This window comes from Chelon labrosus (genome assembly GCF_963514085.1).
Source record: "Chelon labrosus genome assembly, chromosome: 3".
NCBI classification, from domain to species: Eukaryota; Metazoa; Chordata; class Actinopteri; order Mugiliformes; family Mugilidae; genus Chelon; species Chelon labrosus.
This window is the reverse complement of record NC_140339.1, coordinates 95,254-205,090: the sequence shown is the minus strand read 5'-3', so window position 1 is coordinate 205,090 and position 109,837 is coordinate 95,254. Positions and strand designations below refer to the sequence as shown.

At 44.8% G+C, this 109,837-nt stretch overlaps 7 protein-coding genes across 12 annotated transcripts in view; 6 read left to right on the top strand and 1 right to left on the bottom strand.

Annotated features, from left to right (window-relative positions):
- Positions 1-3,563: 3,563 nt before the first annotated feature.
- Positions 3,564-6,866, top strand: LOC311510129 (chymotrypsin B). The gene is made up of 7 exons (XM_084575075.1): positions 3,564-4,079; positions 4,280-4,383; positions 4,470-4,549; positions 4,816-4,897; positions 4,984-5,164; positions 5,323-5,456; positions 5,547-6,866. The coding sequence occupies exons 1-7, from the start codon at positions 4,028-4,030 to the stop codon at positions 5,706-5,708; spliced, it is 795 nt and encodes a 264-aa protein (XP_084431201.1). The 5' UTR covers positions 3,564-4,027; the 3' UTR covers positions 5,709-6,866.
- A 174-nt stretch (positions 6,867-7,040) lies between these two features.
- LOC311485696 (chymotrypsin B-like) lies at positions 7,041-10,450 on the top strand. The gene is made up of 7 exons (XM_084541275.1): positions 7,041-8,799; positions 9,000-9,103; positions 9,181-9,260; positions 9,504-9,585; positions 9,678-9,858; positions 10,017-10,150; positions 10,241-10,450. The coding sequence occupies exons 1-7, from the start codon at positions 8,748-8,750 to the stop codon at positions 10,400-10,402; spliced, it is 795 nt and encodes a 264-aa protein (XP_084397401.1). The 5' UTR covers positions 7,041-8,747; the 3' UTR covers positions 10,403-10,450.
- Positions 10,451-12,657: 2,207 nt separating this feature from the next.
- Positions 12,658-18,065, top strand: LOC311485697 (chymotrypsin B-like). The gene is made up of 7 exons (XM_084541276.1): positions 12,658-12,866; positions 13,067-13,170; positions 13,257-13,336; positions 13,534-13,615; positions 13,700-13,880; positions 17,205-17,338; positions 17,429-18,065. Exons 1-7 carry the CDS (start codon positions 12,815-12,817, stop codon positions 17,588-17,590), a joined length of 795 nt encoding a protein of 264 aa, XP_084397402.1. The 5' UTR covers positions 12,658-12,814; the 3' UTR covers positions 17,591-18,065.
- Positions 18,066-20,106: 2,041 nt separating this feature from the next.
- Positions 20,107-23,311, top strand: LOC311485695 (chymotrypsin A-like). The gene is made up of 7 exons (XM_084541274.1): positions 20,107-21,388; positions 21,826-21,929; positions 22,004-22,083; positions 22,308-22,386; positions 22,470-22,650; positions 22,735-22,868; positions 23,098-23,311. Exons 1-7 carry the CDS (start codon positions 21,337-21,339, stop codon positions 23,257-23,259), a joined length of 792 nt encoding a protein of 263 aa, XP_084397400.1. The 5' UTR covers positions 20,107-21,336; the 3' UTR covers positions 23,260-23,311.
- A 1,801-nt stretch (positions 23,312-25,112) lies between these two features.
- On the bottom strand, positions 25,113-27,617 carry agrp (agouti related neuropeptide). Of its 2 annotated transcripts, XM_084574870.1 has the most exons (4): positions 27,403-27,617; positions 26,983-27,193; positions 25,901-25,998; positions 25,113-25,821 (listed from the first exon to the last, which is right to left on the bottom strand). In XM_084574870.1, exons 2-4 carry the CDS (start codon positions 27,119-27,121, stop codon positions 25,630-25,632), a joined length of 429 nt encoding a protein of 142 aa, XP_084430996.1. In that variant the 5' UTR covers positions 27,122-27,193; positions 27,403-27,617; the 3' UTR covers positions 25,113-25,629. The 2 variants fall into 2 exon arrangements, with proteins under 2 accessions (XP_084430996.1, XP_084430997.1); XM_084574871.1 differs by lacking the exon at positions 27,403-27,617 and having other exon boundaries at positions 26,983-27,198.
- A 2,263-nt stretch (positions 27,618-29,880) lies between these two features.
- On the top strand, positions 29,881-89,329 carry vps13c (vacuolar protein sorting 13 homolog C). Of its 5 annotated transcripts, none has more exons than XM_084541945.1 (84): positions 29,886-30,713; positions 31,781-31,824; positions 32,036-32,078; positions 35,301-35,396; positions 36,197-36,298; positions 37,935-38,044; positions 38,131-38,190; positions 38,274-38,333; positions 38,444-38,524; positions 38,649-38,706; positions 38,952-39,079; positions 39,158-39,264; positions 39,424-39,598; positions 40,103-40,165; positions 40,248-40,386; positions 40,461-40,561; positions 40,750-40,892; positions 47,505-47,697; positions 47,851-47,965; positions 48,268-48,404; positions 50,249-50,381; positions 50,509-50,626; positions 50,749-50,881; positions 51,046-51,118; positions 51,198-51,292; positions 51,426-51,579; positions 53,455-53,531; positions 53,852-53,911; positions 54,135-54,285; positions 54,355-54,471; positions 54,770-54,873; positions 55,013-55,180; positions 56,427-56,731; positions 57,584-57,725; positions 57,844-57,952; positions 58,047-58,168; positions 58,269-58,425; positions 58,501-58,580; positions 58,687-58,746; positions 59,031-59,184; positions 59,263-59,382; positions 59,460-59,563; positions 60,104-60,271; positions 60,484-60,788; positions 60,997-61,144; positions 61,475-61,613; positions 61,713-61,834; positions 62,188-62,354; positions 62,460-62,713; positions 62,899-63,125; positions 63,353-63,445; positions 64,472-64,705; positions 64,795-64,926; positions 65,137-65,226; positions 65,327-65,482; positions 66,170-66,434; positions 66,513-66,673; positions 66,758-66,879; positions 67,146-67,440; positions 67,515-67,904; positions 68,289-68,393; positions 68,480-68,635; positions 69,195-69,320; positions 69,389-69,522; positions 69,793-69,919; positions 70,484-70,719; positions 70,805-70,949; positions 71,065-71,205; positions 71,346-71,427; positions 71,508-71,577; positions 77,513-77,624; positions 77,707-77,820; positions 77,931-78,061; positions 78,146-78,227; positions 78,646-78,759; positions 78,832-78,907; positions 79,207-79,370; positions 79,729-79,774; positions 81,321-81,444; positions 83,542-83,656; positions 86,251-86,342; positions 86,425-86,548; positions 87,756-87,836; positions 88,521-89,329. In XM_084541945.1, exons 1-84 carry the CDS (start codon positions 30,614-30,616, stop codon positions 88,617-88,619), a joined length of 11,055 nt encoding a protein of 3,684 aa, XP_084398071.1. In that variant the 5' UTR covers positions 29,886-30,613; the 3' UTR covers positions 88,620-89,329. The 5 variants fall into 5 exon arrangements, 3 of the variants coding, with proteins under 3 accessions (XP_084398073.1, XP_084398071.1, XP_084398072.1); XM_084541946.1 differs by lacking the exon at positions 29,886-30,713 and adding an exon at positions 31,393-31,465; XM_084541947.1 differs by lacking the exons at positions 86,251-86,342; positions 86,425-86,548; positions 87,756-87,836; positions 88,521-89,329 and adding an exon at positions 83,749-84,616 and having other exon boundaries at positions 29,883-30,713.
- A 14,144-nt stretch (positions 89,330-103,473) lies between these two features.
- The window catches only part of LOC311485700 (EMILIN-1-A-like), a 24,486-nt gene continuing 18,122 nt past the window's right edge, over positions 103,474-109,837 (top strand). The window contains exons 1-4 of the mRNA XM_084541280.1: positions 103,474-103,932; positions 107,175-107,300; positions 107,420-107,643; positions 108,467-108,714. Of these exons, the coding sequence (XP_084397406.1) occupies positions 103,796-103,932; positions 107,175-107,300; positions 107,420-107,643; positions 108,467-108,714 (735 nt within the window). The 5' untranslated portion in view covers positions 103,474-103,795. The remainder of the gene's footprint in view (positions 103,933-107,174; positions 107,301-107,419; positions 107,644-108,466; positions 108,715-109,837) is intronic.

The following is a 109,837-nucleotide window of genomic DNA, read 5'->3' as shown; positions in this document are numbered from 1 at the left end:
ACAGATGGATTGACCCTCCAGAAAGACCTCAACTGCTACCACCAGTCAGGCTCTCAGACATTTCTTTTTCTAGCTGCTACAAGTGCGTGAGAGTAGGGGGTACAAGGCTGGAGGTCAAATGTCTGAAGGGGTACGGGCTGTGAAAAGGTTGGGAACCACTGATCTACACCACCTTTGTTCCTGTTGTAGTCCAAACATGGTCCAGTGTGTTTTTGCCCCGTGTAGTCAGTGTGTTGGTGTATTTTGGGAAACACAGTCTTTGGGTCAGTGTGGTTGAAGTCCCCATCCAGGATGAGAAAAGCATCCAGGTGGGCTGTCTGCTGCTGGGTTAGGGTTAACCCTCCCCCTAACCCCTAACCCCTAACCACTGATGTAAAAAACTACAAGCAATATGGCCGTAAATTCCCTCACTAGATAGAAAGACCAGCACTTGATAACCATAAACTCCACCAGTGGTGAGCACTGCCCCCGTAGGTCCTACTTCCCTCGACGAGAGCTCTGTTTGCTTGGTAGCATATTAGCTGGTTGAAGTGAGTCACATGGTCTGGGACGTCATTGTTGAGCCATGTTTCCACAAATAGGAAGATACTGTGCTCTCTCACAGTCCACAGAGTTGAGCGTAGTAGTAAGATGGTGGGGATTAGCTGCTAGTCTAGCCTGGATACCTCCGCGTTTATTTACCCCTCTTCTGCTTCCTCTTATGCTGCTTGTGTCGCCTCCACTGGGGTCGAGATACAGGTGTGGGGGTCAGTGATGGTGTTGACCATCTGGAGCAGACCCCAATCCCACTCTGGCACGCGCAGGGTTTAACTCTATAGATGTGGTTCTGCCAACGTCGAGCAGAAACTCACGGCTGTATCACAGCGGTTAAAGACAGGTTGTAGCAACGGAGACGTACAACAGTGACGAGACTCACAAGACAAAAAACATGAAAACACCGTTTTTCCTCCAGAGAGGAGCCGCAGCATGTGTACACGCTGCCATTTTGGTTAAGATGGCAATTCTTCAAGTTCAGAGGATTTCTCCTCATCTTCGCTCTCTGACCACATCACACAGTCACATGTTTGAAGCAGTGAATGTGACCTTCTTGCCACCTGCCAGAGAAAAACTGATCTGATCTGGGAGCTGTTAGCTCAGAGATGCTAACTGACTGCACCTGCATTAAGTATGTTTTTGTTTCCCCTGCAGCTGCATCTTTGACGTCTGCAAGATGTGCTTTGATTTTTTGTTTTGTTTTGTGAGAGTATATATTTGGGTGTGTAACGGCTACTGTGTAGTTGTATGAAAAGAACAAAGCTACAGATGCATTCATCATGTGCATCAGCACCAAGTTTGCCTGAAAAGCTCAGAAATTCATTCTTTCACTCTGTCTTGTAAATACATATTTAAGCTGCAATTTCACACACAGGCACAATTTTTCCTTCGTGCACCAACACAAATAATTATCTGACATTGTTGTTAAGATCACACCTGAGTCAAAATTGTGTCACTCATTTACTCCACTGTGTGCAGTGAGTCGTCATACGCCCCCTACTGGAAACTAAGAACATTACACGAAATGTCTCCCCTGGCCAAAAATGGACAAATTACATAATCTGGAGGAAAACATTAAAAACTACAATTTTCAAGTGTTGAGTTTAGAATAAAATGCATTTTACCTACATTTTATTATTTTATAGTGTAAATAACAAGGTATTAAAAAGTGTAGTTTTCATGGGTGTCAGTTGGTCGAACCTGGCCACGATACAGTCAAGTTGAACAGTCGGATGTATAAAGTATATTATTGATCTATTTAAAAGCTGAAGTGAAAATTTAAACATCTGAAAAAAATCTAGAGCCTTGGAAAATTTCATTCCATATAAATTAACAGAAGTGAAAAAAGAAGTGAGGTGGACACAAATGTCCACCATAGAGGACAGAGGGACATATCAATGAGGATTTCAAGATATGTGGTAATATAAATATATAAATATCCTGTACAGTATATAGTGAGATATATAACGCTGTATAAAAAATATATGGTAGCAGAGCAACCAGAGTCCAGGTTTGTCCTCAGAGGGAGCCATTGTAGAGGTGTCCATCCTGAAGGACAAATGTCTCAGTCTGGTAAAGGTGTTGGTTAGTGGGAGGTGGACATTGTTCATGATGGATCAGAGAGAAGTGTATCATATAATCTCTTGGTAGTTAAATTATTAGTATTTGTACTGCTGAGGTTGTTTTTAAATGTGCCATAGATTAAATTATGACTTAAAAAGTTTAATCTATAGCAATAAAGTTATTGTTATTTCCTGCTGCTGCAGTTTCATTTTATTAATAATAATAATAATAATACATTTTATTTAGAGGCGCCTTTCAAAACACGTAAAGACACCGTACAAAGTAAGACAGGTTTTAAAATAAATAACAGATATCAAAAGCATTAAAAAAGTATAAGACACTGACACTGAAAAGATGAAAAGATAAAAGATTTGGTTAAAAAAAAGGATAAAATAATCTGGAGAGACTGACAGTCAGCGTGGACAGGCTTCAACCATGTGTCAGTGTTCCAGGGGCGGGGGGTGTAACGGCTGAAGGCTCTGGACCCCATGGTGGTCATGGTGAGGCTGATGGATGGTGATGATCTGAGAGTCCGGCGGGGTGTGTTGATGTGGAGAAGTTCAGTCAGGTAAGGAGGAGTGAGGTTGTGGAGGGCTTTGAATGTTAGGAGGAGGGTTTTATAGATGATGCGATGTGTGATGGGAAGCCAGTGAAGCTGCTGGAGAACAGGGTGATGTGATGAGAAGAAGGAGTCCAGGTGATACCAGGTGGACCGGGATATTGCACAGATGGAAATATGCAGACCAGGTAATGTTATTAACATGAGTATGGAAATCAGAATCAGAATCAGCTTTATTGGCCAACTATGTGTTCACATACAAGGAATTTGACTCACAGAACTTAAAGGGGAACTACTGTTTTTTACAACCTGGACCTTATTTCTAGCACAAAATACCATCGTTTACTCACCAATATCACTTTTGTTTCATTTGCAATCGTTCAGGAGATAATTAGATCAGCGTATATCCATACAGCCATGAATGAACAATTCTCCAACCTGCCTGTGATTCCTCTTACATTTTCAAACTGTCATGTAACATCATCAGTTTGTATCATCAGATTCCACATGTACGCTTTAGTCAGATATGTGTATCTACGACAGATGGATGTTTATCTTGCTGTTCTCTTCTCTCTTTCTTCTGTCTGTACCCGGCTGGCCTTAGGCAGATGGTCCCTCCATATGAGCTGGTTCTGGTTCTGGTTCTGCTCGAGGTTTCTTCCTGTTAAAAGGCTTCAGGCTGCTCTGGGGGTTTCAGGCCGGGTTTTTGTAAAACGTCTTGAGACGATTTGTATTGTTATTGACGCTATATAAATAAAATTGAATTGAATTGAATTGAATAAAGATGGATTTAAAGGTGTCAGTAACAGAACAGATGTTATTCATATGAATAATTGTTTCATATATAGTTACATGTGATACATAGTTTAAACATTAAATTTAATTAACGTTAAAATCTGATTGTCATGATGATGACTTGTTTCTCTGACAGACAAAATTTGTTAATAATGTTTTTATTAACTGAATTAATGAAATGCAGGTAGAACTGGTTTGAATCCTAGAAACTTCAGAGTTTGTTCATTTGTCTGCGGCTTCTCATTAAATTATTAATCATCTGTAGGAGATGTTCACAGCGTCAGTAGATATAAATCCAGATGTTCTACATCAACATCTGGACAGAAGAAGAACTTTTCTCTGAGTTTAAATAAAGTTTTTGTGCTGACTGACACCTGTGTTCGGCCTTCAACATGTTTTCAGATTTCAGCCAATCAGAGAGCAGCATGTCGGGGTGTGACTCGTGGGAACGCCACCATCTCCTCAGCTCTGATAACCAGCTGATAAATGTCGGATGCTCTGATTGGCTGAGGTCCAGTTGGCTCCTAGGATAAAAGAGCAGCTCAGCTCCTCATCCTCATCATCCTCATCGTCACCATGGCCTTCCTCTGGTTCGTCTCCTGCCTCGCCTTCGTCAGCGCCGCCTACGGTGAGTCCAGCTCCATCTTCAGTCCGTTGGTTTGAGTTTGACTTTGATCAGAGTTTGAAGGATGTGGATTCACAGAGAGTTCATGTAGCATCAGAGACACAATCAGAGCCCTGAGTATGTCTGGCCATGGGACGAGTTCCTGGTCCAGTTCCTGGTTCAGTTTCTGGTCTGTTAAAGTCTTCTTCATGTCATCCACTCAGGCTGTGGCGTTCCCGCCGTCCCCCCCCAGGTGACTGGCTACGCCCGCATCGTCAATGGCGAGGAGGCGGTTCCTCACTCTTGGCCCTGGCAGGTGTCTCTGCAGGTGAGTCAGCTGACCTCATCGAACATCTTCTTCTTCTTCTTCTTCTTCTTCTTCTTCTTCAGTCACTAAGTTTGTTTTCTTCTCAGCAATCCAACGGCTTCCACTTCTGTGGAGGATCTCTCATCAACGAGAACTGGGTGGTGACAGCTGCTCACTGCAACGTCAGGTCAGTACCGACCCAAATACACCTGTACCTGTCAACCTAACACACCTGTACCTGTCAACCTAACACACCTGTACCTGACAACCTAACACACCTGTACCTGTCAACCTAACACACCTGTACCTGTCAACCTAACACACCTGTACCTGACAACCGTGTGGATGTGGAGTCACAGAGAGTTCATGTAGCATCAGAGACCCTAACCCTAACCTGTCAACCTACCAAATATTTACCTGTCAATCATACACACCTGTACCTGTCTCTGCCAGGACCTACCACCGTGTGATTGCTGGAGAGCATGACAAGGGTTACGGTTCTAACGAGGATGTCCAGCTTCTGAAACCTGCCAAGGTCAGAATCTTCAGCCTCTAAACTCTCAGATCACATCGTCCTACCTCCTCTAACCTGTGTCCCCCCCCCCCCCGCACCATCCCCAGGTGTTTACCCACCCCAAGTGGAACCCCAGAACCATCAACAACGACATCACCCTCATCAAGCTGGCCACCCCCGCCCGTCTCACCACCAACGTGTCACCCGTCTGCCTCGCTGAGTCCACTGATGTCTTCGCTGCTGGCATGACCTGCGTCACATCTGGCTGGGGTCTGACCCGTTACAATGGTGAGCCACTGATGGAGGTGTTGTTGATGCTGTAGGGTTAGGGTTCATGATCATTATTAATTAATTAGTCTCATGTATATTATCAGGTAAACTGATGGAGGTGTTGTTGATGCTGTGGCTTTAATCAACACTTTAATGAAGTTTTCTGTCTCCCACAGCTCCCAGTACTCCCAACAAGCTGCAGCAGGCCTCCCTGCCTCTGCTGTCCAACGATCAGTGTAAGAAACACTGGGGCAGCAACATCTCCGACGTCATGATCTGTGCCGGTGGAGCTGGAGCCACTTCCTGTATGGTGAGGCCCCGCCTACCTACCTGTATCACCTTTGTCCCAGGTGCAGAGTCACCGTCTTCACTCACCGCTGTTTGTCTACTTGTGTTTCAGGGTGACTCTGGCGGTCCCCTGGTCTGTCAGAAGGACGACGCCTGGACTCTGGTTGGGATCGTGTCCTGGGGAAGCAGCCGTTGCTCCACCTCCACCCCTGCCGTCTACGCCCGCGTCACCGAGCTCCGTGGATGGGTCGACCAGATCCTGGCCGCCAACTAAACGCCCAGAGGCTGAAGCACCACCACTGCCATGGAAACCCAAACCCTTGAACACTGACCCACATCTGAACATGTGGAAGATGAATGACAATAAAAACTTTTAAAATCAGTGATTGTGTTTGAGTTGTGTCTCTTCAGAAAACCTCATCTTTACAGCATCATTCTTAGAAGCTTCCAGTTCAATGGCTCAGTTTGAAAACAGACTCCACAGTCACAACATGTTTTATTGGCTGAGTATGTAAACATAGCATCGTGGTAACATCAAGGCCTGGATGAATCTTCACAGACAAACACACAATGTTTCCAGGAATTCAATCTAGAAGACGAAAGATTAAAAGAAATAAAACCATCAAAGGAAATGCAAGTTTAAAATGAAATATGACATGATGTGCCACCAATAATTCAGAATGATTCCTCAACTATTAAAAGGACAACTCCTCCTGAGGAAAAGCTGTTTCTCTGTCATGGAGGTTGTTCTTTATCTCAGAGGAAGGAAACCTCAGGTGATTGTCAGGAAACACACAAACTCCCAACAAAAAAAAGAGAAACGTCTTTATTGTCACTTAGACAGGACACAGTGACATTACAAGTATGATTCAAAGCAGTGCTTTAAAATGGAACAGAGACTTTAAATGTTCTACAACACACACAATCACAAACAGTCCGTAGTAAATATTGAATATGTTGCACAGAAATATAAATATTAAGGTAGTTTTATGGTCACCGAGTCTAGTGAAGGATGGAGGCTTTGGGAAATAAGCTTTTCAATGGCATGCAGTTTTTATGGAGCTGTGTTGCCTCCTACAGGACAGGAGGTCAGACAGGATGTGACTGGGTTTAGAAGAGAAAAACTAAATCCATAATGAGACAAGGATTCAGTTTCTGCTGTCGTCACCAGTCGCTGTTTGCCTGGTTTGTCTGGTTGTTTCATTACTTGTAGTTCTTGTTGCTCTCTCACTGCTAATGTGAACATAGGATGTCCACAGAAGAAGAAAGTGGAGAATGATTTAACTTCCAGATCAGATTAAAGAACGTCTTTAGATCCAGATTGTCCTCGTGGAGACAGGCTGTTTCTTTTCTCTGCAGGGACATACTCCGGTGTCAACAACACCAGGTTGTGATCAGACCGTCCCATTGGGGGCAGGGTCATGGCACTGTATGCATCCTTTGAATTAGCATACAGTAGATCCAGAGTTCTATTTTTCCGGGTCGTACAATGAACAAACTGGTGGAAAGTGGGCAAAGCAGTGTCCAAGGTGATATGATTAAAATCCCCAGGGATGACAACGAGGGCCTCTGGGTTTTTGGACTGTTACATGGCAACAGTGGCGTGGCTGGTGTCACATGCTGCTGCCTTTTCCGCTGAAGGAGGGATGTGAACGCCAACAAAGATGACAGAGTTGAATTCCCTTGATAAATAATATGGACAGATGACACGGCTAAAATGTCTGGTGTACAGACACGCTCCTTCACAGTTAGTGCTGCATTTGACATTATTGATCATAATATTTTACTACAGAGACTTGAAAGTGAGATCAAGATTAAAGGAACTGCATTAGACTGGTTTGAATCCTATCTATCTGACAGATTCCAGTTGGTTCATGTCAACAATGATTCTTCTACTTATACAAAAGTAAGTTATGGAGTTCCTCAGGGTTCTGTGCTAGGACCAATACTCTTCACGTTATACATGTTGCCATTAGGCAAGATTATTAGAAAACATGGCATAAACTTCCATTGCTATGCAGACGACACCCAGCTATATTTATCCATGAAACCAGATGAAACTAATCAGCTGGTTAAACTCCAAGCATGCCTTAAAGACATAAAGGCTTGGATGACCTGTAATTTCCTACTCTTGAACCCAGACAAAACAGTCATTGTATTTGGCAGATTCATCATCTAATCACTTAATTTCTTTGGATGGCATTACCTTGGCCTCCAGTACTACTGTGAAAAACCTTGGTGTTATATTTGACGAGGATATGTCCTTTAAACTGCACATAAAGCAAGTAACCAAGACTGCCTTCTTTCACCTGCATAATATCATCAGAATTAGAAACTACAGTTTCAACTAGAGTCCTACACTTTCAAAAAGTAGAATGGGAGGTAGAGCTTTCAGCTATCAGGCTCCTCTCCTGTGGAACCAGCTCCCAGTTTGAGGTCAGGAGGCAGACACTCTCTCTATTTTTAAGGTCAGGCTTAAGACTTCCCTTTTTGATCAAGTTTATAGTTAGAGCTGGACTAAACCATCCCTTAGTTATGCTGCTATAGGCCTAGGCTGCTGGGGGACGATACACTGAGGACATGTCCTCCTTCTTTCTTCTCTCTCCTCTCTCGCATCGTCCACTTTCTTTTCTCTGACACAGAGCTCTTGTCCTCTAACTTCTTATCTACTACTTGTCATGCAATTATGTGCTATTACTGTATAGCATGTTAACTGCTCTGTGTCACTGACTTTCAGCAGGATTCACCATCTCTCACTTACACGAACAGCAATCCCGCTGCCTTTTTTCTTACTGCTCAATACGCAGTTTAAATATCAAATTTAATTAACGTTAAAATCTGATTGTCATGATGATGACTTGTTTCTCTGACAGACAAAATTTGTTAATAATGTTTTTATTAACTGAATTAATGAAATGCAGGTAGAACTGGTTTGAATCCTAGAAACTTCAGAGTTTGTTCATTTGTCTGCGGCTTCTCATTAAATTATTAATTATCTGTAGGAGATGTTCACAGCGTCAGTAGATATAAATCCAGATGTTCTACATCAACATCTGGACAGAAGAAGAACTTTTCTCTGAGTTTAAATAAAGTTTTTGTGCTGACTGACACCTGTGTTCGGCCTTCAACATGTTTTCAGATTTCAGCCAATCAGAGAGCAGCATGTCGGGGTGTGACTCGTGGGAACGCCACCATCTCCTCAGCTCTGATAACCAGCTGATAAATGTCGGATGCTCTGATTGGCTGAGGTCCAGTTGGCTCCTAGGATAAAAGAGCAGCTCAGCTCCTCATCCTCATCATCCTCATCGTCACCATGGCCTTCCTCTGGTTCGTCTCCTGCCTCGCCTTCGTCAGCGCCGCCTACGGTGAGTCCAGCTCCATCTTCAGTCCGTTGGTTTGAGTTTGACTTTGTTCAGAGTTTGAAGGATGTGGAGTCACAGAGAGTTCATGTAGCATCAGAGACACAATCAGAGCCCTGAGTATGTCTGGCCATGGGACGAGTTCCTGGTCCAGTTCCTGGTTCAGTTTCTGGTCTGTTAAAGTCTTCTTCATGTCATCCACTCAGGCTGTGGCGTTCCCGCCGTCCCCCCCCAGGTGACTGGCTACGCCCGCATCGTCAATGGCGAGGAGGCGGTTCCTCACTCTTGGCCCTGGCAGGTGTCTCTGCAGGTGAGTCAGCTGACCTCATCGAACATCTTCTTCTTCTTCTTCTTCTTCTTCAGTCACTAAGTTTGTTTTCTTCTCAGCAATCCAACGGCTTCCACTTCTGTGGAGGATCTCTCATCAACGAGAACTGGGTGGTGACAGCTGCTCACTGCAACGTCAGGTCAGTACCGACCCAAATACACCTGTACCTGTCAACCTAACACACCTGTACCTGTCAACCTAACACACCTGTACCTGACAACCTAACACACCTGTACCTGTCAACCTAACACACCTGTACCTGACAACCGTGTGGATGTGGAGTCACAGAGAGTTCATGTAGCATCAGAGACCCTAACCCTAACCTGTCAACCTACCAAATATTTACCTGTCAATCATACACACCTGTACCTGTCTCTGCCAGGACCTACCACCGTGTGATTGCTGGAGAGCATGACAAGGGTTACGGTTCTAACGAGGATGTCCAGCTTCTGAAACCTGCCAAGGTCAGAATCTTCAGCCTCTAAACTCTCAGATCACATCGTCCTACCTCCTCTAACCTGTCCCCCCCCCCCCCCCCCCCCCGCACCATCCCCAGGTGTTTACCCACCCCAAGTGGAACCCCAGAACCATCAACAACGACATCACCCTCATCAAGCTGGCCACCCCCGCCCGTCTCACCACCAACGTGTCACCCGTCTGCCTCGCTGAGTCCACTGATGTCTTCGCTGCTGGCATGACCTGCGTCACATCTGGCTGGGGTCTGACCCGTTACAATGGTGAGCCACTGATGGAGGTGTTGTTGATGCTGTAGGGTTAGGGTTCATGATCATTATTAATTAATTAGTCTCATGTATATTATCAGGTAAACTGATGGAGGTGTTGTTGATGCTGTGGCTTTAACCAACATTTTAATGAAGTTTTCTGTCTCCCACAGCTCCCAGTACTCCCAACAAGCTGCAGCAGGCCTCCCTGCCTCTGCTGTCCAACGATCAGTGTAAGAAACACTGGGGCAGCAACATCTCCGACGTCATGATCTGTGCCGGTGCAGCTGGAGCCAGTTCCTGCATGGTGAGGCCCCGCCCACCTACCTGTATCACCTTTGTCCCAGGTGCAGAGTCACCGTCTTCACTCACCGCTGTTTGTCTACTTGTGTTTCAGGGTGACTCTGGCGGTCCCCTGGTCTGTCAGAAGGACGACGCCTGGACTCTGGTTGGGATCGTGTCCTGGGGAAGCAGCCGTTGCTCCACCTCCACCCCCGGCGTCTACGCCCGCGTCACCGAGCTCCGTGGATGGGTCGACCAGATCCTGGCCGCCAACTAAACGCCCAGAGGCTAAAGCACCACCACTGCCATGGAAACCCAAACCCTTGAACACTGACCCACATCTGAACATGTGGAAGATGAATGACAATAAAAACTTTTAAAATCGGTGATTGTGTTTGAGTTGTGTCTCTTCAGAAAAACTCATCTTTACAGCTGGTCTGGTTTGTCCAGTTGTTTCATAACTTGTAGGTTGTTGCTCCCTCACTGCTAATGTGAACATAGGATGTCCACAAAAGAAGAAAGTGGAGAATGATTTAAGTTCCAGATCAGACTAATGAACGTATAATAATCCAGATCAGACTAATGAATGTATAATGATCCAGGTCATGCTGAGGAAAAATAATGATTTGAATGAACACCATATCTATAATGCTGAACACCATATCTGTAATGTTTAATCGGACTGTGGTTAGACAAAGGGAAGAAAGAGGACACAGCCGTCTGTCCAATAGATGATCCACATAAAGATGCCCCACAAAAACACAGGCAGCAATATAGGACAGGACTGGCTCTTATCAGACCATGTATGAAGAAATGAATAATGCTAGCTCAGCACAAAAGGATTTATCAGATCATATATGTGTAATGCTAACTCAGCAGACCAGGGAAAGAAAAGCCTCCACTCAGCTCATGCATAATATGGCTAGGTTCTTCTTTTTTAAAAAAAACACCAGGAAGATGAAGTAAAAACAACCGTGGCATATGAGGTGTATAGGTGTAACTTGCAGCGGACTTCGGCTGTAAACAACAGACATGATTATTGTAAGAAAGAAGACCTCATATAGCATGAAAAGACACGGGTATTTCCAGAGGGAAATAAACCATGCTTATAATAAAGGGCTGTGCCCAGCCCATCTATGTTAATGCAACACCAAAACACATAAACACACGAGCACAACACCATGAAATCAGTCTGAACTCATGTGACTCCCAGAATCAGACTCTGTTTTATTTCTTTTTGAGAATAAACTCTGCTTGCATTAAACTTTGATTTCCTCCCAAGATTCTTTTTGACTTCTTTGAGACTCCAGACTCCAGTAGATTCTAAGAACTAAGATTACAAGTTGAATTAAAAAGTTATGGGCAACTATCTGGCCCTTCTCTGCGCTCTGTGCCTCAATTTTTTTCTTCAACAATCAGACTAAAGAATGTCTAATGATCCAGATCAAGCCAAAGAATGTTGAGGGGCAACAATGAGACCACCCGCAGAACAGGAATGGTTTAACAGGTGGAGGCCGCTGATGTCGTATTGCGTTTTTGTTCTGAGCAGTATATAACTAATCTATATACTTACTGACATAATCTATGGCTGAACCATATATATATATATATATGTCAGAAACAGAACAGATGTTATTTATATGAATAATTGTTCTATATATAGTTACATGTGATACACGGTTTAAACAACGTTAAAACACGTTAGAATCTGATAGTCATGATGATGACTCGTTTCTCTGACAGACAATATTTGTTGATAAAGTTTCTTCATCTTCTGTAACCTCTTGTCCTGTGAAGGGTCATGGGGGGCTGGCGCCTATCCCAGCTGTCATTGGTCTAGAGGGGGGGGTCCACCCTGGACAGGTCTCCAGTCTATCCCAGCTGTCATTGGTCTAGGGGGGGGGGGGTCCACCCTGGACAGGTCTCCAGTCTATCCCAGCTGTCATTGGTCTAGGGGGGGGTCCACCCTGGACAGGTCTCCAGTCTATCCCAGCTGTCATTGGTCTAGAGGGGGGGGTCCACCCTGGACAGGTCTCCAGTCTATCACAGGGCTAACACAGAGAGACACTCACACCTACGGCCAATTTAGAATCACCGATGAACCTAACCAGCATGTCTTTGGACGGTGGGAGGAAGCTGGAGAACCTGGAGAGAACCCCCGCAGACACAGGGAGAACATGCGGACTACACACAGAAAGGAACCAGTTGGTCTGGATTAGAACCTAGAACCTTCTGGCTGTGAGGCATCAGTGCTGACCACCTCATCAGTTTTAATTAACTGAATTAATGAAGTGCAGGTAGAACTGGTTTGAATCCTAGAAACTTCAGAGTTTGTTCATTTGTCTGCGGCTTCTCATTAAATTATTAATTATCTGTAGGAGATGTTCACAGCATCAGTAGATATAAATCCAGATGTTCTACATCAACATCTGGACAGAAGAAGAACTTTTCTCTGAGTTTAAATAAAGTTTTTGTGCTGACTGACACCTGTGTTCGGCCGTCAACATGTTTTCAGATTTCAGCCAATCAGAGAGCAGCATGTCGGGGTGTGACTCGTGGGAACGCCACCATCTCCTCAGCTCTGATAACCAGCTGATAAATGTCGGATGCTCTGATTGGCTGAGGTCCAGTTGGCTCCTAGGATAAAAGAGCAGCTCAGCTCCTCATCCTCATCATCCTCATCGTCACCATGGCCTTCCTCTGGTTCGTCTCCTGCCTCGCCTTCGTCAGCGCCGCCTACGGTGAGTCCAGCTCCATCTTCAGTCCGTTGGTTTGAGTTTGACTTTGATCAGAGTTTGAAGGATGTGGATTCACAGAGAGTTCATGTAGCATCAGAGACACAATCAGAGCCCTGAGTATGTCTGGCCATGGGACGAGTTCCTGGTCCAGTTCCTGGTTCAGTTTCTGGTCTGTTAAAGTCTTCTTCATGTCATCCACTCAGGCTGTGGCGTTCCCACCGTCCCCCCCCAGGTGACTGGCTACGCCCGCATCGTCAATGGCGAGGAGGCGGTTCCTCACTCTTGGCCCTGGCAGGTGTCTCTGCAGGTGAGTCAGCTGACCTCATCGAACATCTTCTTCTTCTTCTTCTTCTTCTTCTTCTTCTTCAGTCACTAAGTTTGTTTTCTTCTCAGCAATCCAACGGCTTCCACTTCTGTGGAGGATCTCTCATCAACGAGAACTGGGTGGTGACAGCTGCTCACTGCAACGTCAGGTCAGTACCGACCCAAATACACCTGTACCTGTCAACCTAACACACCTGTACCTGTCAACCTAACACACCTGTACCTGACAACCGTGTGGATGTGGAGTCACAGAGAGTTCATGTAGCATCAGAGACCCTAACCCTAACCTGTCAACCTACCAAACCTTTACCTGTCAATCATACACACCTGTACCTGTCTCTGCCAGGACCTACCACCGTGTGATTGCTGGAGAGCATGACAAGGGTTACGGTTCTAACGAGGATGTCCAGCTTCTGAAACCTGCCAAGGTCAGAATCTTCAGCCTCTAAACTCTCAGATCACATCGTCCTACCTCCTCTAACCTGTCCCCCTCCCCCCCGCACCATCCCCAGGTGTTTACCCACCCCAAGTGGAACCCCAGAACCATCAACAACGACATCACCCTCATCAAGCTGGCCACCCCCGCCCGTCTCACCACCAACGTGTCACCCGTCTGCCTCGCTGAGTCCACTGATGTCTTCGCCGCTGGCATGACCTGCGTCACATCTGGCTGGGGTCTGACCCGTTACAATGGTGAGCCCCCCCTTACACACACACACAAAAAAATATATATTTATACACACACACACATACACTATATTACCAAAAGTATTCGCTCACCCATTCAAATGATCAGAATCAGGTGTTCTAATCACTTGGCCTGGCCCCAGGTGTATAAATTCAAGCACTCAGGCATGCAGACTGTGAAACAAGACATTTGTGAAAGAATGGGCCGCTCTCAGGAGCTCAGTGAATTCCAGCGTGGAACTGTCATAGGATGCCACTTGTGCAACAAATCCAGTCGTGAAATTTCCTCGCTCCTAAATATTCCACAGTCAACTGTCAGCTCTATTATAACAAAATGGAAGCGTTTGGGAAAAACAGCAACTCAGCCACGAAGTGGTAGGCCACGTAAAGTGACGGAGAGGGGTCAGCGGATGCTGAAGCGCATAGTGCAAAGAGGTCGCCGACTTTCTGCACAGTCAATTGCTACAGAGCTACAAACTTCATGTGACCTTCAGATTAGCCCAAGTACAGTACGCAGAGAGCTTCATGGAATGGGTTTCCATGGCCGAGCAGCTGCAGCCAAGCCACACATCACCAAGTGCAATGCAAGGCGTCGGATGCAATGGTGTAAAGCACGCCGCCACTGGCCTCTAGAGCAGTGGAGACGCGTTCTCTGGAGTGATGAATCACGCTTTTCCATCTGGCAATCTGATGGACGAGTCTGGGTTTGGAGGTTGCCAGGAGAACGGTACATTTCAGATTGCATTGTGCCAACTGTGAAATTTGGTGGAGGAGGAATTATGGTATGGGGTTGTTTTTCAGGAGCTGGGCTTGGCCCCTTAGTTCCAGTGAAAGGAACATTGAATGCTTCAGGATGCCAAAACATTTTGGACAATTCCATGCTCCCAACCTTGTGGGAACAGTTTGGAGCGGGCCCCTTCCTCTTCCAACATGACTGTGCACCAGTGCACAAAGCAAGGTCCATAAAGACGTGGATGACAGAGTCTGGTGTGGATGAACTTGACTGGCCTGCACAGAGTCCTGACCTGAACCCGATAGAACACCTTTGGGATGAATTAGAGCGGAGACTGAGAGCCAGGCCTTCTCGACCAACATCAGTGTGTGACCTCACCAATGCGCTTTTGGAAGAATGGTCAAAAATTCCTATAAACACTCTCCTCAACCTTGTGGACAGTCTTCCCAGAAGAGTTGAAGCTGTAATAGCTGCAAAAGGTGGACCGACATCATATTGAATTCTATGAGTTAGGAATGGGATGGCACTTCAGTTCATAGAATGAGTAAAGGCAGGTGAGCGAATACTTTTGGTAATATAGTGTATATATGTGTATATATATGTGTGTGTGTGTGTGTGTGTGTGTGTGTGTATATATATATTTTTATACACACACACGTATATATGTGTATGTATATGGTGTGTCTGTGTGTGTGTGTGTGTGTGTGTGTGTGTATACATATATATGTATTAGGGCTTTGACTTTTGCCCAAAAATCATATTCGAAGTTCGTTTGTTTATTAATATTAAAATTCAAATATATTCGAATATTTATTAATTATATTTTGACCATTAAATGTCTTCAGTAAGACTGATATTGGTATCAAACTTAAGTTCTATATGTTCTGTCCACCAGAGGGCAGTGTATCAGTCAATGTTAATAGACTACGTGCACGAAAGGCTGAGTATTTATGCGTGTTAAAATTTTTATTATTAAGCAAAGAAGATATGCAGTGTCGGAATGAAGATGCAACGAGCAGAATATAACAGAAGATGCTGTTACAACACAGTTAACGCTCCATCGGAAATACACAAGCTTACAGGAACCTAGCATGCTAACGTTACCTACAGGAGCCCAGATGACCAACAATAGCCTTGCTAATGAGCTCGCGATTTTACTTCACCAGGCGTGAAAAAAAAAAAATCGGAATCTGAATTGAAAACAACGTTTACAAGCAAACACATTTACAAAAAATAATTCCCATACAGGTTCGAATATTAAGAGATCCCTAAAATTGGTTCAATTTTTAAAATAATCGAATTATATTCGAATAACGAAGTTCGGAGTCAAAGCCCTACTATGTATACACACACACACACACAGAAAGGAAAACAGGTTAAACACCTGGTTAAGGACCGGTGGTTATTATCAGGTAAACTCATGGAGGTGTTTAACCTGGATGCTGGAGGGTTAGGGTGAATGAAAATTATTCATTAATTAGTCTCATGTATATTATCAGGTTAACTCAATGGGGGGCCATTGGGTCCAGAAAAGCCTTCTCTGCTGGCCTAAACTTTATTATAATCACTGACTTTAATATTTTAATCTTATTAAATTATTCCAATAGTTTATTCTTTTCATGTTCTGTCTTGTCTGTCTTAGCTGTGGTGCTTCTGTCAGTGTAGCTTAGCATTTGAGCTTTTATCCAATCATATTTCATCATCATGTGTTGCTGGAGTCAAAGAAGTCTGCCTGGGCCTTCACAATTAAAACTGAAACACATTGTAATGATGCTGTTCCTTTAACCAATCACATTTCTAGTTGGTATTCTTAGTCCTTCTCTGTGGCCTACGGTAGCGTCAGCGTTTTACCGTCCTCTGATTTTCAAATCCCCGTTTGAACCGCTAGCGTCCCTGTTAACGTTTTGATAGCTATTTGTTGAACCCACGATGGAGGAAGGAGGAGAGGCTATCCATTTGGTTGCAGATCTTCTTAGAAAGACATTTTCACGACGGACTTTGAAGGAAAAGCTGGATATTGTGAGGAAAGGCCGCCCAACCCTCTAGCTAGCTAGTCTGACTGAGCTACGTAAACTTTCAGGTCAGCAACTATGAGCTCTGTGAGGAAAACTACATTGTTTCTCAAGTTCTGGTGAGTAAAATTAATTATATTTACGTCTTTTATGTATATTTTTGTCATTTTATTGGGTCGACATTGATGCTTCTGCTGGATTCTGCAGCAGTGAGTGAGAGGAGACTTTATGAAATGTTCTAAGTGAGTTTCTTTCTTTAGTAATGACATTCATCTCTCTATATGAGATACCTGTGTATGATGCTACGTTTTATTGCGTATGATGCTGATGGTTTCTATAGCAGTGGAGTAATAATGATCGTACTAGGACGTGTTTAGAATAAGGTTGGAGGTCATTGGAGGCCTGGTGGAAAATGCATGGTCTCCACTGGGTGAACTGATGGAGGTGTTGTTGATGCTGTAGGGTTAGGGTTCATGATCATTATTAATTAATTAGTCTCATGTATATTATCAGGTAAACTGATGGAGGTGTTGTTGATGCTGTGGCTTTAATCAACACTTTAATGAAGTTTTCTGTCTCCCACAGCTCCCAGTACTCCCAACAAGCTGCAGCAGGCCTCCCTGCCTCTGCTGTCCAACGATCAGTGTAAGAAACACTGGGGCAGCAACATCTCCGATGTCATGATCTGTGCCGGTGGAGCTGGAGCCACTTCCTGTATGGTGAGGCCCCGCCCACCTACCTGTATCACCTTTGTCCCAGGTGCAGAGTCACCGTCTTCACTCACCGCTGTTTGTCTACTTGTGTTTCAGGGTGACTCTGGCGGTCCCCTGGTCTGTCAGAAGGACGACGCCTGGACTCTGGTTGGGATCGTGTCCTGGGGAAGCAGCCGTTGCTCCACCTCCACCCCTGCCGTCTACGCCCGCATCACCGAGCTCCGTGGATGGGTCGACCAGATCCTGGCCGCCAACTAAACGCCCAGAGGCTAAAGCACCACCACTGCCATGGAAACCCAAACCCTTGAACACTGACCCACATCTGAACATGTGGAAGATGAATGACAATAAAAACTTTTAAAATCAGTGATTGTGTTTGAGTTGTCTCTTCAGAAAACCTCATCTTTACAGCATCATTCTTAGAAGCTTCCAGTTCAATGGCTCAGTTTGAAAACAGACTCCACAGTCACAACATGTTTTATTGGCTGAGTATGTAAACATAGCATCGTGGTAACACCAAGGCCTGGATGATGAAAAAACTAACTCCATAATGACACAAGGATTCAGTTTCTGTTGGAGCCACCAGTTGCTGCTTGTACAATTTCACATTCTAAAAAGCTGTTGTTGTTGCTGGTCACACTAATAAACAGAACACGTAGAGTTCCTTTGATGATGTTTTATTTCTATTTATGTTCCTCTTCTGGTTAATTAGTGTTATTGTTGCTGATGTTCTCTATTGTTTTATTGTCTGTTCAGTCTTTCACCTGACCTCCCTGTGAAACTTTTGTCTAGATCCAGAGAAGGAAACTGTTGCTGTGAACATAGATTTAGATCAGACTGAAGAACTCTTAAACAACCAGATCAGACTAAGGAACATTTAAAGATCCAGATCAGACAAGAGAACATCTAAAGATCCAGATCAGACAAGAGAATGTCTAAAGATCCAGATCAGACTAAAGAATGTATAATGATCCAGATCAGACTAAAGAACCTATCAACAGATCAGACTAAAGAATGTTTAAAGAACCAGATGAGACTACAGAACGTCTAAAGAACCAGATGAGACTAGAGAATGTTTAAAGATCCAGATCAGACTAGAGAACATGTAAAGAACCAGATGAGACTAGAGAATGTTTAAAGAACCAGATCCGACCAGAGAACGTTTAAAGATCCAGATCAGACTAGAGAACGTCTAAAGAACCAGATGAGACTAGAGAACGTTTAAAAATCCAGATCAGAATAGATACAGATCAGACTTGAGAACGCCTAAAGATCCAGATCAGACTAAAGAACGTCTAAAGAACAAGATCAGACCAGAGAATGTCTAAAGATCCAGATTAGACTAGAGAATGTCTAAAGATCCAGATCAGCCTAGATACAGATCAGACTTGAGAACGTCTAAAGATCCAGATCAGACTAGAGAACATCTAAAGAACAAGATCAGACCAGAGAATGTTTAAGATCCAGATCAGACAAGAGAACGTCTAAAGAACCAGATGAGACTAGAGAATGTTTAAAGAACCAGATCAGACTAGAGAACATCTAAAGAACCAGATGAGACTAGAGAATGTTTAAAGAACCAGATCAGACTAGAGAACATCTAAAGAACCAGATGAGACTAGAGAATGTTTAAAGAACCAGATCAGACTAAAGAACGTCTAAAGAACAAGATCAGACCAGAGAATGTCTAAAGATCCAGATCAGACTAGAGAATGTCTAAAAATCCAGATCAGAATAGATACAGATCAGACTTGAGAACGTCTAAAGATCCAGATCAGACTAGAGAACATCTAAAGAACAAGATCAGACCAGAGAATGTTTAAGATCCAGATCAGACAAGAGAACGTCTAAAGAACCAGATGAGACTAGAGAATGTTTAAAGAACCAGATCAGACTAGAGAACATCTAAAGAACCAGATGAGACTAGAGAATGTTTAAAGAACCAGATCAGACTAGAGAACATCTAAAGAACCAGATGAGACTAGAGAATGTTTAAAGAACCAGATCCGACCAGAGAACGTTTAAAGATCCAGATCAGAGTAGATACAGATCAGACTTGAGAACGTCTATAGATCCAGATCAGACCAGAGCACGTCTAAAGATCCAGATCAGACTATAGAACGTCTATAGATCCAGATCAGACTACAGAACATCTAAAGATCCAGATCAGACCAGAGAACGTCTAAAGATCCAGATCAGATTATAGAACGTCTATAGATCCAGATCAGACTACAGAACATCTAAAGATCCTGATCAGACTAGAGAACGTCTAAAGAACAAGATCAGACCAGAGAACACCTCAAGATCCAGATCAGACTACAGAACAGATCCAGATCAGACTACAGAACATCTAAAGATCCAGATCAGACTAGAAAACATCTAAAAATCTAGATCAGACTAGAGAATGTAATTTCATTTAATCTAAATGACGTCCAGTTCACTTCATTAGGTACACTAGTTGAAGTGGTTCTAATCTAAATAATGTCCAGTTTATTAGGTACACTAGTTGAAGTGGTTCTAATCTAAATACTGTCCAGTTTATTAGGTACACTATGGAATAAATAATGTCCAGTTTATTAGGTACACTATGGAATAAATAATGTCCAGTTTATTAGGTACACTAGTGAATAGATAATGTCCAGTTTATTAGGTACACTAGTGAAGTGGTTCTAATCTAAAGGAAGGTGGTGATTGACCTGATGATCACTGTGGAGGAGGAAGTTTATGGTGCTGTTAAATTGGATTCAATTAAACATTAAAGTGTTTCTGTTATGTAGCCGAGCCCACTGCCTACAATTTCAACATATTAGGAACACGTGTCAGTTCAATAGTTCTACACAATAAAAACCCAGCTGAATCAACATCTCTCTCATCTCAGTTATTAGAAACTAATATTCAGTACCAGAACCTTTAATGGAGACTAGATTTAGAGCAGGACTGTTTTTAGTAGTGTACCTAATGAAGTGGCCAGGAAGTGTAAATAGATGCATGTATGAGCATGTGTGTTTCTCTGCTGATTATTGAACTTATGTGAAACATTCAGGTTGACCTGCTGCTGATAAACCACTGAGAAACTCACACATGTTTCAACCTTAGACCTTCAGCTCTGAACAGAAACATCTCAGAATCAGAATTACTTATTATTATATTTATTATTGTCCTTGCATGTACACAACAAGAAACGTCTCATCTGCATTGGGTGTAAGAGCAAAAAGAAGACAGTATAAAAACACAATATAAAAAAACAACACAAGACCAAATGTCAAGTATTGATCAGTTTACACATTCCAGAGTCCAGAGTCTGGAGCATTTAGCTCACTTATTGCTTTTTGATAGAAACTGTTTATCAAAATATTCAAATATTAAAGAACTGCACCAAGTCACAAGGTCACAAAGTCATTTTTTTACTTTCATCTCTGTTGTCTGTCCAAACTGAGACTCACATCTGCATCTGTAAAAGCGTCTGGATGTTATGTTTTAATGTCTTTATTCATGCCACTTCCTGCCGTGATTCAAACGTTAAAATAAATCTATTAAGTTTATTCATATATTTTTGTTGTGTGTAGTCACATGGCTCAATATTTGAATGGTATAAAAGTCAAACAGATAATTTTACAGTCTGATCATTAGATTAAAGATCGTTTAATGCTTCCTCATTTTCTCTCAATAATATTCTTTAGTAGAACTTTAACATAGTTGTAGTTTATTGTTCTGCTCTACCTCAGCTCAAGCAGCTGTTTGTTCTTTAGTAACTAAATTTTTCACTCAAGTTGAATATGTTTTGCTGTTCTGAGTTCTTTGACTTTCCGAGTCACGTCCAACCTTCATGCTCCTGCCTCCTCAGGTGGAAAATCAAACTCTGCGTCAGCACCACCTGTCCAAACTCCCACTGTCCTCTGATAAGGTGTCCTCTCTCACCCAAGTCCTGTCCAATCACATCCAGTCCCGTCGGGTTCTGACGGTATAAAAGCTCCTGGCTCAGACAGAACCACCATGATCGAGCCATGGCTTTCCTGTGGATCCTCTCTTGCCTCGCCTTCGTCGGCGCTGCCTACGGTGAGACTTTAAATTTCTCAGATACTGGAGTATGATGGGATAAAATATCCCAGCATGCATCAGTCCACTGATCAGTCATCAGCATGTTTACTTTACTGTCTGATTTACTGACAGATATAAAGAAGAAAGAAGATTCAAGATTCAAAGATGTTTATTGTCAGTTCTTATAGTAGCAACTTGTTGAGATGTGCATGGACAGTAGCGCACATGAATCAGAAATGAAAATGTCTGAGAAAACACATGAATACATCAGTTTGATAAAAGTACCTGATCAGTTAAAGTGAAGACAAAGCAGCAGGAAGATTTGACAGCTTACAGGAAATAATGTCACCGTGTTTCTGATCAGTTACAGTTAACGTCCAGTTCTGGGGACGATCATGATGGTGAAGTTGTTGTTAATGTTGTTGTGTGTTGTTTTTGTTGCTGTTTGTCTCCAGGTTGCGGTACTCCCGCAGTCTCTCCCGTCGTCACCGGTTACGCTCGAATCGTAAACGGTGAGGAGGCGGTGCCTCACTCCTGGCCCTGGCAGGCGTCCCTTCAGGTAAACACTCACACAAACACACCTGTAGAGGCAGGTGAGACAGGTCTTCACTGTTGTTGTTGTTGTTGTTTCAGGATTATACCGGTTTCCACTTCTGCGGAGGCTCTCTCATCAACGAAAATTGGGTGGTGACAGCTGCCCACTGCAGTGTCAAGTAAACAGGACTTTTGATTCTGAGATATTTTACCTGACACAGCTCACCTGTGTCCACTGTCAGAAAGTCAAATCACCCACCAGTCTAAAGACAGGTGTTCTCAGGTGTCTTTAGGTGTTTTGAAGTGTCTTTAGGTGTCTTTAGGTGTTTCTAGGTGTCCTCAGGTGTTTTCAGGTGACACTAACGTCTCAGAGGTTTAAACGAAACTCTTCTTTTCTGAGCAGGACAACTGACCGTGTGGTTCTTGGAGAACATGACCGTTCCTCCAACTCTGAAAGCATCCAGGTGATAAAGGTTGGGAAGGTGAGTGATGGACACCAGCTTCTCATCATGTCTTTATTACTTCCTGTTTATTGGCTGGTCATAATGATGTCGCTTCCTCCCAGGTGTTCAAGCACCCTTACTACAACAGCTACACCATCAACAATGACATCCTGCTCATCAAGCTGGCCACCCCCGCCCAGTTGAACACCCGAGTGTCTCCAGTGTGTCTGGCTGAGACCACAGACGACTTCGCTGGAGGCATGAAGTGTGTGACGTCTGGCTGGGGCCTGACCCGCTACAATGGTAATATCTGCTCTGACAACAGGGGGCATTGTGGAGTATGGTGTGTCATTATGGAAAGTGATATGTGATGGGTTTGTGTTGCAGCTGCTAACACCCCCGCCCTGCTGCAGCAGACCGCTCTGCCCCTGCTCACCAACACCAACTGCCGCAACTACTGGGGAAGCAATATCACCGACTTGATGATCTGCGCTGGAGCCTCTGGAGCCTCCTCCTGCATGGTGGGTGGAGTCAGACAGGGATTGGGTGGGGCCTGGCAGATGGTGGGTGGGATCCAAGAGGTGGTGGGTGGAGTCTAACTGGTGGTGGGTGAAGTCTAACAGATAGTGGGTGAATTATAACAGGTGGTGAGTGGAGTCTAACATGTGGTAGGTGGAGTTTAACATATGGTGGGTGGAGTCTAACAGGTGACAGTACAACTTTCCTCATGTCGGTGTTTGTTGTGTTCAGGGCGACTCTGGCGGTCCTCTGGTCTGTCAGAAGGGCGGAGCCTGGACTCTGGTCGGCATTGTGTCCTGGGGAAGTTCAACCTGCAGCACCAGCATGCCCGGCGTCTATGCCCGCGTCACCAAGCTGCGCGCCTGGGTGGACCAGACCCTCGCTGCCAACTGAGCCCAGATGGGACAGCTTTAACCCGATCCTCAATAAAATTCAGAAACTATGATCCTGCCTTCTGGTGTCATTTACTGAAAAGGTTCAATAGCAGAAGAATGGCTGTGCAGTCTGATGTGTCCCAATAAATAGAAACTCACATCTCAAACTCCAAACTAAATCCTGTCATTCACTGGTTTACCACAGAAAACACACTTTTGTGTTTCTGAGTCTCAGACTTGGGCCAAAATCCGACAGGTTAATTTACTTATATAGTCGACCAATCACAGTCTGTACCAGAGTTTGCCCGAGACTTTTTCGTTGTAATTTTGATAATGATCTATTTTTACCCGTCACTTTATTTGTTTTTAAAATGATAACAATGACATATTCAACAGCATTTCATTTTCATTCATTTTTAATATTCAGTTGTGGTTAAAAAAAAGATTCGTCTCATATAACCGGCCATCAAAGACGACTCAAGAATCATGAATCTAGAGTCTATTTAACCGGCTCAGTTGAGTTAAATAGACTCAACTGAGTCTATTTATATTTCTGTATAATATAATGATATATAATCAGTCATTTAAACATCTTACATCTCACTCGGCATAGAAACAAAATGTACTACCCGACTTGACCACTAGCAAACTAAGGCACTCAGCCACTCACTCACTTAAGCACAATACGCAGAGAACCGACTCTTAACCGACTCTTAACCGACTCACTACTAGCTGTCACGGTTTTAAAAAAATGGTCAATGACGGAAAATATTCGGTTAACGCGACCCTTGGTCCGTACATATGACAGTTTACAGTCACTGGTTAAACAACATCACTGAGTCCACTTGATACCAAGTGAGACCACAACATTTCTTTGTGTGTTTGTGATGTGGGTTCAAACCCCAAGACTGTAGAACCAAAATGGCTGCTGTGTCTCCTCAACCTCCTCCTCCTCCTCCTCCTCCTCCTCCTCCTCCTCCTTCCCATTGGTCAAACTGAGTCTTGAACTGGATCCAGGTTCTGGATGATCCGTCCATCCATGTTCTCTGCTCTGCCTCCAACAGTTACTAACATCATTTAAATCCATTTAAATCCAGCTCCATCACTTGAGGTCAGATAGTTTACAGCACAACTACTCATTTAATAGCTTTCACACAGACGCTTAGTTACATGTTGTCATGGCAACTGTCAATCACCATGACATCACTTCCTGTTGTTATAGCATCCAGTGACTTGAACATACGTCAGCATTATTTTAACTACCTAAAATGGCTTATCTTAGCATCCCTTGCTCAGTCTTGTTAAACTTCACCAACATCTCAACTTCCCTCAACTCATCTTTATTAATTTCAGCTGTTGAATGAACTTCAGGAATAACATAGTTATTCCTGGCCTGGAGTTGTGCGTTTCCTGTGGAGCTCCATACTACATCTGTTGTCGTGGTCTCATCAGCCTGCCCAGTCTTCATGGAATCCTGCAGTTATCCACTCTTACCTGAATGAACAATTCTCCAACCTGCCTATGATTCCTCTTACATTTTCAAACTGTCATGTAACATCATCAGTTTGTATCATAAGATTCCACATGTACGCTTTAGTCAGATATGTGTATCTATGACAGATGGATGTTTATCTTGCTGTTCTCTTCTCTCTTTCTTCTGTCTGTACCCGGCTGGCCTTAGGCAGATGGGTTCCTCCATATGAGCTGGGTTCTGCTCGAGGTTTCTTCCTGTTAAAGGGAGTTTTTCCTGCCACCGTTGCCTTCAGGCTGCTCTGGGGGTTTCAGGCCGGGTTTTTGTAAAACGTCTTGAGATGATTTGTATTGTTATTGACGCTATATAAATAAAATTGAATTGAATTGAATTGAACTGACTCTGAATCATATGATCATTTATTTTCCTCATTTACACAAAGGTCACAACAATCCAACATGTTACACAAAGATCAACGTGTTTCCTGTCGGCAGCGCTCCTGGTCCGGTGTCAGTTGTGTCTCTAGTTGTGTCTCTAGTTATGTCTCTAGTTGTGTCTCTAGTTGTGTCTCTAGTTGTGTCTCTAGTTGCGTATCTAGTTATGTCTCCAGTTGTGTCTCTAGTTGTGTCTCTAGTTGTGTCTCTAGTTGTGTCTCTACGTGCATCTCTAGGTGTGTCTCTAGTTGTGTCTCTAGGTGTGACTCTAGTTGTGTCTCTACGTGCATCTCTAGTTGTCCCTCTAGTTATGTCTCTAGTTGTGTCTCTAGTTATGTCTCTCGGTGTGTCTCTAGTTGTGTCTCTAGTTGTGTCTCTACGTGCATCTCTAGGTATGTCTCTAGGTGTGTCTCTACGTGCATTTCAAGGTGTGTCTCTAGTTGTGTCTGTAGTTGTGTCTCTACGTGCATCTCTAGGTATATGGTCAGGTGCGTCTGGGAGGACACGTGTGGCCGACCCGGCGGCAGTAGCAGATGGCGTTAAAGAAGCGGCAGTAGCAGGTGTCACAGGGGTCGCAGCAGGGCAGGGGGTAGCCCAGACAGGACTGCTGGTGAGGAATGCAGCGACGAGGTGAACGCATGGAACGACCCTGGAGCTGCAGCGCCGCTGAAGAGTCCTGTTACAAACAGAGGAAACGAGGAGGTGAACCCTGAGAAGTTAACGAGGAGCTGGGGGAGAAAAAAAACAGACCTCACCTCATCATAGGAGCCTGGCTCCATCAGGAAGTGATCCTCCACTGAGTCCACAGGCAGGAGGGCGGGGTCATGCACAGGGTCAGGGGCGTGGCTTCTCTCTGCAGAACAAAATAGACTGTCAGGACTTTTCAGGACTTTTCAGGACCTTCAGGGTCTGAGATCGCTGTGTCACATTTCTGGGATGATGGTAGTTGATTCAAGAGCATCAATGAAATCTTTCAGAAACATCTGACTCTTCTCTTTAGCTCAGTGTCAGGAGTTGACAACAGTGAATTGATCACATCCAACACGCACACACATATATAATCTACATATACTGTCTAATAATCTAAAGAATAAAATCTAGAGACATAAGACATAAGACGTTTATTTAATCCCATGTGTGGGAAATTTCCTTGTTCCAGTAGCACAGAATTTGGCAAAAAAATATTTATACAGAAAGACAGTGATGACTTTGAACAGGGAAAAGGCTATCAAAAAACACAAATACAAAAATTTAAAAAATATATATCAAAAAAATATACAAAAGAATGACCATACTCTGAGAAAATATAGGGAGGAGAAATAACTAGAAAATATAAGACATTCTGTATGTACAGTGTGGAGAATGGTGGAATAAACTTTACAAATAAATAGTTGCTTAACCTTTGAGAAAGACATTTTGAGTTGGTGAGGTAGTGGTTTGTGCAAAAACAGGCAGTGCAAAGAAGCTTAGTTTGTGCAAAAAGAAAAGTACAGTTACTATTGACTCAGGCTGGTGTTGTTTAGCCTGATGGCAGCTGGGATGAATGACCTGCGGTAGCGTTCCTTCTTGCATCGTGGATGCAGCAGCCTGCTGCTATCTAGAACATGTATTTGAAGTAATCTAAATGAATGAATGAGTGAATCAATCAATCAATCAATCAATCAATCAATTATCCAGCTCCAACACAGCAAACTGAATCTAAATTAGACACTCCTCCTTCTTTCCTTTTCCACTGAGGCTGACACGTGGAGCAGGAGTTTCTGTTTGTGGCTCGTACATTAACTTGACGATCACAGCCTTAAAGTAAAGGATGAATGTGTCTACAGGTGTTACTGACCCAGGTCCGACAGGTAGGAAGGTTCAGTGTGGCGGCCGGCTGTCAGACCTTCGTCCAGTTGAATGTTTCCATGAACCAGAGAGGAGGAGAGCTGCAGCAGACTGTACGACCAACAACACAGCAGTACGAAGCCAAACATCCTGCAGCCGTCACACAGAACAAGAAGAAGAAGAATGTGCACCACAACTCCCACAATCCTCAGCTTCAGCCTCTGAACAGACAAACACAGCTTCAGTGTTGATGTCACCACAGAAATAAAACAGAACAACAGGAAAGTCATTTATAAGAATCGATCGGTTCATAGAAAACTCTCTCACAAACACTCAAACCTCATTGAAGCTGCTTTTCTTCAGACTGTAATAAATAAAATAACTAAAAAAGACTCTCTGTGAGGGGCGTCTGACAGAAGAAGAGACTCACCTGTTGCTGTGACTCTGATGTGTCTCGTTCTGAGGGGACGGAGGACGATTTAAAGACCCTGGACAGGAAGGAAGTCACATGACCAGCTGCTTTGCATCATCACAAACACTGTGACCTTGTAGAGAAACATCCGACGACGCATCTGATGTTAATTGACCTGTATGAGAGGCTCTGGTTCTAAAGTCAAGGCTGGTCAGATTTTATTTGGATTTACTGTATTTACTATGTATTAACTGTATTTTATTTTACCCACTCACTGTGGATTTTATTTGATCACATTCAGTGAAACAACATCCAACACATCAGTCTCAGCAGACAGAGATGAAGGTTTTCTCTCTTCGTCTAAACCCTCCTGGAAGTCTCTCCTGATGGTTCTGGTCTCCTCTGACCGTTCTACAATAAACCATCTCCTCTATCGTCTGCAGAGAAGTTCTCAGTGTTTCTGGAATATTTGATATGTTTGGGTTGTATGTTTCTGTTTCCTGTTTCCTGTTTCCGTGTGTTTCTTGTCCTGCTTTACTTCCCATGTTTGATAAGGTTCTCCTCATTAGTTTCACCTGTGTCTCGTTAACCTGTCCTGTGCTTATCTAGTCTTGTCTTTCATTTTGTTCTTTGTCAAGCCATCTGTGAAGTTTCCTCCATCAAGTGTTTTTTGTTTTGTTATCTGCTTGTTGTATTCTCATGTTTCTGTTCTACCCCTTGCAACCCCCTACCTACTACCCCTTTCCAAATTTTTTTGTTTTATTTTTGGTGTTTGGATTTGTGTTTGTGGATACCTGCTATCCCTGCAGTGTTTCTGTTGTTTTGTCTTCTGTAAGTTTTTATTGTTATTTTGTTTCCTGCTCCTGTGTTTTTGTCCTATCGCACCATTCAACACCACCAAAATGTGACACAACAAACAGCCATGGACGCAGCGGCACAGTTTTTTCCAATGAAGCTCAAGAGAGAAGGCAGGTGGTTTTGTCTTCTTTAGACATGTTGGACTGGGGCACAGGCCTGAATTTGAGCCTAGCAGAACACTGCTAGCCTTGAGGGTTTGAATAAGAAGACATGGCCCTCGTGGATGGCATAACTCCCGGCCTACTAGCTGTCAGCCTGCTGCTACCTGACCTACTTACCACAGCCAGCAGTCCCCAGACCTGCAAGCCACCAACCTGCTGCAATCTCCAGTCCAGCCCCATAGACATTTGCCTTCTGGCAGACACCTTCCCCCAGGGCAATCGGTGCCCGGACTACGCCAACACCACGGTTTGTGTCTTGTACTTGTAATTGGCCCCCAGGGGCAAATAAAGTTTTCTGAATCTGAGGTCTGTCGAGGCCTCCCAGGCTACAGTGTCAGAGATCCCTCCCCCTGAGTCTGAGACTGGTCCAGGCATCGAGATTCTGCTCTGGTTCCCAAAGACGACTCTGGTTCTGTCCCTCTTGTCGAAGCCTCTTGGCTTCTCTTGTTTTGATCCTTCCAGAATCCTTCTGCCCACCCAGTTCAATCTGGACTTTTGTTTCTTGGGACTTTGCCTCCCTGTGTCCCGTGTTTGGGTCCTACCTCACCATTCAACACCATTAAAACGTGACAATATTTTGTTCCTTTAGTCTCATGAAGGATGCGATCTCTCTGGAGGAACCGATGTCTCTGGAGAATGTGATGTGTCCTCTGTGACACGGCCCTGGTGACTGATGAGTTTATTTATATTAAACTAGAACAACAGGAACTAAACTGAAAGATTAAATGTTGATGAAAATCAGAGCGTTCCTCTTCCAGGCAGCGTTTTCATCGTCCTATAATCAGCTGATCAATAACTGTGGAGTGTTCATTAGAGCTCGGTAATCTTAGTAATGACTGGAGAACATTAGATCAGCTGCTTCCTCAACCTTTCTTCTATTATCACCAATCTACGGCCTGGTTAGACTCCACCTCCTCCACATCTTCCGACCACAAACATGGCGCCGACTCACACTGATGATGTAAATAGTAAATGTTTTTGTATTTATATTGCGCTTTTCTACCTGTTGGTTTAAAAAGTGCTCTACAGACGTCACTGCAGCACTCAGCTCAAAGTAGATGAGGCGATGCTGCAGGTAACGCACCTTAACCACGGACTCAGAGACCACTGATTACAGCCCATCAACAGGAAATCACCTTAATCAATGTTTATCTGACCCTGTTCCAGGCTGAGTTGTTACCGTGGTAACTGTGTATGTTAACAGGTGTGGTGCAGGTGGTCAGAGTGGACCTAGAGACCCCGTTGACTTCTTTCGTGAGGGTCAGCGTTAACCTGAGGATTTATTTGGTCTGATCTGAATGAACTCAACTTCTACTGCTTCAACAAACTCACAAAACAGCAAAAACAGAAAATAATAATTATAATCTCTTTTACACTGATCACATGACATGCTTTAAACAGGAAGTAGAAGCAGCTCATGTGGAGGAAACATCTGCAGAAAAGACTCCTTAAAGTCACACAGGATGAACTTTCTAAATTTATTCATAAAATTACTGAAAAACATCAGATGAGGTGCTGAAAGTAAACAAAGAGAACCCCATTAAAAATATAAAACAGAAATATTATACTTCTGTATTTGTTTATTCAGTTAAATGAGATGCAGCTCTAGGATTCCAAGTTAATTTCAAGGTCAAATTAGAGTCCATGTGTTCACAGCTGTTTTCAATCAATAATGAGACTCAGGTGTCGTTCAGTTCCTGGTTTATTTAAAAAGAAAAAAGAAAAAAGAAACCCAATAGAAATGTTGTGGAAGGACCTGAAGCAAGCAGTTGATGTGAGGAAACCCACCAACATCTCAGAACTGAAGTGGTTCTGTTCTGAGGAATGGGCTAAAATTCCTCCAAGCTGCTGTAGACCACTGATCAGCTGTTACCAGGAACATTTAGTGCCAAGGAGGTCACAGCAGATACTGGACACAAGGAGGAACTGATATGTAATATTGGCTCACTTTACTGAATGAGAGTTAGGGATCGAGGACTAAACACAATCACTACACATCCCCCACTTCCGTTAAAATACCTTTTTTTAGTGAGTATATATCTTTATTGCCCGCTCAGACAAACACAGTCTCTGCTCGATGCTCTCCGTCCTCCGCCAGGCTTTATAGTCGAGTCCAGAGGCAGTCGAACTTGAATCTGACATCATCTAGGGCGGAAAACAGGTGAAGTCTGACGGTGACCCGAACCTGGGTCCGACCCGAACTGTCAGTCATGGTGTTCGAGTCCCTGGTCAGCGACCTGCTCAACAGGTTCATCGGAGACTACGTGGAGAACCTGGACAAGTCTCAGCTGAAGATCGGAATCTGGGGAGGTGAGCTCCGGAGCTAGCTAGCTGCTACCGCGGTGTCTCAGACCAGACTCCATTATTAAATAGCACACTTTTAAATGAGCGCCTCTCGCTGCTGAGAGAACACTTCTTAGAACATGTCGGCTTATTTAATCCTGAGGAACAGACTCTACTCTGAACGTCGGCATCAATCAGAGGCATTAGTTCCAACAGACTCGGTTTTTATGTCCGAACTTGTTCTGCTGCTCCAACACATCTCCACCGAACCACGGGCAGACGTCAGCGGAAGCGACGGCGTTGTTATTGTTCTGAACACGAGGTTCTGTTGATTCTAGGTTCTATCAACTGATCCAATGATTACCGAATCAAAGAGCCTCTCACAGTGATCAGAATCAACAAACGCAGTTCCGGGTTGGACTGTCAGAGTCTGACCCGATACTCGTTCACCTTAAATTAGAAGAAATTTGAATGAGGTTCGGCAGGAACAGGACACACACACACCCACCCACACACACACACACACACACGCACGTCATGTGATACACCGGAAGTTCGCAGTTAATTCACTAAACGCAGTTAAACTGCTGCTTATCAGCTCACCACACTCCGTCTCCAGTTCACCCGTCACCATCAACGTTATCTTCCTCCTCCACCGTCTCTTCTCTTACAGACCTTCACTCTTTATACTGATGTTAGTGTTAAAGTTGTGTAGTGTTTACATTGATGTGTGTGTGTCAGTGTGATGGTTAAAACGCACAGGACGTGACCTGTCTCAGGTAATCTGCTCAGTGAGTTTAATCAGTCATGTGACCAATGGAAGGTTTCCTTCTCAGGTGTGAACAGGTACAAACAGGTGTGACCAAATGTCACAGAGAAGAATGCAACCAGACAGAAAGAGATGACACACACGACACACACGACACACATGACACACACGACACACACGACACACACATGTTACTGATCAGATTTCACTGGTCCAGAGTAAACTGGTCTTTACAGCAAGGGTTAGGGATAGGGTAAAGTTCTGGTTCTGGTTGGTTAGGGTCTGGTTCTGGTTCTACTGACTGGTTGTTGTTGTGTCTCTGTAGGAAACGTTGTCCTAGAGAACCTGAAGGTGAAGGAGAACGCTCTGGTGAGTGTCCTGTCCGGGGCAGCTCTTATTGTGGCGGTGTTGTGAAGCCTCGTGGCTCGTCCTGGTCACAGATCCGTGAAATCACCGCAGCCACAAACAGGGAGTGATCGCATGACCACTGTTGACTCAAACCACTTCCTGTTTGTCTTTCAAATATTGGTTCAGAGTGAGACACCAATAACAAGATGCTGACTGTGTGTTTATGTTTCAGAGCGAGTTCGATGTTCCCTTCAAAGTAAAAGCTGGACAGATCGGTGAGTACTGACCCCGGACCACTGACCTCTGACCTCTGACCTCTTGAACCTTTCTCCACTTTTTTTTGCTCCGTCACTGCTTCACATCAACAGGTTTCCCTCAGCTCACATCAGCTGCTGATAATCACTTTAATTTTAGAAGAACTGAAGAGACTCAGAACACTGATGATGACGATGACCTAGATGATTTTAATAACAGTTATTAGAAACATCAGGGACTGGTTTGACCTCTTGTCATCTAGTGATGTGTAATTAGGTCAGAGGTCGTCTGGAATCTTAATCCCTGTGAATCGACCACATCTTTAATTATAATGTAAAATTCAAACCACTAATCACCATCAAGATTTCTCCAAACACAGAGGTCCTGAGATAAAACTGATCCAGAGTGAATCAACATCACTGTGTTTTTATTTGTTTAAAGAGTTGAGTTTCTTTTCATCCAGAATCCCTGAGAATAGAGCTTCAGATAAAACGGATATCTGAGAATAGAGCTTCAGATAAAACGGATATCTGAGAATAGAGCTTCAGATAAAACGGATATCTGAGAATAGAGCTTCAGATAAAACGGATATCTGAGAATAGAGCTTCAGATAAAACGGATATCTGAGAATAGAGCTTCAGATAAAACAGATATCTGAGAATAGAGCTTCAGATAAAACGGATATCTGAGAATAGAGCTTCAGATAAAACAGATATCTGAGAATAGAGCTTCAGATAAAACAGATATCTGAGAATAGAGCTTCAGATAAAACAGATACCTGAGAATAGAGCTTCAGATAAAACAGATACCTGAGAATAGAGCTTCAGATAAAACAGATACCTGGGAATAGAGCTTCAGATAAAACTGATCTCTGGGAATAGAGCTTCAGATAAACTGATCTCTGAGAATAGAGCTTCAGATAAAATGATCTCTGAGAATAGAGCTTCAGATAAAATAATCTCTGAGAATAGAGCTTCAGATAAAATAATCTCTGAGAATAGAGCTTCAGATAAAATAATCTCTGAGAATAGAGCTTCAGATAAAATAATCTCTGAGAATAGAGCTTCAGATAAAATAATCTCTGAGAATAGAGCTTCAGATAAAATAATCTCTGAGAATAGAGCTTCAGATAAAACGGATATCTGAGAATAGAGCTTCAGATAAAACAGATATCTGAGAATTGAGCTTCAGATAAAACTGATCTCTGAGAATAGAGCTTCAGATAAAACGGATCTCTGAGAATAGAGCTTCAGATAAAACGGATCTCTGAGAATAGAGCTTCAGATAAAACTGATATCTGAGAATAGAGCTTCAGATAAAATAATCTCTGAGAATAGCGCTTCAGATAAAACTGATCTCTGAGAATAGAGCTTCAGATAAAACTGATATCTGAGAATAGAGCTTCAGATAAAACTGATATCTGAGAATAGAGTTTCAGATAAAATAATCTCTGAGAATAGAGTTTCAGATAAAATAATCTCTGAGAATAGAGTTTCAGATAAAATAGAGCTTCAGATAGAATAATCTCTGAGAATAGAGCTTCAGATAAAATAATCTCTGAGAATAGAGCTTCAGATAAAACTGATCTCTGAGAATAGAGCTTCAGATAAAACTGATCTCTGAGAATAGAGCTTCAGATAAAATAATCTCTGAGAATAGAGCTTCAGATAAAATAATCTCTGAGAATAGAGCTTCAGATAAAACTGATATCTGAGAATAGAGCTTCAGATAAAACTGATCTCTGAGAATAGAGCTTCAGATAAAATAATCTCTGAGAATAGAGCTTCAGATAAAATAATCTCTGACAATAGAGCTTCAGATAAAATAATCTGACAATAGAGCTTCAGATAAAATAATCTCTGACAATAGAGCTTCAGATAAAATAATCTCTGACAATAGAGCTTCAGATAAAACAGATATCTGAGAATAGAGCTTCAGATAAAAATGATCTCTGAGAATAGAGCTTCAGATAAAAATGATCTCTGAGAATAGAGCTTCAGATAAAACAGATATCTGAGAATAGAGCTTCAGATAAAACTGATCTCTGAGAATAGAGCTTCAGATAAAATGGATCTCTGAGAATAGAGCTTCAGATAAAATAATCTCTGAGAATAGAGCTTCAGATAAAATAATCTCTGAGAATAGAGCTTCAGATAAAATAATCTCTGAGAATAGAGCTTCAGATAAAATAATCTCTGAGAATAGAGCTTCAGATAAAACTGATATTTGAGAATAGAGCTTCAGATAAAACTGATCTCTGAGAATAGAGCTTCAGATAAAACTGATCTCTGAGAATAGAGCTTCAGATAAAAATGATCTCTGAGAATAGAGCTTCAGATAAAATGATCTCTGAGAATAGAGCTTCGGATAAACTAATATCTGAGAACAGAGCTTCAGATAAAACTAATCTCTGAGAACAGAGCTTCAGATAAAACTAATCTCTGAGAATAGAGCTTCAGATAAAACTAATCTCTGAGAATAGAGCTTCAGATAAAATAATCTCTGAGAATAGAGCTTCAGATAAAATAATCTCTGAGAATTGAGCTTCAGATCTTCAGATCTCTGAGAACAGAGCTTCAGATGAAACTGATCTCTGAGAACAGAGCTTCCGATGAAACTGATCTCTGACAACAGAGCTTCCGATGAAACTGATCTCTGACAACAGAGCTTCAGAGCAGGAGATGAATGAAGAACCTGTTCATGTGTCATCATCCAGTCGGTTCTGGTCCCGTTTTCTTTGAGCTTCTTGAATCCAGACCCGTGAACAAACAAGTGTCAGAAGAGGAGGAAGTGAGGGACAGAGAGCCCTCTGGGTAATGTAGTTGGGTGGGTCAGCATCAGGGTTTAGGGACAAATAGAAACCTGAGCTGGTGAATACTTGGATGTTGGTGGAGATCAGTCTGAGACCATCACTGAGAGTCTTCCAGGAACAGGAAATGAAGGACCACAGAGATGAGGTCCAACAACTGGTTGGAAGAATACCCTTCACCCCAATTGACTTCACATTTAAGAAGTGTCAACAAAGGTTCAGGGCGTAAAACTAAAACATCTTCATATCGGGGGACAGTGTGGAGAACCTCATAAAACATGGACGGTTCACAGGTCTCAACATTAATATGATGACGGTTTATGTTCCTACAGTTTATTCCATGACTCTGGACAGTTTCTAATTATTGTAGTTTATATTTCTAGACAGATGATTGCCCAACCCTTCAGACGTCCTGTCTGTGTTTGCATTGCAGGTAAGCTGACGTTGAAGATTCCCTGGAAGAACCTGTACAATGAGGCCGTGGTGGTCACGTTGGAGGGTCTCTACCTGCTGGTTGTTCCTGGAGCCAGTAAGTCACTGTTTAAACCTCCATCAAGAGAGAAACCTTTAACAGCTTTAACACAACCAGACCAGAAACATCTGAAAACAGGGAGGGGAAAAGGAAGGAGATACGGTCAGACCAAGATCTGAATGTAGAGCATCTCAGGAAATCCCCGACTCTAGAGACTCTACTGGAGCTTTACTGGTTCTGGTGTGGTTCTGGTCTCTGAGATCAGATGGAGCCTTTAATGGCCTTGGAAAAAGAGAAGCTGAAACCGGAATAACATGAGCTCTGCAGCTGCAGTGTTTTCAGAGAACTCGGTGGATCAACCTGATAATCATGAATGACAGTAATGTGGAGTTGTTCATTGATGGAAGAACCTTCTGGATGGTTCTAAAAGACAAGTTTTTATTACTGAAGTGAGCTCATAGAGGAGTCCAGATGTGGACGAGTTCCTCCAGATGTTTGTGATGCTACTGTTCAGTTAATTTCTCCCGAGGACAAAAGAGTCAGACTCTTTGTCAAGCAGAGAACCACAGAGAACCACAGAGATCCACAGAGAAGGAAACTGATCTGGCATATTTAAAACTTGTTCTAGTTTCCTTCTGTTAGTGATAAATAAAATGTTGCTGTAACAGCACAGAGGGATTTATATTATTTGTTAATCTGTCCAGACCATGAAATCTTCTTCTTCTCCTTCTGCTTCTTCATCTCTAGTGACTTTTAAAGTGTGTTAGTGATTTCTACCAGGAGTTGAGAGTGAATAAATGGTACGAGTAGTTTCTCTGCAGCCCTGATGAGGCTCAAACGTCTGGTCTGTTCCTCAGCGATCAAATACGATGCAGCCAAGGAGGAGCGTTACCAGCAGGAGGCCAAGACCAGGGAGCTGCAGCGCATCGATGACGCTCTGCTGATGGCTGCACGTAGAGGTGAGACTGAATGACCCCTGACTAACATTTGACCCCTGACGTCTGACTGACCTCTGACCCTGTGATCCCGTCATTCTCTGTGCTTCCTGTCCGTCTTTCTAAATGGCTCAGTGATAGTTTATCTTCAGGAACTTTTCTGTGGAGCAGTGAATGGATGAGTGTGTAGCTGGGCGTGTCAATGCTAATATGCTAACATGCTAACGTGCCGTCTGTTTATTCATGCTGCGTTCGCTGTCAGCGTCTCAGACCGGAGATCTGCTGTTCAGCCTGGAGAAGGTTGTTTACAAGGAGCCGCACAACGGTAACACACAATGCAATGCACTTTAACACAACACGCAAAGTAACACGCAATGCAACACACACTCTAACACAAGTTGACAATTACTCAACTAGTCCGTACAACCCCTATACTGTAACTGCTTAGCCGTGTGTTAGCCGCGTGTTAGCCGTGTGTTAGCCGTGTGTTAGCTGTGTGCTGGTGACTGTGCTGCTTCTGCCTGTTCTTTCCGCGGCTGCTCTGTCTCTAACTGCTGTCTCTCTCTTTAACGCTGCTAAAGTTGCAAAAGGAAGTAAAAAACATAAAAAGACCAAAAAAGGCTTGAAGAAACTAAAACGACACGACAACAAGACAGGTGAGTTCCACGGGTGATCAGTCAGTCAGTCGTGGTTTAATGTCACACTGGGCGTGATTTAGCTGATGGAACTAGATAAAAGTTTTCCAGTCCGGGTGTGTGTCTGTCCAGGACCCGGTGTGTGTGTCTGTCAGGTGTTTCTTTTCAGGTAGAGGTGTGTGTGTGTGTGTGTGTGTGTCTGTCCAGGTCCAGGTGTGAGTCTGTCCAGGTCCAGGTTTGTGTCTGTCCAGGTCTAGATGTGTGTGTGTGCGTCTGTGTCCAGGTCCAGGTGTGTGTCTGTCCAGGTCTAGATGTGTGTGTGCGTGCGTGCGTGCGTGCGTGCCCGCGTGCGTGCCCGCGTGCATGCCCGCGTGCGTGCGTGCCTGCCCGCCTGCCCGCCTGCCCGTCCGTCCAGGTCCCAGTTTGTCTGTCCAGGTCCCGGTGTGTGTGTCTGTCCAGGTCTATGTGTGTGTGTGTGTGTGTGTGTGTGTGTGTGTGTGTGTGTGTCTGTCTGTCCAGCTGTTTCTTTTCAGGTAGAGGTATGTGTGTCCATTTCTAGGTGTTTCTTTTCAGGTCTAGATGTGTCTGTCCAGGTGTTTCTTTTCAGGTAGAGGTGTGTGTGTGTGTGTGTCTGTCCAGGTCCAGGTGTGAGTCTGTCCAGGTCCAGGTGTGTGTCTGTCCAGGTCTAGATGTGTGTGTGTGTGTGTGTCTGTCCAGGTCCAGGTGTGAGTCTGTCCAGGTCCAGGTGTGTGTCTGTCCAGGTCTAGATGTGTGTGTGTGCGTCTGTGTCCAGGTCCAGGTGTGTGTCTGTCCAGGTCTAGATGTGTGTGTGTCTGTCAAGGTGTTTCTTTTCAGGTAGATGTATGTGTGTCCATTTCTAGGTGTTTCTTTTCAGGTCTAGATGTGTCTGTCCAGGTAGAGGTGTGTCTGTTCAGGTCCAGGTGTGTGTGTATGTTCATGCCCAGGTGTGTCTATTCAGGTGTGTCAGGACTCGTGTATCTTGATAGTCTCTGGTCTCATTTCAGACAAACCTGTGGAGGAGAAGAAGGACACGTTTGTGGAGAAACTGGCAACTCAGGTGGTCAAGAACCTGCAGGTGAAGATCAGCAACATCCACCTGCGCTACGAGGACGATGTAAGTGACGATGTCTGGTTAGTGGGGGGACAGGTGAGGGGACACACTCTGCAGATGAGTGTCAGCTGATGTGTGGTGTGTTTCAGGTGTCAGACCCAGAGCGCCCCCTGTCTATGGGAATAACACTTTCAGAACTCAGCCTCCAGGTGAGACAGACAGACAGGTACGAGACACTGAGCTCTCCACGCCTGTGTCCAGGTGGTGTTGACCTGTCCTCTTTGTTTTTCAGACCACAGATGAGAACTGGAAGTCATGTATCCTAAACGAAGCTGCAAAGATCATCTATAAGGTGACAGAGGCTCTGTTCACCTCAGACTTACCTGCTTAGTGCCTGTCCTGTTGTTGTGTTGTTGATGTGTTTGTGTGTCTGTGTGTTGATGTGTTGTTGTGTCTGTGCAGCTCGGCCGTCTGGACTCTCTCTGCGCCTACTGGAATGTCAACAGTCCGATCTTCTACAAAGAATCTTGGGAGTACATTGTTGTGAGTTGATTCAGTCGCCATGGAGACGGAGACTTCCTTTAATGGCTCTATATTAATTTACATCAGATATCCCCCTCTTCTCCCTCCTCCTCCTCCTCTATCGCGTCCTCCTCTTGTCTTCCAGGACCAGTTGAAATGTGGGATCAGCAGTAAGGACCAGGAGCTGCCTCACTACCAGTACAGTGAGTTTAACTTTTGTTACGTTTGTCCAGTTTAACATCAGCTGACGGTTGTAGGGCTAAACCTTCTACTGCTGAAGACTAAACCTGAACTTTCATCAGTCGTTTGTTTTATCTACAGCAGGACAAACATGTGGTCTGACACCAGATCTGGTTATCAGTCTCAACCCGACGTTAATCTCATTCCATCTGATTGTTTTCTTTTTTGTCTTAAATGAGATTTAACTTGACTCTGTTTCTCTGTAAAGTTTTCAAGCCAATCTTTGCTTCTGCTAAAATCTGCATCAACCCAAATGCTGAGGTGGAGTTGAATACTCCAAAGGTGAACCTTCACCTCGAGGTCCAGAACATTGCCATCGAGATGACCCGACCACAGGTAAGAGATGAGGGATCACACAGAGACAGGTACCTGGGACACCTAGGACACATGTGACATCCTCTGTGTCCTCTTCAGTACCTGACCATGGTGGAGCTGTTGCAGTCCTTTGACTCCATGGTGAAGAACGCCCCCTACAGGAAGTTCAAGCCTGATGTCCCCGTCCACGAAAACGCCAAACTCTGGTCAGTTTGAAAACAAATTAGAATCTGATTTCATGGTTGTCCTGTTAGTGTTTTTTCTGGTTTGTTCTGGTTCTGGTTTGGTCTGTGCTGGTGTGTGTCTGGGCGCTGGTGCTGTACTATAATGTTCTTTAGGAAGCTCTTTTTTTCTGCCTCCCTCAGGTGGCGCTATGGCATCAACTGCGTCTTGGAGGTCCGCATCCGTCGCCTCAGTAACATGTGGTCCTGGTCCCACATCAGAAAGCACCGGGAGAACCTGAGGGCCTACAAGACCGCTTACAAGAGCAAACTACTGAGCCAGAGCAAGCCGGGCCAGGACACAGAGCGACACATCCAGGTGAGCGGGTGACAGGGTCCGACCTGAAACCAGCGTCAGCTACAGAGGAGGCTGTAGAGGAGCTACGCTGAGCCATCCACCCTACTAGTGATGAAATGTTTAACTGACTGAGATAATGACATCAGAAACCAGATGGCTGCCTGGGAATTATGAGTGAAGGCATACATACATATCTATGACTGTATATGAAACTCCCATTAAACAGGAAGAACCAGCTCATAGAGGAAACATCGAAGGCCAGGTAGGGACAGAAAGAAGGAGAAAGCAGATGAGTTCCTGCATACATCTGATCAGACATGCAGCATATAAATATAATACAACCCAGAGTCTGAAATCTAGGTGATGATATGTGGAGATTGATAAAGGACAGATCCATCATTCAGATCAGCAGCTACACAATGAGCTCAAAGCTTTAAATAAACAATGAATCCTGAACATCCTGTAAAGCAGCTGAAATTCTCTCAGATCATCTGAAACATTTTTCACTGCTTCCTGTTCCTCCAGGATCTGGAGAAGGTTCTGGATGTGTTCAACATCACTCTGGCCCGACAGCAGGCCCAGGCCGAGGTAAACAGGATGGAGCTTCACTCTTCTCTGATGAAGGTTTGACTGAGTCCAGTCTCACCGTTGACCCTCTGCTGTTGTTCAGGTCATCAGATCAGGACAGAAGGTGTTGGGGAAGAAGGTGTCGGGGGGGCAGAAGCAGGGAGGAGGCTTCTTCAGCGGCTGGTTTGGGAGGAAGTCCAAGAAGGAGGAGCAGGAGCAGGAGGAGAGCAAGGAGTTGGAGAGTAAGCGAGGTTCAGATCAGCAAACCTTCAATGTCTGTGGCCTGATAACTCAAGACTGGTCTGTTGTGGCTCAGGTTCAGGGCTGGACCAGCTCATGACGGCCGAGGAGAAGGAGAAGCTCTGTACGGCCATTGGCTACAGTGGCAGCTCCCACAACCTGACTTTACCCAGACAGGTAGACACACCTGTACCATGTTCTTCTCTAGCTTTACCCAGACAGGTAGACACACCTGTACCTTGTGGATCCACCATAAAGTCCTGTTGTGTAGAAGTCTCACAGTTAAACAGATGATCCTGCTGTGTTGTTGCTGTCTCGTGAAGAGTTGTGTCTCCTGGTTTAAGTTGGACTATACTGTGTTTCAGTATGTAGCCATGGTTGTCACCTTCCAGCTGTTGAGGACTTCAGTGATGGTCAGAGAGCAGCCTGGAGTCCCAGAGATCCTCAAGATCCAGATGATCGACCTCAGCACCAAAATATCTCAGAGACCTGGAGCTCAGGCCATTAGGTCAGTGATATTCTAAGATACATAGAATAGAATAGATCTTTATTGTCATTGTCACAAGAACATCGAAATTAAAAGTGCTCTTCTATCAGTGCATTATAAATAAACAAACATATAACAACATTTAGCAGCATAGGTAACACACACACACACACATGTACACACACTCATTGCATAAAAAAACACCCAGTCATATCATAAAAGTGCATATTATTTTTGTGCAGCATTGAGGATTGTTATTGCTGTTGGATAAAAACTGTGTTTGAGTCTATTTGTCCTTGCGTTTATTGATCGGTACCGTCTACTAGGGCTTTGACTTTTGCCCAAAAATCATATTCGAAGTTCATTTGTTTATTAATATTAAAATTCGAATATATTCGAATATTTATTAATTATATTTTGACCATTAAATGTCTTCAGTAAGACTGATATTGGTATCAAACTTAAGTTCTATATGTTCTGTCCACCAGAGGGCAGTGTATCAGTCAATGTTAATAGACTACGTGCACGAAAGGCTGAGTATTTATGCGTGTTAAAAATTTTATTATTAAGTAAACAAGATATGCAGTGTCGGAATGAAGATTTAACGAGCAGAATATAACAGAAGATGCTGTTACCACACAGTTAACGCTCCATCGGAAATACACAAGCTTACAGGAACCTAGCATGCTAACGTTACCTACAGGAGCCCAGATGACCAACAATAGCCTTGCTAATGAGCTCGCGATTTTACTTCACCAGGCGTGAAAAAAAAAAACTCGGAATCTGAATTGAAAACAACGTTTACAAGCAAACACATTTACAAAAAATTATTCCCATACAGGTTCGAATATTAAGAGATCCCTAAAATTCGTTCAATTTTTAAAATAATCGAATTGTATTCTGCAGAGTTCGCAGTCAAAGCCCTACCGTCTACCTGAAGGTAACAGCTCAAACAGGAAGTGAGGATGGTGGGTGTCCTTTATAATGTTCTGGACTTTTCTGAGACAACAGGAACTGTGTAGTTCTTCCAGTGTGTGGGGAGGGCAGCCAACGATCTTTTGGGTGGTGTTGATGACCCTCTGGAGCGCTTTCCTCTGAGCCGCTGTGCAGCTGGTGTAACATCTACACATGCAGTATGTCAGTATACTCTCAATGGAGGCACGATAGAAGGACACCAGCAGTCTTTGTGTGATGTTATTCCTCCTGAGTATTCTCAGGAAGTACAACCTCTGCTGGACCTTCTTCAGCAGCTCAGAGGTGTTCATGCTCCCGGATAGGCTCTCCTCTATGTGGACTCCCAGGAAGCAGAAGTCTGTCACCCTCTTCACACAGTCCCCGCTGATGATTAGTGGTGGGCCCACTCTGACCCTCTGTACTGAGGCTTAGGGCCGTGGATGTGTGGTGGCCCACTGTGACCCTCTGTCTGTACTGAGGCTTAGGACCGTGGATGTGTGGTGGCCCACTGACCCTCTGTACTGAGGCTTAGGACCGTGGATGTGTGGTGGCCCACTCTGACCCTCTGTACTGAGGCTTAGGACCGTGGATGTGTGGTGGCCCACTGTGACCCTCTGTCTGTACTGAGGCTTAGGACCGTGGATGTGTGGTGGCCCACTCTGACCCTCTGTCTGTACTGAGGCTTAGGGCCGTGGATGTGTGGTCGCCCACTCTGACCCTCTGTACTCAGGCTTAGGACCGTGGATGTGTGGTGGCCTACTCTGACCCTCTGTCTGTACTGAGGCTTAGGACCGTGGATGTGTGGTGGCCCACTCTGACCCTCTGTCTGTACTGAGGCTTAGGGCCGTGGATGTGTGGTCGCCCACTCTGACCCTCTGTACTGAGGCTTAGGACCGTGGATGTGTGGTGGCCCACTCTGACCCTCTGTCTGTACTGAGGCTTAGGACCGTGGGTGTGTGGTGGCCCACTCTGACCCTCTGTCTGTACTGATGCTTAGGACTGTGGATGTGTGGTGGCCTACTCTGACTCTCTGTCTGTACTGAGGCTTAGGACCTTGGATGTGTGGTGGCCCACTCTGACCCTCTGTACTGAGGCTTAGGACCGTGGATGTGTGGTGGCCCACTGTGACCCTCTGTCTGTACTGAGGCTTAGGACCGTGGATGTGTGGCGGCCCACTGGCCCTCTGTACTGAGGCTTAGGACCGTGGATGTGTGGTGGCCCACTCTGACCCTCTGTTCTGAGGCTTAGGGCCGTGGATGTGTGGTGGCCTACTGTACTGAGGCTTAGGGCCGTGGATGTGTGGCGGCCCACTCTGACCCTCTGTACTGAGGCTTTGGGCCGTGGATGTGTGGTGGCCCACTGTGACCCTCTGTCTGAGGCTTAGGGCTGTGGATGTGTGGTGGCCCACTCTGACCCTCTGTCTGTACTGAGGCTTAGGACCGTGGATGTGTGGTGGCCCACTGTGACCCTCTGTCTGTACTGAGGCTTAGGGCCGTGGGTGTGTGGTGGCCCACTCTGACCCTCTGTACTGAGGCTTAGGACCGTGGATATGTGGTGGCCCACTGTGACCCTCTGTCTGTACTGAGGCTTAGGACCGTGGATGTGTGGTGGCCCACTGACCCTCTGTACTGAGGCTTAGGACCGTGGATGTGTGGTGGCCCACTCTGACCCTCTGTCTGTACTGAGGCTTAGGACCATGGATGTGTGGCGGCCCACTGGCCCTCTGTACTGAGGCTTAGGACCGTGGATGTGTGGTGGCCCACTCTGACCCTCTGTTCTGAGGCTTAGGGCCGTGGATGTGTGGTGGCCTACTGTACTGAGGCTTAGGGCCGTGGATGTGTGGCGGCCCACTCTGACCCTCTGTCTGTACTGAGGCTTAGGACCGTGGATGTGTGGTGGCCCACTGTGACCCTCTGTCTGTACTGAGGCTTAGGGCTGTGGGTGTGTGGTGGCCCACTCTGACCCTCTGTACTGAGGCTTAGGACCGTGGATATGTGGTGGCCCACTGTGACCCTCTGTCTGTACTGAGGCTTAGGACCGTGGATGTGTGGTGGCCCACTGACCCTCTGTACTGAGGCTTAGGACCGTGGATGTGTGGTGGCCCACTCTGACCCTCTGTCTGTACTGAGGCTTAGGGCCGTGGATGTGTGGTGGCCCACTCTGACCCTCTGTCTGTACTGAGGCTTAGGGCCGTGGATGTGTGGTTGCCCACTGTGACCCTCTGTCTGTACTGAGGCTTAGGACCGTGGGTGTGTGGCGGCCCACTGTGACCCTCTGTCTGTACTGAGGCTTAGGGCCGTGGGTGTGTGGTGGCCCACTGTGATCCTCTGTACTGAGGCTTAGGACCGTGGATGTGTGGTGGCCCACTGTGACCCTCTGTACTGAGGCTTAGGACCGTGGGTGTGTGGTGGCCCACTCTGACCCTCTGTCTGTACTGAGGCTTAGGGCCGTGGATGTGTGGTGGCCCACTCTGACCCTCTGTCTGTACTGAGGCTTAGGGCCGTGGATGTGTGGTTGCCCACTGTGACCCTCTGTCTGTACTGAGGCTTAGGACCGTGGGTGTGTGGCGGCCCACTGTGACCCTCTGTCTGTACTGAGGCTTAGGGCCGTGGGTGTGTGGTGGCCCACTGTGATCCTCTGTACTGAGGCTTAGGACCGTGGATGTGTGGTGGCCCACTGTGACCCTCTGTACTGAGGCTTAGGGCTGTGGATGTGTGGTGGCCCACTGTGACCCTCTGTCTGTACTGAGGCTTAGGGCCGTGGGTGTGTGGTGGCCCACTGTGATCCTCTGTACTGAGGCTTAGGACCGTGGATGTGTGGTGGCCCACTCTGACCCTCTGTCTGTATTGAGGCTTTGGGCCGTGGGTGTGTGGTGGCCCACTCTGACCCTCTGTACTGAGGCTTAGGACCGTGGATGTGTGGCGGCCCACTCTGACCCTCTGTCTGTACTGAGGCTTAGGGCCGTGGATGTGTGGTGGCCCACTCTGACCCTCTGTACTGAGGCTTAGGGCCGTGGGTGTGTGGTGGCCCACTCTGACCCCCTGTACTGAGGCTTTGGGCCGTGAGTGTGTGGTGGCCCACTCTGACCCTCTGTACTGAGGCTTAGGACCGTGGATGTGTGGTGGCCCACTGACCCTCTGTACTGAGGCTTAGGGCCGTGGATGTGTGGTGGCCCACTCTGACCCTCTGTCTGTACTGAGGCTTAGGGCCGTGGGTGTGTGGTGGCCCACTCTGACCCTCTGTCTGTACTGAGGCTTAGGGCCGTGGATGTGTGGTGGCCCACTCTGACCCTCTGTCTGTACTGAGGCTTAGGACCGTGGGTGTGTGGTGGCCCACTCTGACCCTCTGTCTGTACTGAGGCTTAGGGCCGTGGGTGTGTGGTGGCCCACTCTGACCCTCTGTCTGTACTGAGGCTTAGGGCCGTGGATGTGTGGTGGCCCACTCTGACCCTCTGTACTGAGGCTTAGGACCGTGGATGTGTGGTGGCCCACTGACCCTCTGTACTGAGGCTTAGGGCCGTGGGTGTGTGGTGGCCCACTCTGACCCTCTGTCTGTACTGAGGCTTAGGGCCGTGGGTGTGTGGTGGCCCACTCTGATCCTCTGTCTGCGATCGGAGAGGAAGCTGTTGATCCACATGCAGGTTTTGTGTGGGAGCCCCAGGTCCCTCAGTTTTGCCACTAGGTTGTGAGGGAGGATGGTGTTGAATACTGAGCTATAATCCACAAAGAGCATCCGCACATAGCTCCCCTGCTGCTCCAGGTGTGATAGTGCAGTATGGATTGCTGTGGCTATGGCGTCCTCTGTAGATCGGTTTGCTCTGTAGGCAAACTGGTGGGGGTCAAGGCTATGGGTACAGGGCAGTTCAAAGCACTTCATCACCACTGGGGTGAGTGCCACTGGGCGGTAGTCGTTGAGGATAGAAATGTGATGTTTCTTGGGCAGGGGGACTATAGTTGAGGATTTCAGGCAGGGTGGGACGGTGGACTGTGCCATGGACTGGTTGAAGATCTTGGTGAAGATTCCAGCCAGCTGATCTGCGCAGTCTTTCAGCACGCGTCCTGGGACGCCATCAGGACCCGCCGCCTTTCTCAGATTGATGGCCCGCAGCGTGCACCTTACCTCGTGCTCTTCAGTTGTGAGGTTTACGCTGCTGTGGGCCGTGTGGTGTAGTGGTGCTTTCTCTGGTGCTATGACCTCAAAGCAGGCAAAGAAGATGTTCAGCTCCTCTGCCAGCACGGGGTCACCTTCAGCCATTTCGAGGTTGGACCTGTGGTTGGTCAGATGTTGAACTCTCTGCCACACCTGCATGCTGTTGTTACTGCCCAGGTGGTCCTCTATCCTCCTCCTGTAGTCTGCCTTGGCCTCTCTGATGCCCCTCCTCAGGTTGACTCGGGCTGTGCTGTAGAAATCTTTGTTGCCGGACCTTCATGCGGTGTTCCTCGCTTTTAGCAGCTGCTGGACCCCCCGTGTCATCCAGGGCTTCTGGTTGGGGTAGACCCGGATGTGTTTCTCCACTGTGACAGTGTCTATGCAGTTCTTAATGTAGCACAGAACACTGTCTGTGAACACCTCCTGGTCCTGGTGTTCAAAGATCCCACAGTTGGTCCTTTCAAAGCAGTCCTGCATTTGCTGGGAGGCACCCTCTGGCCATGTGGTAACAGTCTTTGTGATGGCTGGAGCAGTTTATCTGAGGGGGGCATATGTGGGGATTAGCAGCAAGGACAAGTGGTTGGACTGACCCAGGTGTGGTAGTGGTCTGGCCCTGTAACCCAGTTTGATGTTAGAGTACACCTTGTCCAAGGTGTTATTTCCCCTTGTAGCAAACTTCACATGCTGGTGGAATATAGGGAGTGCTGCCTCAGCATGATTAAAATCCCCTGCTATTATATTCACAGCATCCGGTGGAATGAAAACAGCTGTAATCATGATCACAGTTCACTCCCTTGGAAGATAAATGGGCCTGCATCTAACAGTCAGATATTCTAAATCTGGAGAGCAGTGACTGTCTACCTTCACTTTGTTGGTACACCAGCTGTTGTTCACGTACACACAGAGTCCTCCTCCTCTGCTCTTCCCAGAGTCCGCTGTTCTGTCCTGGTGCTGTGTGGTGTAGCATGCTAGCTCAATAGCAGAATCCGGTATGGACTGGTGAAGCCAGGTCTCTGTGATAAGCAGAATGCACGCATCTTTCACGGTGTTGTTCGTTGCAGTCTGTGGCCTCAACCCGTCCATTTTGTTCGCAAGGGATCTGGCATTCGTGAGAAATAGGCTGGGGAGCGGTGGTTTGATCGGCTGCCTCCGTAGCCTGGCTAGCCCGCCAGCCCTGCAGCCTCGCTTTTGCCTCCTTTCTCTACGCTGCCTGCGCCTCCTCCCTGCTGGGATGGAGTCTTGTGTGTGCGGAAAAACTCGCTGGTTACGCACTGCTTGTGACATAGTCCGATCTTAAGGAGATCATGCCGGCTATAGATGTTGTTCGCCCGACAAAACGTACATAAAACAAGAGACGTAATGTACAAAAACAACCATACATAGCACCGATTTACATGAAGTAAATCAGACTCTGTCATGTATGCAGCAAAGACTGAAGAGTCGACAAACTGTGTTAACGTATATCATTCAGTTCCTCTGCGGTGAAAAGGTAAAAAGGTGTAAACCCCAGTGATGCTGTGCTGTCCTCAGGGTGGAGGTGGCGCTGGAGCACTGGTACGTTACCGGTTTGCAGCAGCAGGGGGCGGTGCCGTCACTCATCGCCTCTGTGGGGGATTCTTCCTCTTCTCTGCTCAGCGTTGTGTTTGAGTTGAACCCAGAGGAGAGCACCAGCGACCAGCTGCTCAGAGTCCACTCTCAGCCGGTCGAGATCATCTACGACGCGGTAAGTATGAACTGGTCTCATGGTCTCATACTTATAACGCCTGACTGTCCTGCTCTTCTCACTGAGCAGCTTGAAAGGTCTTCACTGACAGGAATATTAAGTCAGATCCTGCTGATTCTAATATGTCCCTCCATGTGTCCTTCTGTCCTCCAGGTGACCGTTAACAGTGTGGTTGAGTTCTTTAAGACGGGGAAAGGTGTGGATCTGGAAGTCCTGACCTCGGCCACGATCTCCAAACTAGAGGAGATCAAGGAGAAAACTGCTGCAGGTCTGTTGAGTTAAAACGTCAACCAGCAGCTGAAGCTTTAATCGTTGTGTCCCAAACACTGAGAGACAGTCTGAGATTTGAGGAGCTGTTGCTTCTTTCTGTTGCTAAATGACATCAGTGGTTGAACTGGTTCATATTGTTCCATGTGTAGAGGAGGTTCTGCGGAGATACAACTGAGAACTCAAGGTTAAGAGTTCTGTTACCTGGATGAATCCATTTGATGTTCAGAGTCTCTGAGGGCGATGTCTGTGGTTGGACAGTCTGGTCCAGGTCTGGACTCTGATGGGTTCTGGTCTCTGCAGGTTTATCTCGCATCATAGAGACCAGGAAGGTTCTGGACCTGAGGATCGACCTGAAGCCGTCGTACCTGCTGGTACCGAAGTCCGGATTCTACAGCGACACTTCGGACCTCATTGTAGTGGACTTTGGAAGTTTACAGGTTTGTTAGTGTGTCTGTAGTTGAACAGTGTGTGTCTGTGTGTGTCTGTAGCTGAACATTGTGTGTCTGTGTGTGTCTGTATTTGAACAGTGTGTGTCTGTGTGTGTCTGTAGCTGAACAGTGTGTGTCTGTGTGTGTCTGTAGCTGAACATTGTGTGTCTGTGTGTGTCTGTATTTGAACAGTGTGTGTCTGTGTGTGTCTGTAGTTGAACAGTGTGTGTCTGTGTGTGTCTGTAGCTGAACAGTGTGTGTCTGTGTGTGTCTGTATTTGAACAGTGTGTGTCTGTGTGTGTCTGTAGTTGAACAGTGTGTGTCTGTGTGTCTGTGTGTGTCTGTAGCTGAACAGTGTGTGTCTGTGTGTGTCTGTAGCTGAACAGTGTGTGTCTGTAGCTGAACAGTGTGTGTCTGTAGCTGAACAGTGTGTCTGTGTGTGTCTGTAGCTGAACAGTGAGTGTCTGTGTGTGTCTGTAGCTGAACAGTGTGTGTCTGTGTGTGTCTGTAGCTGAACAGTGTGTGTCTGTAGCTGAACAGTGAGTGTCTGTGTGTGTCTGTAGCTGAACAGTGTGTGTCTGTGTGTGTCTGTAGCTGAACAGTGTGTGTCTGTGTGTGTCTGTAGCTGAACAGTGTGTGTCTGTGTGTCTGTGTGTGTCTGTAGCTGAACAGTGTGTGTCTGTGTGTGTCTGTAGCTGAACAGTGTGTGTCTGTAGCTGAACAGTGTGTGTCTGTAGCTGAACAGTGTGTCTGTGTGTGTCTGTAGCTGAACAGTGAGTGTCTGTGTGTGTCTGTAGCTGAACAGTGTGTGTCTGTGTGTGTCTGTAGCTGAACAGTGTGTGTCTGTAGCTGAACAGTGAGTGTCTGTGTGTGTCTGTAGCTGAACAGTGTGTGTCTGTGTGTGTCTGTAGCTGAACAGTGTGTGTCTGTGTGTGTCTGTAGCTGAACATTGTGTGTCTGTGTGTGTCTGTATTTGAACAGTGTGTGTCTGTGTGTGTCTGTAGCTGAACAGTGTGTGTCTGTGTGTGTCTGTATTTGAACAGTGTGTGTCTGTGTGTGTCTGTAGCTGAACAGTGTGTGTCTGTGTGTCTGTGTGTGTCTGTAGCTGAACAGTGTGTGTCTGTGTGTGTCTGTAGCTGAACAGTGTGTGTCTGTAGCTGAACAGTGTGTGTCTGTAGCTGAACAGTGTGTCTGTGTGTGTCTGTAGCTGAACAGTGAGTGTCTGTGTGTGTCTGTAGCTGAACAGTGTGTGTCTGTGTGTGTCTGTAGCTGAACAGTGTGTGTCTGTAGCTGAACAGTGAGTGTCTGTGTGTGTCTGTAGCTGAACAGTGTGTGTCTGTGTGTGTCTGTAGCTGAACAGTGTGTGTCTGTGTGTGTCTGTAGCTGAACATTGTGTGTCTGTGTGTGTCTGTATTTGAACAGTGTGTCTGTGTGTGTCTGTAGCTGAACAGTGTGTGTCTGTGTGTGTCTGTATTTGAACAGTGTGTGTCTGTGTGTGTCTGTAGCTGAACAGTGTGTGTCTGTGTGTCTGTGTGTGTCTGTAGCTGAACAGTGTGTGTCTGTGTGTGTCTGTAGCTGAACAGTGTGTGTCTGTAGCTGAACAGTGTGTGTCTGTAGCTGAACAGTGTGTCTGTGTGTGTCTGTAGCTGAACAGTGAGTGTCTGTGTGTGTCTGTAGCTGAACAGTGTGTGTCTGTGTGTGTCTGTAGCTGAACAGTGTGTGTCTGTAGCTGAACAGTGAGTGTCTGTGTGTGTCTGTAGCTGAACAGTGTGTGTCTGTGTGTGTCTGTAGCTGAACAGTGTGTGTCTGTGTGTGTCTGTAGCTGAACAGTGTGTGTCTGTGTGTGTCTGTAGCTGAACAGTGTGGAGCAGAGTGGTCTTGGTTCGTCTCCATCATCCTTCTCATCTCTGGAGGAAATCATGGATCGAGCCTACGACAAATACAGCGTGGAGCTCAGACGAGTTCAGGTTCTCTACAGCAAGTCAGGTACACCACACAACAACGCTAGTTACACTAATCTAATAGCAATTTAATAGAAATACATAATAATAACAGGTGAGGGAGTGACTCTAGTAATCTGACTACAGTTAAATGGGTTGTAATCTGATTACAGGTGAGGCCTGGAAGTCAGCTCGGCTGCAGAGTTCATCCGTCCAACACATCCTCCAGCCAATGGACTTCACTCTCCACCTGGCCAAGTGTATGGTGGAGAAGGATACTAGGATGCCCAGGTATGACTCTCCCCTGTGTACAGTTGTTTCTGCTGTCTCACCTGTTGTCTCACCTGTTGACTCACCTGTTGACTCACCTGTTGACTCACCTGTTGACTCACCTGTTGACTCACCTGTTTCAGGTTCAAGGTGTCAGGAGAGTTGCCCCTTCTGCACATTAAGATCTCGGACCAGAAAATCCAGAACGTCCTGGAGCTGGTCAACGGCATCCCACTGCCCAACATGGAGTCCTCCCCCACTACCCCCACAGAGAAGGTACACTTGGTGTAGTTCAGTCTTTTGTGTGGCGATGTAATGGAGGAAACACTTAGAGTCAGGACACATAGAAGCGTTGTAGGAATGTCCAGGACCTCTCAGGTGGGACGGGTGGACCTCAGCTCAGTGCTAGTGTGACCATATATGGACATTTCTTCCTGCAGGTGCTGTCGCTGGCAGAGTCCAGACCACGAGCACTCAGCCTTCACCCTGCCATCCTCGACACCATGGAAACAGGTTTCTGTCCCCTGAATGGCTTTGAACTGCTTCTTGGTGTGTTTGTCTGTGTCTTGTTATTGTCTTCATCTGTCCCCAGATTCAGACACCAGCGAGAAGTCGATAGATGAAGATCACCAACACTCGACTCTGGACGAACTCACCGACATTCACTTCAAGTTTGAAGTCAGAGAGGTTTGTTAGTTTGTCTGGTGTTGTTGTGTGATTTGGATCGTAACATTAGCTCTGGACCTCAGGGGTGGTGGCGCATTCATGTGTCGTAGCATTAACTCAGAACTTCTGGGGTGGTGGTGCGTGATGTGTTCAGGTGCTGTTGGAGCTGACGCAGCAGGTGGACCAGGAAAAGACCATCCTGTCCTTCAACGTCTGTCAGCTTGGAGCTGAAGGGAATAAGAGGAGCTTCGACCTGAATGTCACCTCATATCTACGGCGAGTCACGCTGGACTACTGCGACGTTCCAGGTAACTCAGCAGAACTTTGTCTTCACTGAGACACAAACGTCTTTTAAGATGTAGCTGTGAGACAGTTCACAAGTGTTTGCTGCTACAGGTGAACTCAGTCAGTGGAGACTCTGTGCTTTACTAGATGAGAAGGAACATTGACACTGAAAGAGTTTTTCTTTATTCAGTCGTCGTTACATTTTTAAAATCCCCTCCAGCTGCAGAAATAAATAACAGCTCTGAGAACGACTGACATGAACATAACATCTCCTGTTACTGTGGACTAGCTGCTCTGTGATGGATGTATTCAGGACTGGTTGTCTCTAAAAACCTGGTAGTCCTCATGTTCTCTGGAAAACTGTCGTACAACTGGTGGTCATGAAAATGGATCAAAGTTTGACAGGAAGCAAGTGGAGTTGCTGCAGGACCGGTGACTTATGGAGGGGGTTCTAGTGATGATACGTGTGGCGTAGTTTTGAACCACTTGTAGTTTATGGATGGATTTGTCCGGCAAACCAAATAAAAGGGAGTTGCTTGCAGTAGTCCAGAGTGGCAGTTATTGTCAGTTGAGAGGGATGGACGGAGACGGGAGATATTGTGTAGGTGAAAATAGGGTGATATTGTTAACGTGAGAATGGAAAGAGAGAGTGTTGTCAAGGCCTGGGGGGAGGGGGAGACTGGGGAATTGTCAATTTGAGTGGAGAAGTTATTTATATTAGATAGGGTGGATTTGGTGCCAGTGAGAAGAATTTCAGTTTCACTACTGTTGAGTTTGAGGAAGTTGGTGGAGAACCAGGTTCTGATTTCCTGAATACAGTCCGAGAGGTAAGTGGGTGGAAAGGTGGAGCTGGGTTTGGTGGACAAGTAGAGCTGGGTGTCATCCTTATAACAGTGGAAATTATTATTATACCTATGAAATATCTGGCCAAGGGGGATGAGGTAGACGATGAATAAAAGAGGCCCAATAACAGAGCCTTGGGGATCACCAGAGAAAAGGGGGGATGGACGGGATGTAAATGTTTTTAACTGGATGAACTGAGTGCGGCCAGAGAGATACGAGATGAACCAATCGAGAGGTGTGTCAGAGATACCGATGGAGGCTAGTCTATGGATGAGAATGGAGTGGGAGATGGTATAAAATGCTGCGGTTAGATCGAGGAGAATGAGGATTGAAAGGAGTCCTGAATCAGCAGCCATAAGGAGGTCATTGGTGATTTTTAACAGAGCTGTTTCTGTGCTGTGTAAAGAGCGAAAACCAGATTGAAATTGTTCACTTGGTTATTGTCAGAGAGGTGGGCATGGACCTGAGATGCAACTGTTTTTTCAAGAACTTTAGAGAGAAAAGGCAGATTGGAGATAGGACAGAGGTTATTGAAATTGTGGTGAGAGAGTTTATGGAGGCTTTAACAAGACCGGTTGGCAGGGGGTCGAGCTGGCAAGTGGATGGCTTAGCTTTCCTAATGAGGTCAGATATGTCGGTAAACAAGGGTAGTTTGAAGTTAGAAAGTGTAGAGGAGGAGATAGAAGTGATGCCAGTATTCAGAGTTAAGTCAAGTTAATAATGTTACGGAATGATATGATGCGAGGTAGTTTAAATTTAAATAGTGCAAGGTTAACGTTAAATGATATAAGCTTATGGTCAGAGATGGGGAGATCAATTGCAGAACAATTAAAAGGAGTAGTACCAGAACAGCAGATCAGGTCCAGAATGTGTCCTTTTGAGTGGGTGGGAAAGTCAATAAACTGCTGAAATCCAAAACTGTCCAGGCAGGATGTGAAGCTTTTTGCGAGAGAATTATTCAGATTGTCGAGATGTATGGGTTACCATCATATCACTGTGAGACTGCAGCAGGTGGAGGATCAGAGACTGTTGAATGAAATGAGTTTGTGTTTCAGACGGGAATCATCCTCTCCATCTCATCAGCTCCTCAGAGCAGCAGAGCTCCAACCTTCTGAAAGTGGAATTCATCAAGGTAAACACACTCACCTGGTCTGTCCAGACTTCATAAACCTGAAGTATCTTCATAGAGTTACCATAATGCCACTACGAAGACAACCGTAATTTATAAATGGTTTAGATTCTGCTTTTGACCAGAATAAATGGAGACAAAAACACAGCGATGTCTTCAACCACAGAAGATGTTAGAGAGACGAGGGAAGACAAATGAGTTAATGTAGTAACAGGAAGGTCAGAGGACGGATGGACGAATGAATGGATGGACGGACGAACAGATTTCAGGCCAAACATTCAACGACTCACTGTCTCTGTGTCTCTGTGTCTCTGGTCGTCCAGGCCGACTCCAGTGGTCCCAGCTTCCAGACTCTGTTCAACAACACGGAGCAGACCCTGAAGGTGGGTGGAGCAAAGGTTTCTATAGCAACGGAAGGTGGTGGTTGTGGTGTGGGGGGGGGGGGGGGACTGCTTTCTTTCTTCACTCGTTCTCATGGCTGATAACGTCTTCTGCTTTAAACATTTAGCTTCTTTATTTTAAATCTTAAACCTTTATAAATGGTAACAACCATCTCAGCTTCACATCCAGCATCATGTGACGTCAGCATCTCTGCTGCTGTTCCAGGTGGAGTTTTCCTCTCTGGATTTTCTCCTTCACACCAGAGCTCTGCTGTCGACCATCAACTACCTGAACAACGTCCTGCCGCCACAGCTCGCCGCCGCCCCAGACCGTGACTCCAGAAAACGGGTGGCGAGGTCGAACCCGGGTCGGACAGGTAAGTTCCTGCTGCCTGCTACAAGTGTGTCTTTAGTGCTGTGTGGTGACGGGAAGTGTCTCTGTTCAGCATCTAAAGGAGCTAAAGATGGAACCATCTTCAGCTTCAAGCTGTTCGCCGTGTTGGGTTGTTTCCACGTGGAGGTGTGTGACGACCGCCGCAGCATCGCCGACATCCGAGTTCAAGGTAAACACAGATGAATCAGGTTTAAAGAGCGGCTGTGGCTCAGTAGGTAGAGCAGGTGGTCTACGAACCAGAGGGTTAGCGGGTCGGTCCCCAGAATATGCTACATGCCGAAGTGTCTTTGAGCAATACACTGAACCCCCAGTTGCTCCCAGTGTGTAGCACTAGTGTGTGAATGTATGTGTGTGATTGTGACTGTAAAGCGCTTTGTGTAACATAGGTAGAAAAGCACTATTTAAAAACTTTATCATTAAAGTTTGATGAAACTATGACTCAGCTATGAATCCTGGGATTCATGCAGGAATCGATGCCTCGGTGTTGGTGCAGGCCAGAGAGACGGAGGTGTTTGCTCGCCTTCGAGACATCGTGGTCATAGACGTCAACCCCAGAACCGTCCACAGAAAGGTCGGTTTGCTGCATCCTCCGTCCTTCAGCTGTGGGAGGAGTTTATGTCTTTTTGTTATGGTTGTTTCAGACCAGTTCATTAACCTTAAAGTAAAATTTCTTTGACTCCAGGACTCTCTCTCCCTCTCTTCCCCTTCAGGCTGTGTCAATCGTGGGTGAAGAGGTGTTCAGCTTTAAACTGTCCTTGTTTCCGGGGACGACGGAGAGGGAGGGATACGGCGACATGTCGAAGGTGGACGGGAAAGTCACGATGCGTCTGGGCTGCATCCAGATCATCTACCTGCACAAGTTCCTCATGTCTCTGCTGGTCAGGAACTTCATAGACTAATATGATGTGAACGTGTAGAGAACGTGTACAGTATATGTAGATTGCATGACATGTAACGTGTGTTAATATTTACACGTTCAACAGATCGTACTGTTTATTATTGTAGAGACATTTACGTTCGCTCAGTGGAAACCCAGACCCAGACCCAAACCCAGCTGGACTCAGGACACAGAAACGTTCTGGGTCAGAGTCACAGTCTGATTCTGGTTTTGGTTCCAGTTCCATCTGTTCTTGTTTGTTCTCCGTGTATCAGAGACGTTTTTCTGTCCTTCTGTCTCTGGTGCATGGAGATGATTCTTCACCAGAAGTCGTAGTGTAATATGAGGACAAATGTTGTCCAGACTGCTGGATGTGTCCTCCTGTCCTCCGTCCGTCCATCAGCCTCAGTACAGATGGTGTCACAGGTTCAAATCCAGCTTGTCTTAATGACCTTTGACCTGTGGTGTGTTTGTGGCCGTTTGTTTTTCACACTGTAATCTGTCGCATGTTTTTCTCTCACTTTGTTGTCTCTCATGTCTCTTGTCTTGTTGATGTCTTCTGTTCTTCCAGGCTTCTTTTAGCTTTCAGTATTCGTCTGCTGATGAGGTACAGCGTCCAGCATGCAGCTCTGAACTGCATCCAACCTCCTGCTTTAGCTTCACTCCTTCAGTCCACCTTAAATGTCATCATTGTTAAGGTCCCAGCGGCAGATTAACCCTGGTTGTTGGTTGCGGACTCGGGTTAATCTGAACAACGAGACTGAAACAAAACACATTCACCCTGATGGTCACATTTCCTCCTTCACATGGGACGGCTAGAGACGTAGACAAAGATCATTACTGAATGGTGTAAACGTCAAAGTTCTATTTATTTGAGTCTGGACGTTTTAAAGATGTCTGCTGCCAATGAATGTTTGTAGGATGAGTCTGAACGATGAAGGAATGCTTCCCATGCACACAGTAATCAGAGCTCACTTCCTCCATGTGTGCTATGCTACATCATTAACACCCCCCCACTGCTGCACCCCTCCGTCAGTAACATGACCTCTGCCCAAACTCACCTCCTCTCTTGGTTTTATTCTTCATTCTTGTCTCATAAAACCCGTCTCTGAACCTTTGAGCTGCTGCTGATTATGACATATTCTGACTTTAGTCCAGAACACAGTAAATAAATATTTAAAGGTCATCAGGTTCATTTCATCTGATGAAGGTCTGTGGTCTCACCTCTGGCTCGTCTCATCCTCCAGATGTTCATCGACAACTTCCAGACGGCTAAAGAAGCTCTGAGCGCCGCCACGGCTCAGGCGGCGGAGAAGGCCGCGTCCAGCGTTCGAGACTTTGCCCAGAAGAGTTTCCGTCTGTCCATGGACATCAGGCTGAAGGCTCCGCTCATCATCATCCCCCAGTCCTCCACCTCCCAGAATGCCATTCTGGTAGATCTGGGTCTGATCACGGTGGAAAACAGCTTCTCTCTGCAGCCGGCCGAAGGTTTCCCTCTGCCAGCCGTGGTGGAGAAGATGGATGTCCGTCTGACGCAGCTGAAACTCTCCAGGTAACAACATTCTCCTTCATGAACTGTGGCTAAAACCACTGAAGTCAAGTCACAGGATTTACATCGACAACATGTCGCAGTTTATTAGATGAGGCTCTGTGTCTTCCTCCAGTTTACTGATGCCCCTCTGTGATTTTAACCTTCACAAAATGATCTAAGGAACAGAGAGAAAACAGAGGGAAGCTAAGGGACGATGAGACCTGGCTGTGTTATCTGCTAGCTTAGCTGTTAGCTTTATTATGTAGATCGAAATAATGTCTTTTTGATGTGACTGCCTTTATGTAGACAGGCATGTTTTAAAACCATGACCTCTCCAGGTCTTCATCAGGTCAGAAATACTACCAACATCCAGTACTACATCTGAGACAGCTACTACATCTAGGGGTTGTACTGACTAGTGGACTTTACTGCTGTACCATGACGCTTTATGCATCATGTGGACTAGTCACTGATCATGTGACAATACCAACATTGACGCCTCCTAGAAGACAGTCGAGGAGCCCAGAGGATCGTTGGTTCTTCACTAAAGATGAAGCCCATACTACCGTGACATCTCAGTCCTGAAATACAACTAAAGTACTACTGTAAAAAAGGAATGCCAAGGCTAACGCTAGCAGAGGAACGGTCCAAATCCTCTGGACAGCAGTCAGTTAACAACTCCACCAAACATCCTGTGGTAACAGAGAGAAGGAGGCTGCACATCAGTCGGCTGGCCTTAGGCAGATGAGTCCCTCCATATGAGCTGGTTCTGGTTCTGTTCAAGGTTTCTTCCTGTTAAAAGGGAGTTTTTCTTCTCACCATCTAGGCCAACACGTCAGAAACCAAAGCCAGTAATTGTTGTTGTGTTTTCAGGACCACACTGAAGATAGACTCCTCAGACATTGAGATCCTTCACCCAATCAACTTAGAGCTACTTGTCACACGAAACCTGGCGGCGTCTTGGTACTCTAGGATTCCTGCAGTGCAGATCCAGGGAGTCCTCCGGTCCCTCAACGTAGGTCTAAATCAGTTCTATTATTATAATTATACACATTCATCTAATGATAATAATCTTCATATTATTAATATTGTTGTTTATATTATTATTTGTATTATTATTATTATTCCATCAGATGTGTCTGGGTGAGGAAGACCTTGGTGTACTGATGAAGATTCTGGTGGAGAACATCGGGGAGGGAAGTAAAGAGCATAGCACTGACGTCAAAAGACAGCTGGCTAAAGGTAACTACTCTCTCAGTGCTCGATGGGAAATATTTGCCAATGTCAGCTTTTTTGAGACAGACAAATGTTCTCATTGGTCGGTTTGCTTCGACAGAGAAGGCGGAGCTTCCAGAACAGCAGGTGTTACTGTCGGGACCTGAAGCTGTGACCACCATCACCAACGGAAGTCTGACTGAAAACACTGTCACTGTTGTCTTGGACTTTGAAGTCAAAGAGGTGCTGAGAAACTAAAATCATCAGAGACTCCATCTGTAGTATCTGTGGCTCTGTTCTATTATCAGTCATCGTCACTCTGTTTTCTGATTTCTATTTCAAGGTTCTTCTGACAATCAAGAAACCCAGGGAGCAGAGCGAGGCACCGTTTCTGGTCTTTCAAGTGTCTCACCTGGGCTTCAACACTAAAGTCAGGAAGTACGACATGTGTGCCACAACATACATCAACAAGATTAGCATGAAGTGCCTGGAGTTCAAAGGTCAGAGGTCACAGCACACATGGTAGTTGTTCTGTCTGTGCTCAGACATGTTGATTTGTTTTTGTCTTCTTTCAGACTCGAGTGGCGAGCCGCTGTGTCTCATCAGCTCTTCTGTGGAATCTGGAGCTGAGCTGCTCAAAGTTCAGTATTTAAAGGTGAGGGCCTCATTAATCAGATCACCTGTTCAGGTACACAGATGTTTGTCAGAGCAGGAAATGATCCATGAGCTGTTTAAACTGAGCTTTCTGTCTGTGTCATCAGGCTGACCGGTCTGGACCAACCTTCGCCACTGTCTATAAGAACACAGAGCAGATGATCAACGTGAGTCCATGATCTCCAGGTGTTTGTTATCCATGTGTTCTCCAGGTGTTTGTTATTCAGGTCTTATGTCCAGGTGTGGACCAGTTGTCTAGATCTTATCTAGGTGTTTGTTACAGAGGTGTCATCCACTTGTTTGTTATCCAGGTGTTGTCCAGGTGTTATCCAGTTTATCATTGGGTCAAATTATTATTCAATGTTTAACTTCCTTTGTAAATACTCAGTTTTCCAAACATTCCTGGAAACATTCAAAGTGATTCAGTTACAGTGTTTGTGTCGATCTGCAGGTGACCTTCACCTCTCTTGACCTCATGCTCCACACTGAGGCTCTGCTGTCAGCCATCAACTTCTTGTCCACTGCACTGTCCTCTGGCAGCACGCTGTCCTCTGGAGGAGACATCCGTCCGAAGACGGAGGACAGGACGGTGTCTGCCAAGTCCAGTCAGTAACAGACATGTAATGAGATGAGTCGGTGTGGTCTCACCTGAAACCTATAACCTATGTGTTGTTTTCTGCCAGCTGCCCTGATGTCGCCTGCAGACTCTGAGGTCATCGAGCTGAAGGTGAAGGTGATGCTGGGAGCCTTCAATGTCTTGGTGTGTGACCAGACCTGCAACATGGCTGACATCAAGATCCAAGGTACCCTATCAGAGCCAGGCCGAGGTAAACTGTGAGTTTGCTGCATCGACTCTGGTCTAACTCTGGTGTATTCTCAGGTGTTGATGGGTCTTTGCTGATGCAGGGATCACAGACTCATATATCAGCCCGTCTACGAGACTTTCTTGTTCTGAACGTTGATGCAAATAGTGTCCACAAGAAGGTCAGTCTCTCTTCTTTAAATTGTCTTTAAATCTTCCTCCCAGCAGTCACTTCATCCAGACTAATGTGACCCTAAAGTAGAATGTTGCTGGGAACTACTGTTTCTACAGACCCCTTCACCCTAGAGTAAGTTTGGCCTTGCGCAGCCACAACCACCCTCTACATGTAACGTCTGCATCAACCAGTACTGACGTCCCTGGACTCCTGTCAGGCTACCACTGACCTGGTTGACCTGTGGTTGTCCTGCTGTGGGTCCAGTGGTTGCCCTGTTACTTCCGGTTACCAACATCGAATGGGGTTCATGACCACAGAAGTCAATTCATTTAGAAAGTGCTCTAGGTCTCCTGCTACAGATCCAGTCAGTGGGAGTGATGGGGAGGTGAGAGGTGAGCTAGAATATGAAGTGTTCACATGACATGAGCCAGCAGTGATGGTTCTAAAATCACATGATCTACCCAGGATATGTCATCATGAAGGTGATGGACAGACCTTTCTATTATGTCCCTTTGGTGTGAACTAAGAGCGTAACTCTGTCCTTCAGGCCATCTCCATTGTAGGAAACGAGGTGTTTAGCTTCAACATTAGTCTGACTCCTAACGCCATCGAGGGCGCCTCCTACGCCGACACCTCCAAAAGCGACGGCACGGTGAAGCTGAATGTGGGCTGCATCCAGGTGGTTTACCTGCACAAGTTCTTCATGTCTTTGCTGGTGAGTAACACGTAGATGCTGAGGCCACCTTACTGGATTTATCAGTGAGTTTTAGGGTTGCTTCCTGTTCTTTTAAAACTGTCGGCTGCTGTGAATAACGGTTCTATGAATTCAAATCAGCTCTTCTTTTCAGGTTTTATTCTTTTTCATCCTTTTGGGTTTAACAAGTGGTTTTAAAGGGGCTAGGATTTTATATTTGATTCTTCCTGCAGAACTTTGCCAACAAATTCCAGACAGCCAAAGAAGCTCTGAGCACCGCCACATCTCAAGCGGCGGAGAAGGCGGCGTCCGGTGTTCGAGACTTTGCCCAGAAGAGTTTCCGTCTGTCCACGGACATCAGGCTGAAGGCTCCGCTCATCATCATCCCCCAGTCCTCCACTTCTTTTGATGCTCTGGTGATGGACCTGGGTCTGATCACCGTGGCAAACAGCTTCTCTCTCCAGCCCGTTGACAGATGTCCACTCCCGGCCGTCATCGACAACATGGATGTGCAGCTGACGCAGCTAAAACTCTCCAGGTCCGTCAACCAGAGGCTCAAACAGGAGATTAACAACATTAAAAATGAGTCTCTTCTTTACTGTACCACGAGATGAGTTTAGAGATTAAAAGAAAGATCTTCTTCTTCTTCATGTTTTAATATGAACAGAGAAGGAACTAGATGAATGTGTTCACTCTGTGCACCTTCTACATCACTGTTGAGTAAACATTAAGTTGTTATCCACCAGGACCAGTTTGGACCCGCTGTTAGACCGACTCAGCACTGAGCTACTGGAACCGGTCAACCTTCATCTGAACATCAGGAGGAACCTGGCAACTACCTGGTACAAGAAGATGGCTGCTGTGGAGATCGATGGAGATCTGAAGCCCATGAAGGTAAGCGGAGGAGAAGCTCATTATCTGACTGAAGCATGAAGGACTGTAATAGTAAAGAGACACTAAAACAACTGAGTGACTGAACATAGTCCTCAACGACTCTTGACCTGTGAACTGCACAGTTCTACAAACATGTCTGTTTTATTTTTGCAACCAGTTGACTCATAAACAGCCAAAGGTATGGTTTCTTGAGGAGTTGATTTTCATTGGTGTCAGATTGTACGTGGTGTAGTTTCTGCAGATGTCCCCTCCAGCTCGTAGGCGTAGGTCATACAGCTGTAGATGGTCCACCAGTTGTTATCGTCTGTAGTAACATCAGCGTCTCTGCAGCTGGAGCTCAGTCAGGATGACCTGAAGGTGCTGCTCAGGATCCTGATGGACAATCTGGGAGAGGCTGACGGATCAGAACCTGCTGCCCCTAGACAGGAGGCCAGTCTGCAGGTCCGATCCACTGGAGACGCCCCAACAGGTCTGACATGTTCACAGATATGGACAGACATGAACACTGATGATGATTTGGGTTCTGACGCGTGTTAATTGTGATGGGATCCACGTTCTACCTGTTCAGGTGTTGCTGGGAAGCCGACCATGAGCAGTGATGAAGAGGAGGACGAAGCTCTGGTCACTGTGAAGTTTAACTTAAACATTGAGTGTCTTGGTCTGGTTCTGTACCGCAACGACCCAGAACAGGTGAGTCAGGAACAGTAAAGAAAGGAACCAGCTGAATGAGGTGGTTTCAGTCCATCTGTCTGGGTTCAGTTTTATTTACATCAGTAATAGTCGAGATGATCACAAGACATTCTACAGAACTGTCACTAAAAGCTCAGCACCAAGAAAAAATCCCTTTAACAGGAAGAAACTAAGAACCGCTTTATATGAGGAAACATCTGATAGTGCCTTAGAGAAGAGAGCAGATAAAATCATCCATGCGTACGAATAAATGCATAAGAGATTTCTTAGAAGCAGAGTAGAACATTATGACTGGAATAGATCAGAACTGGCTCCTGGATCTTGGTTCTGATTGTTGTTCCTGCTTTCTGCAGCCGTCAAACCTTCAGCACCAGCAGAACCTCAGGCTGGGAGAGTTTGTCCTTCACCTGCTGAAAGCCTCTGGGACGGTCCTGGCTAGCGGCAGCATGGAGGTGAACACGGTCCTGACTGACTGCACGCTGGATGACCTGAGGGCTGGCATGGAGAGGGTGACCTCACGGTAACAGTCACATGACCTGTGGTTTGTGTAACAGGGTTGATGATGTTCAGACAGCGATCGGTGGATTTAAACTTAATGTTGATGATAGCGGTGTCCTCTGTGCAGGATGGTTGGACGGAGAGACGAGGACAGCTCGGAGGCCATGATCGATGTGACGTATCGGCAGAGCGCAGCAGAGCAGGAGGTGGTGGCTGTTCTGCAGAAACTCTACTTGTGTGCGAGCGTGGAGTTTCTCATGGCCGTTGCAGATTTCTTCCTGCAGGCTCTGCCCCAGAGTTCAACTCCATCCACCTCCTCGGCAACGAGCAGCAGACTGCCACTGAGACAGACCACAGAACCACGAGCCAACACCAAGAAAGGTTGGACCAGGACCAACCGTGACTCCAGGATTTATCTCCCAGATTTGGATCATTAACATGATCTAGAAAATGATGACAGCCAATAGTCAGATGAACTGATAATAGAAATGATCTTTAGTTTCATAACTTTATTAAAATCACAGTAGAGAACTGGAGAGTTAGTACTTTTTGTCTTCTCTCTCCAGGCTCCAAGGGGAGGACTCGTCTTCGGGCGGTGGTAGTGGACCCAGAGGTGGTGTTTGTGGCCAGTCTGATGAAGGCTGACGCGCCAGCACTTGTGGCCTCGTTTCAGTGTGACTTCGCCCTGCAGGTGGAGGACGACGGAGCCCAGGATATGAGAGCCAACCTGAGGGACGTGAAAGTCACTGCTAGTCCCTTCATCCAGAACAAGGAGGTCAAGGCCGTCACCACTGTAAGATAACATGACTGCAGGTCACGCCACCACGCCACGGCGGGTCACGTGACTACGCCACATCTTGGCCAGATCACATTCTCTAGCAATTGCTAGCATAATGAAGTAAATGAACGTCAAATGTTAAAGTGAGAAGTGTGCTGATATGATGTGTGTCTATTATGTTATGATGAAAAGAAAAACTAACCCTACTGCAGTGAAGAGCATCATCAGTCTCTGTCCAATAGGTGCTGAGACCCTGCTCCGTTGCCTTGGAAACCAAACGTCATCCCAACCAACCACTGAGCGGCTCAGTGATGGTGGAGGAGATCATTGTAAAGGTGTGTTCATTGATGTAACCCTTGAGACACCTTCAGAATGAACTTATCGTCCTCTTTCTAAATATATATATATATTTTTTTTCACTTTCACTGGATCAACAACAACGTCAACACTAAGCGGATGAGGACGCAATTATATGAAAATTTGATTCTTTTGAAAGTATTTCCCAAGTGCTGTTAAACAGAGCAAAGAATATTTAGCACAGCTTTTTCAAACATCCTAGTTTTATTTTGGAAGCTTACATTATTTTACTTTCCACACAGAAATGAAATTATTTCACAAAAAACAAGAATTACCAGGGTCAAAATGATTAGCCCCCCTGATGTTAATAGTCAATTGTAAATCCTTTTTGCTGGATAACAGCCTGCAGTCGTTTGTTGTAGTTTTCAACAAGTCTCTGACACGTCTCCTGAGGAATACCAGACAATTTTTCTTTGGCAAATCTCTCAAGCTCCTCCAGATTTGATGGCCTTGTGGTATGGACCTTGGTCTTTAGTTCACCCCACAGATTTTCTATGGCAGGGGTCTTCAACGTTTTCCAGGCCAAGGACCCCCAAACTGATGGAGAGATGGAGTGTGGACCCTCTACTTATGTATATGTGTATTTAAAGACATTTCAATTTGTGGAAAAAAATTGCGGGGGGTGTCTAATCAACCAAAACGTTTTATACTGTGTGTAAATTGGGAGATAACTTGATTTTACAAGCTTTGAGCATTAGAAAGTCAAAGCACATCGTTGCACAACAGTGGTTTGTGCTAATAATATTGACCCTTTTTTAATAATTCTGTTATTGTGTGCAAATAGAAGTAATTTATGCTTTCTAAAGAGAAGTAGTATGTTTAGAAATGTGATGTTGAAAATTCCATGCTCCGTTTAAAAAAAAAAAAGCACTTGGGAAAATCTCATAGGGCGGCTAACTGTAGATATAAAGTTAAATCTGATCAAATCGTATCTGAACATGCGATCGTAATCGTATTTAAACGTCTGATTGTCAGCCAACTCATCAGTGCTTTGTCTCTGACAGATCTCTCCGTTCATCCTCAACACGGTGATGACCATAACAGCTGCGATGGCGGCGAAGCAGCGTGAGGAGCAGAGTCAGGAGTCGAAGCCGGACGTCGGCGACCTGTGGTCAGTCATGAACGTCTACCAGTGTAATTACTGGTTCCTTGGAGTGGACCAGGCCACCGAGGCCACGGAGAGTTTTAGAGAACCTGATGGAAGCAACGAGGGCGAGAGCTTTGCCGCTAAAGTCAAGGTCTTTGTCTTCTCCAACAAGGCTTTCTTGTGAAACTTCACACTCAGTCAGGTCTGTTTTCTGGTGATGAGATGTTGTTTGTCCTTCAGGTCATCCAGGTGACTTTGGAGTCTGGCCTGGGTCATCGGACTATCCCACTGCTGCTTGCTGAGTCCTCCTTCAACGGATTGGCCAAAAACTGGTCGTCTCTACTGCAGCTGAGTGCCGACATGACGCTGGAGGTAAGACCAGGACCAGGACCAGGACACTCCAGAATTTATATATGTCATGTTTTTCTAAAACTAACTGAAGAGACTTTTAGTGAAACACACCAGGAGCTCAGTCTGACATCAGTCAGGACTCTGATGAACTCATCAGCAGAATGAATGAGTGATGCTCTTTGCTGCAACTATTGTTTATCGTGGATCATATTAACACTGTTGTGTCTGCAGGTGAATTACTTTAATGAGGTCCATGCTGTGTGGGAGCCTTTGATTGAACGAGTGGACAACGGCAGCCGGAGGTGGAACCTGGAGCTTGAGGTGGAGTTTATACATGTGTTTGGTTTTGTATATTCAGATGTTTCCACTGGGCAGCTCTTTAATCCCTCAGTGAGTCTGATGAACTGTTGACTTCCTGCAGATGAAGAACAACCCGGTCCAGGACAGGAGTCCTGTTCATGGAGACGACTTCATTTTTCTTCCTGAGCCTCGTACCCTCATCAACATCTGCTCCAAAGACACCATGAACATCACCGTCTCCCAGTCCACCCTCAACGTCTTCCACAACCTGGCTAAGGTCCAACACATCAACCATCATCTATATACGACCCAGCTGTTAATGAATTAGTTAATTAGTTAATCGAAGACCAGTGTCTGAGCTCCCACTCACGTCCAGACTGACATATGTAATAACATATATTAAATGTTATATGTACGATCAGCAGGGTTTATCCTTTATGATAGCAAGTATTTCTGAATCTGGATCTGGATCTGGATCAGTTCTCCTCCTCTGATTCTGTCAGTGTCTCTGTCCTACGGTCTCCCTCATGGTTCTGTTAGGGTTCTGCATGATGTTCTCTTTGTATTTGCTTCCTTTTGGACAGATCATCAGACACACAGCAGCATGTCTCATCATGTTCATGCCAATGATGTGATGAGTTGTCAGTTACCATTCCAGTTTAATTCCTCATAAGTTTTTAAATAATAAACATGGTCAAACAGCCCAGTACATCCTGGACCACCCATCAGTCTCAGATCTGAACAATCACTCAACCTGCAGTAAAGAAGTACTTTCTTTCTTTAGTGCTACGCTGTGATCCGTCAAACAGACCTGAATAGATCACTGTATCATTTTTGTTGTGATGTATTTATTTTATTTGCTTTCTATGAATGTAGAGACCTGTGTGTGTGTGTGTGTGTGTGTGTATGTGGTTGTTAGTAACTGCAGCTCAGTTCTTGTGTGTTGTATCATTGTTTAAAACAGGCCTTCTCTGAGGGCACCGTCTCCACCGTCGACTACTCACTGAAGGAGAAGTCCCCTTTCACCATCAGAAACTCTCTGGGGATCCCCCTCATTGTGCAGCACAGCGCCAACTTGAGGCCGGTGGGATCTCTGGCGCAGGGAAAATTACATGAGCTGTCGGTGAATCAAAGCATGGACCTGGATCACTCCGTGTTTGAGCCGTCGTCCAGAGGAAAACTGTCGGCTCTGCAGCGGCAGGAGAGCTGTTTGTTCAACCTCAGCATCGGTCAGAACCAGTCACTGTTTTCACAGCTGGTCGTATCTGGAGTCAGGTCTTTGATTAAGAGTGTCTCTGAACCCACAGTCCCGTCCGGATACAGCGAGATCTCCAACATTGCCGTGGACAAACCGGGTCGTCGCCTCTACAACATCCGTGGTCCGATGCTGCAGGAGGCCGTTTCTGTGCTGCTACAGATCGACGCCGCTGAAGGAAACAAGGTCATCACTGTCCGCTCGCCGCTCCAGGTCTGAACCACAAACAACTATTGTGGACGAACTGATCTTAGTCAGCAGATGACTTCGTTGACGGTTTGATGGTTGTGTTTTCAGATAAAGAATCACTTCTCAGTGCCGTTCACCATCCTGAAGTACTGTCCAACATCCAGGAGTCTGCAGAGCGTTGGACTGGCCCAACCCGAGACAGAGTTTCATGTGACCTTGGAAACGTACAGGTAGAGAACCAGTGGTTCTTCGTTTAGTTTAGTCCTTAAAGAGGAATTAAATAATGTTGCAGAAGAAAGGCTCTGAATACGACGACAATCAGACACGTAACAATAAAGTTTCCTCACGTTCACGCAGACAGACTGTTAGTCTGGTGTTGTGTTGTTTTTGTTGTTTTGCTGGTTGTTGTTGTGGTTGTTGTCCTTGTGTTGTTGTTGTGCTGTAGGTCCATAGGTTTGTGTGTGTTCAGCAGACATCCTCCCTCTCTGTCCTGCAGGTCTCAGCTGTTTGTGTGTCCAGCGGGGTCTCTGGAGGGTCAGTACGGGCCGTCCTCCTCCTGCGTGGCCTGGCAGGAGGAGGTCCATCGCAGCCTGGAGGTGTGTTCGTTGCTGCAGTGTCCTGCGTCCGGTGGCGTCCTACCTCTGATGGTCAGCACCCTCGCTGTCCCTGACGAACTGCAACACATCACCAGCCATGGAGAGGAGGAATGGGACCCCGCCTATGTCATCCATCTGTATCCCGTGGCAACGCTGCGCAACCTGCTGCCCTACAGCGTCCGCTACATGATGGAGGTAAAAGACACACCGGTCCCAGAGGTGAGATCAGAGAAGGAGTGTCTCAGTAAAATGTCTCACTCCGTCCTCAGAGCTCGGCCGACTCCTACGAGCTGCAGGAAGGCTTCACTTCAGACCTGCTCAACGCTCGCGTCTCAGGTGAGATCGTGTCTCTGGCGCTGACTAGGTATCAGGGACGCAACTGGCACGGACACCTTCGTCTGGAGCGGGACATGCCCGAGTTCCAGGCCATGTGTCTCACCTGTGAGACGGACATCGACATGACGGTGGACGTGAGCATTCACGTGACAAGGACGAGCGGCCGCCTGCTGCTGTCCCTCTTCAGTCCCTATTGGATCATCAACAAGACGTCCCGAGTGCTCCAGTACCGAGCTGAGGACGTCAGTGTCAAACACCCGGCCGACTACCGGGACATCGTCCTCTTCTCCTTCAGGAAGAAAAACCTCTTCAGCAAAAGCAAGGTCAGTGACTCCAGCCTCATACCAGGGATTGAGTCTTCAGCAAGGGAGACCGGTGAGACAGAACAGAGACAGGAGACACAGGTGGGACGGGTGAGACAGAGCAGAGACAGAGGAGACAGAAGAGAGGAAAGGGTTTGAGTCTTCAGCAAGCGACACAAGGGAGACATGTGGGACAGAAGACAGGGGAGACAGCAGAGAGGAGTGGGTTTGAGTCTTCAGCAAGAGAGACGGGAGATAGAAGACAGGTGGGACAAGGCAGACAGTGTTGTAGCAGCAGGTCATTGCGTTGTTGTTGTTGTTGTTGTTGTTGTTGTTGTTGTTGTTGTTGTTGTTGTTGTTGTTGTTGTTGTTGCAGCAGCTCATTGTGTTGCGTTGTTGTTGCAGCTCCAGCTCAGCGTTTCCACCAGCTCCTGGTCGGACGGCTTCTCTCTGGACACCGTGGGGAGTTACGGCTGCGTTCGCTGTCCAGCCAACAACATGGATTTCTTGGTAAGAGGGTTAGGATTAGATGTTTTCTGTTTGCGATGGAGACGATACTAATGAAGATAGAATGATCTTTGTGTTTGTGTGTCCAGGTGGGTGTTAGCATCCAAATTAGCAGCTTTAACCTGACCAGGATCGTCACCATGAGCCCTTTCTACACTCTGGTCAACAAATCATCGTATGAGCTGGAGGTTGGAGAAGTCATTGGCCACAGCACCACCAGGTGGAACTACATCTCCTCCACCGAGGTGAATGAGCGGCTGGTTGGGTTAGAACCAGAATGTCTGACACTTTGTTTTCTTAGTATAGTTGAAAATGATGCTCTCAATGGAGGCGTCACCATGGTAACAGCTAACAGTTGAGCTCACAGCTGTTATGATGGGAGACAACGCAAGGAAAAGGACCCAAGAGTTCAGGCTCAAGGACAGGATTTATTTAGTGAGGGTTAACAAAAGCTGTTCCAAAATGAAACAAAGGATCTCCCGGAGTAGGCTGGCCAGAGGGAGTGGGCTGCGCCTGTAGCAACCAGAGAAGGCAGGTACGTTAGAGAACTATCTCAACGTTGAAAGACGGTACACAGGTAACTACTGGCGATGAGTGGGAGAGTAGAAAGATACAGGTGAGATAGCAGCCCACTCCCAGCATGACCAGCGGCAGCAGCTCTACTCTGCACACCTGAGGCAAAATGGAGACACACAAACACAAATGCTGGCCCATAGAGATTTAGACTACTGTACACTGCTGTTGTGTTCTTTTATTCAGCGTTGTTGTGTTTTCATTCAGTTTTGTTGTGTTGTCGTGATGCAGTGCCTCCCTCTGTGGCCGGAGAACAATTCAGGGAAGTTGTGTGTCCGTGTGGTCGGCTCTGAATCCGCCTCCAAGTCCTTCTTCTTCAATCGGCAGGACAACGGGACCCTGCTGAGCCTGGACATGGTGATAATCTATACGCTGATCTATAACCTGACACCGACCCTGACTATAACCTGAGTGTGTGTTTTCAGTGCGGGGGAATCATCGTGGACGTCAACATCTCGAATCACTCCACCTTCATCAGTTTCAGTGATTATTATGAAGGAGCAGCTCCCGGGCTTCTGCTCAACCACACTGCCTGGGTCACCATCAGCTACCGACAGAGGTCAGACTCAGCTTTAACGCCTGGTTTATCTTAAGAGGGCAGTGGTATCTTCTGCTAAGGTTTCTGTTCCATAGAGGTTCTAGTAGTTTGTGGTCTGGAACCTCACCATGCTGATCTGACCAGATGTTGTCCTCTCAGCGTCATGAGACAAGAACCTCTGTGACCTTTACAGAGCATCCATGCATTGTGATATGCAGCTCTTTGTCTTTGTCTACCTGTGTACACCAGCTGAGGAGAAGCTAACTTCTGAACCTGCTGTTTCTCCTTCAGGGACTCGGCTGTGGTTCACCAGCTGAAACCCAATGAGGCTCGACGGTTTGCATGGGACGACCCGGCCGGCGTTCGAATGCTCAGCTGGAGCTACAAGGAGCATTCAGGAGAACTGGACCTGCTGAAGGTCTGACTCTGACTTTGAACCACTCATCGGTTTAATATTTGCCTCAGCTGTGATCCTTAGCAACAAACCGACAGACTCCATTAGAGACGACCTAATGAACAGCGAGGGCGTTGGTGGAGACCAAAACAGAGCTAAAAGACATTAAACACAAGATAAACTATCCAATATCTGATCGTGTTGTAACTGGTAGATGACGAAATGAGCACCTGTTTGATCTACATAGAGAAAATATGTGAAGGTTAATTGTTGGTCTGGAAGTCAGGTGTCTTCTATCTGATGGTGAGCCCTGGAGGATCCAACAAGTCCCTGAGTAGCGTGTTAGCCACAGCTGCTGTAGAAATGACAGATATTCTGATGCTCTGTTCTGATTCTCCAAAGTTGAATCAGTGACGATATATACTGTACATTCTTTCTTGTATGCTGACATACCAAATAACCGACCGCTGGGAGACAGAGCCACCATGCATCATGGGAGACATGTGTCTAACTCATTTAAATGTTGAAAAAGACTTAGTGCCCCATAAAGACTAAGGACTGTAGACATATTCATCACTGTCTCTTCAGGATGAGGTGGGTCAGTTTTCCTACGACAGCCAGTCTCAGATCCACTGGGTTTCCTTCCTGGACGGTCGCCAGCGGGTGCTGCTGTTCACCGAGGATGTCGGTGTTTTGACGAAGGCCCGACAGGCGGAGGAGCTCGAACAGTTTCAACAGGAAGTCAAGCTATCGCTACAAAACCTCGGCCTGTCACTGATTAACAACAGTAGCCGGCAGGAGATCGCCTACATCGGCATCACCAGGTAAACACCGTCATCACATGACACATGATCTAGTAAACACCTGAACAAGTACATGTGTCTCACCTCAGGTGTATTTGTGTTGCAGCTCAGGTGTAGTTTGGGAGATGAAGCCGAAGAATCGCTGGAAGCCATTCAGTCAGAAGAACATCAACTTGCTGGAGAAAACCTACCAGAATCAGCTTAGTGGGAAGACGGAGGGGGGCTGGGTCAGACTGGAGACCAATCTGGAGGTCAGAGGTCACGTCCAGATCCAACACAAAAATAAACACATCTGACCAAGGTTTTACTTTTATTGACGAGTGACAACAGTCAAATTTGAATGAGTGTCTGTGTCTTGGTGTTCAGGTGAACCTCAGTGGAGCCACCATGATGATGCGGCAGCCATTTTCTTGTCCAGTGAGGAGGAACTTCCTGTCAGGGATCCAGGTGGAGTTCAAGCAGTCATTGCACCAACGGAGCCTGAGAGCACAGCTGCATTGGCTGCAGGTAAACCAGGAAACTCACCCCTGGAACACACACACACCTGGACCACAATCACACACACAAACACACCTGGGCTGTACTCGTCCCTGTACAGAGACATACACACAGACAAACACTGACCTCTGATGTGTCTTTGTTTTCAGGTGGACAACCAGTTGCCAGGTGCCATCTTCCCCATCGTCTTCCATCCAGTTCCTCCTCCAAAGTCCATCGCTTTGGACTCAGGTGAAACATCGTTTTTTTACGTGCTACCATCTTTGATCGTTTTGGTGTTGACCTGAGTGTTTTTAACTCCACCCCCACAGAGCCGAAGCCCTTCATCGATGTGTCCATCATCACCAGGTTCAACCAGCACAGTAGCGTCATGCAGTTCAAGTAAGAACCTGTTCACGGCTCACAGTAATTAGCAGAGAGCAGAGGTCAGTCCTGAGCAGGACCTTCAGCTTCTAATCATGAAAACTGGATCAGTCCTGCTGGAACCCAGAAAGCCTTGAGGCCATGTTGGACTTTCTGCTGAGGACACAACATATCTGTTTGCTTCAGTTGTTGGAGATCCTTCTGAATCCTGAGGTCTTGATTGTCATAGGTCCGGTGACACCAGCTCAAACATGGACACACATAGTCTGTTTGTTCTGTGGTCCATAGAGCTCCGGGCGTCTTGTGACTTTTTTTTTGTTGACACCACCATATTGGCAGGAAAATTCTGAGGAAAAATGAATGGTGCCAGCGCTAATTTCAGACCGTCAGATTTTAATGCACACTTTAAACAGAACAAGGCAAAACCTCGACAGATTATATGTCATGGACCCTTGTCAGGCCCCAGGTGCATTGAAACAGCCGGCGCGGGCAATGTTCCTGACCTGCAGTATCCGTATATACACTATATTACCAAAAGTATTCGCTCACCCATTCAAATGATCAGAATCAGGTGTTCTAATCACTTGGCCTGGCCCCAGGTGTATAAATTCAAGCACTCAGGCATGCAGACTGTGAAACAAGACATTTGTGAAAGAATGGGCCGCTCTCAGGAGCTCAGTGAATTCCAGCGTGGAACTGTCATAGGATGCCACTTGTGCAACAAATCCAGTCGTGAAATTTCCTCGCTCCTAAATATTCCACAGTCAACTGTCAGCTCTATTATAACAAAATGGAAGCGTTTGGGAAAAACAGCAACTCAGCCACGAAGTGGTAGGCCACGTAAAGTGACGGAGAGGGGTCAGCGGATGCTGAAGCGCATAGTGCAAAGAGGTCGCCGACTTTCTGCACAGTCAATTGCTACAGAGCTACAAACTTCATGTGACCTTCAGATTAGCCCAAGTACAGTACGCAGAGAGCTTCATGGAATGGGTTTCCATGGCCGAGCAGCTGCAGCCAAGCCACACATCACCAAGTGCAATGCAAGGCGTAGGATGCAATGGTGTAAAGCACGCCGCCACTGGCCTCTAGAGCAGTGGAGACGCGTTCTCTGGAGTGATGAATCACGCTTTACCATCTGGCAATCTGATGGACGAGTCTGGGTTTGGAGGTTGCCAGGAGAACGGTACATTTCAGATTGCATTGTGCCAACTGTGAAATTTGGTGGAGGAGGAATTATGGTATGGGGTTGTTTTTCAGGAGCTGGGCTTGGCCCCTTAGTTCCAGTGAAAGGAACATTGAATGCTTCAGGATACCAAAACATTTTGGACAATTCCATGCTCCCAACCTTGTGGGAACAGTTTGGAGCGGGCCCCTTCCTCTTCCAACATGACTGTGCACCAGCGCACAAAGCAAGGTCCATAAAGACGTGGATGACAGAGTCTGGTGTGGATGAACTTGACTGGCCTGCACAGAGTCCTGACCTGAACCCGATAGAACACCTTTGGGATGAATTAGAGCGGAGACTGAGAGCCAGGCCTTCTCGACCAACATCAGTGTGTGACCTCACCAATGCGCTTTTGGAAGAATGGTCAAAAATTCCTATAAACACTCTCCTCAACCTTGTGGACAGTCTTCCCAGAAGAGTTGAAGCTGTAATAGCTGCAAAAGGTGGACCGACATCATATTGAATTCTATGAGTTAGGAATGGGATGGCACTTCAGTTCATAGAATGAGTAAAGGCAGGTGAGCGAATACTTTTGGTAATATAGTGTATATAACTACCTCGTTAACTTAATCCTAACCCTAATCTGTTTCTTGAGGGACCCCACTGCTCCGCTTTTTCATTTTATGCAGTAAACCACATCTGCAGTCTCCAGGGATCTTTGGGAATCCTATAAAAGGATTTCCCCTTTGCTTGTCCCTGACTATTCTGGCATCCTGGGGCACAACAGCTGTCGATCATTTTTCAGATTCAGATTCAGAAAACTTTATTTGTCCCGGGGGGCAGTTTAAGGCACAAGTGAGCAGCTTAACGTACAAGTACAAACATTTTAAGGTGAAAAAAAACAGAAACAGAAACAGAACAAGATACAAAATACAAAGTATCTCCAAGTTACCATGCCATAAATGTTATGACTATCCAAAATGTCCATGGAGAATGTAAACAGACTGTAGAAGTAAAGTGACTAAAGTGCAAATGTAAACAGTAAACAGTAGTTACAGGGAATATGTATTTACAAGTTATAGCCGATGTAGAATGGGTAATAAATAAACCAAGAGTCTCTGGTATGTGAGTATTGGGGGGGGGGGGGGGGGGGGGGGGGTGACTGTACTATGGCTGTGTGTGAGCTGGAGAAGAGTCAGAGAGAGAGAGAGAGAGAGAGAGAGTGTGTGTGGGGAGGAGTTGAGGAGGAGGATGGCTTTGGGGACGAAGGTGGCTTTTCTCTGAGTTCTGCAGGCGGGGAGGAGGAGCCTACGTCCAGAGGAGAGACACTGAAACGCTGAGTGGAGGACATGTGAGGGGTCTTTGGTGATTTTAACTGATGAGTGTCTGTTGGTCATGGATGTGTGATAGAGTTCTTACAGGCAGGCCAATGATCTATCTTAGAGCAGACCCAAACAGTGCTCTGCAATAAGTTTCTGTTGTGGAGGCGGATGGGGTGGAACCAGCAGGTTATTGAGAAGGTGATGATGCTCTCAATAAAACTGGAATAAAAAGTCTGTAGAATGTCTCTGCTGACTCCAAAGGAGCTGAGTTTCCTCAGGAGGTAGAGACGTTGCTGGCACCTTCTGAGAGTCTCTTCAGTGTTGGAGGAGAATTTCAGCAGGTTGTCAAAGATGGTGCCCAGATATCTGAACTCCTCGACCAGCTCCAATGGCTTCCCATGGATGATGGTGGTGGCTGCTGTAGTCAGGTCCCTCTGCTTCTTGGAATAAGTCACCACCATCTCCTTGGTTTTACTGATGTTCAGTTCCAGGCGTGAGCTGTTGCACCACTCTATGAACTCCTGAAGAGCTGGTCCGTGGTGATGTGAGGGTCCCGACAGCAGAGACAGGACAACTGTGTCGTCAGTGTACTTGACCAGGTGGCAGTTGGGCTGTGTGGATCTGCAGTCATCGGTGTACAGGATGAAGAGCAGGGGTGATAGCACGCAGCCCTGGGGGGAGCCAGTCGAGGTGAAACGGAGGTCTGAGAAGGTGTTGTTGACCAGTACTCTCTGGGACCTGTTGGTGAGAAAGTCCAGGATCCAGAGAATTAACCGGTCGTCTAGGTGGAAGCGGGAGGAAAGTTTTGTGGCCAGGATGTTTGTGGATACTGTCCATGATGAATGTCTTTGCATCATCGACGCCTTTGCCTGTGCAATATGCAAACTGGAATGGGTCAATCAGGGAGTCTGTTGCTCTGATGATGTGGTGTTTTATCAGAATCAGAAAAGACTTTATTGCCAAGCATGTTTGTACATACAAGGAATTTGCTTTGGTGTTGGTACGCATAAAATAAAATAAAATATAGAAACTATAGAACTTGCTGATTATGATCCTCGCCATGGCTATGTCACTAGGGAGGTGAGAGCTACGGGTCGAAGGTCATTCAGAGTTTTTGTTTTACTGTTTTCGGGGATAGGGGTGACAGTGGAGTGTTTCCAAAGATGAGGGACGGTGCTGCTGTCCATGGAGCTCTGGAACAGAGTCTGAAACACGTCCCCTACTTACTGAGCGCAGTGCCTCAGGACCCGGCCACTGATGTTGTCTGAGCCGGGTGTGCTGTTCTCTCTGGTTCCCCTGAGGGCTCTGGGCATCCTATGTGTTGAAGGTGAACGCAGAGCCACCAGGGTTGGGTGTAGATGTAACACTCTCAAGCTGGATGGTGTTGTCTGTTTCAAATCTGGTGTTGAAGGAATTGAAGTCGTCAAGAGGGATGTGGGGCTGCAGCCTTCCACCTGGATGGTTCTGGGGATGGTAGCAGCAGTGTTAGCGGAGGCCATGGTTTTGAGGCCCTGCCAAGCTGAGCATAGATTCCCTCCGATGAATTGCTGCTCCACTTTGTTTGTGTACTTCAGCTTGGCAGCCTTAATGGCCCGCTTGACCTCCTTGTTGACTTCCTTCTTTTCCGGTTCAGAGCCCGTGAAGAAAACCCTCTTCTTTTTGTTGAGGATCTGCTTGAGCTCTTTGGTGATTCAGGGTTTGTTGTTGGGGTAGATGGTGACTGTTTTTGATGGCATGATGTTGTCGACACGGAAGGAGATGTATGATGAGACTGTGTCTACTTGCTCATTGATGTCGTTGTTGAAGGGGGAGAGAAGAAGAAGTCTGTAGTTTCAAAGCATCCCTGTAGAGTTTGAATGCTTTCCACTGTCCACTGTTTGATGTTCTTGACAATCTTCTTCGTCCTCCTGATGACTGGTGTATGTGCTGGAGCAAGCAGGATGGTGTGGTGATCAGCAGACCCGAGGGGGGAGGGGGAGAGCTCTGTATGCATCTGGGACAGAACCATAACATTTGTCCAAAGTCTTCCCCTGACGAGTGGTGCATGTTATATATTGCTGGAATCCTTTGAGAGACTTGTCTGGAGAGCAGTGTGAAGTCTCCCAGGATGAACTTAGGGGAGTCCGGTGATATCTGTTCTATTTTATTGAGCGTGCTGGTGATATGCTCAGTCGCTGTAGCTGCGTTGGCTCTGGGGTGGATGTAAACCACCAGAATTCTCTGGGCAGGTAGAACGGTCTCATATTGTTTGGCAAAGCCGTCGATGTTCAGGGTTTCACCAGTGTCATTCTTATTTAACCACGATTCAGTTGGTGCAAGAATAGAAGCAGTTCTGTGTTCATGCAGGTGGCTGACGCTGGCCTGCAGCTCGTCGATCTTGTTGCGGAGGGAGTGCACATTGGCTAAAGTGATGGACGGGAGCACACGTTGTTTACATGTCTCCTGTTTGAGCCTGGCTTTTACTCCACCCTTCTTTCTTCCCCTTCTGGTTACCTTTCTGTTGTTGGAGTAACGTAGGTTTGATGAGTTCACTCGGAGTATTTCCTCTGGAAAGTTATCCGTAATGATGGTGTGCTGTGACTGTAGTCTGAGCTGTATAAGGAAGTCTCTGGTATATACGCTGTTTGCGGCAGACTCGCAGAAAAGCAGTCACTGCAAGCATATTGCCATCCAGATTAGTCCGAGGATATCCATGCAGAGAATAATCCAAGAGAAAGAAAAGAAGAAAGTGTAGGAGGTCTGGTTGTTGCCGTGCGGTAGAACAAAAAGCTAACTGCTAAGTGCGCTAGGCTAAAGGCGAAGGGTCGAGTGCGCCCTGGGTTTGTATTGGGAAACAGGATAAAAGTCGCTACTCCGTGGTAAGTCAGCACTGGAAATATTAAGGCAGGTAGACATACACTTGTCCAAGACAGGGAGGGTGGAAGACCCCTATAAGGACGAAAAAAAACAAGTAAGAACAATAAAAACAAGAGAAAAAACTGCTCAGCTGACCACTGGTCAACCGCACGAGCAGCGACCCGGAAGTTAAAAAAAAAACTTTCTGATGCAACTGGTACAAGGACAAGTTAGTTAGTTGCTTGCAGTTGTCAACTGAATAGTAATTCGAAAAGTGCACTTTCCTGCCAATATGGCGTTGTTGTGATTGCCGGTGCAGAGTGACGTCAGCTACCGGAGCTCCATGATTCATCTAATGCCATTAGTTGGAGTAGTTAACAGTCTCATTCACGTTATAGTGGCCAGATTCAAATCCACTTAGGTGGGTAGGTAGATAGGTAGGTAGGGTGTTAATGAGGACATAGAGTCTGGAATGTTTTCAGCATGAAGGAATACTCACTGTGATGTTAAACACCAACTTCTCAGAGACGTGAGTCTCTGTTTCATGTTAAAAGTTGTCCATGTGTGCAACAACATAAATTTGTCCTTTTGTCATAGTCTGAAGGATTGAATGTGTCCATACGTCCTCCAGGTATTTCATGGCCCTGGTTCAGGAGATGGCAGTGAAGATTGATCAGGGTTTTCTGGGAGCCATCTTGGCTTTGTTCACACCTGCTACACAACCCCAGGGCGACAAACAGAAGGTACTGTGAAGCATCAAGTAGACAGTTCAACTTTCTGACACTTGGCTAGCAAACAGAGTGTTAATCTGTCTTTGTGTTTTAGTCTGGGCTGATTGAGGGAGATCTGCAGCGGCTGCAGGCCGAGCTAACAGAGGCTGAACTGAGCGACACCTCAGGACTCAGCTTCTTTGAACATTTCCACATCTCACCCATCAAGGTGATGCCGCTCTGCGTCCTGCCGCTCTGCCTTTCACCTTTTTATTAAATACTTAAATGAAATGAAACTGAAAGACTTGACCTCAGCTCTGCTAATAATTTATATTCCAGCTCCACCTCAGTTTGTCTCTGGGCTCCAGCGGAGATGACTCAGCTCACGAGACTGCAGCCATTCAGTCTCTAAACCTGCTCCTGAAAAGTATTGGAGCGACGCTGGCGGATGTCGACGACCTCATCTTCAAGTGAGACTCCTACTGTGGAGATACAGAGATGCATTGTGGGTCTGAATCCAAACTAAAGGTTTGTTGTCTCTGTGTCTTTGTCAGACTGGCTTTCTTCGAGGTGAAGTACCAGTTTTACCGAAGAGAGACACTGATGTGGGAGGTTGCTCGACACTACAGTGAACAGGTGACATTTAATTGTTTTTAGTTTCTTTTTTAGCCTTGTTTTATTACTGTACTTGTTTTCCGGTGTGTTGTTTTAAATCGTTGTTTAATCTTTTATAAAGCACCTTGGTTCACCTATCGGTCGATGTAAGGTGCTATATAAATAAAGTACATTTACATTTACATTTACATTCTCCAGGTCATTAAGTATCGGCTTATTTCCAGGTTATGTCCAAAACAGTCAAACAACTTCCACCATCCTCTAACCCTGGTATTTTATTTGTAGCATTAAATCAGTTTTTAAAATATTTCTTAAACCCATTCCTTTAAAGTCTCTTGAAAAATTTGAAATGTGCATTTAAATTCATGGAGATATTCTTGGGTTGTCAACTCTGTGACCAGCAGCCTTTGAAAGAATTGAACTTGTTTTCTGGCTGCAGTTCCTGAAGCAGATGTATGTTCTGGTTCTTGGTCTGGATGTCCTGGGAAACCCGTTTGGATTGATCCGAGGTCTGTCCGAAGGAGTGGAGGCCTTCTTCTACGAGCCATTTCAGGTAAGACTTCCTGGGAACTGTTGGGTTGAGATGGTTCAGAAACCAATGAATGAAGGTGTTTGTGTTTGTCAGGGAGCAGTTCAGGGTCCGGAGGAGTTCGCTGAAGGTTTTGTGATCGGCGTCCGCAGCCTGTTGGGTCACACTGTTGGTAAGAAACTCTGAGGAGATTAGTGATGAGATGAACTATGTTCAGCTATATCCAAAAAGTGTTGTGTTTAAGAAAGGCAAAGGACTTGTAGGAGTTTATTTTTCTATTTTTTTTTTTTTTGAGAAGATGTTCCACAGCTCATTCCAAAAGACAAAACAATACAATCTCTTCAAGCACAGCTGCCTTTCTTAAACACTTTTTAGATATAGCATTATAGCATGACCTGGATAACTGAGATCCTTCACAGATATATGATGAGCTGTGTGGTCAGAGCGGTCAAAGACGTGTTCCTCCTGCAGGTGGTGCTGCTGGCGTGGTTTCCAGGATCACGGGTTCAGTGGGTAAAGGTCTGGCCGCCATCACCATGGACAAAGAGTACCAACAGAAACGACGAGAAGAGATGAACCGACCACCCAAAGACTTTGGAGAGAGTCTGGCTAAAGGAGGAAAAGGACTGCTGAAGGTAGTTGACAGTTAATAATGATTACTGCTTGGAAATGTTTGGACAAGAAGACATGTGGTTTCTAGAGTCTCTGAGGCAGTGATGCCAGACTTCCCCATTTCCACCTCTGTGACTCACAGGTGGTTAATAATATTTTCTACTGTGGTAGAAAACTTCTGAAACTACTGTGGGATGACTTGTGTCCAAAAATGTGGCGATATTTTTAAATGTCTGGTCATTGGTACCTAAACTGAATCTAAAGGTTTAATTTAGTCTATAAAAGATCATTTAGTGTGACACTTGTTTAAGTCAGCAGTTTCCCAGCTCACATTATTTTACTTTGACTTTCTGAAGTGATGATGAGTGTTTGTATCTGCAGGGAGTCGTGGGTGGCGTTACAGGCATCGTGACCAAACCAGTGGAGGGTGAGTTTAAACATACCCAGACCCAGTATCCATCACACTGATAAATGTCTATGAGGCCGAATGTTCTTGTTTTTAAACGAGCAGCTTTTGACAGCAGCAGTGGATGACTTGAAAGATGTGAAAGAGAAATAAATCACTGACAAAGGAGCAGCTTATTGAAAGGTTTAAAATCCTTGTGAAGGGATGCTGTCTGGTGCTGGTTGGTTTTAATGCGAGACTCAGTCTTCAGATCTAGCTTCAGGTTTCAGATTTTTCGTCATCACTGCTGTATTGTAAATCCAAATTAGACACCTCCACCACCATGACTACACAGAGAGAGCAGGTTTAAGGTTAGTGAAGACATATCCAAGTCAATACTCAGAGGAAAGGAACATCAGTACACGTCCTGACTGGACCCTCACACTAACAGAGGAATGAAGTTAGAAGGCAGCGTTGTTACCTTATCTCTGCTTAATGGCCTTTATATCTGTTACTGTTCATTATAGTTCCAGCAGTGTAAAAGGTTATTTATTATATTCAGTTTATAGGCTCGAGGTATAGGCATCTGGTCATTGGCTACAACCGCAGGTGGAGATATACAGTTGAATCCAGATGTTTTCATCCACTGTGTTAAAAGACACATAAACTGTCTGAAGTTAAATCAGACTAAACCTCTCCTGTTCTAGGTCAGTTAGGATTACTAAAATTATTTCTATTTGCTAAATGCCACAATAATGAGAGAGGGAGAATTTCTTAGAGAATTTTTTATTACTTTCTTCAAAGTCAGAAGTTTACATACATTTCCTTAGTATTTGGTAGCATTGCCTTTAAACTGACTTGGGTCAAACGTTTTGGGTATCCTTCCACAAGCTTCTCTCAATAGTCTGCTGGAGTTCTGGTCCATTCCTCCTGACAGAACTTGTGTAACTGAGTCAGGGTTGTAGGCCACCTCGCTCTCACACGCCTTTTCAGATCTGCCCACAAATGTTCTATGTGATTGAGATCGGGACTTTGTGATGGCCACTCCAAAACATTGATTTTGTTGTCCTTAAGCCACTTTGCCTATCAGAAACTTACAAAGCCATGACATCATCATCAGGGCTTTCCTTGATTGTTTAAAGACATAGTAATGTTTGTGTATGTAAACTTCTGACTTTGAAGAAAGTAATAAGAAATTCTCTCTCTCATTATTGTGGCATTTAGCAAATAGAAATACTTTTAGTAATCCTAACTGACCTAGAACAGGAGAGGTTTAGTCTGATTTAACTTCAGACAGTGAGGAAAAAATATTTGTGTCTTTTAACACAGTGTATGTAAACATCTCGTTTCCCCCTAACCCTGTAATTAGTATCAGTCTTCCTGTATCAACAGGCTTATAAATTAAACGTTAAACGTAAATATCTGCAGCGAGTTGGAGCTTATTTCCCTTAATGTTTATGTCTTTCTTCTAGTTCTAATCTCAGAGGTTCCATGTTTGTGTAGTTTAAGGTTTGACCAACAACTCCGTAGACTGTTGATGTGATTCCTAATAAAGATCAGAAGGAACTGAACCTGCCCCTGTCTGCAGGAGCTAAGAAGGAGGGGGCAGCAGGCTTCTTTAAGGGCATCGGTAAAGGTCTGGTGGGGGTGGTCGCCCGGCCGACAGGTGGCATCGTGGACATGGCCAGTAGCACCTTCCAGGGCATCCAGAGGTATTTGCTTCAACATGGTACCTTCTATTAGTTGAACTTGTTCTCTGTGAGCTTCATAAGTGTTGGTTGTCTCCTCTGTTCTTCTTGTCTGCTCACTAATTTCACATTTTCTGCTTTTGTTTTCTGTCTCGTGTTGTTGTTCCGGGAGTTTGGTTCTTTCTTTTTCTTGCTGTTTTTTGTGTGTGAGTATTTTACATGAAGCACGTTAAAGCTCAGCTCCTACAAGCAAACTGTAATTATTCTACTGTTCGTGAGTCAGACTGGTCCAGACTTGGTCCAAAGCTGGTCCAGACTTGGTCCAAAGCTGGTCCAGACTTGGTCCAAAGCTGGTCCAGAACTGGTCCAAAGCTGGTCCAGGCCTGATCCAAAAGCTGGTCCAAAGCTGGTCCAGACTCGGTCCAGAACTGGTCCAGACATGATCCAAAGTTGCTCCAGAACTGCTCCAGAACTGCTCCAGACCTGATCCAAAGCCAGTCCAGAACTGGTTTAGAGCTGAGAGGTGGTTCAGAGCTGGTTCAGAGCTGGTCCAGAGCCAGTCCAGAACTGGTTTAGAGCTGAGAGCTGGTTCAGAGCTGGTCCAGAGCCAGTCCAGAGCTGGTCCTGTTTCTGTCTGACTAGACTAATTGATTAGACCTGATCCAGGCTGGACCAATGATCAAGGAGCTGAACTTTAACGTGCAGCTCTTTCACGTTTGCATGTTGATTGTTGCTACAGACGGACGGTAAGTCGCTGCATCGTGTCAGAATAAAACTTCATCCATGAACTTGTCCATCAGTCCCTTCCTCTGTAAGATGCCCAAGCTTGTTGCAGCATTGTGAGTGGACAGGCCACGTCCCTGAGGAGAGTGTGTCCTGTCCAACAGGGACATGACCAGTTTGAATCCATCATCGTTTTATTTATTACAGAAAATCTCTCCAGCGTCAAGATAAACCCTGACTGGGACCTTAGCACAATTAATAGTGAGGCTTTTCTTTTCATCTCGTCCTCCACTGGGAACCTGAAAAAATTTCTGGGACTCTATAAAATAAGAAAACAATCGAACAAGAAACACCTGCTCTCCTCAGGGATTGGCTATTGAATGGTCACATGATTCAGTCAGGCTGAGTTTGGCAACGTTCTGGTTAACGCTGGCGAAGAGAAACACTAACAGTGACAGTGCTTGTTTGAATGTTTGTCTGTTTGATTGTTTGGTGGGGGACCCCCACAGGAAGTAGCTTCAGCTGCATCAAAGAAAACATATTGCAAATGCTGGTTAAGATTTTAGACGGCACATTTAAACAGATGAGAATATTTATCTGGTGTTCAGAATACTGGTGAATTATATCTAGACATTAGTTGGTAGTTCAAATACACCTGAACACTGTTACCAGACTTAAATGCTGCATGGGAATGTAAAGGTCTAAACGGCAGTGAATACATGTTCATATAGAATATAGAAGCTTCCATGGGCTATCATGGGAGAAGCTCTCACAGTTAGCGTCTTTACAGTCATCCATGTTCAGGAACGCCTTCAGGAAATTTCTTCACATATTTTTATATTTGGACTCAAAGATGAACTGAATATACTCAATTTCATTAAGGTTCAGAGATGGTGGTGTATGTTGACTGGTGGGTGATTCTAGTCCAGAGAATCTTTGGATAAAAACTTTGACAGAACAGTCACAATATCAACATCAAACATTTTCTAAGTTCATTCAGCTTCAAACATGTCCCTCATCATCTGTCGTGGCCATGACAACCTGCTTCTGTTCCTGAACATCCAACCATCCAATCCTCCTCCTGTGATTGGAGGATCATCTGTCATGTGACACAGCAGTCAGTCCCTGATAACCTGTTGAATGTTGCTGTTTCATGCTGTCACTGTAGAGGTCACCAAAGGTGAGATGTGGCCCCTGAAGCTTCAGCTTTGAGTCTTATAGAAATGAACCGGCTCCAGGTTTGATCTTCACTACACTTTCATTCCTTTGAGTCCAGAGCTGATCAGTGATCAGAGAGAGCTTCAGCTTTAATCACATGGTTAGGGATAGTTACAGCAGGGAGCTAGATCAGTGTTGTTCAGGTGAAGGTGTCTAACAGACGCTGTGTGTTGATGGCAGAGCGGCCGAGTCGACGGAGGAAGTGACCAAACTTCGTCCGGTGCGTCTGATCCGGGAGGACGGGATCATCCGACCGTATGACCGGACCGAGTCGCAGGGCTTCGACCTTTTCCAGGTTTGATCATGTGACTCTTTGACTTATATTCAGGACTTGACTTGTTTCTGTTTCTCACCTCTTTGTTCTTCTTGTGTTTCTGTCACATGCAGCCTGAGGAGGAATAGTGGTTGCTTATTTCAAAATGTTTTTTAAAACTATAAACTATAACCATCATTGTTATATACTCACACTATGAATATTGTACTTAAATAATTCAGCTTTGTATGCATGCCAAACTAACATCTTCTCTCAAACCTCAAACATTTTTACAGCTGTCACTTTGTTAAATTTCTGCTTTCACTTCCTTCTTGATTTATCAGAGGCTTTGTACAGAAGTTTCAGTTTATTTTCATTTATTACATCTTATTTCTCCAAAGCAGAGATTATTTTACTATGAAGCTGTGATAACTGTTGCCTGTAGATCGTAGCAATATTTTTGTAACGGATGTAGCATCAGCTTTGAGTTGGTTTTGAACATGCGCTTAATGTTTAATATCTGTTTCTCTGTGACGACTTTGTCTTTATAATAAGATGAATCTCTGTCAGCATGAGCTCTGTCCATCGCTGTGTCTTCAATAAAGTCTTCTTCCTTCAACTTCACACTTTTAAATGTCGTCCTGGAAGACTTCCTGTAGTTCATCAAGGACCAGTACTTCCTGTATTTTACGGAGGACCAGTACTTCCTGTAGTTTATGGAGGACCAGTACTTCCTGTAGTTTATGGAGGACCAGTACTTCCTGTAGTTTATAGAGGACCATTGCTTCCTGTAGTTCATGGAGGACCAGTACTTCCTGTAGTTTATAGAGGACCAGTACTTCCTGTAGTTTATAGAGGACCAGTACTTCCTGTAGTTCATCAAGGACCAGTACTTCCTGTAGTTCATCAAGGACCAGTACTTCCTGTAGTTCATCAAGGACCAGTACTTCCTGTAGTTTAGAGAGGACCAGTACTTCCTGTAGTTTATAGAGGACCAGTACTTCCTGTAGTTCATGGAGGACCAGTACTTCCTGTAGTTCATGGAGGACCAGTACTTCCTGTAGTTTATAGAGGACCATTGCTTCCTGTAGTTCATGGAGGACCAGTACTTCCTGTAGTTTATAGAGGACCAGTACTTCCTGTAGTTCATGGAGGACCAGTACTTCCTGTAGTTTAGTTTATGGAGGACCAGTACTTCCTGTAGTTCATGGAGGACCAGTACTTCCTGTAGTTCATGGAGGACCAGTACTTCCTGTAGTTTATAGAGGACCAGTACTTCCTGTAGTTTATAGAGGACCAGTACTTCCTGTAGTTTATGGAGGACCAGTACTTCCTGTAGTTTATAGAGGACCATTGCTTCCTGTAGTTCATGGAGGACCAGTACTTCCTGTAGTTTATAGAGGACCAGTACTTCCTGTAGTTTATAGAGGACCAGTACTTCCTGTAGTTTATAGAGGACCAGTACTTCCTGTAGTTCATCAAGGACCAGTACTTCCTGTAGTTCATCAAGGACCAGTACTTCCTGTAGTTCATCAAGGACCAGTACTTCCTGTAGTTTAGAGAGGACCAGTACTTCCTGTAGTTTATAGAGGACCAGTACTTCCTGTAGTTCATGGAGGACCAGTACTTCCTGTAGTTCATGGAGGACCAGTACTTCCTGTAGTTTATAGAGGACCATTGCTTCCTGTAGTTCATGGAGGACCAGTACTTCCTGTAGTTTATAGAGGACCAGTACTTCCTGTAGTTCATGGAGGACCAGTACTTCCTGTAGTTTAGTTTATGGAGGACCAGTACTTCCTGTAGTTCATGGAGGACCAGTACTTCCTGTAGTTCATGGAGGACCAGTACTTCCTGTAGTTTATAGAGGACCAGTACTTCCTGTAGTTTATAGAGGACCAGTACTTCCTGTAGTTCATGGAGGACCAGTACTTCCTGTAGTTCATGGAGGACCAGTACTTCCTGTAGTTTATAGAGGACCAGTACTTCCTGTAGTTCATGGAGGACCAGTACTTCCTGTAGTTTAGTTTATGGAGGACCAGTACTTCCTGTAGTTCATGTAGGACCAGTACTTCCTGTAGTTCATGGAGGACCAGTACTTCCTGTAGTTTATAGAGGACCAGTACTTCCTGTAGTTTATAGAGGACCAGTACTTCCTGTAGTTCATGGAGGACCAGTGTGTGTTTATTTCAGCATCTGTAGATAGACTCACACAGTGGAGATCTGTTTTCTACTTTTTCTCTACTGGAAGGGTTAGACTTTAAAGGCCTTTAAAGCTGCAGACTCACCAGCTTATGAATCTAGTAAAGATGAGTCAAGTCATGAAGACACCTCAGCACCAGGAGATGCTGTCTACAACCAGCCAGTCCTGGTACCATAGGCCGTCCATAGTTTTTACTCCTAGTCTGAAATTAAAACCAAAAATTTTAATTCTACGTATGAAACGAATATGACCAGCTAAAGTCAAGGTAAAGCAGGAAGTGTCTGATTCATGTTAGTGAATGAGTTAGTATCTACACGTCGACTTCAGGAAGCAACATGAAGAAACTGTCCCCGGTCTGTATCTGAAAAGACTCGGGTGTTTATGAGCTGTTGTGTAGTGTTGTGTAGTGTTGTAACATGTGTGTCCTCACATCCAGCGTTCTCAGGTGAACCAGCTCCCAGGTGAAGTGTTCAGAGACCACTGTCAGTTTCCAGGACACAGAAAGACCAACATCATCGTCACCAACAGGTGGAAGCTGCTCCTTTGTTTGTTGTTTATTGTTGTTGTTTGTTGTTGTTGTTTATTGTTGTTGTTTGTTGTTGTTGTGTAGGAGGGTTCTGTGTGTGAAGGAGATGGACTTCATGGGTCATTTCAACAAAGAGTGGGAATGTTTGTTTGAGAACTTCTATCGTCCTCCAGCAGTGACGGGATCAGAGCTGAAGATTTACTGCAAGGTAAAGAAGATGAACACATGAATGATGACAGAGGATGACTGTTAGATGAAAAAGATGAACACATGAATGATGAGAGGGTGACTGTTAGATGAAGAAGATGAACACATGAATGATGACGGAGGATGACTGTTAGATGAAGAAGATGAACACATGAATGATGATGGAGGGTGACTGTTAGATGAAAAAGATGAACACATGAATGATGACAGAGGATGACTGTTAGATGAAGAAGATGAACACATGAATGATGACGGAGGATGACTGTTAGATGAAGAAGATGAACACATGAATGATGATGGAGGGTGACTGTTAGATGAAAAAGATGAACACATGAATGATGAGAGGGTGACTGTTAGATGAAAAAGATGAACACATGAATGATGAGAGGGTGACTGTTAGATGAAGAAGATGAACACATGAATGATGACGGAGGGTGACTGTTAGATGAAGAAGTTGAACACATGAATGATGACGGAGGATGACTGTTAGATGAAGAAGATGAACACATGAATGATGACGGAGGATGACTGTTAGATGAAGAAGATGAACACATGAATGATGATGGAGGATGACTGTTAGATGAAGAAGTTGAACACATGAATGATGACGGAGGGTGACTGTTAGATGAAGAAGTTGAACACATGAATGATGACAGAGGGTGACTGTTAGATGAAGAAGTTGAACACATGAATGATGACAGAGGATGAATGTTAGATGAAGAAGTTGAACACATGAATGATGACGGAGGGTGACTGTTAGATGAAGAAGTTGAACACATGAATGATGATGGAGGATGACTGTTAGATGAAAAAGATGAACACATGAATGATGATGGAGGATGACTGTTAGATGAAGAAGTTGAACACATGAATGATGATGGAGGATGACTGTTAGATGAAAAAGATGAACACATGAATGATGACAGAGGATGACTGTTAGATGAAGAAGATGAACACATGAATGATGATGGAGGATGACTGTTAGATGAAGAAGATGAACACATGAATGATGACGGAGGATGACTGTTAGATGAAGAAGATGAACACATGAATAACTGAGAATCAGGATGAACCCATGACTGTTACATGAGGAAGAGGAATTCATGAATGATGATAGACAACGAAGATGACACAAGGCTGTTAGGTGAGGAAGATGAACATGGCTGAAGTTTCTTCTTCGTTGGTGTTGGTGTGTCGTTCTGTTTCAGGAGCAGCAGAAGCTGAAGCTGAAGAGAGACGTTCAGGAGCCGGTGAGGAGCGTTCAGCTCAGAGACTCCAGCGCTGCTCAGGTAAAGGTTTCAGTGAAATCAGCATCAGGTTATAAAGTAGTTAACGCTGGTGAATCACTTCTGAAAATTCCTGCGTCACCTAAAGGCAACAGGACGCCCAAATGAGACTCAACCGTTTGTTGTTGCAAGGCATTATGGGTAAAACACTGTAATGTATGGTAATACTGTTACTGTAGTATAGTGGTAATACTGTTACTGTAGTATAGTAGTAGTAGTACTGTTACTGTAGTATAGTGGTAATACTGTTACTGTAGTATAGTAGTGGTAGTACTGTTACTGTAGTATAGTGGTAATACTGTTACTGTAGTATAGTGGTAATACTGTTACTGTAGTATAGTAGTAGTAGTACTGTTACTGTAGTATAGTGGTAATACTGTTACTGTTACTGTAGTTTAGTGGTAATACTGTTACTGTAGTATAGTAGTAGTAGTACTGTTACTGTAGTATAGTGGTAGTAGTACTGTTACTGTAGTATAGTGGTAGTACTGTTCCTGTAGTATGGTGGTAATACTGTTACTGTAGTATAGTAGTAGTAGTACTGTTACTGTAGTATAGTGGTAATACCGTTACTGTAGTATTCTGCGCGCGTGTGTGTGTGTGTGTGTGTGTGTGTGTGTGTGTGTGTGTGTGTGTGTGTGTGTGTGTGTGTCTTGTCACTCACCTGGTTGCTATGGTTACCTACAGAAGCTGCAGGTGGCCATATATGATGCTCAGGTTGCACAGCAGCAGCTCCGCATGGTGAGACAGAAGTCACAGCGCTTCCTGAAAACCAGCAAACAGTGATCCACTTCCTGTCTGTGGTCTGTGGTCCACTTCCTGTCTGTGGTCCACTTCCTGTCTGTGGTCTGTGGTCCACTTCCTGTCTGTGGTCCACTTCCGGTCTGTGGTCCACTTCCTGTCTTGCTTTTACACAAGAATGAAAGGAATGATGGGATTGTAGTTTTCTGAAACAATTGAAATTATAAATAAATCGACAAGTGTCAACTTGAATGTGATCATTATAAAACTAAAATTAAAATTTAATATCTTTAACTAAATATATAAATCATCAGTAGAGTTGAATTGTGTTTATAAATGTCTTCAGATGTAATTGATTCATTTAGAGGGGGGTTATTTTATTTTATTTTATTTAGTGTGTGGGTATTTTGCCCTGCTGGATGTCTGCAGGCTGTTTGCCTCCTGTCTGAGGATGAAGCCATGAAAACATGTTGCACTAAAAGAAAATTGACTATGAATGTTGACTTTTCAGTTTTAAACAGAAAGACGTGACATCAATAAATCAATCTGTTGATTCTGCATCTAAACATCTGAGTAAACATTAAATGTGTCAGTTTAACAGTTTTTTCTCATAAAATCCCTTGTGAAGATGTTTGTCTGTTGACAATTGAACCTGAAGAACAAATGAATGTGTTTACATGTTTCTTTTAGACTGAGACCTGCTGACTTTTAGTTTGTAACCAAAACTTCAATAAAAAAATGGATTTCCTTTCTGAGACTGATTTACTGAACAGTTCTGTGTCCGTTGTTCTCGTCTGCTCTAGTGTCTGTTCAGATATAAGAGTCAGTGATGACTGGAAACAGAACAGAAAGGGATGAAAACTCTTTGACCAACACCAGTCTAAACACAGACATTGTTCCACTTGTTCCACCACGACCACAGCAGGAAGAAGCAGAACTGTTCTGGATAATATAATAAATTATAAACAAACAGTAGTAGTCATAGTAACAATAAATGATCTAATAACAGTGGTGATGCTAATAGTATAAATCATAAACAATCATAAAAACAGTATTCAGTTTGGATCGTAACCTGAATACTAGCTGTACGTTTACCTGGACACTTAATGTAAAAAAATAAATAAAAATTTACTACATTCTCTCTGATTAATACAGAATAAAAGTAAAGATCATTAACTCAGAGAAGCTACACCGCTGAACACCTACAGACATTTTTCATTGTTCTGTTTTTGTTTCTTATTTTAAGTGTTTGTCTAGAAACCATTTGTATCTGACAAAGATTTATCTGAACCTAATGTGGTTTATTGAAAGCAAAGTAAAGTCAGTGAGAAGTCAGTGGAGATGATGAAGGTTCAAACAGAAAACAAAAATAAAATGTAATATTGTTATAGGATAACTGATCAGCTCCTTTCTAAACAAGACCATCCGTCTTCTTCAGTCTCTGACTTGAAATATTCAGAATAACTGAATAATAAAATCTAATCTGATCTTTCTGAAGCATAAACACTTTTATGTCTCGTTAGTTTGAACCAGTCAGCAGGTTTCCATTCATTACTTGCCTCCTGACGACTCCCTCAGCTGTATCCTGATTGGTTCACTGAACAACTGTAAACCGTGTCAGGCCATCAGTGAGGACCATCAAGGTGTGGCCAGCGGGGACAGACTCTACTCCAGAACAGGTTTCAACACATGGACTGGCGTATGTTTGCTTCTCAGGCCACCTGTGGCTCACACTTGGACATTGACAACTATGCCTCCTCTCTTGTGGACATCACCACCACCATAATCGATGATGTCACGGCAGAGAAGCAGATCACCACGAACCCAACCAGGAGCCATGGATGAAGAAGGAGGTGCTGCTCCTGCTGAAGGCCGTAACACTGCCTTCAGATCAGGGACACACAGGCCTACAGCACATACAGGACAAACCTGAGGAGGGCCATCAAAAAGACGAAGCACTGCTACAAGCTGAGGACAGGGGGTCACTTCTCCAACTTAGACCCCATACGCATGTGGCATCCAGGCCATCACTGACTACAAGCCCAGCAACCCCACCCCCACAGCCACGGACGTCTCCTTCCTCAACGAGCTAAATAACTTCTACGCTCGCTTTGAGAGGGACAACGGAGACACCTCCAGCAAGACAACACTCCCTGCAGACCACCAGCCCCTCACACTCTCCTCCACTGATGTGGAAGAGAGGACGTGTGCTCAGAGCAGTTCACCTGGATCTTCACGGATATTTTCAACCTGTCCCTCGCCCAAGCAGCTGTGCCAACGTGTTTCAAAGCGACATCCATCGTGCCAGTGCCAAAACACTCCAACCTGGAACCCACATTTAATGAACAAATCCATCTGTGTAATATGTTCATAGTACCTCGTTCCTGCTCATTAACCTGTATATATGGTCTCACCTGTACATAGGTTCTGATCTGTAAATATTGTCCATATGCTATAAAAACAACCTGTACCATACTACCATATACCATAATATTTATGCTACGTGCACCTTACTGCCTATTGCACTTCTGGTTAGATGTTAAACTGCATTTTGTTGCTCTGTACCTGTACGTGTGTAATGACAATAAAGTTGAATCAATCTAATCTAAATAAATTAAACCCAGTGGAACATGTTGAGGTGAACTGTGATTCTGGTTCAGACCAGCAGGAGGCGACAGAGAGTCTGAACGGGATCAGATTCACTGGACTCTGGTTTCAGTTCACAACAAACTGTTTTCACTGGAAGAAAAAGAAGAGGGAGAAACTAACAGCTGTTTACAACACACACTGACACCGGCAAGACCGTCACCATGGCAACAACAAGAAACACAGTGAGGAGGATTTCCAGATGTTGGATGTTTACACTTACTCAGATCTGTCCACTGATTGGTCTGTTTTCGAGGCAGAGGTGTGATCTGATTGGATGTTTGTTAGCTAGCTAAACTAAAAACAGGCAGACTGAGGAGGAGTTCCCAGTGCATTGTGGGTAATTTCACTGAGTAATCTGATCTCAGACCTGCTGCTGTGACGGTAGAAACATGTGGAAGAGATTCATCAGAGCAGAACCTGAGCTCAGCCTGAGGCTCCGCTGATGGAAATAAAACTCAGTCAAGTGTTCACATATTGCACCAGTGTCCCGGGTACAGGGAGCTAGTGGACCTGGGGCCGTAGGTAGATGGTTCAAATCCTCATACATCCATGACCAAGGAGCCCTTGATCAAGGCACCTCATGGGTTCTTGTTGTGTTCACAGGTTTTTAATGTTTAATGCAGAAAACAAATGTTACTGTGGGATTAAATTATTTCTTACAGTTTATTTATGGTGGTTTTGTTCCATATGTGAGTCTGAACGAGATATTTAGAAACACCACTGCCCAGTTAGAGGTTAGGGGGTAGATGCCTGACTCTGCTTAGATGAATATGATGGATTTGATGTGACTGCTTCACTCGTCATTACATTGTTAATGACTTGGTTCGGGGAAAAAGTTAATCGTAAGTTTATCTCTCAGATTAAACTTTAGTCGACCAACGTGACTTCAGGACGTCTTATAAACCACCGCTCATCCTGTCTCCACAGAATCAGGCCATGACTTCCTGTTCCTGCACAGACAGGAAGTGAAGACTCAGGTCATCATCAGATGATGACTCCTCGGTTTTTATCAGTTTTCTTTTGTTTCTTAGATAAAGAGTTTGAAATGAGTTATGGTCGGTGTTGTGGCCAAAAAACTTTCAGAGGCATGTCCCGTGCGTCTGTCCTATTCCTTTTTACTAAGGCGGATGAGCAGTGTGTCTGACGCGCAGCCACAAAAAATCCAGTCAGCCGTGATGTTCTCCAATAAAAATAAATTTATTATGAAAACAGGAAAAACAAAGAAATAAAGCAAAACATGATGCTGTTATGTATGATAGAAATAATAGTGTATAAATAATATTAGCAAACCCCATCAGAGTAAAACTAGTACATGTTGGACGACCTCCAGACACAGCTGGAGCATCTGGACTCAACATTCAGAGGAGGAGCTCATGTCCTGGGTGACAGACTACTAGTCAGGAAACTGTCTCTGTCTCTGACTTCAGGAGATTGACATTCATGCTAAGAGTGGCGGTAGTGGTGGACACCTTGAGTCTCTTATCCTCCATCATGGTCTGTCTGTCTGTCTACCTGTCCGTCTTTGTCTACCTGTCCGTCTGTCTGTCTACCTGTCCGTCTTTGTCTACCTGTCTGTCTGTCTGTCTGTCTGTCTGTGTCTACCTGTCTGCCTTTGTCTACCTGTCTGTTTACCTGTCTGTCTTTGTCTGTCTGTCTGTCTGTCTTTGTCTACCTGTCTGTCTGTCTGTCTAGCTGTCTGTCTTTGTCTACCTGTCTACCTGTCTGTCTGTCTTTGTCTACCTGTCTGTCTGTCTGTCTACCTGTCTGTCTTTGTCTACCTGTCTGTCTGTCTACCTGTCTGTCTTTGTCTACCTGTCTGTCTGTCTTTGTCTACCTGTCTGTCTGTCTGTCTACCTGTCTGTCTTTGTCTACCTGTCTGTCTGTCTGTCTGTCTACCTGTCTGTCTGTGTCTACCTGTCTGTCTGTCTTTGTCTACCTGTCTGTCTGTCTGTCTGTCTACCTGTCTGTCTGTGTCTACCTGTCTGTCTGTCTTTGTCTACCTGTCTGTCTTTGTCTACCTGTCTGTCTGTTTACCTGTCTGTCTTTGTCTACCTGTCTGTCTTTGTCTGTCTGTCTACCTGTCTGTCTTTGTCTAGCTGTCTGTCTTTGTCTACCTGTCTGTCTTTGTCTACCTGTCTGTCTGTTTACCTGTCTGTCTTTGTCTACCTGCCTGTCTTTGTCTGTCTGTCTACCTGTCTGTCTTTGTCTACCTGTCTACCTGTCTGTCTTTGTCTACCTGTCTGTCTGTCTGTCTGTCTGTCTTTGTCTACCTGTCTACCTGTCTGTCTTTGTCTACCTGTCTGTCTGTTTACCTGTCTTTGTCTACCTGTCTGATTTTCAGTCACTCAGTAACATACTGAACATTTTTACTCATTCATTTTGTTTAGTGTCATGGAGACGATGAATTATTTGAACACAAGCTGACGATGAGTTCAAACCCAGAAGAACTCAATGAGATGATGAAGGTTCTTAGCAGCGATGCGTTCACTGACCTGCTGCGTTCATACTGTAATCAAACGTTAGCTTCCTGTTTACGTTAACCTCTGTTTACCTCAAACATCTGCAGCAGCTGTTTCTCTTTCTTCGACGCTTTAGGTTTCAGTCTGACTTCGTCTAAAGTCCAGATTGTTGTGGTGTCAGTGACTGGATTCCACATTTATTTGTAATATTATTGCTGTTGTCACTGAATAATTCTGCAGTAACAGAATGGATCATCTGGAGGTTTTATCTGTGTGAGTTTAATGGACTCACATGTTCATGGCCTCAGTGACTGTTGAATATGAAAATGATCACACAGACGTCTGCAGTTCATCGGTTCATCAACCAGTTAATGTGTCAGGCAGGAGACAACATTAACCATAGGTTTATATTTTACACATATGTTTAAATGATTTCCCTCAGTAAATATATGTGGGTCTTTGTTCATGAACCTATAATAATATATTACCCTAACCCTTCATTGTGCTGTGTTGGTGTTCTTGTTTCAGTCACAGTGGTTCCATTAAACAGGTCTTAAACTGGTTTAACATGTGTTAAACAGCAGCGCGTCTGAATGCAGCTTTCTTTAATGTGCTGCTTGTTTTACTGGATTATAAATGTGAGTCTCAGTGTTTGTTCTCTGCTGGAGCTTTAACTCATGAAACCTTGAAACGTTCAAATCACCAACGAGCCTGGAAATGATTTATTTATTTATTTTTATTTTTTTAATGATGACAGATGCTCGAGTTGTGGGTTAGGGTTATGGTTAGCGGTATCAGGGTTAGTAGTATCAGGGTTAGTAGTATCAGGGTTAACCCTAACTCTAAGTTACAGCTGGCTCAGTGTGCTGAATCCTGAATGGATTTATAATGTGGTAAAAACAGTTGGCTGCATGAGAATGGGGGTGGAGAGGGGGAGGAGAGGGGAGAGAAAGGGAGGAGAGGGGGTAATGACTTCCAGCTGCCTGAGGCAAAGAGCTGAGGAGGATGTTTGATTTCTACACATTCACAAACTGTGGGTCCTGCATGTTCCACTTCCCACCTGAAGTTTGACTGAATTATGTTTATCATCCTGGTTCTTTTCTGCAGCTCTGCTTTAAATCAGAGACACGGTCCTCCATGTTGTTAAATTTCTATAAGTTAGACATGATGAAAATATGTTGAAGACACAATCGCATGTTCAACGTTGTTCATTACACGTTTATTTCAGTTTGAGTTTTCCCTTTCGGACACGACATGAATTGTACATGTTAACATATATGTGATGTGTATGTGGATGACAGAACCACCTTCACGAAGACATTAATGGAGTTATGTCTTTAGTGTCATGTTACAGATGAGATTTGTTTCCTGTTTGCAGCTTCTAGAAGAGGTGGATTTTATTTGACCGAGGATGTCAGAGACACAGTTAACCCTTTAAAGCCTCACAGATGTTTGTCACATTGTTTTATGTGACAAAAGAAGAAGAAGAAGGTTTCTGCTGAGACCTGAAGAGATTCTAAATGATTCGTTGATACTGCTGATCAGTATCAACTGAATTCACTAAACTTAATCCTGTCAGTGCAGCTTTAAAATGTGAAGGAACCTTTTTACAGTCAACAGTTCATTCATCCATTCAGGGCTGTTGTAGAAACATGGAGGATCAAAATGTCAGACTTTGTTCTGCCTGTACAGATGTGAATGACTCGTTGTAGCTAATGAATACATGGCAGCTATGGAGTTAAGAAAATGGTTTTTCCATTTGTGCTGAATGATCCCTCTGAAAGTCTGTGTGAGGTTTATTGTTGTGGCTGAGGTCTGATCTAATAACCAGAGCATGACTCCTATGTTACGGTCCAATGACTGGTCAGTAAGACGACGATAACGATGACGATTTGGTGATGAGTCTCTGCTTGGTTCAGTCGTTCACTCTGTTTCAGTGTCCACCTGAATCTCTGCAGCTACTCTGTTTCAGTGTCCACCTGAATCTCTGCAGCTGCAGGAGAGTAAGATCCTAAAGAAAGTCAAATAAACAAAGAGAGCCGAGGGTGGGGTGATGGTGCAGACTGAGCCGAGAGCCTCAGGTATGTTCTCTACCCCCAACAACCGTTAGCTCGGTTTGGATTAGCTGCAGCAGACTCAGACTAAATATGGAACTGTTTCTGTTTAAAGACGACCACCCTCTGAAACAACCACATGAAGCCGAACTGCTCCGATCACTGACTTTAAATTTCAGAGACTTCACACCGACCTCAGTAAAAAACTGTATCGTCTGACAAAGACAAATATGTCAGCAGTTTGATTCTGGATAATCTGGAGCTCCTGTTAAGCTCTAAATGAGGACAAGTCTAAATGATTTAAACGTGTGTGCCCAGTGTGTTAGTCTAGTATCTACAGTGTGTTAAAGGGTAAACAGCTGTTTAGTGTTTGCAGGCAGTTAAAATGTTCATGTTCCTCTTTCAGTCTCCGCCCCTTCACTCCTCCCCCGTCAGGAAGAAATGTTTCCACCTCTGCTGTTGAAATCTGGTTAATTTGTGGTGGTTGTGTTTCTGGTGAAGCAGCAAAGCCAAGAATTCATGACCCACTTTCCAGAGCCGCACATTCCCCAACATTCCCAAACATTCCTGAATGCCATGATTGATATCAGTCAGCGGTCGATCTGCACTGAGAGCTGCATTCAGGCTGAACACTGTTCATATGTTCATCATAAGGCTCTCACACTCAGTCTACTGAGACAAAAAGCCATCGGTCCTTTGAGTTAATGTTGAGATTAAGAAGATATAAATATAAATAACTGTGTTCTTTAAACAGGAGTCCAATGGGTCAGCGCTCTGCCTCCAACAAGATTTAAACTAAACTTAAGGAAATGTGACAACTGACGGAACAGACTGAATGTACTTTGAGAAAGTTAAAACAATCCTCATGTTCTGGATAATTGTCGCTGTCACTGTGTGATTTAAAAGCCTTTCTGTCTTTATGGGCAGAGAGAACTCCATCATGAACTCTTTTATTTGACATTTGACCCCAGCGATGGAGGTCAATGGAAAAAAACGCCTCTGGAGGTCTTTTCTAGTTTTACAGCTGCTCTTAATAGCAGATTAGAGGAAACTTTATTGTTCCCTGCAGGTGGAATCAACAATGCAGGAGAAACAAAGTTATAACCAAGCAACAAGAAGATGTTCACAAACCCTACACATACATATATACATCTACACAGAAATTCAATTCAATTCAATTCAATTTTATTTATATAGCGTCAATAACAATACAAATCGTCTCAAGATGCTTTACAAAAACCCGGCCTGAAACCCCCAGAGCAGCCTGAAGGCAACGGTGGCAGGAAAAACTCCCTTTTAACAGGAAGAAACCTTGAGCAGAACCAGAACCAGAACCAGCTCATATGGAGGGACCCATCTGCCTAAGGCCAGCCGGGTACAGACAGAAGAAAGAGAGAAGAGAACAGCAAATGATGTAGATGTATATTCTGTATAAATATATACTACCAGTCTAAAGTTTGGATACACCCTCTCATTTAATGTTTTTTCTTTATTTTCATGACTATTTACATTGTAGGTTCTTACTGAAGGCACTTAGACTTAGACTTAGATGAACTTTATTCATCCACAAGGGAAAATTGCTTGGTCACAGTAGCTTAGCTGCACATAAAAAACACTCTTAAGAACCACAGATAAAAGAAAGATTAAATAAAATAAAATAAAAATAAGTAAAATAAAATAAAAATATATAGTATAAGCAAAAATGTACAAATTAGCATATGAACAAATGGAATTATGTAGTCAACAAAAAAAGTGTGAAATAACTCTAAATATGATTCATATCATATCAATCCTCAAAGTAGTCACCCTTTGCTTTGTTGGCAGCGCTGCAAAACCTTGGACTTCTCTCAATGAGCTTCATGATGTAGTCACCTGAAATGGTTTTCACTTCACAGGTGTGCCTTGTCAGGGTTCATTTGTGGAATTTCTTGCCTTCTTAATGGGGTTGGGACCATCAGTCAGGTTGGTACGCAGCTGACAGTCCTATTTGACTACTGTTAGAATTAATATTATGGCAAGAACCAATCAGCTAAGTAAAGAGAAATGACAGTCCATCATTACTTTAAGAACTGAAGGTCAGTCAGTCCGGGAAAGATTGCAAATAAACTTTGAATGTGTCCCCAAGTGCAGCTGTTAAAACCATCAAGCACTATGACGAAACTGGCTGACAGGAGGACTGCTGCTGAAAAGGAAGACAGAGAGTCACCTCTGCTGCTGAGGAAAAGTTCATCTGAGTCACCAGCCTCAGAAATCACAAGTTCTAGTAGCAGACACATCTCTACATCAACTGTTCAGAGGAGACTACACCAATCAGGCCTTATGGTCAAATAGCTGCTAGAAAACCATGACTAAGGAAAAGCAACAAGCAGAAGAGATTTGTTTGGGCCAAGAACCACAAAGAATGGACATTAGACCAGTGGAAATCTGTGCTTTGGTCTGATGAGTCCAAATGAGATCTTTGGTTAAAACTGCCATGTCTTCGTGCGACTCAGAAAAGGTGAACGGATGGTCTCTACATACATGGTTCCAACCGTGAAGCATGCAAACACACCTCCAGGCTGTGTAAGGGCTATTTGACCAAGAAGGAGAGTGATGGAGTGCTGCACCAGATGACCTGGCCTCCACAGTCACCTGACCTAAACCCAATGGAGATGGTTTGGGATGAGATGGACCACAGAGTGAAGGCAAAAGGGCCGACAAGTGCTCAGCATCTCTGGGAACTCCTTCGAGACTGTTGGTAAACCATTTCAGGTGACGACCTCATGAAGCTCATCCAGAGAATGTCAAGAGTGTGAAAAGCAGTAATCAAAGCAAAGGCTGGCTATACATATGTATATATATATATATACACATAAATTCTTTGCTATGAGACCACACTTGACTACAAAGACTTCCTGGTGAAATACTGTTAAAATAAAAACTCTGTCCAGAGTTCAGTCTGCAGGAACCAGTGTTTATTGGAGTGAATGTGAACAGATTTACTGTTTGCACCTGAGTACAAACAACCAGGTGATTACCTGCAGGCTGGACAGGTGAGAGCGGAGGGGGCGGGGCTTCGTTATGTTGACATACATCTTCCTGGGAGATGAAACAAAGACATGTTTTTACGAACACAACTTTATTTTCTCTCTGTGATTCAGGGTGGAGGTTTTCGGGTGTTTTCAGCTGAACTGTTGTTATTTTTTCCAAAATAAATTTGTAAATCTACAGCTCCATTAGAGTGGAGCATTAAATACTGATGTTTGGATGTCAGGACAGGAATCAGCTGTGTTCTCACAACAAACATCATCCTTTCATCAACAAAGTGAATCATCAACATGGAACATCTGGAAAAGAAAAACAGAAAAACCTGAGAAAATAAAAACTGAAACTGTCAGAAATGATTTTAGAAGCAGTAAAAGTGACAGTGAGCTGCTTTTAGGATCAGATGTTTACATTAACAAGAGGAATGTTAACCGTGATCTCATCCTCCTCCATCTTTATTCTCTTTGAACACGGACTCTGATGGATTCAGTGTTTTCAGAGAACATTCTCATCTTTACTGCTTTTAAAGACACTTTCGGGCTGAAGACAGATGAGTCTGGACATTCTGGAGGAAAAACAAATTCAAGACAGAATAACTGTTGAAGAACAGTATACGTTAAAAAGAACAGAGTACATGTAGAAGAAGAGGATGCCTGTTAAAGAACAGAGTACATGTAGAAGATGATACCTGTTAAAGAACAGAGTACCTATGTTCTTTGTTCTCTGATCTCTGTTCTGTCTGAAAGAACCGACTGAACTCCAATCCCATTAAAGTGTCTCATTTTCTTAGGCAAACAGATTTGAGTGTGTTCTGACTGGTTTAGAACCCATCAACAATCATAAGGTTCTGATACATGTAACAGTAACTTTGAAGTTCTGTTTCCTGGTTCTGTTTGTGTCACCTGAGGCTTTTAACTCTGGAATGTGACTCTCTGTTTTATTCAGAGCTCCATTTAAAAACAGCCCATAAAATCAAAGCAGAGGTTGATGGAGTCTGGGTGGTCTAACCCTTTCCACCCTGGAGGGGGCGGGGGGGCTCACCAGATGATTTATGAGATCTGATAAAGAGTGTTTCCACTGTAGAGTCCTGTTCACCTCTAAATGTGTTGGCCGGAAAAACAATTCATATCACAGTTTGGTCAGACGTTCTGGTTGAAAACACACTGAACTGATTCAGTTTCTACATGTTTAACTGTGTCTGTTATTTATAAGATAATCCTTTAATTTATCCCACAGTGGGGAATGACTGATGATGTTTCTCAAAGACTCAGATACTAAATGTCCTGAGTTGACTGAACTAAAATAATCTGTTGATGTGATGTTGAAAGACTGGACTTTACAGACTACTACTAATAATAATAACATGCTTTATTTCTATGGTACTTCCCAGATACTGTAAACATTACAAGTGAAAGCGCTACAAAGCAGATGAATAAGACAAAGTTAATAAAAAACTATAAAATTCAAACTAGAAAAGTCTCTGATAAAAGGATGTAGAGCTTTAAAGGAGATTACAGCTGACCAGATCAGTCCTCAGCTGTGAGGTCCTGATCACCAATGACCTGTCCCTTTTAGTAGACCTCTGCCTGAGGATCTGAAGCTATATTCTGGTCCGGATGGTGCTAAAAGATCAGTAATATAACCAGCGTCATGAACAACTAACATCAGAATAACATCAGTTCTACAACAACCAGCAATCTTTCCTGTCAGCTGAGTTTTGTACAGACAGGTAAAGAGACAATAATCCAGACATGATGATGTAAAATCATGTAAAATAGTATGTGCATTATTAAAACATAAAATGAGCTGCATTTTGAAAATGTTGCTTAGATGGTCAAAACAAGTTCGGACTAGTTTAGATATGTAGGATTCAAAGCTTAAGTCAGAATCGAACCAAACAACTGATTCCTGTGGGAACCAACTGAGCATAGAATCTGATTGGTCAGCTGCTGCGGTCTGCTGCAGTTTTGTCTGAGTTCAGCAGCAGGAAGTTGTTCTACAGACAGTATGTTGAATCGCTCAGATTTCTCTTGACATGTTAACAGGTAGAGCTGAGTATCATCAACATGTATCAAGTGGAATGAGACACCATGTCTGTTAATTTTATGTCCAAGAGGAAACAAATACAAAGAGAACAAGATGATAGCAAACGACCATAAAGGGGTCCATGCCGTGGCGAAGTCGTCCCCGAGCAGGACAGATAGGCATAAGTGGGTCAGACACGTCCTGAAAGGAGGCAAAGTGTCTGCGGAGGAATCTTTTGGCTGAGAAGTGAATGAGAGTCAGGAGGGTCGGAAGCAACAAAATTTGGTGGGCTTGAATGCGTTTACTGTGGTGGTTTTTGAAATATAAACATGTAGTCGTTGTAGCACGCCCTACAGCCCAAATTTCACGAAACTTGGCATGATTGTACGCAAACATTTTATAACGATGGTCGCTAAGTTTCATATGGATTGGGTGAACACTTGAGAAGTTATAGGCCTAAAGTAATATGAAAGTTTCCGTGTTACCTGTAGCGCCCCCTGTAGATGTAATGGCATGCAACTTGATGGGTGTCTACACAATATGTTACAGATTGTGTATGCCAAATGTCATGAAGTTAGCTATTGCAGTTTTTGAGATATTGAAATGTTGGTTGTATAGCGCCCCCTAGAGACCAAGGGTCACAAAAGTTGGGGTGCTTGTACAGAATCATGTTATTATCAATGAAATGAAGTTTGGTTAAGTTTGGGTATATACTTCACAAAATATTAGCTTTGGACTTATACTGTTGCACGCCATAAAAATTAATTATCCATTAACTTTGTAATCAGTAACCCTGCAAAAGTTCTTTAGAGAACTTTTCATTATCTTTGTCCATAAATGATACATGGCGGGATTCAAAATGGCGGGAAAAAAATGGCAGGCGGAAATGGGCGTGGCCTAGTCCATTAAAACCCGTGATATCTAAGGAATCAGAGGGAGAAAGAATTTTGTTTCTAGGGCACGTGGTTCTCGAGATATGAGGCAAAGCGTAAATTGACTTAATGGAGCACCACCAAGCTGCAGGCATGTGTTTTGACACCTTGGCAAAGTGGAATGTAAGGACTTTTACCAAGTTACCAGGTTTGATGCCCTTTGCTCTTGCAGTTTGTCCTGAGCAGACACTTAGCTATGCAGAACATTAAGGCGAAGAAATATAAGATGAAGAAGAAGAAGAACAAAAATCGCAACAAAATCAACAGGGACCCCTAAAAAAACTGGTCCTAGAACTGAACCCAGAGGAACGCCGTATCAGAGACTACTTATAATGATTCTCAGAAACATCAACATTCTGTTGAGAGGAAACCGAGAAGACGAGAAGAAACCAGACCCCGATATTCCCACCAAACCTTAACTGGTTTAATATAAAACTATAATCTCAGATCCAGGAGTACCAGGACTCGTCATCAACAGCTATTAAGAGATAATTTCAGACTTTCACAGAACAGGGAAGTCTCTGCAGTGCTTCCAAGACCCAGACTCAAAGAATGATTGAGCACAATCATTCTTCATAATATTTTTGAAATGAAATGCAGTTTGGACACTGGTTTGTAATTCTGCGGGTATATCTGGGATCCAGTCCTGTTTTTTAGTGATGTGTTCACACAGACAGTTTGAGTTTGATCAAGCCAGACAAGCAACATTAGCTGCTGCTAGCATAACACACTGACAGAGGATCAGTGTGTTGTGGGTAATCCTGGTGCTTGGGAGAATATTTCTGTTTCCATCCCTTCATGCATCAGTCATCAGAGTTGTAACATGTGACTGTTTCAACAGTAAAAGTCTTTAGACAAGTCATATTAATCTGTGGTGAGTGTCGGAGGTTGATGCTGGGGTTAAGGGTGTGTGAGTTTATTTTGAGAGCAATAGATATGAAACATCCTTTTACCTCAGGAAGTCTACAGGATGTTTTCTACTCTGGATTTTATCAAACAGACATTTCGAGGTTTTCAACATTTCATCCTCATAGTCCCACGACCTTGTTTTATATTCTCGCTGTATCCATGAGATTCATCACCTTCTTTCATTAAACATTTAATAAAACCTGAGATAAAACCGAAATAAAATTTGAGATAGAACCTGAGATAAAACTTGAGACGAGCTGAAACAAACTGATATAATACATAATACTAACTGAGATAAAACAGATCCACAGAAACATAAACCTTCAGTAAAATGAATCCTCTTTGTGCTTGAGAAAAAAAAATGAACAAACTCTTTAATTACAACAAAAAGTAACTGAACGAGTTGTGACTGTCAAACTTACATGATCAATCAAAAATCTGAAATGATACTGAAGACACAGTGAGTGATTATTTAAAGTACTTTAGATAAAACAACACATTTTAAACTTCTTTCCTTTTTGAATCTTAAACGATGAATCTCATGAATCAATCACAAAGTTTAACTGAAAACCTTTGCAGGCTGTGAAACAAGGTCCTGTTCTGGGACTTTGAGCATGAAATTAACAACTGTTAAATAACTCTGAGATCATCTCTGGCAATAAATATATTTATTAATATTAATGACTATAAATGAATGCTCATTGATATTAATTAAAGAAGAGCTTCCATCTCTGGACTCAGGTGAGGGTGCGGAGCTGCACGGGTCTGGTTTCTCCGCAGGGAGGGGCGGGGACAGTAGTCGGAGGTTGGACAGGGTGGAGGATGAAGAGGAGGAGCAGCTGGTCTCGGTTCAGTCTGTCGCAACGTTTTCTTCTCTTTGTTTCCCACGAAAAGTTCTGATGGACCAACCGGGACCGGGTCAGAGCGGATTAACGGGGGAGTAGAACCGGATTAACATCGTAGGAGCAGCGGGTCGAGGAGGGAGGAGAGCAGACTCTGCTTCGGTTCGGTCCGGGTTCTGGGTGTCCGGGTCAGAATCGGACCATGGGTCGGTAAACCACGGACTCTGGGAACTTTATTGTCGTCTCCATGGAGACGGAGTTTCTTCCGCCAGCTGAGGAGCTGATCACACTCTGACTGAGTATCGATACCTTTGATTGATCGGAGGGATGGCCGCGCTCCCGCCGCTGCTGCTGCTCGTACTTTTGACCTGTGGACACGCGAAGAGCGCGTTCCCGTTGCGCTCGTCTTATAGCCTGTATACTGGCGGGCACGCGCACGGAGCCCGCGCTGCTAGCAGACACAGGTAAGATGACACGTGCACGGAAATTATGGTGATGAAGATGAAAAAGAAAATGAAGATGATGATGATGGTGGTAAAGGAGGTGGTGATGTCAAGATATGATTCCTCACCAGCAAGTCTTTTATTGTGAAAGGGTAGAATCTGACTTCTTGTTTGGTCCCAGATTGACGTCATGACAAACAGCTGTAGGTGACGTCAGTTTGATTTCCTAAGTCCACATCTGGACTTTTAATCAGTTGATGTTTCACACACACTCTCATATATACACACACACACACACACACAGACAGAGGCACCATAACCCTGGTCTGATCCCTGGTTTGTTTCCTGGTCCCTGGTCTGTTTCCTGGTCCCCGGTCTGGTCCCTGGTCTGATCCCTGGTTTGTTTCCTGGTCCCTGGTCCGTTTCCTGGTCTAGTCCCTGGTTTGTTTCCTGGTCCCCGGTCTGGTCCCTGGTCTGATCCCTGGTTTGTTTCCTGGTCCCTGGTCCGTTTCCTGGTCTAGTCCCTGGTTTGTTTCCTGGTCCCCGGTCTGGTCCCTGGTTTAATTTCCTGGTCCCTGGTCAGGTCCTTGGTCTGTTTCTTGGTCCCTTGTCTGGTCCCCTGTCTGTTTCTAGGTCCCTGGTCTGTTTCCTGGTCCCTGGTCTGTTTCTAGGTCTTTGGTCTGTTTCTTGGTCTCTTGTCTGGTCCCTGGTCTGTTTCTAGGTCCCTGGTCTGTTTCCTGGTCACTGGTCTGGTTCTTGGTCCCCGGTCTGCTCCCTGGTTTGTTTCCTGGTCCCTGGTCTGGTTTTTGGTCCCTGGTCTTCTTAGCTTTTCTGCTCAGAAACTTGGAAATGTCGAGTGAAGACTCTGATACATTTCAGATTCTGCTTTAGGCGGTGGAGGTGACCATGAGTTAGGTGTTGACAACTCGACGTTTTATCTTCGTCTTCTACGTTTGAAGGTTGTTGATGGATTTTCAGAGAAAATCACAGTCACATCTGGATTTCGGAGGAAACAAACCAGATATCTTGAGTCCAAACTGTAAGAACCTAAACACACATAAACACACACGTCATCCACCTTTTGGCGGTAAAACAGCGATGATGTCATCAACAAACGCCCGTATTACTCATTTCCTTTGGAGCCTCTGTGTGTGTCCTACTATCTTAGTGAGGACCAGTTTGTTCCAGTTTCTTGTGAAGAATAAAATGAGATTCGTCAGATCCTCTGGAGTTGAGAGAGAATCTGTTTTGCACCTTAAAACGCATCAGATATTTCACCTCTGACGATGTCTCAATTTGACTTTGTTGATAATAGTTTCTTATTTCACTTACATATTAAAAATATTTTATATGTGTAGTTTCTTATGAACCCAGTGTCTTCACGTCCTCCATTACATTCAGTCATTCAAACACGTGTCTGTGTTACTGCTGATGATGAGACACTTGTTGTTCTGGATTCCAGAGAAAATAAATCATTTAAAGAGTCACCAGCAGATGACATGAGCACCACGTGCTGAACAATTCAGTTCACCCACAATAACACGCAGACAGCTAAGAGCTAATAGCTAAGAGCTCTGTGTGTGTTCAGTGAATGAAGGTGTCAGATGATCTCCTCTATGTCTGACTGAACCTGAACAGAAACAGAAATCTGCATGACACTTGATTTTATTTGTTTCAGACAAGGTTAGTTTTCAACTTTACGTGTTATGAAAGTGTAATTTATATAAAAATGTTTGTGCATGTTGAAAGTAAAGGTTTTATCAGTGTTCAGCTTTGACAACACCCAGAAACATCTGAGCATGCTCAGTGCTGCCCTCATTCAGCTCTAAACAGATGTTTGTTGTTACGCCTGCTGATGCTGACCAACACAAACAGACAAAATCTGATTTTAAAAAGTTGAACTTGTATGTTTGCATATACACTGCCTGTCCAGAAAAAAGTCACATACTCTAATATTTCGTTGGACCTCCTTTATCTCTGATTCCAGCTCATTCTCTGTATCATTGTTTCTATAAGCTTCTGCAATGTCACCAGATTTATTTCCATCCAGTGTTTCATTCATTTTTCACCAAGATCTTGTATTGATGATGGGAGAGTCTGACCACTGCACAAAGCCTTCTCCAGCACATCCCAAAGATCCTCAATGGGGTTCAGGTCTGGACTCTGTGGTGGCCAATCCATGTGTGAACATGATGTCTCATGCTCCCTGAACCACTCTTTCACAATCTGAGCCCCATGAATCCTGGCATTGTCATCTTGGAATATGATCCATTGATGGAATAACCTGGTCATTCAGTATATTTAGGTAGTCAGCTGACCTCATTCTTTGGACACATAATGTTGCTGAATCTAGACCTGAGCAACTGCAGCAACCCCAGATCATAGCACTGCCCCCATAGGCTTGTACAGTAGACACTAGGCATGATGGGTGCATCACTTCATCTGCCTCTCTTCTTACCCTGATGCCCCCATCACTCTGGAACAGGGTAAATCTGGACTCATCAGACCACATGACCTTCTTCCATTGCTCCAGAGTCCAATCTTTATGCTCCCTAGCAAACTGAAGCCTTTTTTCCAGTTAGCGTCACTGATTAGTGATTTTCTTAAGGCCACACAGCTGTTCAGTCCCAATCCCTTGAGTTCCCTTCACATTGTACGTGTGGAAATGCTCTTACTTTCACTATTAAACATAGCCCTGAGTTCTACTGTTGTTTGTCTTCGATTTGATTTCACCAAACATTTAAGCGATTGCCGATCACGATCACTCAGGATTTTTTTCCGACCACATTTCTTCCTCGAAAACGATGGTTCTCCACTATCCTTTCAGTTTTTAATAATGCGTTGGACAGTTCTTAACCCGGTTTTAGTAGTTTCTACAATCTCCTTAGATGTTTTCTCTGCTTGATGCATGCCAATGATTTGACCCTTCTCAAACACACTAACATCTTTTTCCACAACCACGGGATGTGTCTTTAAGAAATGAGAAGTTACTCATTGCATCAGCTGGGGTTAGATAACTTGTTGTCAGCTGAAAGATTATCACCCATGCAGTAATTGGCTCCTACCTATTTGCTTTGTTAAATCCATATGGCGACTTTTTTTTGGCCAGGCAGTGTAATTAATATGCTACTTTGACCTCAAGCTCACTGGTTGGTTGATCTGGTTTCAAAATATTTTTTTTTCTAGAGAAGTGAGATAAAAGCAGCAGATTGAATAGATGAAGCAGGTTTGTCCTCATATCTCTGTGTTTCTGTGTTAAACAGGAACTGGTGTGCATTCGTGGTGACAAAGACGGTGAGTTGTGTTGTTGAGGATGGTGTTGAAACCTACGTGAAGCCTGATTATCATCCCTGCAGCTGGGGCAGTGGACAGTGCAGCCGAGTGGTAGTGTAAGTACACAACAACACACAACTAACCAGAGACACACAACTAACACACCCACATAGAACCTGCAGGGCCGGATCAATGGTATCTGTGGCCTGAGCATGGATCTTTGGTGTCTCTGCAGCTATCGGACCTACATGAGGCCACGCTACAAAGTGGCCTACAAAATGGTGACGGAGATGGAGTGGAAGTGTTGCCATGGTTACAGTGGAGCGGACTGTAATGATGGTCCAGTTGGTGGAGCAGGAACCCAGGTGTCCACCACCAGACCTCAGCCTGGACAAGGAGCACGAGGTTATGGTCATGGAGGAGGCAACGGTGGATTTAGACCGACTGGAGGATACAGCGGTGAGTTCATCTGATGCTGATGCTTATTCTAAAGTAATCTCTTAGCAGTCTACTGACACAATGTGGGCAGTTGAACAGTCTTGGGCTTGTTCTTTCCTATTAGTAGTTACCGTTGACCAGTGAGATGCTGCCTCATCTTCTTTAGACAAAGTTCAAATTAATGGTCCAGCAGCACACAGGCAACAGGTCACGTACATTAAAGCTAAAATTACTGTTGTCACTTGGTTTTTTGTTCACCGTGTTCATGAACATCCTCCTCTTGTGGTTTCATGACCTCATAAGTCCTAACCATGAGCTCCATCATGGTATTAACTTTAGAACCTTTTTCTGTTCATGTGTTCGAGTATTGAATATTTAGTTTGGTTTTCCTTGCGTTTCCACAGGGACCCTAACCCTTTTTATTTTGAAAGCTTCTTCCTTGGTGTTTTGTGTCTTGCTTTATTTCCTGTCTGTGTTTTTCCTCTGATTATGAGCCACAGGAGTCTCACCTGTTTCATGTTAGCCTTTGTATATCCCTGTGTCAGTCCCAGTCCATCTTTTGTGTTTTTTCCATGTACTCTTGTGTCTCTTGGTGTTCTGTTTAGTTCCTACCCCATTTGTAAGTCTTCACTAAACAAAGAGTGAAGCCTTGTTTTTTGTATGTATGTTCCTTGTTTGGGTCTTTCCATTCCTTCCTATAAATTAGGGCCATCTTATGACTTTGAAGGTAACATCAGACATCTAACATCAGAAAACACGGTCAGTGGTGACCCCCATGTGTGAGGTGGGAAACTCTGTGGCCACGTGACACTTCTGTGATTGGAGTTGCTTCCTCTCCTACCAGGAGCAGAGAATGAGAAGATGAGGCAGTTAGAGGAGAAGGTCCAGACTCTGACTAAAAACCTGCAGGACCTTCAGTCCACCCTGAACACCATGAATGAACGCTTCCAGCAGGAGGGCAACAAACCGGGCTTTAGTGGAGGAGGAACCACTTCAGGGAGCAGAAACCCTGCTGATGCTGCTCAGCCAGAAATTAAAGAGACGATTCATAGTATTCAGACTAAACTGGATCAACTGGACAACCGCACACAGGTGAGACAGTCTTCTTACCTGGGAGGCTGGTAGCCCATTAACCAGGAAGCATACTCTGTTCAGACTGGTAAACACAAACATTATACAGATTTCTGTGGTCATATTTTTATTTAACATCTGTCATTATGTATCCACATTAAGATGGTTCACTTCAAACAAATTTGTCCTTCTTAGTGTTCAAGAGCAAAACCTTAAAAAGTTCATCAGAGGATTGTTTATGAAAGATAATGTGGAGTCAATGTTGAGTCAAGCTGAGAATAACAACTGGCAGAGGGAAGTAGGAGTTAACAGAGTCATGATACTGGTAGAACATAAGAAGAACTAGATGATCGCAAGTGATCATAAAGGGGTCCATGCCGTGGCGAAGTTGTCCCCGAGCGGGACGCACAGCCATAAGTCACCAGTAGCGAACCCAGTATAGACCGTATTGCACCAAACTTGGTGGGCTTGTAAGGAGTCATCCACAGATTATTGTTGTCAAATTTCAAGCAGTTTACTGTGGTGGTTTCTGAGATATAAATATGTAGTCGATGTTTGACTGTATTGAATGAAAGTTGACTGACGTCAGACTTCACGGCAGTGCCTGCGGCCATCTTGTTTAGCGTGTGGATGCTGCAGCAAAAAGTGACAGAGTGACAATGAGTCAGGGCGCTCGCAATCTTGTTGCGGCAATTTTAAACAATGAGGACATGATAAACACACTGGCGAATGCGTGTACGGGCCAAAATCCTCCCGATACCCCTGCCCAATACCCTGCCCATTCTTCTAAGACATTCGCTCCTTGTTGCAGTCCGCTGTGTGAGTAACGTGCCCAAAGCTGACAATGTGTCGCCGATCATCAAATACGTTAAATACTAAACTAAATATTCAGCCTGCATTGGTCTATGAATGTGGGTGATTCTTTTTGCATCTAAACAATATATAAAGAGCTTCTCTTTCAGTTCACGAAATCCCTGTAGCCGCAGCAGCTTCTCCAGTCCCGGAGAAGAGCCGCGTCAGAGCTCAGTGCCGTTACGCACGTTTCCGTTTCACTCCATATATTCCATATATTCAAGTTTCATTCAATATATTCAAAGTTTCATTCCATATATTCAAGTTTCATTCAATATATTCGAAGTTTCAT

What these genes read in the sequence shown, in the direction of transcription:
- LOC311510129 (XM_084575075.1), top strand. Translation starts at nt 4,028, where the DNA reads ATGGCCTTCCTCTGGTTCGTCTCCTGCCTCGCCTTCGTCAGCGCCGCC. An exon ending in GGGTCTGACCCGTTACAATG is followed by an intron (nt 5,165 to 5,322) that starts GTGAGCCACTGA and finishes TGTCTCCCACAG; the next exon opens with CTCCCAGTACTCCCAACAAG. An exon ending in CTGGAGCCACTTCCTGTATG is followed by an intron (nt 5,457 to 5,546) that starts GTGAGGCCCCGC and finishes CTTGTGTTTCAG; the next exon opens with GGTGACTCTGGCGGTCCCCT.
- LOC311485696 (XM_084541275.1), top strand. Translation starts at nt 8,748, where the DNA reads ATGGCCTTCCTCTGGTTCGTCTCCTGCCTCGCCTTCGTCAGCGCCGCC. An exon ending in CTTCGTCAGCGCCGCCTACG is followed by an intron (nt 8,800 to 8,999) that starts GTGAGTCCAGCT and finishes TCATCCACTCAG; the next exon opens with GCTGTGGCGTTCCCGCCGTC. An exon ending in AGCTTCTGAAACCTGCCAAG is followed by an intron (nt 9,586 to 9,677) that starts GTCAGAATCTTC and finishes CACCATCCCCAG; the next exon opens with GTGTTTACCCACCCCAAGTG.
- LOC311485697 (XM_084541276.1), top strand. Translation starts at nt 12,815, where the DNA reads ATGGCCTTCCTCTGGTTCGTCTCCTGCCTCGCCTTCGTCAGCGCCGCC. An exon ending in CTTCGTCAGCGCCGCCTACG is followed by an intron (nt 12,867 to 13,066) that starts GTGAGTCCAGCT and finishes TCATCCACTCAG; the next exon opens with GCTGTGGCGTTCCCACCGTC. An exon ending in GGGTCTGACCCGTTACAATG is followed by an intron (nt 13,881 to 17,204) that starts GTGAGCCCCCCC and finishes TGTCTCCCACAG; the next exon opens with CTCCCAGTACTCCCAACAAG.
- LOC311485695 (XM_084541274.1), top strand. Translation starts at nt 21,337, where the DNA reads ATGGCTTTCCTGTGGATCCTCTCTTGCCTCGCCTTCGTCGGCGCTGCC. An exon ending in GCTGCCCACTGCAGTGTCAA is followed by an intron (nt 22,084 to 22,307) that starts GTAAACAGGACT and finishes TTTTCTGAGCAG; the next exon opens with GACAACTGACCGTGTGGTTC. An exon ending in AGGTGATAAAGGTTGGGAAG is followed by an intron (nt 22,387 to 22,469) that starts GTGAGTGATGGA and finishes GCTTCCTCCCAG; the next exon opens with GTGTTCAAGCACCCTTACTA.
- agrp (XM_084574870.1), bottom strand. Translation starts at nt 27,121, where the DNA reads ATGTTTGGCTTCGTACTGCTGTGTTGTTGGTCGTACAGTCTGCTGCAG. An exon ending in TTCCTACCTGTCGGACCTGG is followed by an intron (nt 25,999 to 26,982) that starts GTCAGTAACACC and finishes TTTGTTCTGCAG; the next exon opens with AGAGAAGCCACGCCCCTGAC. An exon ending in AGCCAGGCTCCTATGATGAG is followed by an intron (nt 25,822 to 25,900) that starts GTGAGGTCTGTT and finishes TGTTTGTAACAG; the next exon opens with GACTCTTCAGCGGCGCTGCA.
- vps13c (XM_084541945.1), top strand. Translation starts at nt 30,614, where the DNA reads ATGGTGTTCGAGTCCCTGGTCAGCGACCTGCTCAACAGGTTCATCGGA. An exon ending in CACTGGAGACGCCCCAACAG is followed by an intron (nt 61,614 to 61,712) that starts GTCTGACATGTT and finishes CTACCTGTTCAG; the next exon opens with GTGTTGCTGGGAAGCCGACC. An exon ending in CCTGTTGGGTCACACTGTTG is followed by an intron (nt 78,908 to 79,206) that starts GTAAGAAACTCT and finishes TTCCTCCTGCAG; the next exon opens with GTGGTGCTGCTGGCGTGGTT.